Source organism: Anolis carolinensis, chromosome 3 (genome assembly GCF_035594765.1).
Source record: "Anolis carolinensis isolate JA03-04 chromosome 3, rAnoCar3.1.pri, whole genome shotgun sequence".
NCBI lineage: Eukaryota > Metazoa > Chordata > Lepidosauria > Squamata > Dactyloidae > Anolis > Anolis carolinensis.
This window is the reverse complement of record NC_085843.1, coordinates 256,930,751-257,052,646: the sequence shown is the minus strand read 5'-3', so window position 1 is coordinate 257,052,646 and position 121,896 is coordinate 256,930,751. Positions and strand designations below refer to the sequence as shown.

The following is a 121,896-nucleotide window of genomic DNA, read 5'->3' as shown; positions in this document are numbered from 1 at the left end:
TTGCAAACTATACCAATTGCCATTCTACTAGTGAAGCACTGAAGTTGCATGACTTATACAGAGCTTTTCCATAAAGGTATGGCTGAACCAGAGATGTTGTTAATTTTCTAAGTCCTACTATAAGAGAATGCAGATAATCTCTAAAAATTCTCTGCCCCTATTATAGCAGATAAAGAAATAACATGAAGTAGACATTCTCAAACATATTCCAGAGGTAACATTTGATTTAGTAGTAGCTTTTTTGTTTTGAAGACTACAACACCTTCCTCCCTAATTTCCTAAGGATTCTACAGCCTGACTGCCATTTTGTATCCTCCATATCTATCCATTTTGCACTGTGTGTGATGTTGGGGAGGCACTACCACTCACACAGACACACACATAATGGAGAAAATTTGATGCAAATATTACAGAGTTGCCTTTCTAGAAGCCTTGCATGCCAAGAAATAGAAGCTAGAAAGAGGGCTTTTCTATGTCTTTTAGTCCAAAGCCTGTAACTCTATTGGATTAAACACATGTGAAACAGGTGGTATGTAGCCTTTTAAACTACATGATGTGGCAAGCCAACCCAAGAAGTGCTGATGATGGAAAATTTTGGAGTATGCTTCAGACTATTTTCTAAAAGGCAAGGAAGGGACCAATGTCATTTGACATGTTGTAGCATTGCCCTCAAAGTGCTTCAGAAAATGTGATTTGTGGGAAGCTGTAGGATGAATTTTGATTAACTGAGCAATACAGGCATTTTTTAAAAAGAGGAATGGCTCAGGTCCGGGATATAGGGCAGAGCGTATCTCCCCGTATGAGACATCCTGGGCTCTGAGATCATCAGGAAGGGCCCTTCTGTCAGTTCCACCAGAATTGCAAACATGGTTGGTGTGGATGCAAGAGAAGACCTTCTCGGTGGCTGCTGCTGGACTTTGGAACTAGCTAACTTTGATTACCTTATAAGGAAGGTAAGTGGACACTGTTTCTTGAAAATGGACATAAACTTGATTTATTCCTACCTTTCGACTGTTAGAAAAACATATTTTTAAAATGTTTGACCCTGGCTTGGAGATTTGTTCTGGGTACCCCACTGTTATTGCTGTTTGCCTTCAAATCATTCCTGAGTGATGACCCTATCACAGGGTTTCTTTGGTAAGATTTATTCAGAGGGAGCTTGCCTTTGCCTTCAGCTGAGGCTGAGAGAAAGTGACAAATTATTTGATAAAATTATAACTAAATTTATAACTAAAGGTAGACAAAACATTTGCCAGATCGGAAAATTTCAATGAAAGTAGTCTTTTCATGCTTCCCCAGTCATTGTGAGTGGAAACATTTGTTCCCTCAAGAATGTACAGACTTGTGAGCCTTATAGGTGTCTAGTAAGAATACAATATTCACATTTAAAATATACCTAATTTTAATATTACATACTCCAGTCTACAGGAAAAATGTATATTTTAGGAAATGTGTCTTGAAACCATTTTTCCTGAATGTGTGAAAACATGGCCGGAATCGAACATCCCCTCAGGAGAAGGTTAAACTGCCTCAGCATCTGCCTCTGTCTTTATTCTATGTGTATATGGCATTGAATGTTTGCCTTATATGTATATACAATGTGATCCACCCTGAGTCCCCTTCGGGGTGAGAAGGGCGGAATATAAATACAGTAAAATAAATAAATGAATAAATTTCATTGCAGCTAATGTGTCAAAGCTTCACAGACCCATATGAAATAAGAACATGAAAAATGTAGATTGGTGTTGGAGAAATGCAATAAAATCAAGACTGAGAGGCTTCCATATCCCCCCTTCTAATCCATGTGTTTCCTTATAGATCATTCATTTCCATTTTATCTTTTTTTTCACCCTTAATTCTTCTAAATGATAGTTTGCTGCTGTTATGAACAATACATTTGAGAGTCTGTACCTTAAGATAGATGACCTAATGCTACCAGGCAACTGAAGTAGTAAATGGGGGCACATACAACAAGCAACCTTACTGTCTTCTGCTGATTTTCTTTGTAAAAGGAAAATAGATGTTGCCAGTCACAGAAACTCTAACAACCCATCACAAGTTACATCCTTCTTTTCAAGGTGAAGACTTTAGCTAAGAACTTTAAATTGTCAGGTACAAAAATATAAAACACCCCAGCTGTATTTAATGATACGAAATAAATGGAAATGCAACCAAGTTAATGCGTCACCTATAATTACATTTCCCACAGAGAACAGGAAATATGTTCTTAGTGTTGAATGCTATTTTTGTTTATGAGAAAAAAGAATTTGACCATTTTCTTCTTTCATCATTAATGGAAGTTCTGGATTATAGACATGATGGACAACTTCCTTTTTCATCTCCCATAAGCATTGAAGGTCAGTCATTTAGTTTAGATTGAGAGAGAGAGAGGTCTCAGATCACAAGGCCAATGCTAGTAAAATGCATAGTGTATACAAGAGTAGCTCCTGTCCCCCAGGAGGATTCAAGTACTATTTATAGATTATTTTTTAAAAAACTAATGGGACTGGCATCAAATAATCAGTAATAGTCCCTAAAGATGCCACAATAATGTGTAGAAATAAAGGATTTTCTGTGTTGATTCTTTGAAGCTGTATCAAAAAGATATCTATGACAATGTGGAATAAGAACTTTATCACACACTGCCTCCCCCCTCCAGTTTCTAAACACTTAGAATCCATTGAGGGTATGATATATAACCATGATGCAGGGAAACTTCCTGTCAGCATCTAGTGTCATATTAAGACCACCTGATTGGGTCAAATCTAGAGTAGTGGTATTCAAAGGGAAAATCAGGCATCCCATAGCATTTTCCCCAAGGTTTTTTCTTTTTAAAATGCAGTGGGCAGGGACTACACTGGCTCGTTTGATAAATCTGAAAATTGATAATTTTGGTAAAACTGACAAGAAAAGACAAAAGTAAAGATGAATGAGAAACGCAAGTATGTCCTTGATAATTCTATGGGACACAACACCATGGTAATATGATGAACCTCCCCAAAAACCATGGGAAGTAGTCTTCATTCATTCAAACAGTGGTAGTGTATTAGAAAACTCCGATGTACAGGCACTTACCATAATAGTACCCATAGGCACACCACCAAGCAAAGCCCCCCAAAGCAAGCAGCTGTATTGATCCTTGCCAACAGCTCAGGTCTAGTAATCTTAAAATCATAGAGTTAGATGAGACCACATGGACCATCTACTCCAAACCCCTGCCGTGCAGGAAAAACACAATCAAAGCACCCTGCATTTGCATCAAGGCAAAGGCTTTGCAGAGTGAATGCTTGTTAAGTGCTCCTTCAAGGCCGAGTCAGCTTTCTGCTACATTGCATTAAGGCAAAATATACTCACAGCCAGATACTGGAAAAGATAACAGCTAATCTTAGGCTAAACCTATACTGCCGAATAATCCAGTTTCAGAATGTAGATTAACTTCATTGATCTGGATTATAGGGCAGTGTAGAGTGATATAATCGAGTACAATGCAGTTAATCTTTTTTCCAGCCTTAGAAAAAATAGGGAAGTCTTATCACTTCATTCCTGGCTCCACTGGGCTACTTTGATTAAATAAAGAATGAGTTTAAAGACCCCATTGTAATATGATCCTCATTTTTCATAGGAGTGAGCAGGTCCAGATCAGCACCAAGCAGGACATAGCTTGCTGCATTAGAAGGTATCTGGATACTTACGTCATTTTTGTAAGGTTTGGTTTAAATGGCAGCATAAATGAAAAGCATTGTGGTCATGGGGAGGCACACAGCACAACACTTTTGTCACAAAGTGGAAGAAAACTACTCAGCTTTTTGGTTTTGTGGGGTCTAGCATGTGGAAGGGCTCTGGTGCAGGCAGTCCCCAAGTTACAAACATCAGACTTACAAATGACATAGTTAAGAAAGGGGGTGAGACAACAGGAAGTGAGAGAAATCTGCCCCTCGGAAGGGAAATTCACTCCTGAAACAGTTATAATGGGAAAAGGTGTCTCAACTTAAGCTTCATCACCAATCCTTGATTCCACAACATTTTTCAAAATCCAATTATCACAGGGACAGAAAGCGAGATGAAATCCTCTGAACTGGGGCACATACAGCAAAACAAACACCACAGGGGTGCTAACCTTTCCCTATGCTATCCAAAGCACACACACATACACACACACACACACACACACACACACACACATGGACACACACACACACACATACACACACACACACGCACGCATGTGACTTGAGTTACACTTAAAAATATTCCTGTTCTGACTTACATACAATTTCAACTTAAGAACAAACATACAGGATCTATCTTGTTCTTAACTTGGGGGCTGCCTGTATCCCCTGCACCATAGCTGCTGAATGTTCCTGACAGTCTATGACAATTTTTACAGAAATGTGTGCCTGAGAAGGTTGGGAGAAGTGTGACCATACACTCTAAACAGTAAAGTGATCCTACCTGTCTTTAAGAGTGTAAAAACTATATTGTTATGAAACTGCACGGAAACACATGATATAAATTCTATCAAAAAATCAGGAAAACTCTGACCATTTGTATGAGGAATGAAAATGAAACAGGGTTCAGAATTCTTTTTTGTAGATTTCATGCTTGACTAGATAGCATGAAGCACCAAAAACTATTTCAGTATTTTGCTGCACGGTGCCAGCTGATGCCACAGATATCAGAACATTTCATCTGAAATATCTAGTTGGTGTCAGATAAAATCTCTAGAACAGTAATTCCAACTTTTTTAACTTGTGGAGCCCTTTTTAGAATCAATTTCCATGGTGAAGTCTCTTAGGCCTACCCTATGGATCTCATCACATGGACCTTGAGAAACGTTAGGAACCATCTGTCTAGCAAAGGGAATCGTACTGTTAGATCCTCAATCATCCCGTTTCAGGTTCTGTCTTCCCATCACTCATGTTTCTCTCTTCAGTTTTCACCTATTGTTGACTGTGTTTAGAATCATCACACAAGGAATTCTTTTCTCTGCCCTCTCCATATTACTTTTTTTAAAAAAAAATCAGGAAAAACTTCAATATCCGAAAGCTGAGATCCCTTGCTTTGCCCAAAGCCCCTTATATTAAAAGAGACTGATACCATTTTTAAATCTCTTCTTTCCATGGGATAAAATTGCGCTGCCTAAACCCCTTACATTAAAGGACAGGTTACAGTTTTAAAAACTCTTCTTTCAATGGGATCCCTTGCCCTCCCCAAAGCCCCGCACACCAGAGGAGTTAATGTCTTCTCCCATGTCACAGTTTTAAAACATTCCTTTCAATAGGATCTTCCCCTCTTCTGTTTGAATTCCTCTCCTTGAGTAGACCAGCAGAATTTTAACTCCGCTTGTAACACTTCTTTCAATTGAATCTTCCCTCCACTTTTAACACATTTTTAACACAGCACATTTTTAAGACATTTCTTTCCATCTGGACCCACACAGTCCTTAAACCACTTTAAACAACAGAAGGATCATACACTTTACAAACTGGAGTGTAACAAAGAAATCAACTTCTTCTTATGGAACCTAGATTACTATTAAGGACAAAATGCAGTGATAGCAAAATGGTGAGGAAAATCATTCCTCCATTTCACTGAAATGATTCAACAGTGAATCTGTCTGTTGTGTTTTTTGGTATTAGCATTGGTTCTGGCATGCGCCAGGTGCTCAGAACATGATTACTCATCTGAGTTCTGAGTTCCCTCCTTTCAACACACTTCAGCTCCATTTTAAGGATGAAGGGAAACGGATGATGGCCAGAAGTAGGCAAATGTCATGTGAGTGGCTCCATGCCTCTTCGTCCTTGAAATGGAGATGAAGTGTCCTATGATGGGGAAAATGCTCCGTATGATGAGGTCATATGTCTTACAAGTTAATGGTGTTTGGGAGTAGTGTTACCAAGGGAGGAAGAAGGGATAGATATTAGTAAGGAAATATAAAGTAAAGAGATATCTAAACAATTGTGCAGTGTTCAGTGTTCAATTAATACATAGGTTTCATTTTAAAAGAAGATATTTTGGCATTTGCATTAAAAATTGGCAGTTTTTCCTTGCGCTATAATAATTTTGGACCTAGTGGTAGCAGAATGACTAAACATCCTCTGTTAGAGGAGGTGTGAAATTGAACTTCGCAAATTTGCATTCAGAATCTAATTTCTAGTTTTCTTATTTTGATTCTACTTTTTGTTTCTTATTCTTTAAATCCTCTCTGCCAATCCCCCCCCCTCTCTCTATATATATATTCCTGGAACGGCTGTGGAACCCAGTTTGGGAACCACTGTTCTAGAAGAACTCACATATTTTGTACATATGCACCTGTCTCACATTATTGAGACATGAATCTATTATATTTTTCTTGTTTCTCCATATACAAAGAAAGCAAAAAAATAAAATACAAACAAATAGACAAAGGTTTATGAAAAGACATTTTATATGATCATAGGTTGTGCCTTCTGATGTCAGAATGGAATGACTGCATGATGAGCAAGAAGGAAAGGGTCATCCTACCCCCTTCTTGCTCATCCCATGGGCCTCTTTTTCTGAGATCAGCAGACCTGACTATGATGGCCAGGTACTCTCAGCAAGCTTCATGGCCAGTGGGAAGTGGCAGCAATGACATGATAATGACTCATCCCATTTCCATGTGCTGATGAGCTCAGGGAAAGGTTGAAGATGGCAATCTCCATCTGGAAAAGATGGACACAATCTAGCTCTCTAGACTGCTGTGAAGCCCTGGAATATTCCAGAGTTTCTTGCAAACTCTAGCATATTCTCTGACTTTACCTAAAGCAGGGCAAAGTCTGGTTAAAGACTAGAGGTCCCATGCATTTTGGCAGGTGAGACTTGGTTTTTTGCTTAGTGTAGACGAGCCCTATGTCATATGGAGAATAGACCAATGGAAATCAATGGAATCAATGGGATTTAAGTTGATGATTGCTGTTTCAAGTCCCAGTGATTTTGATCATGTCCCAGTTCCATCCAATTATTTAAATATATTTGCTACGTGCTGGTGGGGAAGAGGATTGAGTGGGAGGGAAGGAAGGAAGATCCAATATTAGATTTGTAAACAAAATGGCACCACTGACCAGAGTGGTGGAATATTGCTGTTCTTGACATATTTTTGTTCGTGATGAAAGTTATCAATACAGTAAATGACAAAAATGTAAATGTGTCAGGATCCATCTAATCATTTACACATTTATGTTCAAACAATGTTTGTTTTGTAATCATAGCGCTAACTTACAAATATTGAAAACTGGGGTTATATGCTTTGCTTGTAGGTAGTGATAGTGATGCTAATGATGAACAATTTAGAAAGTTATTGACAGATGTAAAATACTTAGAATAAAAACAAGACAGTTCTTGCCTCCAGGTTATATGATATGATATGGAAGTAAAGGGGATGGTGAGAGAAGAGAAGAGAAACCAGCTTAAGCCTGTGATTACACATTGTTAATTTTCTTTACCTGCAGGATTTTATCATCTTTGCCTGATGAAGAAGCCAGTTGACTAGTTCGCCAATCTTCAGTGTAGATTTTTGGACTTGTATTTTGGACTTGTTGTATTTTGCTGCATGGCTAACACAGTTACCCTGAATATGTTCCCAAGGTTTGAGAATATATCATTTTAAAGTAGCATGTAGAATCAGTTGTAAAACCGTTTGCTTCTGAGATATTAAGGTTCGATTGACTTTGTTCTCCCTCCTGTGGTGATAAGTACATCTTATTTTGGTTGAATGGGTAAATGCAATCAAAGTCATTTTGGAATAGATCCAAGATAAGAAAATAGCTTTTAAAACAACTTGTATAGGTCTACGATGCTGAGAAACAGGTATAAGGACTAAAGTTGCTCTACTCCATACAAAGGTATGATGTTTTGTTTTGTGTTTCTACTGATATCACGATGACTATGTGAAATAAGATCCGGTCCATTGAATTTTGTTGGACTCAGACACAAATTATTTCAGGCTCGAGATTGTAGTGTTGGTTTCTTCTCATTACCCAAGATAATCTGAAGATTTATCAACAGTCTGAAATCTAAAGAACTTTCATACTGGTTTGCATAGTCCCCATTCCATTGGATCTGATGGAACCAAAGCTGTACCTCGCTTGACATTTTCAGAGAGGCAGATCGCCAGCAGACTAAAAATCATATTTTCCATGGGCAACTGTCAAAATGAGAACGAGACATGACTGATATTGAGGGGCTGTCTTATTGAAAGGTTCTCAAAATGCTGTACTTAGAGTAGTGGTTCTCAATCTGTAGGTCCCAGGTGTTTTGACCTACAGCTCTCAGAAATCTCAGCCAGTTCTGGGAGTTGAAGGCCAAAATATCTGGGGACCCACAGGTTGAGAACCACCAATTTAGAGGGAAGGATTGTAACTTTGACAATTGGTTCATATTTCCTGATGTCGTTGCACTTATTTTTTTTAAATGAAACTAATTTTCAGACATCACAATTACCTAGCTCCCGAATCAGTTCTTCTGAGATGTTACATTTTAAGTCATAGAAACACTGCTGTAATGTATGTCATCTTCAAACAAATTGACCCAAATAATTTAGGAGGAGGGAAAGTAAAAAAAAATATGAAAAGTTCAAACTACACATTTGTGTGGTAGTAGGTTCCCAGATATGAGTCAAGGATGGAGAATATCTGGGAAAGAGGAAAACATTAAAATTTTATTTACTAATTAGATTTATTGACAAGTGAAAGGAAGAACTAGCATTCACCCACTTTAATCCCTTCTGTGACAATATCAATTGCTAAAGGAAAGCCCAAGTAAAATGTCAGGACAAAAGAACAAAATGGAAAGGATGGCTGGTTTTTAACAATTAAAGATAACAGAGAAGCCACAAAAATTCAATGTAGCATTAACTTATACACAAGTAAATATGGTACTTCAATTTGCTGTTTTGTTGCAGCTATGCTTACATCAGCTGGTTCTTGCTGCTCTCATCAGGCTACAGAATAGTTCTGGTTGTGAGGTATCCATGGAGAACTGCCAAATGCATTTCACCATCTGTCAAAGCAAATGATTTAATTACTCCACATATGATAACTATGCAATCTAAAAGTTGAAATAGAGAAAGCAGTACTTGGTGTGATATTGCACCTATAAGAACATGAAAAAAATGTCTGTGAATCAAACTGGACACAGTGGGGTACACATATTATTTGTACAGTCATGTAGAACATGACTACATTGACAGGGGCTGTTATAATTTAATATGACTTGTTTTATACTTATGTACTTTTTTAACTTGCTGTATGTTATATGTGCACCCTGGAGTGCCTTTGTAAGCCGCTCCGAGTCCCTTTGGGGAGATGGTGGTGGGATATAAATAAAAATGATGATGATTAGATGATTCTTAGCAGGGGGTTGGACTAGATGGCCCATGTGGTCTATTCCAACTCTACTATTCTATTCTATGATTCTAAATATTGTTCTGAGCTTGAAGGAAGGGAGGTGGGGCTCTCCCTTCACAGCTACATTTACTTCACAGCTACATTGGAAGAAAAGTGTCAGGACAGAAAAGGTGAGCTAACATTCTGTGGCTCTCAAATGAGTATCCAAAGAACAGGAGACAAATTTCATATATGGTGTTTTATTTATTATATAATGTAGTCCAGGTTGTATTATTTTCAAGCAATCAAATTAGCAGTTGACTTCATACAAAATAAAAACAATACAAAACCTAAATCTAAATATTAGACTCCCATCTCTCATTTGATATGTGAATGAGACAGAGGAATGAGCAATAAACTTGGCTGCCTTTCATGTACTATTTATCCTTTAATTTTATGACAAAAGGCTATTAAATGTGAAGAGAGACAAATGAGGTGATGTCTGGAAGAATTTTCCCATGAGTGATTGCATTGCAAAGAGTCATCCAGCTCCCACACAATCCCTGTTTGTTTCTATAAGGATTTTGTTGAGGTGCAAGCTAAAGACCATGGTGCAATGCTAAACTATGAAATGATCAGACTCCATTTAAATTCTGGAAATGCAAAGTTTATCAAAGATGTTCTCAACCTAGTTTCCTGTTTATTGGACTATATTTTCTGTTAGATTTATTATGGCAAAAATCATGGCCTAAGTCCTACTGTTAGTCCTAAGTAGAACAGACTCAATGAATCCATAAGACCTAAGACAATGAGAAATGGAGCCTTCTGTGCTCCCATTTATTCATTTCTATTAATGTAAGATGGTCTGCTACTAGCCAGCACATATTGTGACCCATCAGACCAAATTTTGTACACTACATAATGGACTGTTAGGATCTCGACAACCCGTTTTCATAATTACAGAAGAAGATCAAAAAGGATACTTTAGCTCACTATGGGCTACTTTTCATGGCTAATAAGCTGTATTTGTCCCAGTGAGTCACAAGTCAGGGCAGACAAACTCTTCCCTACTCAGTTTGGCATTTTCTTTTTTGTACCTACAAGTATTTGTATATGTTGGGATGCCTTGAATTGGTTAGCAAGGTCTGAACATACTTTAGCAGAAATTGCTTTGAATAATACTAGTCAAGGCACAGGATAGTTCCCAACAATCTTCTACTTTGTGCAGATTTCCATTATATATCCCATTCTGGTTTAGTAGAATCAAAAGCAGGTCTTTAGGGAGAATGGGAGTCAAATGCAGACATGAGGAAAGGGCATTTTGCTGAAAATCAGACTTCCCACTTTAAGGTGGTGTTCACTGTTTTCAATGAATTACTGCTTATATTGCTTGATGCAACCAGGAATGAGTGTTAAATTTGTCATGATGTGATGTTATTGTTCTCACAGGCTTTCAGTTGCAGAATTTGGGAAGAATACTTTTTTGGTCTGTGATTTTGGGTAATGTGGGGCCAGATCATGTTAAATCCTGGCATGGCATGGGGGGCAAATAGTTTCTATGTGTCATGTGGATACCATGGAGTCCATTTAATCATGCACCATGTCTTTTGGCCTATGTAGATGGACCCTCAATTAGGATGAACTTTGCTTAAATGCACTATGGTGGCTACGATGATGATGATGATGATGATGATGATGATGATGGCAACAAGACGGCTCACCTACATTACATTACATTACATTACACTAAGTATTAATGCATATACATAACTTACTCTGTCTCTTTCACCTTTACTAGGTTGGGCTTTACCAATATGTTGCTCAGCATTGGCTCTTAAACATGGAAGATAGCTCTCTTTATTTCCTGAGCACAAATCCAAAGTCAGAAACTCTTGCAATGTCAATTATTTTTTTTCAAATGACTTACTACAAGATTAAGAACCATTATTTCAATTGATACTGTTTTGTCAGTCACTACCAAATGTTACTGGACTTTAATAGTTCTTGAGCTTGAAGTAAATATATTTTTGCCTGTGAAAGCTTTGTTACTGATTTGGTTGGCTCTTGAGGGCTGTTCCCTCATTATATTGTTTTATAAAGTGTTGTTAATAATAATACTACCAACAATGTTGATAAAATTAAAAATATCAACATCACAAAGTAGCTCCTCATTAACCTCTTTCACATGAGCCAAAGCCTAAATAACTGGTTTCCTCTTTACAGAGGAGTGAACCCTCTAAAATATAAACACAGCTAGAATGTGCATCTGCTACACTAATTAGAATTCAACGTTTCCCAACAACTGTGTGTCCACTTTGACAAACATGGCTCATTGAACTTTTGTTCACATCTTTAAGACTGAGATATTCCACAATTCCCAGTCTTTCTTCATTTTTAGAATTCCTGATCATTTATCAAATCCAGATAAGGGCTAGGTTCCTTATCTCCTTCAACACCCCTCCACCACTGCCACAACTCTTATGGCTTTGTAGAATCCAAGATCTAAAAAGTTTGCTCAGACTTTGTTATCTGATCAGGAAAGATTTATTTTAATCACACCACCCTCAGATGTACATTTGTGGAGGCCTGATGGCTGATCCTGAACTGTGGAACTCCTTTCCATGGGATTACTAGGCAATCCCTTTTCCTTTTTTCTTCTTCTTCCAGTAGGAAAACTATGACATTCAGGCACAAGCATTCAGCAATTGCCTGACTTCAGTTCAAAAGATTGAAAACATAATATGTTTATTTCTTAATTTTAAATTATTATTTTAATTACAATATGGCCCCTACTCCTGCAGGAGATATGCTTGCCTAACCCCTACCTATGAGAAGGCTACTATAAAATGGCAAATGAAAGGTGATTTGTCTCCTGTCTCTAATAATAACATACTTGTTTCTGTTTTTCCTTTTTTAAAAATCCCTGAAATTTAGAAATGCTTTTTATTCCTGGGAACTGAATATAGCTTAGGTGTGGGACCTCACAAACATGATCTTTGAATGTGTGAAATATTGACTTTTTCAAAGAAAGCCCATCAAGAGCGATAATGTCTCAGAATTTATAAATACCCCAGATAGATTTATTATGTGGCATGTATTAAGTACGTCAGAGGCTTGCTTCCTAGTGTTTAACACTATGAAATGCAAGACCTTCAGTTAGAAGCATGTGCCTAATGTATTAAGTATAGCACAGAACACATTGTTGAAAGTTATAATCTTATTGCTATATACAAAGCATGAAGTACATGTCCCTATTCCAGACTCCAGCTAGGCAGACAGCTATACCTTTCTGGGATATCATCCAGGAAATAGTCTTCCACTGTCTCATCTCAACATGTTCCAGATGTTCAGTAATGATGGTAAGCTTTTATGTCTTCTAAGCATTTTCAGCTCTCATTGGGTTATTTGTGGTCCCCTTCCCCATAGAGTACTTATTGCACTACAATACTTATTGCACTACATTGTATTTATGCAGCTCCACCTGTGTGTGGACAGTACAAACTTAGCTACAGAAAGAAAAGCGCTCAGAGAATGAATCTGCTATTGGTAGATAAAACAAAAAATATGCTATTGCAAACCATCAGGATTCTTTTGGGTTATATTGCCCCTTTTCTTAATATTTCTGTGAGTAACATAATGAAGAACATCTGTTTGAGCTGTACGTGACTGAAATTGGACACAAGGAACTCAGATTTAACTTGCAACATTCCTCAAGCATGTCTCAGGAGACTCAAGACTGTTCTATAGAAATGCATACCGTGCAATGTATAGCAAAACAATACTGACAACATATTATATTTTCACCTTCCTGAAATACCTAAAATATTACTCATATAAGATGTGTCTATCATATTTAAATAGGTATTCAGGGATTTAGAATATAGTGTGAAATCATCCCTTTTAATAGTCCTTGGAAACAAAGTGGTAGGCACTGCTTAGAAAACGAATGTTATGTAATTTCTAAAATGCCATACCTGCCATCAGTGTGGCAATATTTGAACATTTCTCAAGGCACATAAATGACATTAGAATAATGCAACAGTAAGGTTACTAATAGAAAGTTCTAAAGACCCTAGAACAGTGATTCTCAACCTGTGGGTCCACAGATGTTTTTACTTTCAACTCCTAAAAATCCTAACAGCTGGTAAACTGGCTGGGATTTCTGGGAGTTGTAGATCAAAATACCTGGGGACCCACAGGTTGAGAACCACTGCCCTAAAAGCACCAGATGTCACCTGATTTTGGAAGGCAAGCAGATTTGAGTCTTTGGATGGGAATTTTTCAACGTATATCAGGTGTAGTAGGGTACATTTTGGAGGAAGGAACTTGCGAAACCTACTCTGAGTATTCCTTGCCTAAAAGCACCTTATGAAATTCATGGGATCACTATAAATTGACAGGCAACTTGAAGGCAGATAGACAAGGAAGGTTACTGCTGGATATCCCCCTGGGAAGTTTCTTGGACCTTAAGACATTGACCAATACCTCTTGTTAATGTATTTTATTTCTAAAGTTACCAAACTAGATAGTGGCCATAAAATTAACTTGTATTGAACATGATGATTCTGATTTTCTGAGGATTGCTATATCTGACTTCCTTTTGTAACTTTTGGCAATTAAGGTTGTGTTTGATAGTCATGTGGTTTTTTCCTATGGAGTTTTTTGGGAAGATAAACAAACAAATTGAAAACAACAACAACGAGATTGTAATTTTGAGTTATTGTAGCCGACAAAAAGCAATTTAACCTTACTTAGAGGCACAAATAGTGCCCTTAGATTAATGAGCAAGGAATATTTTCTTTTTAAAAATATGATTTTTTTCTGTTTATGATATACATGCTCTTCATTTCTGAGTCTGTAAACAAGCAGCAGAATTTTATGTTGTGGATTCATTAACAGTCATTCACTTCATTTAGATTGGAATTTCACTACTCAGCTGAAACGAAAAGAAGAACAAATTCCCATCTTCTGATGCAACTATTTTATAGTCTTAGGTGCATCTGTGACAGATTAAAAGTTCTGTGTTGTTCCTCTAGATATGAATGAAGTGGACAAAATTTGCATTTTTTTAAAAATACTACTTAACCAAGAAGTGGTTGCTGGTAGTTTCCATATCAAGGTAGTGTGGTGAATCTGCTCCAACTTTTAGTCTGGATCTTAAAAGATCTTTAAAAAGCCAGCCAGTACTGAGTCATTTCTGTAAAATAGCTTAGCACCTTAAGTATCTCCTTTCATGTTCATAATAAAACCTATGTTTACTTTAACTTCACTTTGGCCTGGGAGACACCAACTGCCACAATAGTCAAGACTATGGAAGAAGGCACTGGGATTTAGAATTAGCTTTTTTATTAAACAATATGTTTCACCTCAGAATACAAATGCTTTATATATAGCACAGTCCTCAACATATATCCTCAGAAATAAATCCCATTTATTCAGTGGGATCCAAGCAGGTTAGTTTTGGATTCCAGCTAGGGAGAGAGCAACTATATGCTCCAGTGTACTGTGGCAAGAGATATGTGACCAAAAACAAATTATTTATCATGTAGGGTTTACACATACAGATTTTCTTTAAAAAACAAACAAACTTCTGACTATATTTTGCTGCATAAATGCAATTTAATATTTCTGTCTTTTTACGTTCAAGCTAATCTAATTCATCTATTAGCAGCAATTTTATCTAGATTATTATTCCCATTACTTAATGCCTAAACTTATGAATATGCCGTTCTTACTTAAAAGCAAAATTGTAAAGTCTCTGTTTACTTTGGAGTCAACATGATGACTAATAAGCCTCTGTAGGTGGCATACACTCAGCCTTCATGCACTTTAATTGGCCACCAGCATTAATCATCACATTGAAAAGGTGATACATCTGAATAATTTTCTGAGGAAATAGAAAGTTAATCATGACTCATCTGTGGGTCTGATTTTAAAGGACATTGTAAAATAAACAAGAAGGGTCATTTGGATGTCCATGCCATCAATTGATCTGGAAAACATGTTATGAAATGTTTAGACATTCGTTACTGACAAAAAGGAGACCATCTGCAGCAAAAAGGCCTAGTTTTGGGGTGATGGAAAGCTTGTTCTACCCTAAATGGGCATATATTGGGAACAGAACATTGCTAAAGGATATCCTGTAGCCACATCTCAACATAATTTAAACACTGATGCTAGGTTCACATATTGGAGCTGCATGAGTAATGTTGCTGAATCTCAGAATAACAGCTAAGGTCTTGGGGAATTTCTGTGCAAAGCAGAAGGTAGAGTGCCAAGTTTTGGAACTCAAGAACCTTCTTGTTGAAAACCTTGCAGTAGTAGTACAAAGTCTAAGTGGGAGGAATCCTTGACCATGGCAGTGAACCTTTTCCAAGCCCTGTAGTAACCCCTTCCCTAAAACAAGAAATTGCCATATGCCAAGTGTGTCATAAGTAAATCCAGATAGGACCCCAACTGCAGCAACAATGAGAGAGATCCCTGATACTTCTGGCATATTTCATCACCTATCCAACAGCTGAAAACTACTTCTGGTATTTCCTACCTCCAGGTTCCATTTTACTTGATTTTCTGGGTTTTACACAAATTCTGGGCTCATTTAAACTCATTGCCTTTATATTCATTTCCAAAGTTATATGACTCAGAAGCAAATCATGTCCATCTCCCAAAGCACCTCTGTGGCATCACAAGAACCTCCCCTCTCTTCTCAGGTTTTGGCCTTGAAATCTCAAAGAACAGGATGATTAGCACTAACTGTCAGAATTATTAGCAGACACTACTGATGTTGTTTCTTTTGTTTTCCTTCTCAGTACAAATCTCAAAGCAGTTTCTGGCAGCACTGAATAGCTTTCCTTTTCATGACTGGGGAAAACCAAGATAAGATATTTTGTCAATACATGGGCCAACAAAACCGATCTTAAGGCAACAAGCACTGTAGAAACCCTTGTTCCATAGGGTTAGTAGCACAGGGAAGTAATATCTCTATCGAACAGAAATCTGTAGTCTGCAACATGGAAAACAAGGTTATCCTAAAGATTGTAGTGGTCTTGGAAGCCAGGCTTTCTTTTGCAGTGATCTTGATTTTAATTCTATTGCTAGTTTAATTGTATTTTAACTTTGATATGATGTATATTTTAGATGTATCAGTTTCAGCTTTTGGGAGCTACCTTGAGTCCCAAATCAGGGGAAAGGCAGGGAATAAATAAATGAATAATAGGGGGAGATGTTCCTTGAGATAATCTGAAATTGAATTCCAACTGTTTCGAAACAGCAACAAAATCACAGTGGCCTCTATGAGCAACCTTATAAGATAGCGGATAACTTGTTCATTTGGCTAGATATCTGATCTATATATCTGATTGCAATTTTAGTGGTTATCGTATAAAGTATGTCCATTTTATTACTTTTATTTTAGAGTGTGGTAACTGTGGCTAGTCTGGCCAGGTTTCTCAGTTGCAAATAACTTTGAACCCCACATTACATGATTTTGTAAACCTTTCTCCCTCAACATGTGAAGATTGGGAATGACAGAGCAGAGGGTTGGAGGCTCTTATCTATACATTTAGAATGCAGATACTGAGAGAGAATATCTTACAACCAAAAGAATAATTACCTTTGTAATGGAACAAGTTGCCTAAGAAGACTGCAGAATTGTGTTCCTTCAAGAATTTTGTGAAATGAGCTGTCTTAGATGATCTATTAAATAGCCACTATCTCCAATGGAGCTTTTAAAAAAATTGCTTTGCTTCCATATGTGCCTTTGCAGTGAGTCCCATCACATAATAGATAAAACTGGCCAGACTTTGGCAAACAACCCTATACTCTTCCATCATTTAATTTCCCCTTATGTAACATGGAAATATCACAAACAGTGGCAACAGGTGCATGCTCGGTTTGAATGTCCTCATATTAGGTTAGTTCTCCCTGATGGGTTGTTTTTCTCTTCACTTTGAGAATTCATCCAGCTCCTTTCGTCTTTTTCTCTTTCCCTGGGACTCTGTGTTCCTTGGCTATAAAAACAATCTGTCGCGCACAAATATTCTCTTCAGAAAAGTAAAGGACAGAATTCCTTTTGCTGCAGAACATAAACCTGATTCATGCCGGAAAAGCAAAACCCATGAGACACCAGAACACTACAAAGGTTATAAGGTGAAATTCCCTTAAAAGATGCCTTTTATGTTTTAATGGGAGAATCATATTCTGCCTTACTTCACATAAGGCTATCCTATTGCAAAACATAGCATATTGCATCTTGGTAGGAAGAACAAGAGTACATATATTACAGCCTGCTGTCCTCCAGATGTTTTGGATTGCAGCTAGTGTGGCCATGGTCAGGGGTGATGGGGCCTGTAGTCAAAAAATCTGGATGGCAGGAAGTATGGAAAAGCTGTACAAGAGTCCATTTTGGGGATGCAAACATGCAACATTTAATGCAAGTTTTTACAAGAGGGAGCTGCTTACTCAAAATTCAGCTTCCCAATTTGTTAATTCTCTTTTTCAACTATGGCTCTTAATAATGTCTTTTCCTATCAAGAATTTGTACTGGAATTAGTGCTTTCTAGTTTGTTCATAAATCACCTGAAGTTACTTAAGTAGTGAAGTGCCCAAGTTTGTTGATAACACTATGATATTTAAAGTGGTTAAAACCAAATTGTATTATGAAGAGTTCTAAATGGTCTCACCAAAGTGGGATAATTTAACAGGCATTAAAGTGGCAAATAACATCCAGCATAATTTAGGAGTATAAATTTCAATAAACCACATTATGGTAGGCAAGAATGAGTCATTTTATCAGTCCCATGGATGAAAGGTATTGAAATTACTGTTATTTAAGACTATTCATAGCTTGGGACTTACTATGTGCAAATATTTATTGCCTTTTCGGTATATTAAAAAGATTTCTGCATATAAAGCAGCATTTTCTTCAATATAGTGAAGCTCCTGTACAGAAAAGTCTTTTCTTGACAAAAATGTGTTTTTTTAATCATAGGAACATATACTTATGAATATTCTTCCCAATTGTAGAACAGAATGATAAGCCTTTTGCCTGATCAAACCAGGCTTTCCCCTTGTTCTTCCTCCTCAGTCTTTCCCCAACAAATTCCCTAGATTAAGTATCAATGGTTAACTTTATTTCAAACATTTCACAGCCCATACATCTATGGTATCAAGTGCTAAGGGACTCAGTACAAAGTGACCAAGGAACCTGTCCTCCCAAATGCCCAGGCCAGAGCATTTTCCTCATTAACAGATGTGATCAAAGTCTGTTTTAATGAAAATGTTGATCACACCTGGTTAGAGCAGAAGGTCTTTATCATGTGTGGCAGAAGGAATATTTACAATCTGGTAACTTTGCCATTTGTAATTCTAAAATGCAGCAGGTGATTCAATAGGAAAGTTATTTGAACTATAAAACTTTTCTTGAGCATCACATTTCAAATGAAGTGCTTTTGTTCATGAAAGTTTTCTTCATTATCTTGTTTTCATAACCATACATACAAATGGGAAGTACGATAGCATGGATGATCCTAACTTTAGTATTTAATGATATTATAGTAAAAAAGTGGAAATAATCAATGACCGCCGTCATTCCTGACAGTCACAGTGGCCTGTGGAAGTGGTGGCCAGTCAAAAAGCTGCCACATACACAGAAACATACAAACATACCCACACACATACAAACACTGACTTTTATTATATACACACACACACACACACACACACACACACTGTATGTATGTATGTATGTATGTATGTATGTATGTAAGTATGTATGTATCTATTTTAATCTATTTATCTATACATAGTTTAATCAGGGGTTGCTTTGAGAGATGCCATGGTGGTGCAATAAGATAAACCCTTGTACTGGCCAAACTGCTGAACTGAAGGTTGGGTTGCTGACCTGAAGGTTACCAGTTTGAATCCGTGAGACGGAGTGAGCTCCTGCCTGTCAGTTCTACCTTGCGGTGACATGAGAGAAGCCTCCCAGCTAACACATCAAGATGTCCCCGGGCAACGTCTCTGTAGGCAGCCAGTTATCTCACATCAGAAGCGACTTGCGGTATGTTCTCAAGTCATTTCTGACATAATAAAAAAGTTTTGTTGAGGACTCTCTCCAACCTGCAAAATCATAACAGGTCTTTACAATTATAATGAACATGAGTCACAGTCATTCAGTTGACACGGTTTGTCTGGGAAATGGGAAATGCATTGAAGCAATGCTATATGAATATATCTTTGTAACAGTACTGTAAGCCTTTGTAAACATCTGGAGAAAGCACCACAGAGTATTAGTTTAGCCAAGTTCTAGTTTCCTGTGTTGGAAGCAAAAGAGAGAATTCATTTGTTAACAAATAAAACAAAAAAAACTATTTCACATTGGTAATGCTAATGGTAAACATATTTTCTGAATTCTAGAGAATCCATTGGTGTAAACTAAGGGTAGCTTCCCTGATAGCAGTTGGTTTTATTGGTGTAAGATCAGCATTACAGAATTGTTAGAGCTATACATCCAAATCTCACTGTTGCAAAAGATTGGAAACACATTTTCAGTGTCATGAAAATATTCCCAGATCACATTCTGCCATAATTTATTGAAGGCTAAAGAGGAACAGATGATTTCTCAACTTTGTTACTGATTCCTGTCTTACAAGCACAACCCTTGATACACTTTTATGTTTCTTCATCTTGGCAATTGCTGTGAGCCTAGATTCAATATTCTTTGTCATCAGGATTAAGCTTTACCATGTGTTCACAATGTTTCCTACTCCACAACAACACAAGCCACAGCTTGAGTTTTCATACAGCCAAATCATATGTCTGTTTACTTAGAAGTAAATTCTATTGTGGTCAGTGGCACTTACTCCCTTGTTTAAGCATGCTCAGGATTGTAACATAACAACTTGATATTGTGTTATGACAGTAGCAAAAGCATAAGTTAACATGTGGTAAATAGTGAATGAATATAAATATGCTGTTATGATTTAGAATATTGTTGGATTTGTAATGTTGCAAAATGTGACAGGAAAAAAGAAACCACACAAAAAGGGAGGCCTCTACAAACTCCTTCTCTTCTCTATTGTAACATGTAAGACTAAAGTTTAAGCATTGCACTAAACCAAATAATACTTTAGTTCCCTATTCATTTTCACTATTCTTATTTTCTAGGGTTAAGACTCTAGATTCCCTTGGCCACTATAGTTATTCATAAAATGGAATTGTGAGTCTGCAGGTGTCCCCTAATAAACACATGCTTACTTCTAGAGTACTGCCTTTCACTACTGCTTCTGAAATAGGCTTCTAGTTACTCAATTGTAACAACATTAGTTGCCTCATACTGTAGTAACCAGGGGGGTAACCTTCAGCACCAATTGCAGGAAATACCCTTATAAATATGAAAAAATAAGCAAGTTAAGTGTGAACTATAAATGTCTCAACAGAGCTATTCAAACAGTAAAAAGGTAGTAAAAAGGAACATGGAAGGAAGGGCATATATTAGGTCTGTACCTTCCATCATTGGGGTAATCATAAGAACAGAAGTTCCTCTATGCCCTGGTGCTCTCCACATGATAAGAACTCCTGGAAATCGCAGTGCTGGATCACAAGTTGAAAACTTTCTTTTTGGGTAAGGACACCAATGACAAAAGGAACTGGGTGGCTAATATATTGCTCTACTTGTACATGGATTTTACTTTTTTCTGAATAGCTGATCTAGGCTAATCTAATAGAACAATTTACAAATCAAAGAAATTTTTTGCATATGCAAAGATAATCCTGAATTCAGCAGTACATTTGCAGTTCCTCTTAAGTTGAACCATAACATGATCAGAATGGTATGCTAAAAATCTACTCGGTTTTATTATCTGTCTCCATTACTGCAGGCAAACTTTTTCAAGCCCGATGCCTGCTCTTCTGGGATTTGAACATTGGACACTTATTATTCCATAACACTATGTAACAGGTTTTTTCCAGGGTTATAAATTTCTTGTCCTAATAGGTTCTATCATAAAAACATGGAAAACATTTATTAAACTGCAAAAAGTTTGTTTTTGCGGGACATCCTGCAGCACATTTTGCTATAATTTTTCAAAGAATATCTCATGGAGTCTTAACCAATTCAACATAGTTTGTGACAGCCCCATAACTGAAATTTCTGGAGTATAACAACTACTGTACTTTCAAAGTAAGTATTATACAGGAAATAACCTTTAAAACCAGGAACTGAAGTTTTTTCAAATTTTTTGTAATCATTGGCCATATTTAGCTGATAGAAAGTGCAGACTAGAACATCTGGTGGGGATTACCAGGTTAAGGAAAGCTGTTGTGGATTATAGAATCATAGAATCATAGAATCATAGAATAGTAGAGTTGGAAGAGACCTCATGGGCCATCCAGTCCAACCCCCTGCCAAGAAGCAGGAAATCGCATTCAAAGCACCCCCGACAGATGGCCATCCAGCCTCTGCTTAAAAGCCTCCAAGGAAGGAGCCTCCACCACAGCCCGGGGGAGAGAGTTCCACTGTCGAACAGCCCTCACAGTGAGGAAGTTCTTCCTGATGTTCAGGTGGAATCTCCTTTCCTGTAGTTTGAAGCCATTGTTCCGTGTCCTAGTCTGCAGGGCAGCAGAAAACAAGCTTGCTCCCTCCTCCCTATGACTTCCCTTCACGTATTTGTACATGGCTATCATGTCTCCTCTCAGCCTTCTCTTCTGCAGGCTAAACATGCCAAGCTCTTTAAGCCGCTCCTCATAGGGCTTGTTCTCCAGACCCTTAATCATTTTAGTCGCCCTCCTCTGGACGCTTTCCAGCTTGTCAACATCTCCCTTCAACTGTGGTGCCCAAAATTGGACACAGTATTCCAGTTGTGGTCTGACCAAGGCAGAATAGAGGGGGAGCAGGACTTCCCTGGATCTAGACGCTATTCCCCTATTGATGCAGGCCAGAATCCCGTTGGCTTTTTTAGCTGCTGCATCACATTGTTGGCTCATGTTTAACTTGTTGTCCACGAAGACTCCAAGGTCTTTTTCGCACACACTGCTGTCAAGCCAGGCGTCCCCCATTCTGTATCTTTGATTTCCATTTTTTCTGCCGAAATGAAGTATCTTGCATTTGTCCCTGTTGAACTTCATTTTGTTAGTTTCGGCCCATCTCTCTAGTCTGTCAAGATCATTTTGAATTCTGCTCCTGTCTTCTGGAGTGTTAGCTATCCCTCCCAGTTTTGTGTCGTCTGCAAACTTGATGATCGTGCCTTCTAACCCTTCGTCTAAGTCGTTAATAAAGATGTTGAACAGAACCGGGCCCAGGACGGAGCCCTGCGGCACTCCACTTGTCACTTCTTTCCATGATGAAGATGACGCATTGGTGAGCACCCTTTGGGTTCGTTCGCTTAGCCAATTGCAGATCCACCTAACCGTAGTTTTGTCTAGCCCACATTTTACTAGTTTATTTGCCAGAAGGTCGTGGGGGACTTTGTCGAAGGCCTTACTGAAATCCAGGTAGGCTACATCCACAGCATTCCCTGTATCGACCCAACTCGTAACTCTATCGAAAAAAGAGATCAGATTAGTCTGGCATGACTTGTTTGTGGTAAATCCGTTTTGACTATTAGCAATGACCGCATTTGTTTCTAAGTGTTTGCAGACCACTTCCTTGATGAACTTTTCCAGAATCTTGCCTGGTATCGATGTGAGGCTGACCGGACGGTAATTGTTTGGGTCGTTCTTTTTTCCCTTCTTGAAGATAGGGACCACATTCGCCCTCCTCCAATCTGCTGGGACTTCTCCCGTTCTCCAAGAACTCTCGAAGATAATTGCTAGTGGTTCTGAAATAACTTCCGCTAATTCCTTCAATACTCTTGGATGTAGCTGATCTGGCCCTGGGGACTTGAATTCGTTTAGAGAGGCCAGGTGTTCCTGGACAACTTGTTTCCCTATTTGGGGTTGGAGTTCCCCCAATCCTTCGCCCATTCCATGTTGCTGAGGTTGAAGATGGCTTTCTTTTTCTGAGAAGACCGAGGCAAAGAAGGCATTGAGCAGTTCTGCCTTTTCCCTGTCCCCTGTCGCCATCACCCCATCTTCTCCTTGCAGAGGCCCTATCGCCTCCTTTTTCTTCCTTTTTCTACCAACGTAAGCAAAAAAGCCTTTTTTGTTGTTTTTTATGTCCCTGGCAAGCCTGAGCTCATTTTGTGCTTTAGCCTTGCGAACCTTTTCCCTACAGGTGTTGGCTATACGTTTGAATTCTTCTTTGGTGATTTCTCCCCTTTTCCACTTCTTGTGCATGTCACTTTTGAGCTTTAGCTCAGTTAGAAGTTCTTTGGACATCCATTCTGGCTTCTTTGCACTTGTCTTATTTTTCTTCTTTGTTGGCACTGTTTGCATTTGCGCCTTGAGTATTTCACTTTTGAAAAACTCCCATCCATCCTTAACTCCCTTGTTTTTTAATATTGGTGTCCATGGAATGCCGCTCAGTAATTCCTTCATTTTTTGGAAGTCAGCTCTCTTAAAGTCGAGAATGCGTGTTTGACTTGTCTTAGTTTCAGCATTCCTTTGTATTGCAAACTCCAGGAGCACATGGTCACTTGCCCCTAAGGATCCAACCACTTCAACTGTATTGATCAGGTCTTCCACATTTGTTAAGATTAGATCAAGAGTTGCTGATCCTCTTGTTGCCTCTTCTACCTTCTGGACCATAAAGTTGTCTGCAAGGCAAGTGAGGAATTTGTTGGACTTTGTACTCTTGGCTGAGTTTGTTTTCCAGCAGATATCGGAATAATTGAAATCGCCCATGACTACTATATCTCTTCTTTGTGCCTGTTTGGTCAGCTGTTGACAGAAGGCTTCATCAAGTCCTTCATCCTGACTCGGAGGTCTGTAGTAGACACCCACAACAAGATCTTTTTGAGTCCCGGTTCCCTTGATTCTTATCCAGATGCTTTCTAGCTGGTTTCCCAGATTACAGTCTTGCATTTCTACTGCAACGTAACTGTTTTTGACATATAAAGCTACTCCCCCTCCTCTCCTTTTTGTTCTATTTCTGTGAAAGAGGTTATAGCCCTCAATGGCTACATTCCAGTGATGGGAGTCATCCCACCAGGTTTCAGTGATGCCTATGACATCGTATGTGTGGTGCTGTGCTAAGAGTTGGAGTTCGTCTTGCTTATTTCCCATGCTCTGAGCGTTGGTGTAAAGACATGTAAGCCCCTGTGACCTCCCCTTGAGCTGTTTATTTGGGATTATTGTGCTCTCCGTACTTGGTCCTTGCTGTGTTTGTGCAACCCTCCGTTTAGCCTTTTGGCGGTTCCCTGTGGTTGTGGGTAATATAGTGTTCGCCAGGCTGTTGTTCCCCTCCCCCAGTGGATCTAGTTTAAAGTGCGCCTGATGAGGTTTGTGAGTCTGTGTGCAAAAAGATGTTTTCCTGCTTGTGTGAGATGCACCCCATCACTTGCCAATAGGCCATCCTCCTGGAAGAGTAGACCATGGTCAAGGAAGCCAAAATGCTCCTCTTGGCACCATTTTCTGAGCCAGTTATTGACCTGTACTATTTTTCCGGCCCTTGTAGAGCCGTGTCCTACAACGGGGAGGAGGGATGAAAAGATCACATGTACATTATACAGTTTTAGCTTTGTTCCCAGAGCTCGAAAATCATTTGTGATCTTTTGAAAAGTATGCCTAGCGGTGTCATTGGTACCTACATGAATCAACATAAGGTGGGGAGGGTGATGGGGCTTTAGGAGCCTGCTGAGCCTCTGAGTGATATGGTGTATTTTTGCCCCCGGGAGGCAGCATGTTTCTCGAGCCATCCCATCCGGTCTGGAAATGATGGCTTCCGTTCCTCTAAGGAGGGAGTCACCTACTACCAAGACCTGTTTCCTTTGAGGATTGACAGGGTCCCTTTTGTGCAAGACAGTGTGTATGTCCCCTGAAGAGTGTTCCTGTTGAAGTGAATCATGCAGGTGTAAAGTGTTGTCCTCCTCCTCAACATCCCCAGTGCATTCATCAATGACAATCCATTGAGATACATCCGAGAGCCCATTACTCTCCCAAGGATGTTCCTGTTGCTCCTGGTCTACGATTGGGGATGGAGCATTTGCATGATTACATAAGTGTGAATGTGGTGATGCACTGTCCCCGTCCGGGCTATCCCCTGCGCATTGATCAAGGGTGGCCCACTGAGTGGTATCTAAGAAACTGTGGTCCTCCACAAGATGTGTTTCCTGATTGTATGTTAATGGTGTTAGAATTTCAAATCTGTTGTGTAAATGCAGCTGAGCAGAGGAGTTCTGCGGAGGCTGCCTGGTCCTGTGTCTCCTTCTATGGGTGACCTCCTTCCAAGCCTGAGGGTTGTCTACCTGTGAGTTGATCTCCCCATAAGGTTCCTGATCATGTTCATGGTGGTGTTGGTGTGATGCAGGCTGCAGATCTACAGCAGTGTGTTGTGCAGTGTCCAAGAAGAGCTCGAGTGCCTGAATGTCCTTAAGGGTCTTAATACGGTGCTCGAGCTGTTGGATCCTCTGCTCCATCAGAGTCATCTGTTTGCATTTGGAGCAGATGTAGTTGACTAGTTTTTGTGTGAAAAAGCAGAACATGCCACAGCTGGTGCATGTGGTGGCAAGTATTTGCTGTTGGTCCATCTCTTGGTGAGTGAAGTGACCGAGGAGGATTGTGTGTGTTATGGGCAGAATGCTATCCCCTTCCTGTGTGTGTATTTTTAAAGTTGTTTTGTTTATTGTATATACTGTAAGAATGTGTTTTGCTGTAGTGGTGGGTTCGCGAGCGCCGTCAGGCGCGAGCGACGCTGGCTCAGAAAGCTTCAACAGGAAGCCAACACTTTCAATAACAATAGCCTTGCCTCACCTTCCAAACAATGGCAGAACAGCAAGCCTTAATTACAGCTAGCCCACACTCAAGAATCAGCCCAGACTCAGGTTTTTAAAGGTAAAAGAGTCCAACAAACACAGGTTTTTAAGGCTTTTAAGGCTATCTAAGAAAAGAGTAGGCAATCTAAGAAAAGAGTGCACACTCTCAGGTTTTTAAGGAATTACCTTATGAATGTGTAGAATTTCCTAATCCCATCATTGCATGGCAACATCATCACATTACATCAAACGTAAGTTCCTACATTTCTGGTGGAGTTAGCTCACACAATGCCTATAATGACTGTAAATGTAGAATATATGTGGATGAACTGTCATTACTGACAACATGTTCAACTGCAATATATGATACACCAAGGTAATGCATAGAAGCAATGTGTATTCATGTACCGCTCTGTGTACTTTAATGCACTACCACATGTGCAATGGCCTCACATGTGCAACTCTAATTATGTTAGCTGAAAACTATCATTGCATGCTGTGAAAAAAAATTCTTCATGCATAGCATTTGTAGAATTCACTAGTAACCCATGATACATAAACATTTTAATGAAACACAACACAGTGTTCAAAATTAGAGAATCTTTCAGATTCACTAGAACTGATCATGCAGAACTGAAAAGGGCAACTTGTGGATGGAAACTCCAAGTAACTGAACTTTTCAGTGGGAACATAGGTGGCCTTACCTATCTCTGCATTGGAGAACTGTAGCCCTCAAAATGCTTTGACTCTTTATAGATCTAAGAGAAATGTATCCATGAGGCTTTTCATTTTTACTCATAGTGGGGTAATCTGAATGGTTTTGGCTCCAGATATCAGAATGAAAACAATAGTTTTGAATTATAGCAACTAGTAGCTTTTCGTCATGTACCTCGCCAGTGGAACGGAACAATCAATTACTACAATATGTCCAAATATTTCAGAGTTAAAACACAACAGGCAGATTTGAGGGATTACTTTGATAAATTGGTCCAATACATAAACCAGAAATGATAAGAATTGGTGACTCGAGACAGGTTTTTTCTGTAAGAAATTACATGTCAAATACTAGTTCAGAGTGTTATTTGTATTACTGTTTATTTCCAGAAGTACTGATGTTAATGAGTCATCACTGGCAACAGTTTAATATATTTTCTCTCCTTTTAAAGATGAAGTAAAAAGCTGTTTGGTTGACTAGTAGGGAAGAATTCTTAGAAAGTGATCAGCTGGAGTATAAATATGTATGATCTGTTTTATTTGATAAATTGTGAAGTGCTGATTCCAAATTTTGATTCTCGCTGGGGTTGCACAGCTAGTCTTTCTCTCATAAAAATAGTGCTATCATACTTACAGAGGATAATGATGATCAGCATGCACATGGTTGGTGAATATGTGTGAAACATGTCATTTTACAAATTTTAGTTGCTAAATATGAATGTTGATGTGAATCATGCAACAGAAGCTCACCCTTGTTTGAATTATCTGTTTGTTCTCCTATCGTAACAATAAATCCCATGCACATATACCATTTTGAGGAGCTGTCTTTCCCCATCTAGTACTCTTCAGATGTGCTGGACTACTTTTCCCCTTCATCCCCAGACAGTACAACTAAGGCTGAGGATGAAGGTAGATTACCTGCTTACCAAAATATGCTAAGAAATGTAAAATTAAAATTTGATATTAAAATCAATTAACTATCAGATTTTAGTTAGTCAATTTATCTTCAGGTTGGAGAAGTTTTCCATATTCATAAAATTGAATATAGTCTCTGTGTCTATTAAATATTATACTTGTTCACTTTCTAATTCAACTGTATATTGGGGAAATAATGCAGAGCATTGACTGTTTGGTCTGGATTTATGGAATTCATTTTGGTTGTTACAACCTGCACATGTAGACAAGGAGCTTGGAGAGGATTTGCCCGTTATCTATAGACTTCAGCCATGATTATCTTGATGTCTTACATTGAACCTAAGTGCCAAGAGATGAAGCGGTCTGGTATCTCCTAAAGCAGTGGTTTTTAACCTGTGGATCCCCAGGTGTTTTGGTCTACAACTCCCAGAAATCCCAGCCAGTTTACCAGCTGTTAGGATTTCTAGGAGTTGAAGGCCAAAACATCTGGGGACCCACAGGTTGAGAACCACTGCCTTGAAGGAAGCAGTTGTGTGCATGTGTATTCATCTACTGTTCAAATAAACCTTTCTAGGTCTGAAATGGATGAAAATGTTTTGCAATTATTTATACTTACTCGTTTATATTGTGTGAGCCACAATTTCTCTCCTCCCCTCCCATCTTGAAAAACAGAAATATTTGCACTAATAGTGGGCAGTTTTTCCCCTGGACACATTTTTTTGTCGTAAAACCATGCAGTATTTTTGTCACATTTAATAGAGTTGCACAGGTCAGATTAATGTTTCCTCCCTGCCCTCCCCACCCCCAGCATTTGCTTAGTACTGGGAAATGTTTTGCTACCAAAAAAAATCCCATCATTATTACCAAATGTTGAACACAAGGGCACTGGGTCATCCTTCTTTAGTTTTCCATGGGAAGAAAATCCTCAAAGCATTGATTACAATGCTAGTTTGCACAGTGCACTCATTCTATAGCCAAGAATTTCTTCATTCATTTTTACAGTTGTACATTCAGTTATTCATATAATCAGTGCTGTCCCAGAGAGAAGGGAGATTGGGGTAAAAACTAAAGAGGAGAAATAAAAGAGAATGTATTTGAGGTTGTGTGGAAATAATTTATTAGCTATATGGGCAAGAGCAAGAAATATTTAGACTACGTTTTGATTAGGTGTAATTTTGAATGGATAACTGGAGGAAGATATGACTATTATTAATACAATTAGATAATTGACTAGAGGATAATTTATTGGTAAGAGGATTGATAAGGAGGCAGTTTTTAAACGTCTACAACTTGGGGAGTGGAGGGAGCATGGACAAGATAAAAACAAGATTTTAAATTATGATTTATTGTTGTACTATAATATTGCATATATTGTGAACCTGTTATAAAACTTATAATAAAAAGAAAAAACTGAGATTATAGGCACCAAGAAGAGCTTGGTTCTCTATTGTTATTGACTGCATCTTCTGATATGAGTTCAGACCAATTTTTTTTTAAATTGGACTTTTAAACCACTTATTAAAATCTATGGCTTATTTGGGTGCAAACTATAAAAATTAACGCTTTGCAGAAGTGAACTTCCATTAGCTAACTTTAAAGTATGCTTCTTTTTCACTTTACTGTGTGATGGCCTTTGAGTCTATGAGTAGTAAGCCACAAATATCTAGTTAGTTATAATTAATTCTCTTTGTTAGAGAATACTTGAAGAATTACATTTGCAGAGGTTCTTAAGACACTGGTAGGCTGTTAAGGGAAATAAAACTCAGCAGTACATTCATTAGCAATCCACAAAAAATGTGTTTTACTCCAAGTAAACTTGGCAGCTTTGCTCGTTCCTGACAAAAAATAGTCTCAAATAACTGACCAGCAAAGTTTAGAAATTAAGAATTTTTAATTTAAAATGGGCAACAGCAATTTGCATCTCAGGTGGCCCCGGTTCACCTGTTATAGATGACTTATTCTGTAATTCATTTTAGTGGATTGTGATTTCATGAAACACTCAATATTTGTTCTTCCTGAGCATTGATTAACTCAGAGTATATACACATATAATTGTGTTTTATAATCTGTCCTACAGCTTCTGTAGTGGGTTGTTAGGAACATTTGCGTTTTGTTTTCCCCCATTATTTAATTAAAAGGAACCAGTATAAACATTACTCTGCACTGTTCAGTGACCCTGTTTAATTTGGTGCATATTTCTTTGCAGTTTGTTTTTTCATCAGTTACTAGACTTCTCCAAACATCTCTGATTCTGATGCAGTCTCTTATGTCAATGCATGTTCTTGAATGACAGTGGCACCTTCACATATTTGTGATGGAGGGTATGATTTGGCCTTGGATCAAGCTTTGCATGAAAAAGGATCTGATTCAATCTGAAAACTTGGGTGTTCACAGGTGCCTTCTCATAACTGATAATTGATTGTCCATGCGCTTTACCTAGGCCTTGGCCATTCCATGCACTTTATTACCTTTAGTTGTTCCCATCCCTAGTCACCGAAGAATATGCATTTTCAGATTTCCATTCCCCTTAAAATGGCCCATGGCCTATGGTGCTTGACCACGGATTGGGATTACTGTCTATGTTTTAAGTTATTTTAACTTTTGTAAGATGTGTTATTATATTGTGATTTTATTGTGTTGCTGTTTTTAATTGATGTAATACTGTTTTGGGCTTGTCCCAGTGTAAGCTGCCCCAAGTCCTTTGGGAGATGGAGCAGGGTATAAATAAATAAATAAATAATAATAATAATAATAATAATAATAATAATTGCATCTTTATATCTAGCTGGGAAAGATTCCCATGTGAGGGTTCACCCCTAGACCTTAAGATACCACATGTGCTTAAGATGTTTTTCCTCCTATCAACTAGCAGTAGCTAGTAATGGGATTGTTTTTCTAAAAGTCTGTTACTGAAGGGAGACTCACAGGATACAGTAGCTATTTTGCCTGGAAAAGTATTGCTACCTTTTCGAGTTTGCTGCCCTTCCACAAAACAAAACAAAAAAGGCTTCCTTGGTAAGCTCAACTTCATGCTAAGTCCCAGCTTACTAGACAGGGTAGATCACTGTTAGCTAAACAGAACCATGATCAGCAACAATATAAGACATTTTTTAGTAAATCTGGACAATGGGCCACAACGGTTGTGCTGTGTAGAATATGGAGATTAACTGTGCACTGGGAGCTTAATGACAACCCAGTTCCCAGGTTTCCCAGTCAGACTGGGAGACATCATCCCTGTGTTTGAAAATTTAATGTCCAATTTTTGGGTTACAAACTTGGCAGGAGAATTTTGGAGAAGCAAAGAAGAACAGTATTTTTGTCACTGATTGTAATGTTGTTTTATCTTTTCCATTTTCCCACTGGGTATCATACTAATCTCTTTGTCTCCAGCCATTCTAGAGTGTGCAGTTCTGTCTTCATTGTGACAGTCTCCATTTTGAAGACAAAACACTAAGGAAAGGAGTAGAAATAAGTATCTTTCCCCTGTCTAAGGAAGGAGAGTGGAGGGATTAAAAAATTGCCAACTTTTTGAAGGATTGGTTTATAACTTCTCCACCCCACTCTGCTTCATTCAAGAGGCAAAGGTTCTTCCAAGAACTTCCAGCTCAGCAGTAAAAGTTCAACAAAAACATCAGTGTAAGTACATCAGAGGTTATGGATCACGCTTTAAACTGATTTACATTCTGGTTGAGAGAGGAAAGTGTATTTTAGAAACAAACATTTCGAATAGATTGTTACAATTTTGTGGTTTTTAAGATCAATCTGATAACTACCTTTGTAAAAATAAATGTATCATGAAGACTGCTCACTAATATCTTTCAGTGTGGAACACTCTTCTTAGTAGATGATAGGAAATTATAACCATATGGTCTTCAGGGTTTTTTCTAGGAAAACAGATTAGATGGCAAACATTATTGTTAGTGTTCTGTTTCTTCTGTCCAACTTTCTTATTCCATGGTGCAGAAAACAGCTTTTTATTTTTAAGCAAGCTCTTGTAGTTACTGCAAACTACATCCCATTTTCTGTGGAACTTTTTCTGATTTATTGTGGGATTGCTTAATAATAAATTATATCTCTCTATGTGGGTTACAGCCCCAAAATACTAATAATAGAGAATCAGGTAATTTTATGCATGTGTAAATTTTAAAATATTTGTAAATACTTTTGTGTATAACAAAGTTACATACATTAAACCACCGGAAAGCAAAGGTATTACTCAGCAAAATACTGCCCATTACTTTTCTGTGCAGAAACATTCTTCCAAGTAAGATTTCTCAAACATCAGGAAACAAATTTCACAACTGGAAGGAAAGACAAACAATTATTCTTTCTATTCCTAATGATGGATCTGGCCTTTTACCAGCCAACTGGATTTCTGTAGCAAACCATGATCATGTTCTCAATCAGAAGGTATTTTTAAATTTGCAATTTTTTGGGTTGCAGTGAGGTTTTTTTTGGCTGTATGGCCATGTTCCAGTAGCATTCTCTCCTGACATTTTGCCAACATCTGTGGCAAGCATCCCCAGAGGTTAGTTCAGAGACGTGCTTGTCAAAGATGAAGTGAAACCTCAAGAGAGAATCCTACTGGAACATGGCCATACAGCCTGAAAACTCACTGCAACCCAGTGATTCCAGCCATGAAAGCCTTTGGCAGCACATTTTTGTTTGTTTATTGTCCTTCATAAACACTAGTGCAAAAATCAGCTTTTTGTACACACAGTCCAGTCACTCTTATCATTTGGTATGCAGAAAACTATGCAAAAATGAAATTCTTGAGAGGACAGTCAATGACCTATACAGTGTCATGCTTCATTTTATCTTCTGTTTGCAATGGGAAAAATACAGGAAGCAAGAAGACAGGAAGAGGGCCGAGTGGAGATGAAAAGACCAAGCTTTCCTTGACTGAAATAAACCAAGAAATCCATTATGGCTTCCAGGTTCCAGATCACCTAGCGAAACCTGGTATAAACATCTATGACATGATTGGCAACAACTCTCCTGCCAATTACATCTTCAGCTCAACTTGGAAATAGTGACTTAAAACTATCCACCTTCTGAAATTGTTCTTCTGTTTGCCATCACGATCAAACACAACTGCGAGCTTTACAAGAGCTTGCCTACTCATGCAGACTTAAGATCCCTGCTTGATGCTCAAGTAAACTAGTGGAGGTATAATAATAAACAACTTCCCTCACAAATAGTTCTCATGTTGAGAAATCAATCAGTGGGACTGCATTCTCCATTTCATCTGAAATTTAGCAGGCAAGACTAAAAGGACCTACCATGCATGGACAATATGTAGTATCAGACTTACTTTGGTTGCAGAAGAGTGTGGGAAAACACAATTATATACAGAAACTCTGAGATTAGATCAGGCAGAAATGACTGCGAATTTCTTTCATACTGTGAGAGAGCCTTAGGTCTTGAAGAAGACAATGGCAGACCTCCTCCGAAAGGGTGTTGCAAGAAAAGTTTACAGTAGATTTGCTTTAGGGTTGCCATACATTGGAAAGGACTTGATAGTGCACAATAGCAAAAAACAAAACAAAACAAAAACAAACAAACAAACAAAAAGGAAAATGCAGGAATTACAGTATGACATCTATAAAAGGCAAGGTAATGTGTTTCTATATTAAAAAAACAAAATCACCTTCCACTAGGAATCAAATCAAACAATTATATTGATAGCCTTAATTGGAGTAGGCCAGTTGAATAAGTGAGACATGCAGAAGTAATGACATAAAAAGTCCCATTTGGATTTATCCCTTTGCTTACATCAGCTGAAATACAGATTGAGCATTCTTTATCTGAAATGCTTTGGACCAGAAGTGTTTTGTATTATGGAGCTGCTTTTTTTTTTTTGGAATACTTACATATAGTGCATATACTGAAATATATTGGAGATGGGACCAAAGTCTAAACGTGCAATTCATTTATGCTTCCTATACATCTCATAAACATAGCCTGGAGTTCATTTATATACACTATTTTAAATAATTTTAAGTTGTACATTGAACCATCTGAAAGCAAAGTTTTCAATTTCTCAGCCACCCACACAATTTTAGGTTTTGGAATATTTCAGATTTTGCAATTCTTATCAACTTGTACATATGCTAGAGTATATTCCTCTAGGGCATACGCAATTGTAGATATGGCTTTAATAGGAGATCTGAGCACTTTCCTCCCATCTCCTTTCTTTTTTGTCTTCTTTCTCTTCACAAAGTGTTCAATAATTGGGCCGGGCTGTGGTGCAGGCTGTTGAGCAACCAGCTGCAACAAATCACTCTGACCAAGAGGTCATGAGTTCGAGGCCAACTCGGAGCCCCGTGTTTGTCTTGTCTTTGTTCTATGTTAAGGCATTGAATGTTTGCCTTATATGTGTAATGTGATCTGCCCTGAGTCCCCTTCGGGGTGAGAAGAGCGGAATATAAATACTGCAAATAAATAAATAAATAAATAAATAAATAAATAAATACATTATTCCTAGTGAAAACAATACAATTTGAAAATGCTTACCTTACTTTACTCACACCTATATTTTGATTTGTTCTTATGTGATTTAACAAATTTTATCCAGTTTTTAACCCAATCCATAAATAGATCTCATTTTTTGTATCAAAGGAGGAAAAATATATAAATATTCTGAGACAGTAAAAAATGCCAGAGATTTGCTAAATATGATCTTGGTGAAAAGTGAACTGAAAGAATATTTTTCTTTCTCTGTGAATAGGAGAGCTAGGAATTGACGTGAGCCAAGAATTCATGATCTGCAATGAAATATCATGGAAACAGTAGATCAAGAATTCATCTTCATCCTTTAGCTCATTGCAAAGACCAATGAACATTTGACAGAAGTTAAGATGAAATAAATATGTAATGTGCTAAGTGCAATATGACACTGTACAGCAAGTAATCAAGCTGTAGATCTCAGGAAAACACACTATCTCTGAAGCTTAAGAGGATTTTATGAAGGATTATAGGGATAATGAGAAAATGCATTGCTTCATTTAACAGAAAACGGCCAGTTGCACTCCACTTGCAGAATAGGAGACTCCAGTGGGACCCTGAAAGCAAGTGAGGCTACCAGCCATGGCAATCTAATGAGGGGCTTCCTAACAGCTCTTTCCACTAGGGAGCTGAGGAAGTTTCACATTTGGTTTTTGGGCAACAAAGGGAGCTCTAACCAAGAGGAAAGAGATTTCAAAAGTTCCACCAGCAAATACTGAATTTACACACGAACTCTAAAAATAAGCTTCATTCTATCTCAAAAGCTTACTCTTACGAAATAAAATATATTTACATATTATATATGCATATACTGTATATAATTGTGCAATATATAAAACTGCACAATTATATAACTGTAGAATTATATTGTAGAATATGCAGCAAAATATAACAAAAGCCAAAATCCACAAAGGTGAGATACGCAGGGATTTTGTTGTATTTTGCTACATGGCCAATATGACACTTCCTATTGTTGTTGATTGTCATCAGGTTGACTTTTGGTGACCTTGTGAATAAGAGACTTCCAAGTGTCCATGTTATCAATAAACCTGTTGAAACCATGCAATCTCAGGGCCGCAGCTTCCTTGATTGAGTCACTTTATATCAGTGGTTCTCAGCCTTTAGGTCCCCAGGTGTTTTGGCCTACAACTCCCTAAAATCCTAATAGCTGGAAAACTGGCTGTGATTTTTGGGAGTTGTAGACCAAAAACATCTGTGGACCCCCAGGTTGAGAACCACTGCTCTATATGCTTAGGAAAGCCTGAAGATTGAGATGCCATTTCCTGAAATCCCATAGATCTGACTTATCTGAATGCAAGGGTCCCTTATTAAATTTCCAGGTGATCTTAATGTGCCTAACACAGATTAATGGAAACTCCTTTAATAGAGATGGAATGACATTCCAAAGGTTCCTGTTTTACATTGAAATTAGAAGGTGTACATGATGGAGCATGCTTCTTCTCTCTCAGTACAATGGACAGAATATTACTAGAATAAATACAGAATACCATTCTGATAAGTATAATAGACTTAAACATTAGTTGCTCAGAATTTCTAGAGGATGATTAAATTGCTAACAACATACATGCCATTCCTAACACCCCAAGGGGATTATAAAGGATCATTGAATCATCCCCTTTGGTATGCCTCCCATGTAGAAACATTTCTAGGTACTATAATGCCAGGACCAAACTATCTTTTGATGAGAAACAGACCTATGTCAATACAAAAACCCTCTACTGCACTGGTCTAATCCGTAAATTCCTTTAACCATTAATCTACTAAATGTTGGTCATTATCTACAAAGCCCTATAATCACTCAGGCCCATATTATCCCATATATGTCAGCCCAGGCACTGAGATTTTCAGGACAGGCACATTTGTTAGGAATGTAGAAGAGGATTTTCTCAATGGTTATCCCCGGGCTCGAAACTATTCTTCTGCTGCTGGTAAGTGATTTTTCACCACCAAGCTTTAGTAATGTGATGATCTATTGTTTTTATGTTTGCCTTTTTATAAATTTTATGTTTGCCTATATGTTTTAAAGGTTCTAGTTGTATGGAGAGTTTAATTACATATTAACTGTTTTTGCATGGTTTTATTTCCTTGTTTTTATTTGTATGTATTCTAGTTGCTGCAAAAAACTTTGAACCACAGTTCTGGGGGAAAGGCAGAAAATAAAATGCTGATATTAATATAGTAACAATAGAAATAATATATGTAATGTTTTATTGTCAGTTAGGGAAGGAAGGAAGAAAAGGAGGAAAAATCATCCTGTTTAATAGAATATTAACAATGCAATCTTATGCATAATTACCCTGGTTGTAAGCCCCACAAAATTCAAATGAGTTCACTATGAAGTAATGACACATACTCTTTGTGTCATATATGAAAGGATGTAGACCAACAATGACTATAAAATCATATCCTTTATATGCACATTGTGTTAATTACCTTGGGTTGAAATACCGATCCTTTTCATATACAGACTGAGTTATATTTCAGAACTATTGTTTATTTACATCCTGCAACTGTAACATGTTGCCTAATAATAATTATCATTGAGCTTTATTTCTTCCAGGTCTTCACAAGTTAAAGATCAGGACCTACTGGTGTAATTGGCTAACAGTCAAGCACTGTTGCTTTTAAAGTTCCCATTCCTCCTCTCTGAAATTTCTGTAGCTTTCTCTTTGTTTTAATTCCTTTTCTTGTGAGCCTTTAAAGTTCTGAATTCTTTCTCTGGTGTCCTTTGTGTTATTATTTTAAAGATTCTATTTCACTGCCTCCCTGTATGGTGCACCACATGTTTTCTTTGTATTATCCTTTTCTTCTTCTTCTTTTATACATTCTGCCTTCTTTGATTTCTGTAGCTTGAAAAACTCTTTTCTACCCCTCCAGACATTTATTGTCTTTTTTACCCTGTTCTTTTGTGGATTGAGTCTAATTAATTTATTACTGGTCTGAAGATTTGCCTCTGATGTCTCCAAAATTTGCTGTGGAAAGACTGAAAGGAGGCACAGAATGCAGAACTTCCTTTTCAGCAGCTATTTAAGAGTTACAGATGAATTACATTTTCAAACCTACTTATTCCAGCACTAGAGTTTAGGTATTTTAGCTCATCAGATATTGTTCTATAAGACATTTAAAATCAATGTCCAAATTGGTCCCTCACTGTTTAAAGCTATCAGTAAGGATCTATACTTGCTGTATGTCAGCCAAATGTCTGTGTAGTGCTTCAAAATGACTGCTTCACTTTTGATTCTTAGTTTTCTCTGGCTTTCTTGTGATTAAATTAATCTATGTCCTAACCCTTTTCATTAGACAGCCCCCCCTATTTATTTAAATATATCAGAGATTTATTAAATCTGAAATTCTCAAAACTAGGAATAGGATCAATTACTAGAAAGAAACACAAATCTATGTAGTCAAGTTCAGCAACCAAAGCAAATCTAGGTTAATTGGGAGTACAGAAATTGTATCTCAAGTTCCTAGCATTTCAAGGAGGCAAACACCCAAAATCTTTTAATCCTAGAATCTTTATATTTGCAATGTTCACATTCACTTGGTAACTTTGTCTGCCCTTGTCTTTGTATGCCTAACATGTATTTTTAAATGCTCATCTAACTTTTATGTGTTAAAAATTTGGAGAGTGGAGGACAATGTTATGGTGGGTAGAATTCTTATGGGAGAGGAATATGATTTGCAACTATCACCCAGACGACCTTTCCATGGACTGCCCCAAGACTGTGGAATGACCTGCCAGAAGAGCTCTGACAGCTAAATGATCTGTCAGAATTTAAAATACAGCTAAAGACCTATCTCTTCCAGTAGGCTTACCCAGTCAGCTTTTAAACTATGAATTTTACAAGTACATTCTAGTGTGATTTAACTTTTGTTTCATTTATTGTAATTTATGTATGTACATATGTTTTAATATATGCTTTTACGGCTATATTTTAACTATGTTTTAATATTTGCTTTTATAGATGTATTTGACTATGTTGTGCCTCACCTCAAGCCAAAAGAAAAATGGATTGTTGTTGTTGTTGTCGTCGTCTTCATTTTGTTGTCTCCTGACTGCACTCCTGATTATGATTCTAATCAACAGATTTGCGAAATAATTTCTTCCACTTTTAATCCCACAACTTGGGCTGAATATACATGAGGGCTGTATCCAAGCTCCATTTTGTAATATCCCTGTCCTTGTATGGCTCCTTTACTGACACACACACATTTGTTTTAATCCAAACAGCTGAACAGCCTTTCCCAAATTAAGCCAGATCAGCTCCGTGTGGCATTTAACTGCCATGTGGCTGATTAGGGCCACACTGATTTAAATAGTCAATGTAGATGCACCCTTTGTCTCCTTGTGCACCCTAAGCACTAGTTGTATTTGCTGTAACTGTACCATTCCATGTTTTACATTTTATATCTCATTTTACTTTCCCATTTGATCATTTTTTGTTCCTGAAGGCTAGTTCTATACATTATAAATCTGGATAATTGTCACGACCCAGGCTACAGAGCACCAATAACCATACGCAGAGGCCAGATTCTATCTAATATCTTTATTAAGGAAATATATAAAGTTAGTAAAAGCAAATGTAAAAGTTAGTCCAGAAGCAGACCTTTCAGGAAAGGTCAAAATTAGTCCAAAGAAACAATGTCCAATATGAAATATTAAGGTCCAAAGTTGTAATCCAATAACCGAAACACTCACTTTGCCAGGCAAAGTGAGGGGAGATGACAAGGTCCTTTAGTCCATGAACTTGAGCAAGGCTAGGAAATAACTTGATACTTGAAACAAGGCTTGAAACGTGGAACAAGGTAACGAGGAACAAGAACAAGGTCCGTGGAATAACTTGGTAAAATCCGTGAAACAAGGCAAGGTTTAGTCCTGGGAAACAAGGCAAGATCCGTAGGTAAACAAAGGCTGGGAAACAGGAGCGAAGGCTGGAAACAAGGCAAGGCTTGAGCAGGAACGAGGCTTGAATCGGAGCGCGCTGTCCAGACACAACTCGCTCCGGAGGCTGACGAATTGACTCCGCGAAGTTACTACGCGGGTAAAACACCTATATAGAGTCTAACTTTCCCGCCGAAGCAGTTCTCTGGGAACCAGAAACGAAAGCTAAACTCTGAGACCAGATGTTTGACTCCTTAAAGATTCTCACGAAAAGCAAACTTAATTGGGTACATTCTTAGCTGCTATCCTCGCACTCCTGCGCGAAGCTGCTTCCAAACCCCTCTGTTGTTTACAAAACTCATGGCGAGAGAACACGGGAGATGTAGGCTCAGGGTTTGTTTGACATACTTCTGGGACACAACTTTCTTGCAGGTGCAAGGTTCCCAGATCTGCCTGGGAAAGATCTGGCTGAGAAGATTCCAGTTCTGACTGGGAAGGTAAAAAACCCAAGTTTTCTTCTTCATCAGGCATTACAATGTCATGAGCAGGACTACAAGGCCCATGAGTCATCACACTATCCCCCTCCTCAAGGCCCCTCCCAAACTGGGACTCTCTCCCCGAGGCGCGAGGTCGTGGCTTGGCGGGATAGGTCTGATGAAAGCGACGGGTTAGATCAGGAGCATGGACTGTGGAGGCGTCTTCCCAAGAGCGTTCCTCAGGGCCAAAACCCACCCAGTCAATGAGATATTGCAGGCGGCGGCGGTGAAAGCGAGAATCTAAAATGTCCTGAACCTCGAACTCGTCCTCCCCATCCACCAAAATAGGGACGGGGGCCGGCCGGTCTACATCTGGCCGCACACCATCCGCCGGAAGGAGCAGGGAGCGGTGAAACACTGGGTGAATGCGCATTGAACGTGGAAGTTGGAGTTTGAAAGTCACGGGGTTTAATTGCGCCACCACTGGATAGGGGCCAATGAAACGGGCATCTAACTTCCGGCAAGGGCGATGGGAGGGCAAAAAGCGAGTGGACAGAAAAACCCGATCTCCTACCTTGATTTCGGGGCCCGGCTGGCGATGTTTGTCCGCGTGACGTTTATAGTCCTCCTTGGCTTGTTCCAGTTGCTGGAGCAAAAGTTGTTGCACCGCTGTGAGTTCCTGCAGCCAATCTTCTGCTGCGGGAACTTCTGAAGTTTCAATGACAGGGGGAAAGAAACGTGGATGGAAGCCGTAGTTTGCAAAGAACGGCGTTTCTTTTGTAGAAGCCTGGACTCCATTGTTGTAGGCAAATTCCGACAGTGGTAACAGAGAAGCCCAATTGTCCTGTTGGTAGTTTACATAACAGCGAAGGTACTGTTCCAAAGTGGCATTGGTGCGCTCCGTTTGCCCATCCGTTTGGGGATGATGAGCTGAAGATAAACGAGAGTCTATGCCCAATAGTTTTTGTAGTGCCTTCCAGAAACGAGAGGTGAATTGGGATCCACGGTCTGTGACCAAACTCTTGGGCAATCCATGTAGTCTGAAAACATGTTGGAGGAATAAATCTGCAGTCTCTTGGGCCGTGGGAAGACCTTCACAGGGAATGAAATGGGCTAACTTGGTGAAAAGGTCCACCACCACTAGGATCGTGGTGAATCCACAGGAAGGTGGTAAGTCAGTGATAAAATCCGCAGAAATTATTTCCCATGGGCGAGATGGGTTAGGAAGGGGGTGTAGAAGCCCTGAGGGCTTCTCCCTTCTTATCTTGGAGCGCTGGCATACTGGGCAGGTGTTAACATATTTTTCCACATCCTTGCGGATCTTGGGCCACCAGAAATCTCTTAGGATCAAATGCATGGTTTTAAATAGTCCGAAATGCCCTGCTGGTTTGCAGTCATGACACAGACGAAGTGCTTTTTCCCTGCCCGGTCCGGGTGGGATATAAACATGATTTCTATAGCAAAGCAGTCCATCTTTAAGCGAAAAGGGAAAGTGCAGACCTTGACGAAGTTGGTCCTGCGCCCAGGCATCTGCTTGCTGACTAGCCCTGATTTCTTGAGCACAGATGGGCCCTGGAGTAGGGGGAGTTGAATCAATGGGAGTGGATTTGGTGTTCCCCACTGTGAGCGTGGCAAAGTTCTCGGGTTGTAGTAGTTGGGATTCAAAGGTCTCCTTGCGTCCTGCAGCGTATTCCGGTTTACGTGACAGGGCGTCTGCTTGCTTGGTTTGGGCTGGGGTCACATAATGAATCTGGAAGTTGAAACGTTCAAAGAATAAAGCCCAACGTTGCTGCCTTTGATTTAGCTTGCGGGCAGTTCTTAGATGTTCTAGATTCCGATGATCAGTGTGGACTTCAATGGGAAATTTGGCCCCTTCTAGCCAATGTCTCCAAGTTTCAAAAGCTGCCTTTATGGCTAATAGTTCTTTTTCCCAAATGGTATAGTTCCTCTCTGGTGCGGTTAGTTGACGAGAATAATAGGCACAAGGATGAAGGTGATCTCCCACCGGTTGTAGGAGCACAGCCCCAATTGCCACATCAGAGGCGTCCGCTTGCACCACAAAAAGGGTTTCAGGATCTGGATGCTGAAGGATTGGCTGGGATGTGAATAATTTCTTTAGTTGCTGGAACCCTTTCTCTGCTTGATCAGTCCAGCGGAAGGGCCGTTTTCCACGGATGCAGCTAGTGATTGGGTCAGACCAGCGGGCAAAATCTGGAATGAACTTGCGGTAGTAGTTCGCGAACCCCAAGAATCGCTGCACCTCCTTCTTGTTAGTTGGCGCCCGCCATTCCAATACTGCTGAAACCTTGGCTGGATCCATGGAGAGCCCTAGAGGCGAGATACGGTATCCAAGGAAATCTACCTCTTGTAGATCAAAAGCGCATTTTTCCAGCTTGGCATAAAGTCCATGATCCCGCAATCGTTGTAACACCATTTTGACGTGGTTCTCATGTTCTGATTGTGATCTAGAAAACACCAAAAAATCGTCCAGGTAGATTATCAAGAACCTATCTAGATAGTCCTGGAAAATGTCATTGACAAAATGCTGGAACGTTGCGGGAGCTCCGCATAATCCATAATTCATAACTCGGGACTCGAATAATCCGAATTTAGTCTGGAAGGCGGTCTTCCACTCGTCCCCTTCTCTGATGCGAACTAAGTTGTAAGCTCCCCGAAGATCCAGCTTGGTGTAAACCTTGGCTCCTCGAAGTCGGTCTAGTAGATCCGAGATTAAGGGCAGGGGATAGCTGTTCCGCTTGGTGATATTATTCAATGCTCTGTAGTCCACCACCAAGCGTAATTCCCCTGACTTCTTCTTCACAAACATCACTGGGGAGGCGGCTGGGGATTGAGAGGGTCTGATGAATCCCTTGCGAAGGTTTGTCTCTATGAATTCCCTGAGAGCTTCTTGCTCTGGTTCAGTCAGGGAGTAGAGATGCCCTCGCGGGATCGGGGCCCCCTCCACCAAGTCAATGGCACAGTCATAAGGTCTATGTGGGGGTAACTTTTCGGCTTCTTTTTCATTGAATACATCCCAATACTCGGAGTACTTCTTTGGCAAGGTGATAATGGGCTCGGTGTCTGTGGCATGGCAGACCTTGGCTACGAGGCAATGATTTTGGCAGTACTTTGAAGCAAACTGCAGTTCTCTGTTGGACCAGGAGATGCTTGGGTCGTGAAGTGTCAGCCATGGAATCCCCAAAATCACAGGGAAATGGGGAACCTCAGTAACAAAGAAGGAAATCTCTTCCATATGTTCCCTTATCCACATCCTGGTGGGTTCCGACCACTGGCTTACGGGGCCCGTCTTGAGAGGGCGGCCATCGATGGCTTGCACCACACGGGCATTCTTGAAGTCATGATATTGTAATCCCAGAGAGTCGGCATACTCTCTATCAATGAAATTGTTGGTAGCTCCTGAGTCTATCATGGCGTGGATCATGACGGGTCCCTTTTTTGCTGACCATAAGGTGACCACTAGAAGGAACAGGACCCCGGTTGGCGGCTCTTGAACGGGTTTCTTGACCGGGTTGGCGAGCCTCTCTACGCCCGGTCGTTGGCTTCCCCCGCCGGCTGTGTGCCAGCCGCCTCAGACGCCTTCGTCTCCGTGGAGGACGCCGCCGCAAGACGGGCGGCGGGCTTCCCTTTGGCTGGGCACTCTCTGGCGAAGTGGCCCCCATTCCCGCAATACCAGCAGAGATTTAGGCGTTGGCGGCGGGCCTTCTCGGCGGCATCTAATCTGGGACGCACATTGCCCAACTGCATCGGCACCTCCTCGCTCCCTCTGGGGTATGGGGATGGTGGTGGGGGTCTCCACACTGGACGCGGCTGAACGCTGGCGGGAGCGGGGGGTTTTGCCCCAGCTCTACCGCTCTGGCCTCGTACCCACTGTTTCCTGTTGGCAATCATGACTTCAGCCCGTAAACATTGATCGATGAGTGCTTCCAGCGTTTGGGGAGGATCCACCTTGGAGATTTCCTCCAGCATTTCAATGTTGAGACCCTCCCGAAATTGTCCTCTGAGGGCAACATCGTTCCAGCCGGTGTTGTGGGCCAGCACTCGGAACTCGGCTATGTACTGAGACATGGGTCTGTCTCCTTGGAAGAGGCGGCGGAGTTTGTGCCCGGTGGCCTCCAAATTGTCCTCGATTCCCCAGGTCGCCTTAAGGTGGTCCAAGAAATGTTGCGCTGACCTTAGATGTGGGGAGGCTTGGTCGAACAGAGCCGTCACCCAGTTAGCCGCTGGCCCGTCTAGGAGACTGTAAATCCACGCCACCTTGATGTCTTCCTGGGGAAACTCGGCATCACGGGCCTCTAGATAAGCTTGGCATTGGCGACGGAAAACATGAACCTTAGAAGCTTCTCCAGTAAACTTGGTTGGCAACGCCATGGCCGGAAGACGGATTCCGCGTTCCTTCAAACCCTTTATTTCCCCATCCTGTGCATTGAGCTTATCACGGATTCGGTCCACCTCATCCTTGTCGATGGTGTAGGTAATCGGCTGGCCGCTCGGCCCAGGTACGGTTCCGGTAGACATTCTGGCCGAGGTTAATTGGTGCTTAGGGTGGCGGAGTCAAACTGTCACGACCCAGGCTACAGAGCACCAATAACCATACGCAGAGGCCAGATTCTATCTAATATCTTTATTAAGGAAATATATAAAGTTAGTAAAAGCAAATGTAAAAGTTAGTCCAGAAGCAGACCTTTCAGGAAAGGTCAAAATTAGTCCAAAGAAACAATGTCCAATATGAAATATTAAGGTCCAAAGTTGTAATCCAATAACCGAAACACTCACTTTGCCAGGCAAAGTGAGGGGAGATGACAAGGTCCTTTAGTCCATGAACTTGAGCAAGGCTAGGAAATAACTTGATACTTGAAACAAGGCTTGAAACGTGGAACAAGGTAACGAGGAACAAGAACAAGGTCCGTGGAATAACTTGGTAAAATCCGTGAAACAAGGCAAGGTTTAGTCCTGGGAAACAAGGCAAGATCCGTAGGTAAACAAAGGCTGGGAAACAGGAGCGAAGGCTGGAAACAAGGCAAGGCTTGAGCAGGAACGAGGCTTGAATCGGAGCGCGCTGTCCAGACACAACTCGCTCCGGAGGCTGACGAATTGACTCCGCGAAGTTACTACGCGGGTAAAACACCTATATAGAGTCTAACTTTCCCGCCGAAGCAGTTCTCTGGGAACCAGAAACGAAAGCTAAACTCTGAGACCAGATGTTTGACTCCTTAAAGATTCTCACGAAAAGCAGACTTAATTGGGTACATTCTTAGCTGCTATCCTCGCACTCCTGCGCGAAGCTGCTTCCAAACCCCTCTGTTGTTTACAAAACTCATGGCGAGAGAACACGGGAGATGTAGGCTCAGGGTTTGTTTGACATACTTCTGGGACACAACTTTCTTGCAGGTGCAAGGTTCCCAGATCTGCCTGGGAAAGATCTGGCTGAGAAGATTCCAGTTCTGACTGGGAAGGTAAAAAACCCAAGTTTTCTTCTTCATCAGGCATTACAATGTCATGAGCAGGACTACAAGGCCCATGAGTCATCACAATAATAATAATAATAATAATAATAATAATAATAATAATAATAATAATAATAATTTTATTCTTATATCCCGCCCCATCTCCCCGAAGGGACTCGGGGCGGCTTACATGGGGCCGTGCCCGGGTACGACAATACAAATCAAATAAAAACATTAAACAAGTCACCAAACAATAAAACTACAACATGATTAAAAACAGTCATAGAAACTTGCATGAAACTCATTGCTTCACACACATTAACTTAGTGAAGGTTTCAAGAAACTTTTGAAGTAGCTTAGTAATGGCAATTCAAGGAAAAGGAAGTAAGTTAATCAAGATGAAATGAAATTATTTTATGAGACTAGTATCATGATTTTGTTCCAGAAGCTGATGAAGGGACCGCCATTCATCCCAACTACCACTGTTGTGGCCTCCAAGAAAGAAAGCAGCAGCCATCATTTGCTGGACTGTTACTTTGTGAAATGGCCCGAGATCCTTTTTGGCTGAAGGTTGGCTATAAATGCTCAAAATACATAAATAACAAAAGGTTCCAAACCAGATGGTTAAACATTCAGTCTGTGAGCAATTAGAAAAGAACACCGAGATTAATAAGACCCAGTGTTAACTTCTCAAAAACAAGTCATGGCAGGCTAATGTTCCCTCTCCTTCTCTCCCTGTCCCTTGATAGAGTTACAAAACTAGGAATAATATGGTTATAGTATTTCTTTATTACAGTAAGGTATTTGATAAGGCCCATCTTGGTAAAATATGGTCTGGATGATCCTTCTGTGATATGGGTTTGTAGCTGATTAATAGACAAACTCCAAAGAGTACTCGCCGATGGTCATATGCCATCCTGGAGAGAAGTAGTAATAGGTGTCATAGATTCTGTCCTGGGCTAGGTTTTGTCCAGCATGTTTTACATGCTTTGGATGATGGAATAGAGGACATGCCCATCACATTTGCAGGTGGCACCAAACAGGAAGGCAATATTGAGTCAGCATTGCAAAATTGGGCATGTACTAAGAAAATAAGGTCACACAGTGATAAATGTAAGGACAAATTAAATTCACAAATACAAGTGGGTGACACCTGGCTTCACAGACGTATGTATGAAAAGAATCTAGGATTTCAGAGCAAGCTAAACATGATTCAACAATGTGGTGTGATGGCAACAGAGTCAATTTAATTATAGAATGCATTATTGCTACAGTGTAGCATGATCAGGGGCCTTCCACCAGTTTGTACAGTTTGAGTGTTGGCCTTGAGATTAAAATGTTTTGCCAATAGGTTAAACTGGCTGTTGGTGGTGCAGCAGGTTAAAGCTCTGAGCTGCTGAACGTGTAGACCGAAAGGTTGCAGGTCCGAATCTGGGGAGCGGAGTGAGCATCCGCTGTTAGCTTCAGCTTCCGCCAACGTAGCAGTTCAAAAACTTGCAATGTGAGTAGATCAATGGGTACAGCTCTGGCAGGAAGGTAATGGTGGTCACATGACCTTACAGGTGTCTATGGATAACACTAGCTCTTTGCTTAGAAATGGAGATGAGCACCAACCCCCCAGAGTCGGACACAACTGGACTTAATGTCAGGGGAAAACCTTTACCTTTACCTAAACTGGCTAAAAATGCACATAGAGATTTTTAAAATGCTGGTTTTTAATTTTTTTTATTGTTACAACTTGCTTTAGCTGCAAAGAGCTGAGGCAAAGTTTCTGGTTTAATTTCTTTTCTACGATGGGATTTATGACTCTCAGTAGAATAAAATTTCATATAACTGAAGATAGTAAACTTATTAGGAGAGCATTCTGGCATGTTATAAAAGTAAACAAATTGATATAGAATATTTAGAGTATATTGGTGAACACTTGTGATTTCCCACCTTCAAACATCATGGGTAATATCATTAAAATTACCCCCACCCACCAAGAAAGTACTGCTTTTTTTAGGGGACAAAACCTTATATCAGAATAATATATCAAATTTCTATGTAGAATAGTAATTTGAATAAAATTAACAGGCAACATGATTTTGGAATCATCTGTGCAGTAAATGTGCTTTTCACTTCTAGGAAAATGTTTTCAATCACAACAAATATAGCAATGAGAACTGATGGAAGATGTTAAAGCTGGTGAATAAACAATTGTGCAAACATTAGGATTTTGCAGAGCCCACAGGAAGAGGGAACACTGACTGGAATCCTATTGCTTGTCCCAACTGGAGTCTATTCAGTGAATAAGTGGAATATTATGATAGTGGTGACTCATGTCCCCACTTTAGTAGATGTACTCTAGGTGAAACTGGCAACAGGATTGGGAAAATTGCCTTCCCTTAACATACATGTTAGAGCTTTTTGTCAAAGTTTTTCTTTCTCAAAGTTACTTTGCTTAGATGTATACACATTAAGGATGTTTCTGGTAAAACAGAGTTACATACATAGAATGGAAGTAGTAATCCAATCTGAGCAGAAACCAGTGACCTTATCACATTGAGAAATTTCCCAGTCGTAGGACACTTCAGTCTCTTTTCAAGCATGGAGAGGCATTGAACTCATCACATGACTTAAACTATTTCCAACCTTCAAACATAGCCCTCCATAATTGAAAGGAGGAAGAAGTGTCCTGAAAGGAGGGAACTCTGGCAATCAACCTCATCACATTGAGAAATTTTCCCCCGGTAGGACTCTTTTCAAGCATGGAGAGGCACGGAGATCATCACATGTTCTAGGGTTGAAAACAGGCAGAAATGTCCTGAAAGGAGGAAACTGAACACGGGCCAACAATTATGTTCAAAGCTCCTACCTGTTATCATGCTTTACTCCCATGGTTCCAACTGAAAAACAAATGGGATGGAAACCATCAAAGTTTCTGATCCTGTTTCATTGCCTAACCATCAACAGCCTCTTGTATCTTATGGGGTTCAATGCAGAACCATTGGATCTGATGGAAAGAAATGTTTGTAACCTGGATCACTAGCTCTTGTATCCTATTGATGCAGAACAATATGATCCCATGGAAAGAAATTGTTTTAACCTTGATCACTGTCTCATGTATCTATGAGGTTTGGGCAGAACTATTTTATCCTATGGAAAGAAGTGGTTTTAAACTGGTGTCAGTCTCTTTTAGTGTAAGGGGCTTTGGGTAGGGTAGGGGATCTCTTGGTTTCAAATATGGCTGTTTCTCCTGATAAAAAATTAATATTTACCTTGTGGTGAATGTAAGATGAATTTACTGCCAGCTCTTACTGGTAGTGGGGAGGCAGAACTCGAAACGGACTGCTGACGATATAAGAGGGGTGATTTTCTATGTTAAAAGGGTGGTCGCCCATGCTTTCCCCTCTCAATGTGATGAGGTTGTAGGAGTATTTTAAGTCATAGGGAGATGCAATGTGCAAGAGCCTTTCATCCAGACATGATTTATTACACTTATAGAAAATAGTGGAAAATTCTGAGATACTTCACACAATATTAGTTAATGCCATACTCCTTCTTAAGAGATATAAGCTTCATTGACTTAATGTATATAAACAGTGCAGAGGTAAGGCACTAGTTTCAAAAAAGACATGCCTATGGCAATATCAAATTTGCCTGATTTGCTCTAATAAAAGCAGCCAAAATTAGAACCAAAACCTGCTCGATAACTTTGTTTCCAGGAGCATTTGCAAAGCATATGTGTTTTCATAAAAGAGTAAATGATGTTCAAGCTTACCTTGGCAACACCACTGTGGGAACCTTTAGTACATGTGAATTATCAGCTTGTTCTTCAGTATAATTAACACTTCCAGCTGCAGAATAATTAAGATGTCCATCAATTCCAAAACAGAAAAACTGTTTTGAAGGTGTGAAGCCTAAACAACTGAGCACATCAAGCATCTGGGGTGCCTTATCATTTAAGCACATAAAACATAATTTGCAGTATGCCAAAGCTGGCACAAGAAAAAAAACTGGGTGGGTGGGTGAAGGGGGAACAAAAATAGTGCAGGGAGGGGGGAAGCAGAGTTGTGTATGTAAAGAGCAGTTTATATTGCATTTTAAACCTTTCTAGTTTCTTTTTCATACTCATGTCCTGATCTGAAACATTTATTTACATCCTGATAATCTACTCTGATTTCAGTAAGAATTATAGCCAAATATAATTGAGTCCCATTGGGGAGATAGGGCAGAATATGAATAAAGTTTTTTTAATTCATTTTATTATTAACTAACCATAGCTGCAGCATTCCAATTTCATTTCATTTCATTTTATGTCTCCATTTATTTACTTGACAGTGATGAAATGTTTGTTTGGCTATCAATGGAGGTGGCACACCATCTCCCTAACTGGGGTGAGAGGGAGTGGCTTAGCTTTGTGGATAAATGTCCTTCATGAAACTATTCAGGTCCAATGGTTTTAAGCTGTTGCCTCAGAGACTCCAAGGTCTTCTTTACCAGAGCCACACCTCGTAGCTGCCCAAGGAGAGTGAGTATGGCAGTATACCATTATGTAAGACCGCTCTGGGTCCCCCTGGGGGAGAAGAGCAGTATATAAATTAAATAAATAAATAAATAAATTTCAGTGTCACTAGCCAGGCTTTAGCACAGCAGGTTAATCGCCAAGCTGCAATAAATCTTGTCATCCAGAAGGTTGACAGTTTGAAGCTTGGGTCAGGGTGAGCTCCTGACCTTTAGCCCAGCTTTTGCCTACCCAGCAGTTTGAAAACAAATATGACTAGATAAACAGAAACCACATTAAAGCAGGGAGGTATTTAGGATCGGTGTTTCGATCAGAAAAAGGAGGAGGTTTGCCAACAAAGAAAGCTCTTTGGCAGGGAGATGGGGCAATAGCACCTCCTGGTGGTCAGAACTCAGCACAGCCTCCAAAGATGCCGAAAGACGGGAAACAGACAACATAGTATATCAGGCATGAAGTGATGGAAGTTGAAACAGGATTCAACAGGTAGACACTTAAGCAAGAAGGGGAAAAGTTCTTTACCCTTTGCAAATAACATTGTTCTTTCCAAGAGACTGAAAAGGTGTTTAAAAGACTCAGTATCATGACATGGTGAAACAAGCCATAACTACACAATGGTAGAAGGATGTTCTGGGAACTTAGCATCATCCTACCACTGTTCAGTCATAGATGGCTCATCAGTTTTTTGTAAAAATGGAGTTAGAAATGCTGTTGCTGATTTTTCCTTTTTACCTTCTGCATTAAACAGCAAGGCAAGAAGAAGAGTACCACAAAGGAAGATAGGTCTGCTCCCATTGTAACTAAGGTAACTGCAGCAATACCACCAAGTATCCATTGCCACCCAGGAGGTGCTTCTCTGATGGAAGGGATACCTGAACAAGCCCTCTCCCTCAATCAAACCCTCCTCAACAGTGAAAAGTAGAAAGCCAAAGAGCTTGCTTAGAAGATTGCTAAGATTATAGAGATCTTCTCTGGTGACCACAGTAGTTTTTTCTTACCTCTTGTGATCCCCTGTGTGTTGTGTTGTATTTCCCCCCTCCATATTTGGTAATTAATTCTTCATAAGAATTGCAAAAGCTGTATCCACAGAACTGGGGTGAGAGTGGGGGGTTGGAGTTGGAAAATAGGCAAAATGGGAATTTACTGGTTTTCCAGCCATGCCATGCTAACCAAAGGGCCAGCTTTAGCTGGTTCATGTAATCTCCAGCTCTCTAGCTCAGACACCTGATACTGGAAAACATTGTATATTACAAATACCAATAAAGATTCGGTAAAACCTGCTTTAGAATTCTTCTCCCTGGGAGGAAAGGGGATTACTTTGGGTAAAATACCAAAAGTTGGCATCTGCAATAACAATAAGAAAAAGTTGTGTGTGTTTTTAATTTTTTTTTAAAGCAGGTTGAGACCTGTCTCGATGGGGATTTGTGCATTCTATTCTGCAAGAATTTTTTTTGAAGTATTTCTATGTGGAAAGGCACCACAAACAATCACACATTTTAGTAATGCTGTGTCACAAGAGATGCAGTCTTCTCACACACTGCATCTCCTGTCATTCCAGCTTGTAATCCTTTTGGAATTCAGAATGCTAAGAGAAGCCCTGTTACACCCACACGTCCTAAAAGGTGCATCAAAACAACTCGAGGAAGCAATTCTAGAAGGTTATAATGTGAACCTTCTGTTCAGACTTCACTAGAAGGAAATTCATCCCCACCTTGCCATTTCACAGAATCATAGAATCGTAGAGTTGGAAGAGACCTCATGGGTCATCCAGTCCAACCCCCTGCCATGAAGCAGGAAAATCACATTCAAAGCATTCATTTCTTTTTTTATCCAACAGTGGCAAGTATTTTCTGTTCAAACTGGCATATTGTTTCACACTGAATTTATATGTCATTTGAATAAACCCATTTATTTAAGAATCCAGTAAGTGATGTGCTGTGTTTCTGATATTTTTCTCCACAGGAAGAGGATCCTGTATTTATTCTAGTTGGTTGCTAGGAACCCAATACATTTTCTCCCTGCATATATTCCATTACTAGCTACTCAAAAACCCCATATCACAGGATTAGTAAAATAAAAACGTTATTAAAAAATTCCAGACCATTCCAGAAATTGTATTTCATTAAAAAGAAGCTGGTACAAATCGCAGTACACCAAAATGAAAGCAGCTGCCCACTAGCCATGTCTAGCAGCTTGTCAGGAATCTAATAAGCATCCCCTTTGCTGACTTTCTGGAACTGCAAAAAAAAAAGTTGAGAAGGTTAGAGTTCATGGCAGGAAGGCTGTATTAAGATTGCTGGGTCATAATTTTTCAGCTTGTTTTTGGTGTTGCTGTTTCAAAATAAATTTTCTATAGATCCAACCATCCAAAAATCCAAAAAAACAAATATAGATTTTTTGCCATTTTATACAGTAGAGTTTTGCTTATCCAACCATCACTCATCCAACGTTCTGTGTTATCCAACGCAGTCTGCCTCCCGCTCGGATCCACAGCTGCATTTCCTAGGCAGCAATTCTATCTTTATTTGTAATCAATTTTTTAGTAATCAATTTTTTGTAGTCAATGTTTTCAACACATTGCGTTTTTTGGGTGCAAAATTTGTAAATACAGTAATTACTACATAATGTTACTATGTATTGAACTGCTGTTTCTGTTAATTTGTTATAAAACATGATGTTTTGGTGCTTAACTTGTAAAATCATAATGTAATTTGAGGTTCAATAGGCTTTTCCTTCATCCTTATTATCCAACATTTTCACTTATTCAGCGTTCTGCTGGCCCATTTATGTTGGATAAGAGAGACTCTACTATATAAGGAACATCATTTTACTGTCTCATTATATATAATGGGCTTTGAGCATCCACATATTTTGGTATCCACAATGGTTCCTGAACCAAATCTCAATTGATACCAAGGACACACTCTACTATTAATGATATGGTGTGTCAGATCAAAATTTGCCCTTTTTAATAAAAAGTACACATTGCCAATTAAATTATAATGCAATTGGCTGTCATTTTGTGTTGCAGTTAAGGATTTGTAACCTAGAATTATGGATCCATAACTATGTATTCAGTAAGACAATACATTCATGATTATATCACTGAATGCTATGTATCCAGTAAGACTATTTATTCAAGATCCTGGCACAATTGCCACAAGAATAACGAGTTTCAGAGTCCACCTTAACATCCAGCAGGTGTATAGTGAAGGAAGTCTGTTTAGTTGTCCATTGGGGCAAAACAAAAAATGAGATAAATAGATAAAGTGTAATTTGTGCTTCTTCTATCACAAAGCATTTACAGCCTTTGTGTTACAAATCAAATCTTTCTACTAATCACTGCTGATATTTTTTTCAGGCATATTCACTGGATAGCTAGTCAGCAAAAATTATCTGTTTTTAATATACAGATATGTATAATAGAGATATTGCGTGGAACAAACTATATATTTCTGATTTCTTTTAAAATATTAAGAATCTATGTGAAAAGATGTGTTTAAAAGAGAGACATGGCTGCCGCATTAGTAGCTAGCAGAGTAATAATCACTATTCCTCAGAGAAGGAGAGAGAAATTTTCAGAATGTGAGATGAAGAGAAAACACAGAAACTTGCATTTCCCCAGAGATACCCGCACCCCCTTTTTTGGTGTACATTGTAGAGGATCATTACAAAGCAATAAACGAATCAGCAATACTTCTGTACCCAAAGGACTATTTAAATTTAGCTGCAAGAAAAGCTTTGAAATCTTCCTAGCTCTCATGTTAAATCTATATGGGAACAGAATCAACTGGGGCAAACTCACTCAGGGAATCTCTAGAGCATACAATGAGTAGGAATATTGATGGGAATTTGTGGCTGTGGAGTGCTGCAATGTAACAGGAAGAGAAAGATCTGTACCCAGGGAGATGCCAGGAAATTCCCTTGTCTATGAACTGGAGATATTATTCACCTCAAGTGTTTACTCTGAACAAATGTGTTTGGAAGAGGCACACACAGAACAACAATTCAAATAAAAATAACAGACCTTTGTGTGGGTGGAGGGGAGTAGAACATTATAACTTGGTAGACAGCAACCAAGAGTAACAGAAGAATAGCATGTATACATTGATAACATTAAGTTGTGCAGAATGTTAACATTCACAGAGTTGTGGGTACCTGAATTCTTTGCTCATTCATTGTAGCATTGCTTGAGGATTGATTCCTCACTACCTTTTTTAAAATTCTATATTGATTATTCAGATGGGAATTCATATTCTCCCAGGCAAAGATGAGTACAAAGTACTTACTTGCTTAGGAGATCCCTCGTTATCCGAGTATGATGGTCCTCCAAGTGTAGTGTCTTGGCGGTGGGTACGTAGGTGACTGTGGAGTCCTATTCCTGACTTGCATGATCTTCCACAGTGAAGACATCAGATTCCAGATGGAAGGCGGTCCTGGTCAGGATTGGCTTGACATGCCAAAGTACAAAGTACCAACAAAGAGCCCTGAGGTAGATTGCTAGTGACTATTTTGTGTTATTTACAATGTTGGATTATTCTTTGGGGATCTTTTCTCAGTCAAATCTCAACAAAAGGGGCATGGTGGTTTTCTCCCCAGCGGACAGGTGTTTGTTTACTTTCTGGCAAGGGGTGGGTATGGTTTCCTCTCACAAATGCATCTGTGATGCTAGCCCTGTCCTGACAAGCGTGCCATATTTTAGTCTTGAGTTCCAGCTCTGATCACTATACAGTGATCAATTGCCATGGATTTTATTACTTTTTCCATAATTTATGGTAAGCATTTTCAATATGATGTTTCTGGTTGAATGCATGTACATTTGGGAGTGTACATTTTGTAGACACCCTGACGGCAAGACATTTTTGAACTGAATTTTAGTGCCTGTGTGAAATCACCCTGTGTCTATAGGGAAGGGCAAAACATTCACCTTCTCTGTCCTCTCCATATGCTGAATCAATTAAGTGCAAACTACTTTTGCACTTTGAACTCAGTTTTCAACTATTGCAGTAAAAAGAGGATAAAGGAGGGAAATGGGAGGAGAGAAAACCTGGAAAATTTTAAAAGAAGACAAAAAAGTGGGATGGCAGAGGATTCTTCTGTGCCTTCTTCTTTCACTTCATAATATCTATGTAAACAAACTTGCTTGGACAAGACTCACTGAAACGTTGGTTTAAATATTTAAACTATCTCTACGTAATTAATGAACAGGGTGAATTTAAAGTGTCTAAGGAGAGCATAAACATAAAGCAATCAAGAGGAACAAGTGAAAACTGATTATGAAAGCTTTCTTTCCTTCTTCTTTGCCCTGTTTTCCATTGACTATTTCTTCCCTTTTGGCAGTGTCTGAATTGTCAGCAGGCCGAGTTGGGCTGTTCTGATGCAGTGCTCATAATACCCAGGTCAGCAAAGTGCAGTTCAGGAGGTCTAATCCTGCTCCTAGAAAATCTTAACTTCATATTTAGGGCAAATAAGTTTATTAGGCCATCCATCATAGTACCTTCATACCTATAACTGGTTCTTTGTTTTTGCTTCCAACAAGTTCTTACTGCTGCAGTCCTCTGGTTCCTGTCTGTTGCAGACTGGTTCTGTCTTAAGGTTGTCCAATATCCTTTAGATTTTCAGATAGATTGAGAACATGATAGGTTAATCCAGCCCACTGGCACGGTACAAAGCCCCCAAAGGGAAGAAAACAACATGCTGATGTAAGGGACAACTGCTTCACCTTGTGGTGTTACTCTCTGAAGTTGGAGACTCACCAAAGTTGTATCCCTTCCACACTGGTTTCTCTGAAGGAGTTAGCATGAGTCACTTGAATGGTGTCCTAGGAAAATTTTCTGATGTATGGCATCAACAATATTTTAAAGGCCCAGTTCTTGACATGCGGAGCCACAATTGCCATATGCAGTGTTGTAGTGATTTGATAATGCCAATATATGACAATTTTCTAATCCTTACACTTCCTCCTTGTCCTTCCCCTGTTTCATTGTCTTTTCTACTGTGTCAAATTTTATAAAAGCAGCTTTTTGGATCTTTGTGTTTAGTAAACTACCAGTCACTGATGGCATAAAATTAACAATACTGGATTGAAATCCAGTCATGTAGCTATACAATCTCACTATTTGTATCACTTAGCAAAAATATTCAGCTATTTCAAGAATTTCTCCACCTCCACCTGAATTCTATATGATTTCAAGGAAATTTAGAGACTTAGTGCTTTTTGATTTTTAGAATGTTATATCTGCCAATATTCAAAGAAATGTTATATTTTAAAAATGAATCAATGTACTCTTTCCATAAATTTTTATTTGACTTTGCTTCATGTATTATGGAGATTGCATGCATTTTTAAATTTGAGCAATGTAGAATCCAAGAAGATATTATTATTAATATTATTTTAAATAATAAACAATAAACAATAATGTCTCTGCCCTTCCTCCCTCACATTCTAGAAGGTTAACTTTTATGTGTGGCAATTTCACAGGGACCTTAACCACAAAACTCTGAGGAAAAATATATACTTGGATTCAGGAACAGATAATTCATGGTTGCCTGTAACACAGAGTATGACAATCTATGTAATTAAACTAAATCAGGCAGAAACACTATTATCAGTTGTTAAATGCTATTGAACCAGTTGGCTTTTTACCTTTGTTTTTCCACTTGAGATGAGACATGACACCTTAATTGAACATATCTTGATGACAGTGTCACATTTAAAACAGAAAAGGTACTTCCCTCCTTTCCCCTGTTGAGTTCTGGTAAGCAGTTCTAAAAGAGTATCTGAGACCAACCCAGTGACAGAGACATTTATAACATCTGAAGCAAGAACATCAATTTCAGCTGATCAAAAAGGAAAGCAACAAATAAAACTATTGTGTGGCTTGATCACCACACTCTATCACTCCAATTCCTTTCAACATTTGTTCATTTCTTGGAAAATAGTTGCCATCTTATTGAAGAGGAGTGGTGAATGTGTGCCTTTTCAGATGTCAGAATCACGGAGATGGAAGGGAACATAAAGCCCATCTAGTTCAGTTCTCTGGCTTGTATAAGACCCAAAGCATCCCTGAGAGATAGCTATCCAACCTCTTTTTTAAAACTTGCAAAGGAGAGTCCACCATATCATGCAATTTACTGTATTGTCAGGTGTCTCTTACAGACATGAGTTTCTTCCTATTTTTAGTAGAATCCTTTTTCTTGTAATTTGGATCAATTTGTTCGTGTTCTAGACTCTAGAGCAGCAAAAAACAAGCTTGATCCATCTTTTATTTATTTATTTATTTTTCAAACTTATATGCCGCCACTCCCCTAGTGCTCGGAGGAGCTTACAAGAACCGGCTAAAATCAACAATTTAAAAAACATCTTAAAACATCTTTAAAAACATCTTTAAAACATCCTAAACGCACCTTTTAAAACATCAAAAACAGAACTCAAAAGCCTGTCGAAACAGGTGGATATTGGATATTGGATATCTCAGTTATCTCTATTTTAAGGAAAACATGCCCAGCTCTCTAAGGACCCTTCCACACAGTAGATATAATCTGGGAGAGACTGGATTAAAAAGGGGAGGGGGGTCAGATGACGTTTGTGCTAAATGCACACTCAGTCAGAGCAATGAAGGAAAACCCCATTTCAAAATGGTCTTCTTTTATCCCGGTTCTAGGTGAAAAGGGTAGATTTTTCCATGACTGTGTGGCCCTGTAGACATGTAAAGTTCGGGATTTCCCTCTTTACTCCCTGTGGAGGCTGCTTCCCACCTCTGCTGGATTTAAAAAACCTGAAACAGCTAATTTCTCTCTGTCTCTGTTCTATTTTAAGGCATTGAATGTTTGCCTTATATGTGTGCAATGTGATCCGCCCTGAGTCCCCTTCGGGGTGAGAAGGGCGGAATATAAATAATATAAATAAATACTGTAAATAATCAGCTGTTTGGGCTCCACCAGAGGCACAGCTGATTTCCTGCTGGTTTAAAGAGAGGAGAAGCAGAGAGCCATTAGAGGTCCTTGAAAGTATTTATTTTAAACTTTATAATATTAAATAGATTGTGAATAAATAATTGGGGAGAGGGAAATCTGGTGGGTTTTTTAAAAAAAAAAAATCTGCTGTTATGTGCTGATGCTTATATACACACATAGAATCGATCTGTTTACATTGAAATATGTGCTTATGAGGATCAGCACATAAATGATTAAAAAAACTTCTAGCTGATGTCTCCCGTCTGTCCTCCATTATATCCCAAGACAAAGAAGGGCTGTGTATCTTTGTGCTCTTCGAAAGTAATGTTGATTTCTTGTTCTTGTGGATGAACAAGAAATTCCATAATTTGGAATTAAAGCCTTTATGCTTCACCCTGGTGTGGAACTCAAGATTAGTATGGCTCACTTCCATTTATATCTTCACATAGTACCTGCAATATCATTAGGGAAATATGCATGACTAACTTTCCCTTCTGCATGTTTATGTTCTTTTTTGGACACTTCACTTCCTCCCTCCTCAGTATCCAAAGTTCCTTCCCAGACTTACTGAACAGCCTCTGAAACTACTTGTTTTTCTAAGCCTTGGTGGGAGCAGGCATATTGCAGAAGTGTTTGACTGAGTATGTTCCATTAGGCACACAATGTGATGTTATCTGCTGGAAATATTTATAGCAATCAACTTGGGAGGTTACTTTCACCTTCACAAAATATTACAGTTGGATTTCCATTAACACTTCAAAGTGTCACCTGCATCTGTGGCTGGCATCTTCAGAGGATTTAGCCTGCAGCATAGTTGTAGTGATTTCAGCTAGGACAGCGGATAAGGATGTCTGTTGCCACTGAACCAGATCAGCCAGGGCAAAACTACAGAGGTTTATTATGATTTGGCCAAATAGGATGCAAGGACAAGCAATATATTTTAAAAGGTACAAGCACACATTCTCAGAAAAATACATGACATCTTATACAGTACTGACAACTGTTCAGATTTCCCTCTCCCTCCCCTGATTGGCTGAAAAGAGAGGCAGGTTAAGATTCACACCAAGATTGCCTGGCGGTTCCTTTGACATCACATCTTGCAAGAGGAGATTTCTGTGGCAGGAAGAAAGACAACTGATAGTTGGTCAGGTTAAAGAGCCAGTCCGTTGAAGAGGCAGCACAATCCAGGAGGAAATGGTGATGTTGATATGCTGATGAATCCATGATTAACTCAACTGTCCAGTTCCATGCAAAACAAAGGGTGCAAGACCCAAAAGACAAAGGTGGTAATTCCAGATAATCAGGGGCTTGGTTGCCCCTATAGAGAGTTAATTAATTCATTTTTTGCTGAGCCCCCTCTTCTGTGAGACCAGCAGGTTCAGGTTCTCAGTCTCAGGATAAATGAACAAACATCCTGAGCTCATCTTGGTGACAAAGAGGATCATATGTCTACAGACAGACAGACAGACAGACACACACACACACACACAATGGTTTTGATATTTATCTGGCTTGGGAAATTGCTAGAGGGACCCTGGCCATGATATCCTTTTCCAAGGGATTATTCAAACTGAGGGCATGGAGGGGTAGCTGCCTTCTAGATACATTTTGATACATTCATTTGATACAGTTTATAAATTCTACACTTTTAGGAATTGACACAGTATATAAAAGATAAAAGTTACACAAAAATCATTAAGTTGATAGCATTTATTGAAGGGTTAGATTTGATAGCGTTTGTAGGGTACAGCTGCTTCTAGCTCCGTCCCATAACCTCTAGCAGCTTTGACACTTCACAATTTTGGAGCCACGAAAAATGTTTAAAAGTAAAGAAAAAATATATTTTGCTTGGAGTTTCTTGATGATCTATACACCTTTTGAAGGGGTGTGCTCAACAACACAATAAGTACAACAAGTACTTCTCCATCTACTTTCATATTTTACTGAAATGTCTGTTGGGAAATGTAAAATACAATAATGGATCTCTCAACTACACTAACCAAACTGGCACATTGACCAAACAGACATTTGCTCTGGGACTACTCACAGAGTACACTTAAAGTTTGTCAAGGTGTCACTCTCATTTGTGGGTGATATTTTGGATCAAGAAAGGACTTGATTTTTTTTTAAAAAAACTTTTTTCTCAATGAATATCACAGTAATTAATCAATAGTTAATTAATTAAACAGTAGTCATCTACTCTATTTGTTATGATGATCTGTTTGGTGGTTTTAGTTTAGCTGCTGGGAATGCTTGGAAGGAGTTAATCTCCCTTCTGTTTGTAAGAGGTCAGGTTGACCTTCCCTTCCAACTAACTATTCACAGGTTGTAGTGATCATTTGGGAGGCCTGCTGAAATGGGATGCAGGAGTAAAGAGCAGAATAAAAGAACATTGTAAGAAACTGCTTTTTTTTAGAACAGTATCTGGTATACTAGGATATGTTTCCTGGCTGTTTGTCCTCTGGGTTGGAATCGATGGCCAGTCCTGATCCTTATTTATTTATTCATTCATTCATTTATTTGCCATATTTATATCCTGATCCTATTTATTTATTTGCCATATTTATATCCTTCCCTTCTCACCCCAAAGGAGAGTCAGAGTGGCAAACATAAGGCACAATTCAATGCCATACAACACATATCCAGCAGATAAAATATACATATTAAAACAACTGCTAAAAACAGTTCATCAATTAAAATCATTAAAATCATATACTCCAATATCATAGAATCATAGAATCATAGAATAGTAGAGTTAGAAGAGACCACATGGGCCATCTAGTCCAACCCCCTGCTAAGAAGCAGGAAATCGCATTCAAAGCACCCCCGACAGATGGCCATCCAGCCTCTGCTTAAAAGCCTCCAAGGAAGGAGCCTCCACCACGGCCCCGGGGAGAGAGTTCCACTGTCGAACAGCTCTCACAGTGAGGAAGTTCTTCCTGATGTTCAGGTGGAATCTCCTTTCCTGTAGTTTGAAGCCATTGTTCCGTGTCCTAGTCTGCAGGGCAGCAGAAAACAAGCTTGCTCCCTCTTCCCTATGACTTCCCTTCACATATTTGTACATGGCTATCATGTCTCCTCTCAGCCTTCTCTTCTGCAGGCTAAACATGCCCAGCTCTTTAAGCCGCTCCTCATAGGGCTTGTTCTCCAGACCCTTAATCATTTTAGTCGCCCTCCTCTGGACGCTTTCCAGCTTGTCAACATCTCCCTTCAACTGTGGTGCCCAAAATTGGACACAGTATTCCAGGTGTGGTCTGACCAAGGCAGAATAGAGCATGGGGAGCATGACTTCCCTGGATCTAGACGCTATTCCCCTATTGATGCAGGCCAGAATCCCATTGGCTTTTTTAGCAGCCGCATCACATTGTTGGCTCATGTTTAACTTGTTGTCCACGAGGACTCCAAGGTCTTTTTCGCACACACTGCTGTCAAGCCAGGCGTCCCCCATTCTGTATCTTTGATTTCCATTTTTTCTGCCGAAGTGAAGTATCTTGCATTTGTCCCTGTTGAACTTCATTTTGTTAGTTTTGGCCCATCTCTCTAGTCTGTCAAGATCATTTTGAATTCTGCTCCTGTCTTCTGGAGTGTTAGCTATCCCTCCCAGTTTTGTGTCGTCTGCAAACTTGATGATCGTGCCTTCTAACCCTTCGTCTAAGTCGTTAATAAAGATGTTGAACAGAACCGGGCCCAGGACGGTGCCCTGCGGCACTCCACTTGTCACTTCTTTCCATGATGAAGACGACGCATTGGTGAGCACCCTTTGGGTTCGTTCGCTTAGCCAATTACAGATCCACCTAACCGTAGTTTTGTCTAGCCCACATTTTACTAGTTTGTTTGCCAGAAGGTCGTGGGGGACTTTGTCGAAGGCCTTACTGAAATCCAGGTACGCTACATCCACAGCATTCCCTGTATCGACCCAACTCGTAACTCTATCGAAAAAAGAGATCAGATTAGTCTGGCATGACTTGTTTTTGGTAAATCCGTGTTGACTATTAGCAATGACCGCATTTGTTTCTAAGTGTTCACAGACCACTTCCTTAATGATCTTTTCCAGAATTTTGCCTGGTATTGATGTGAGGCTGACCGGACGGTAATTGTTTGGGTCGTTCTTTTTTCCCTTCTTGAAGATAGGGACCACATTCGCCCTCCTCCAATCTGCTGGGACTTCTCCCGTTCTCCAAGAACTCTCGAAGATAATTGCCAGTGGTTCTGAAATAACTTCCGCTAGTTCCTTCAGTACTCTTGGGTGTAGCTGATCTGGCCCTGGGGACTTGAATTCGTTTAGAGAGGCCAAGTGTTCCTGGACAACTTGTTTCCCTATTTGGGGTTGGATTTCCCCCAATCCTTCATCCATTCCGTGTTGCTGAGGTTGAAGATGGCTTTCTTTTTCTGAGAAGACCGAGGCAAAGAAGGCATTAAGTAGTTCTGCCTTTTCCCTGTCCCCTGTCGCCATCACCCCATCTTCTCCTTGCAATGGCCCTATCGCCTCCTTTTTCTGCCTTTTTCTACCAACGTAAGCAAAAAAGCCTTTTTTGTTGTTTTTTATGTCCCTGGCAAGCCTGAGCTCATTTTGCGCTTTAGCCTTGCGAACCTTTTCCCTACAGGTGTTGGCTATACGTTTGCATTCTTCTTTGGTGATTTCTCCCCTTTTCCACTTCTTGTGCATGTCACTTTTGAGCTTTAGCTCAGTTAGAAGTTCTTTGGACATCCATTCTGGCTTCTTTGCACTTGTCTTATTTTTCTTCTTTGTTGGCACTGTTTGCATTTGCGCCTTGAGTATTTCACTTTTGAAAAACTCCCATCCATCCTTAACTCCCTTGTTTTTTAATACTGCCGTCCATGGAATGCCGCTCAGTAATTCCTTCATTTTTTGGAAGTCAGCTCTCTTAAAGTCCAGAATGCGTGTTTGACTTGTCTTAGTTTCAGCATTCCTTTGTATTGCAAACTGCAGGAGCACATGGTCACTTGCCCCTAAGGATCCAACCACTTCAACTGTATTGATCAGGTCTTCCACATTTGTTAAGATTAGATCAAGAGTTGCTGATCCCCTTGTTGCCTCTTCTACCTTCTGGACCATAAAATTATCTGCAAGGCAAGTGAGGAATTTGTTGGACTTTGTACTCTTGGCTGAGTTTGTTTTCCAGCAGATATAGGGATAATTGAAATCGCCCATGACTACTATATCTCTTCTTTGTGCCTGTTTGGTCAGCTGTTGACAGAAGGCTTCATCAAGTCCTTCATCCTGACTCGGAGGTCTGTAGTAGACACCCACGACAAGATCTTTTTGAGTCCCGGTTCCCTTGATTCTTATCCAGATGCTTTCAAGCTGGTTTCCCGGATTACAGTCTTGCATTTCTTTCAAGCTGGTTTCCCGGATTACAGGCCATTCTAATTATCACTGCACCATTCCACACTCTCATATTGCACTGGTAGATTATCCAAAAGCTTGGTCTCACATTCACGTTTTCAGATTTTTCCTAAAGGTCAGAAGGGAGGTCGTTATTGGGGACAAACTGGCATCCAACATGCTGGATCAGCCCAGATATAAATGTCAGAACATATGTGTCAATCTGGATGTGCCCTCAGAATGACAGGATTATCCATATAATTCCAAACCCTAGATTTCAGCTTCCTTGGAAGTCTTTGTGCCATTCATGTTTCTAGTGAACTTTTCATGTATGGCTTTTGTTCTGTATGTAGCTTCTGCCTCTCTCTCATATCTATCCCAAGTCTAAAGCCATGGCACATAGTTAGAATTCCACAATCTTGTAAAAAGCTTGATACATCTTTAAATGGATGCATCCCACCATGCCAACTTAGAAATTACTTCGACAAGTCCCCTTTCCAGTTGCCATACAGCATAAATGGGATGCTGCTCAGTAACTTTCTGATATCCTTTTATTCTCAGAACAAATCCCTTTATGTTTTTGATCCCATTCCTCATGTACAATATCCCTGTACTGTACATGACTACTGAATTGATCAGTGTGGAGACAGTAGGCATAAAACCTCAATATTAATAATCACTGTTGTCTGTTGGAAATAGTTCATCCTACAGGCTCTGTTTCAATCTATATTATCAGCCAATTACACCATAAAGTTTTAAACATTACTTTTATATATTACACAGATAGATAGGAACTCTGCCTGTAAACAATTTCACAACATGGCCTGCGTATTTACATGCCCTAATTATTGAATTTCTTTTCACATCTTAATTATTACATAATCACATGTCTCAAATATGTAATTAGTAGTTACACTAATTGCTTAACTAAACCCACAAAATTTGGGAGCGCACTTAAAGCGTATATGGAGGACAGAAAACAGGAGTTCACCATTTTACATACCAGAGATATAAGTTTAAAATTTAAATACATTAGCATTGTATATATTACATGAAAACTATCTGGTGTGAAAAAGAAGTCCTTAAACAATAAGGCAGTCTCATATTTTTTTCGGAGTATTAAATATTATATTTTGATTTCACATCATCATCCTGCTGTTATTTAAATCAGCAGTATGCTTAAACTGGAAAAAAGCAGAAAGAGAAGCAACATGTTCCAAAATGTACAAAATGTGTGTCAAGATACAGGTTCTACAGCTGAATTTCTTCCCCTTCAGCCAACTCTTTTCACTTTGTTTGCAACCCCATTATAGCCTCCTCCAAGACTGTTTTAAACCATTTTTCCTTTTTGTTCAATTTTCCCTGTAGTGATACTATACTATTAAGGCTGATGTTCTGGATATGCTGACATCACAGTGGTAAAAAGCCAAACACATTTAAATCCTTTTAGAGCAGTGTGGGCAAAATGCAGTCTTAGGACCACATGTAGCTGCTAAGGCCGATTTGAAGACCCTATCCTAATCTCCCCCAGGCTTCCATTTGCCCCTTTTCTGAAACACATCCAGTGATTTGCTTTTCCTAAATTCTCCAGGAATATCATGTTACTTTTTAAATAGGTTTCACAGATATCTTCTCTGTTTAACATATTTATTTATTTATCACACTTATATCTTGCCCTTCTCAACCCCGAAGGACAGGACAACCTTACAAAGGCAACAGTTTGATGCCACATATAAAAATACATCAGTAAATAAATAGAAGCATTAAATTAAAAATTCAAAAAATAACATTAAAATATCAATTAAAATAATGTAATCCAGATCATATTCCAGGGCCTGTTTTTCAAAATCTTAAATAAAGTCCTACCTGTTTTTCAACACCATAAATGAATTCTTGGATTCTACTCATTACATGTTATTGTTTCTCAACTTTTTGAGAAGTCCATTGAGTTCCTGGAGAATCCCTGGAGTTGAAGACTTGCCCCAGACCAACTGAACATCCTCATCCTGGCTTTAGAGCAAGGCACATATTCTCCTATTTGTCACAGAGGTGATACCAGCCAACCAATGAACACTCTAAGAATTGAATTAGAGTTCCTAAATGACTGGAAAATGCAGGAAACACTTAAATGTTCTTTTTGCCTTAGGGCTAAACTGTATCTCATATACTGTAGTTTTAAATTTTAGATGTATCAGCTGCAAGTGAAAAATGATTATATAGAGCCATTTTTCCTTTTTACATATTAAAAGATAATTTTGGTTTGAACAGTAGTGTAATGTTGTGCTACAACTATTTATTATCTTTCTATATTTGCTAAAAGAAGCAGTGCTTTCAAATAGTAGAGGATTGAGTTACTTCAGATTAGCCCTGATTTTGTGGGCCATGTAGATGGGTCATTGGAGGATCAGTAAGGCTATTCCAAATCTGCCATTCTATGTATATGGTAATGGTTTATATCCAAGTGTTTTTTTTAAACATAGACTGATAGTTTCTGTTGAAAGAACAGGGAACACCAGGAAACAAATACATCTGGAATTTAAAACCACCCATGCTAACAATCATTCAGTTCCAAACTAGTGGGGCAGCTGGATCCAGTTATAATGGCTTATTTCTGTATTGACTAAATGACACATGCCTCATTTTTCTAGTATTTGTGCATTTGTCTGATTATGTAATGACCATAATACAATATTTACATTTTTTTAAAAAAATCAATTAAAATATGTATGGCGATCTCTTTATTGCAGTTGGGACTAGGGCCATAGCTCAAATGTGTTAATAACTCTCATGAAGTTTGTGAGGTGAGAAATTGAAATGTTTGTCAGGATATTTAGATTTTATGGAAACAGGCTCCCATCTAATATAAAACATCAACATGTTTATAATTGATACACAATCACCTTATAAAACCTTTCTGTAGCCTTTTCATGATCTAATAACCTTGTCTACAATTGCGTATCCTAACAGTTAACACCTACGAATAAATCATAATGGGATATGCAATGAGGCAGAAAAACACTGATGGGTAAAAGTGTTGAATACAAACAATACATAAGCAAACTTAGGCCCCTTTCACACAGCTGAATAAAATCCCACATTATCTGCTTTGAACTGGAATGTATGACAGTGTGGAGTCAGATAGCCAATTCAAAGCAGATATTGTGGGATTTTCTGCCTTGATATTCTGAATTATATGACTGTGTGGAAGGGCCCTAAGGGACTTTTACTTGCCAGACCTTGGGAATTGCTGCATAAATGCAACACTTCACCATTTGTTTTATCATATTGTACTCCTCCACAATCCTTCATTAGTCCCATACAGCAGAATATGGAGACATTGTGTTTTGGGGAAATACAACTCGTAGGACATTCCTCTTAGCATCTGGAGCAGAAAGGATTATCTCTTTGTGATACTTGTAATTAATTTTGTAATTAATTTCCAGCTTGAAGACAATTTCTCTGTGGATACCGGAACCTGAGCTGTGGCTACCAAACCTGTTAGGTGGTGAATGGCACTGGTGCCCAGCTGATGTGAGTTTGTGCGCTTACCAAATGAGGAAACCAAAGTTTTGAAATAAGTCTCACCAAGTTGAAGATGAAGCTACTGAGGTAGTTTTACTAGTTTATTCAATCAGCTGAAAATGATGTCAGCAAAGTGGTAATCCACAAAAAATAAACTGAGATACACACTGAAAGACAGGCATTTTTATACAGAACACATTCAAATTTCCCACTCCTGCCTAGCTGTACCGGCGTGATTGGCTGAGTCCTGCTGATGTCAGAGGAGGTTCCTGGTGAAAGTGGGAGTTTGGCCCCTGCTGCCCAATGGTAGAGCATCCCTTGCTCTTGATGCAGATTTCCTTCTGCCCAATGACAGGAGAGGGGCTGGTGGTGTTGGGGCATGAATGTCCTGTAAGGGGCTGTTCATAGGGTCTCTCCATAGAAGCTGGAAAAGGCAGTTGCCCAGGGAAGGGCTGGAATGTGAAAGTAAGTGGCAGAGAAGTCAAAGAGAGCCAAGAGGCAAATCAGATAAAAGTTAATCCTTTTACTGAGGGTATAGACAATGGGAGTGGGATCTGGAGTCTTCCTGGACGTTGATAGCTGCTGCCAGAAACCTTCCATTCTTGAAATTCATTTGATGGTGGATCCCAGTTGTATTAACTCATGGAACGCCTTGCAGCAGCATAATGTTGATCAATTTAATATTTTGGGGTTTTTTTTGGGGGGGGGGTCTTTTCCTCTTGAGAACACTATTACAGTTGCATTACACAATGGTAGCAATCTGATTTTTTAAATTCATTTTTAAGACACATATACATAAGAACAATTTACAATTACCACCACCACCACAAGGATTGGTTTATGATTTTTCTCATAGCAGTCTGATTAGACTTGGTTCCATTCAAATGAAACATTGAGTTTGTAGTTTGGTGGTGTGTTAAGAATTCTCTCCAAGACAGTCCTATGACCTTGTCACACGGCCCTTTCGGGCTGCACCCTTTACTACAATTAAGTGATCCCCAAGTTTTGTTCCTCCGGGTGTTTTGTACTACAGCTCTCAGAATTCCTAACATTTGGCCAAGCTGGGTAAGGCTTCTGGGAAATGAAGTTCAAAACAACTGGATGACCAAAGGTTGGTATCATTGAAGGTTTCCATTGGCTCTTTCTTTCTTTTATATCTCGAAAGATGCAAGATAGCTTACATGAGGTTAAAGCATCTAATAAAATATAATACATTTTATATTAACTAAAAACAATTATTAAAAGGGTTAAGCATCCATATAAATAAATACATTAAAAGTACAGCACATCTATTTGCAGCCAGTTAGGATATTATCACGCTGGAAGTGGGAAATGCCTTTCCTGTAGGCATCCTGTGGCTTTTGGGGACTGGATATTATATTAGATACATACGAATCAGTTCCCACTTGTGATTCCCTCCTTCTCATATCTATTCAAATAATATGCTTTGTCTGATCACATGGCAGATGGATGACTCCCCCAATCTGTCCGATGTTTCTTTGCATCACAGCTTCTGGGTCAGGACTCCAAATGGGGTAGCTGTGTCCAGGGCCGTAGCCAAAAAAAAAATTCGGGAGGGGTTTTGAAAATTTCGGGGGGGGGGGTGGTTGAACCCCTAGCACACACCTCTCCCCGCTACAAACCTGTCAATATCTGCTTGAAATAGTGCCTGGAGGGACTCTTAATGTTTTGCGTCTCATAGACTTAGCATGGGGATTTGGTTAACCAGTTAAAATTCATGAGTAAACCAGGTTTTTTTTATAACCTGAAAAATTTCGGGGGGGGGGGGGTTGAACCCCTAAAACCACCCCCTCGCTACAGGCCTGGCTGTGTCTTCCACACCTCATCTCCTGGACAAATGCCTGTCTCCCTGCCTTTCCTTAAAAATCTCATATGCAAAAAGCGGTCACAAGTCAAATAACTTTAAGAGGCCTTGCCCAAAGTCACTGTCTTCGTTTTTAAAAATGTTTTTGTGGCATATCTTATGCAACTGCTCAAGTTCGTCACCTCCATCTCAATGGGGAAACAGAAAAAAAATCTTTCTTTTCCTATAGCACTGCACAGTTCTGAAATTTAAACAAACAAACAAAAAGGAAACAATAATGTGAAAGTAGAAAACATGAATGGTTTTACTCAGGGTCTTTCTCTGACTGCCAGCAGAAGTATACTGCTATCAATTCAACAAACAAGACTTGATTGGTAGAAAAATACTGCCCCAAAAACATGCCCCAAGGGACATGTCATTGATACAGCTGAAGAGATGCATAAGGGAGTATAATTACACTTAGAAAGTTGCACCTCTAATGCACTATGAGAAAAAAGCAATGGGTGAAGTTTATTTGAAATGCATATTATAAAAGCTACTGGCTGCATACCCTTTGCATACGAGTCCCTAAAGGTCACAGATGAAATGTGTAGTGTGTCATGTGATTATATCGATAGGGACTTGTATGCAAAGGGTGTTATTTCACATATAAGTCCCTATTGATATGATCACATGATGGGTTATTTCCCTTTGTGATAAGGTCCCAAGTTACTGAAGTTCTGAACAAAAAAGTAATTTCCTCCTGGTGGAAGAACCACAGGTAGTGGGTATCCTAATTCCTATGGGAAGGGCATTTCGTAATCTCATGATAGAAGTTTATATCAACAGACTCTGAGTATTGAGAAATCTATTCCTACAAAAACAATCTAAATGTAATACAGTAGAGTCTTGCTTATCCAACATAAACAAGCCGGCAGAATATTGGATAAGCGAAAATATTGGATAATAAGGAGGGATTAAGGAAAAGCCTATTAAACCTCAAATTACATTATGATTTTACAAATGAAGCACCAAAACATCATGTTTTACAACAAATAGAAAAAGCAGCTCAATAAATGGTAACATTATGTAGTAATTACTGTATTTACCAATTTAGCACCAAAACATTGCAATGTGTTGAAAATATTGACTACAAAAACATTAATTACTAAAAGGCAGACTGCGTTGGATAATACAGAACATTGGATAAGTGAAGGTTTGATAAGCAAGACTCTACTGTATGGGAAATAAGCTATAACAACTTCATATAGCACCATCTTTGATTCTGTAGGAGAGCTGATTGAATAGCAGACAGGTAAACAGGTAGAAAAAACTAACAGGAGACATTTAGAAATGCAAGCGCTGTACTCTGTACCAATGGTTGTGCAACAAGCCTAATGAGAATAATCAAATAAAGGTCAAATAATAAGTTGGGATGAAATGTCTGGGTTATTTTGTACCCCATGTTTACCAAATTCCAAGAATGCTCAGTATTATTCCATCCAATTACCAAGGTAATTTTTACAAAAATGTTTTTATTTTTTGCAGGTCAGAGCAACCAGACAAATAATAATGTCATGATTATCAGTTTGCTATTGAGCACATTTTCTTTCCAATTTAATTCTGCCCACATTTCCGTTTTTAATTAATCCAAAGAAAAGCTCTATAGTAACCGGACAGCATGTTCTTTGAAGAGGTGAAACATGTGTCAATTGCATGGCATCAGAGCACTTCTCATTAAACAACTGGTTTCATAATACAGGCATATCCAAGTTATGAGCACTATAGATTCTGTAGGTTTATTTTTAAATTGAATTTGTATGTAAGTCGGAACTCCAGCCACACACACACACACACACACACACACACACACACACACACACACACAAGCTTTGGATAGAATAGGGAAGGGTTAACATTTCCATCTGTAGCTGGGCCCAAAATGCACGAGCTTTCGTGCTTTTACTGGAGGCGTCCAAACCCTCCAAAAGCCTTTAAAACCTTTCCAGGTCATTATTAGGCTTCTCTGGAGCTTCCAGGAACATACCAATGACACAGCAGGAAGCGGGGGGGGGGGGGGGGAATTACTCCTTGGCCCCCTCCTCCTCAGACATCAGTGGTACATTCAAGGAAGCTCCAGAGAGGCCTAATGGTGGCCCAATAAGGGTTCCTCTATTTTTAAGGCTTTTAGATAATTACCGGGCTGCAATGGGGACAACCCACAGGAAAGCACATTTTTGCCCCTGGGTTGTGGGGACTTAGACTTTTGGTGTAGGTTTCTTAAACCCACTCCAAAATGGATTTAGTGTATATCTTGAAGTGCCCTGAATTTCAGTTGTGAGAAGCAACAACTGTAAAGGATATTGCGCACACATCATCCTTTCAGGCTTCTCAGAAGCATCTTGTGAGCCACTGTGCAAAATATGATGGATTGCTTGCCACTCTGGTCTCATCTAGTAAGGTTCTCCCCATGTTCTTATCAATGTGTCACATATATGACTTTGCTCGCTTATTTGATGTCTACATGTGAACATGACTCCCCTCCACATGCACATTTAGCACAAGCTGCAAAAATGGCACCCCTTTCCCCAAGTCACAGTAGATACAGTTCTCAAGGCTACCCAAGTTATTTTGGCACCTGAGGCAGAAACCCTATCCATCTCCTTAGCAATAAAAAGATAGCAAGGATAAAGTAATCAGTGGATATTAACAGTTGACTGTCTTTTCATACCAACCCAAATCTGAGGGATTTGCTGGTTTTGCCCTTCTATAAAACTCTTGGACTCTATGTGCAAACCACTTTTCACATGCTAAAATTGCACAAAAACAAAAACCGCACCAGTCCTCCAGGGATACATTGTCTTCTGTTTTGTCTCCTGTTTTCTTCCAGTGAGAAATTAACTGGTGCTGGATCACACATTAGATGAGCACTTTACTTGAGGCTCTGAGTGACTTGCATTGTATCCAGAACACTGTAGTTTTCCACTGGATGATCCAGGTGTGCCACAAAGATATAATGCATGTCCCTTCTGGGAGGAGATGGAGCAGAAGGAGGAGGAGGATTCTTGACAGTGTGTTTTTAGTTACCCCTTGATACCCATCCACTCAATAGATTTTTGGCAGCCTCGAAGAGAGAGATGTTTGTTGTTCTCTTCCAGCTGGACACCAGGGTCCTGCTGATATCCAGCTGGTAGGGAGGAGACAAATGTATCAAAAGGCAACTCATACTGAGAGAGTAGGTAGGAGCCATCAATAAGATATTCAGAGCCAGCTGCTGTCAAAACAAGAGCTGACAAACACAAGTAAAAATGTTCTCTTTATGGGGGGAGGGACGAGTAAAGAGTCATCCTTGTTTCTGAGGCTACTGCTGTGGAAGTTTTGGGGTCTCCGAAAGTAGTCCTTCTTTTTTTCTTTTTCTTTTTTTAAAAAAATGCAGCCAGAGCTCTAGAAATAAGTGACCTTTGCTTTTGCCAGACAAGCAAGTCTAAAGACTGTTTTATAAGAATAGAGCACCACCTTGTGTCAATAAGTTATTACACCTTGGATAACCCTTTAGCTCAAAAGTATTCCATTTAACTGAATCAGGATGTATATATACTTCATGTGTACATTAAAAATGGGGCCACCTAAAGCAAGGGCCCCCTGAATCTTGATCTTTCCAGTAGGCTCAGGGAAAAGCAAATTGCTGCAGCCTGTCCTATCTGGTCTTTTCTGCTCATTAATAACTGAATCACACCCAAAGGTTGTTTGGCTACACCTATCCTATTGTCCATCTGTGAAATGTTCGTGGTTATGAAATGTCAAGAATTGTAAAATTTTTCCCTCATCTTCCAAACAATCTACTATAGTACAAACTCAACTTGCCAAGAATAGAGAACAGACAATCTTTGGTCTAAGATAAGGCAGGAGTAAGACTTTTAAAGCAGTAGCTGGTAGCCAGGTAGTTCCAAAACAAAGACCAAGAAAGGAAATCAGATCTGAAAGGCAGAAGGAACTACGAGAGAGCATGATAACCAGGCATTTAGAGTGAGCCATGAGTCTTTATAAAGCCAGATGAAACTGGGTTAATTTTATGGTCAGAAGAAGTTCTGTATTCATTGCTATGCATATCTTGTAATGCTGTTTTCTGAGTTCATGAAGAGTCACACAATTCAGGTAGACATCCTTTCTTAGTGATCCAAAGAATAAGGCAATAAAACCTGAATACCAGTAGGCCTTGTTTCAAGAAAAAGTATGTGAGTACATTTTGACTTCCTGTAGATAGCAAGATGTTACTTTAATAAAATGCTGGCGTTTCTTGTCCTTTCATAGCTGCCTCCCCCACTTGTGATGTTTTAGGTGTTTCTAGCTGACAGACACATGGTCGGACTGCTCTTGGTGAGCCTAAAGATCTTTGTATTGTTGCTTCTTGTATTTGACAGTTGTGATGAATTGTCAAACAGCTCTTCAAAGCCCCTGTTTGGAAAGAAAAAGAGAAAGAGGAGCTGCTGCTTTTTGGCAGGTTTACATGGGGGCTGTCAGAGATGCAGGGTTTTTTTATGATAAAAAAGCCCAAAACTATTTTCAAAAATATCATATATATCCAAATCTGCCTTACCATCCTGTACATTTGTGTGCCATGTCCATCAAGTTTCACTGATAAACTACACAACATATAGTGTTGTGTGTCTAAGAATACATGATGAAGAAACTTTATCCCCCCCAAAAAAAGGTATATAATTTGTAAACAAAATATCAATAAATAATGAGGAAGATTTCTCCTTCAGTTTGAGAGAGACCTTTCCTAATACAGTCTCAAAGCAAAACATAGAGAAAATGTACTTTCCAACATAGAAAAAATGTCTTTATTTACTTTATTTATACACCACCTTCCTCCCTGAAGGGATTCAAATGGCTAATAGTCACACACTTTGATCAATTTAAACAAAGCAAATACAAAAATTAAAAAGTAATTAAACAGTATTGTGTGTGTTAGGTTAAAAAGAACATTTCCATTAGGAATGAGGAATTTGTGGCTCCCCAGACATTGCAAGACTACTGCTTACATTTCTCCCAAGCACTGGTTTTGTGGTTAAGGCCAATGAGGGATAGAGTTTAGCAAAACTGGAAGGTCATGGGTCTCATATTCCACTGTTAATGTTCTAAAGAAGATCTGCCTGAACCACACAATTATCACACTTTGATATCACTTAAAAATACCGTAGCAGACTCTTAGATTGTGAGCTTTGAGCTTTGATGAGGTATTAAGAATTATCTGCTAGAGAATTATAATGCTGGAGTTTTATAGTGGAGCAGACACCGGAACTAGATGGTCCTTGGAGTTTGTTTTAACGCTACTTTGGGGAACTGAACTAGAACATTCCACAAGTCTTAAATTTATTCTCGTGCCTCCAAATAATAAATATATACAATACTAGCTGTGCCCAGCCACGCGTTGCTGTGGCGAAGTATGGTGGTATGGGAAATAAAGTATTGAGGAACTGGTGGTAGTTAAGGTAAAGGTTTTCCCCTGACATTAAGCCCCCTTCTATGAGCCACCTTCTACACAACTGAATAAAATGCACACTGAAGTGGATTATACGGCAGTGTGGAGACAAGATAATCCAGTTGAAAGCAGATAATATAAAATTATAAATGGGTAATATAGCTGTGTGGAAGAGCCTTGAGTCTACACCGCCATATAATCCAGTTAAAATCAGATAATCTGTATTTTATAGGTAGTATGGAAGAGGCCTAAGTGAGGCCTAACTCTGCCTGTCCCCTGGGGTGAGATGGTTGCTAGGAGACCAAGTGGGCGGAGCTTAGCCTTCTAACTGGCAGCAATTGGATGAAAGCAATTATTCCTCTCCCTCTAATTAGGACTTTATTTTTCTTTTCGTTTTGTTGTATGAACGTAGAGGCATGGATGAGGGGTTATGCTGCCAAGTTTAGTGTTTCTGGGATGTGTAGTTTTGTTGTTTTGTCCTAGGCCGAAATCTCATTACTCTTTTATATATATAGATACCTTAGTTTAACGCCCCCCCCCCCCCCAAGTCTAGGACCTAATAGTAATATAAGATAAAATCAAGCAATATCGTATATACTCCATGTATATGTATTACTCTCATGTATTAGTTGAGGACAGGCCAGAATTATGGATTTTGCTATAACTCATGAATTTTGGGGGCTGGTTTTTTGACTAAAATTTCTAAATTTATACATAACTAATAGGGTAGTTAAAAACAACATATAACACAAAAACAAACAAAGCAAAACAGAAATTCCAATAAATCAGTTAAAAGCATATTAACAGCTTAGTAGTTATAAGAATACAGTACACCTCATTAAATTATCCTTCTGTCACTATCATTTAAAAAGAAGAGTCTTTGCTTGCTGACAAAAAAAGCAGGAGAGGAGTCAACTGAGCTTTCTATAGGAGAGAATTCCATAAGCCAAATGCCTCAAGTGAAGGCTATCTCCTGTGTCCTTGCTAGATGGGTCTGTCAGAGTGGTGAGACTGAGGAAAAGAGGAGATACAGCATTTTTAGTCAAAAGGGAAGTGCAAGCAGCTATTTAGCCCAAAACATTTTGTTTCTGGGGACAGAACAGCAAACGACAATCTCTGCTCATCCAGCTCAAGATAGTATACAAGGCCAAACAGGTAATTTACCACCGTTTGGGCAGTTAAAAGAAAATATATGGATAAATATCAAATGCTCTTGATATTCACAACCTTCTACATGGACCAGCCATCTCTGCCTAATAGTAGGGCCGCTCCAATAGATTTGACATATTTATTTCAGCAGTTATATCCTTTCCATGACAAATCATAATCAAGGCAGTCTTGAACATATGATGGTGTGTGTGTTTGTGTGTGTATAACAATAGTGTATGGGGATAGGTTGATCAATTGATTCTCTAGAATAGAGTCCCCCAAACCTTTTAAGTGCAGGGCCAGTTCATGGACCCTCAGACTTTTTTTTTTGGAGGGGGGGCTTTAATTGTGTGCACGTGCTTGCCCGCCATGCATGTTTCAGGTGTGTGTGTCAGCTGTGCATGTGTCTGTCTGTCATGCACCAGCCATGCCACACACATGCTCAAACACACTCATCACCACCGCACACACATATTTGCTGCCACCGCCATGTGTGTTCATGTGCCATGTGGTGGGGTAGGGAAAAATGCCTTGGCAGCCAGATTTAGCCCATGGGCCTCAGCTTTAGGACCTTTGCTCTATAAGATAGCTTGACAGACTTCATAGAATCATAAAGTTGGAAGAGACCAAATGGGCCATTTAGTCCCACCCCGTGCCAACCTCCTGTCTATAACTTCCTTCTAGACTATTGTGTGGAACAGTGTTTCTCAAACTCTGCTCCTCCAGGTGTTTTGGACTTTCGCACCCAGAAATCCCAGCCATCTTATCAGCTGTTAGGAAAGTTGGGAACTGAAGTCCAAAATACCTGGTGGAACAGTGTGAGAAATACTGTTGTAGAAGATCTTATTCTATTATATATTCATTTTATCATCCTGCCCTTAAGCACAAATGTAAAAAACAGTTCAAACTCATTTAAAACATAGTAAATTTTTTTAGTAAAACACAGCACATCATCCTAAATACAAATGTCTTTGTCAGGAAATGGAAATATAACAAAAAAAAAGTGGGCCAGTCAAACCTCATGTGGGAGGGAACTCCACGGCATGGTAATAGTAGTTGAGAATGCTTTCTCCCATGTTCTCACCAGATGATCCTTGATAGTGGTTAAACCAAGAGAATGCCCTTTTCTGAAGATATAGGCAATCTCCAAGTTTCAAACATCCAACTTACAAATAGTTAAGTCATAGTTAAAAACGTGTGTGAGACAATAGGAAGTGAGAGAAATCTACTCCAAAGAAGGAAAATTCACTCCTGAAAGAGTTATCATTGGGAAAAGGTGTATCCACTGAAGCTTTATCACCAATCCATGTTGCCACATCAAGTCACATTTTTCAAAATCCAGTAATCACAGGGGCAGAAAGTGAGGCAAAGTCTTTTCAATGGGGGCACAGACAGCAAAATAAATACCACAGGAGTGTTAGCCCTTCTCTATGCTATGCTATTTATCTATCTATCTATGGTACATTTTTAAGTGTAACTCTACTGAGATATATATATTCTCTCTCTTACTGGAGCTACACTTAAAATATACCTGTTCATACTCTCATATGTGTGTGTGTGTGTGTACATATCTTCATATATATATGAATATAAATAGGCACATTTTAAGTGTGTGTGTGTGTGTGTATATATATATATATATATATACACACACACACATATATATATATACTTAAAACTCATACTTGTATAGGAATACATGGTCTTTCAGATCTTTCGGACCAAAGATGTGTAGAGTATTAAAGGTCATAACCAGTGCTTTTAAATTTCTTTTAAATGCAAGAATTTAAAAATATTAATGCAAGCTTCCAAACCCATGACAATGGTGTGGGATAAAAATTAAAAAATTAAAAATATACATTTATGTAGTTAAATCGACTACCTGAGGATATAAGAGACAGAACACTACCAGAGAAATAACTGACATTAGATCTCTTTGAAAAAATGAATTCTCATGAAGTCTTCATTTCAATGTCATGTCTAAAGCTTTGAAAAATATTTGAGTCTCAGCTAACACATTTGGCAGTAATGACTTCTGTTTAAATTAATGAGTTTTAATTCTACATAATGAGCATAACTTAAAAAACTTTTGAGCAGAGCTTTGAAAGATATTTTCAAAAAAATAACTCATTATACAGTAGAGTCTCACTTATCCAACACTCGCTTATCCAACGTTCTGGATTATCCAACACATTTTTGTAGTCAATGTTTTCAATATATCGTGATATTTTTGTGCTAAATTCATAAATACAGTAATTACTACATAGCATTACTGCGTATTGAACTACTTTTTCTGCCAAATTTGTTGTCTAACGTGATGTTTTGGTGCTTCATTTGTAAAATCATAACCTAATTTGATGTTTAATAGGCTTTTCCTTAATGCCTCCTTATTATCCAACATATTTGCTTATCCAACATTCTGCCGGCCCGTTTATGTTGGATAAGTGAGACTCTACTGTATAACTTGATATATACTCCCCCAAGAAACATTTTCTTCTTTCTTTCTCTCTTTCATGGCTTGATATTCATTATGTTATCCATTACTTTTTCATTACTTTTTATTATTTCCTTTATGGCAGATTTTTTTTTTAAAGGACATTATTAAGCCCTCATTCCTTTAAGGGTTGTGTGTAGCATTGCCACTTGTAAACTCTGGTCTTTTTACCTGTAAATGTTTTTGTGCAAAGAGGATTCCAGCTGTCTTTTAATCTCAAAGCTGAATGAGATTTAACAACCAGGGACAAGCCAGATATGAGGAGCTTGGCGGTGCCTTCTTAGGGATTGTCTACATGAGCAGGAAAATCTGGATTCATCTCAAATCCAGCACCAAGTGCACATGAACTTTTAGTGCGCATTCTGGTTTTTCTGCCTTTAACTTGGCTTTGTTCTGTTTCAGGCAAAGTCAAGAGATGCTCTGGATTTTGCAGGAAATTCCAAAGTATCCTGGGGCTTTATTATTGTCTGAAGATCTGGAATGAGTCCATTTCAGACTGACCAGCATAGGATAAGGTGATGGTTTGCCTCCATGTCTTCACTGCTGCCAGCCATGCTCTACCCTTTCCTTGCTGATCATGCAGGTATACCAGCAGATATGACAGGCAATGATTAGGTGATTATAAGGAGCTCTTTGGCTGACAAGGACAAGCAGCATGACACAGGGCCAAGGGACCTATTGAGCAGAAATACACCAGAGTAACCCACCCAGTAACCCACCTAGTGTACATATGGTCTTAATGAAAAACAAGGTGTAAACCAGGGAGTGAAAACACATAAACACACTTCAGGGATAGGAAGATCACTACTGATATTTAGAACATATCTCATTCAGTCTAGACAATCTTTATAGTTATCCCTGTCTAGAAATAATCTGTGGCCACCTATGTAAATTGGGCTAGTTTCAAACTTGATAATATTTTGTAGCAGAGCCAGTGTGCATAGTAGTCTGAATGTTACACTAGGATCAAGGAGACTGGATTAAATATGAAACTGGAAACCCACTGGGTGAGTACAAGTCACACTTAGGACTTCATCACATGGACTTACAGATTTGTAGAGAAGTGTGAGGGTCTGTCCCTAAGCAATGGCAATAATAATCTCAGAGAAAAAAAGTGAGAACCTGTCTGAATAAAATCTTGCCAAGAAAACTATGTGCTAGGTCCACCTTAGGGCCTGTCTGTACTTGCCACATATCCCAAATCAGGTCAGAATTTGCTCCTGGGCACCCAGACAATGTCCAGAGATCTCCAGCTATTCAGATGGAATAAAACCAGTCAACCCAGTTTTAACGTGTATTAGCAGAATTTGGATTTGCAGTTTGGAAAAGGGGTGAACAGCAGTGCTCGTTCTGATTTAAGACTGGTCCCACTGTTCACAAGGGGAGATGTCACTATCTCATTTTCCACATGCTCTTTGGCATGGGGAAAAGGAGATGGCACTTACCTTTTTTATCGTTTGTTACTGCAATGGGAGCTTGCCCCCTCCTTTCCGTCATGTGGCACCTGGCAGGAGCCCTCCAAAGTTCAGTGGCTGCCTCTGTGATGATAAAGGATGACAAAAGTAGGAGTGGTTGTCTTGGGGGAGGGAGGCAAACCAGATTCAGCCTAACTAGACTCTACTCCCATCAGTGTCATGGTGCAGGAACAGAGAGGCAGAATCCAGGGCTGGACTGAAGCAGCAGTGCATCAGACCGGCCAGAGAATCAGCTATCTGTGTAGATGGCCTTTAGGATCATCATGTCAGAAATAACTTAAAAGTATGTAATAACAATACTTTATTGTCCCACTAGAAAATTTCAGAAAATACTACTTGTGCCTTTAGCAATAGATTTACTTCTTATATGATTGTGTAACATTTTAAAATAAACTTTCCTGTACAATGACTACCAATAAATCCAATGTTAGTAAATTTCATAATACAGTAGAGTCTCACTTATCCAACACTCGCTTATCCAACGTTCTGGATTATCCAACGCATTTTTGTAGTCAATGTTTTCAATATATTGTGATATTTTGGTGCTAAATTCGTAAATACAGTAATTACTACATAGCATTACTGCGTATTGAACTACTTCTTCTGTCAAATTTGTTGTATAACATGATGTTTTGGTGCCTAATTTGATGTTTAATAGGCTTTTCCTTAATCTCTCCTTATTATCCAACATATTCGCTTATCCAATGTTCTGCCAGCCCGTTTACGTTGGATAAGTGAGACTCTACTGTATTTACACCTGGTGTGAAGAAATAATGAACCTCCTACCAGCGATAACATTGCACTAGATAAGTACATTTTGTCTACTACTTATTCTTCTTTTGTCTACTACTTATTCTTCCTTTTGCTGTCTGGTTGTTTGGAAATTCCAGCTCCAATAAACCCTATAAAGTATGGTCACTGGTCATAGATTTTGAGAGTGCAATACTAAAGCATCCGAAGGTTCAGAGCTTAGGGACAACTCATCTGCTTTACATGATTGTCTACTGAATATTATCTCCTTTTATTCCCCATAACTCCAAGAAGAACAAAAGGAACAATAATCTGGCTATTCATTACAATGCCAGAGTTTATATGCTCTCATTAAGCATTAATTGGTAGTTGATGGCTATAGCTATTTTTAACACCATTAGTTCATAGCAATATAATTAGTAACACTAAGTACATGAACAACATTAATAGCACTGCTAATTGTAAATCTGAAGTGAGAGACACAGTGTGACTGGTTAATTTCCAAGCAGTATCTCATGATAATTGGCTAAAGGGACACGTGTGCTGAACTAGAAAGGTAAATAATTTAAAATCTTTTCTTGGAGTTTGCATTACTAATATCCTCGAAAGCATTACAGCCATAACATATCTCCCCTAGTTTTCAGGAATGCCTATTTGCATACACTGTGGTTGTATCTGTTAAGCTCTATAAAGAAGCTAGTCTCTGAAAGCATTATGGTAATAAGTTAATCTGGGTATGGAAGAAAAGAGAGGTGAAAGAGAGGCAAGCCTCCCTATGACCAGTTAATGAATATAATTGTCTTCCTTAACTTGGATGCGTTCCAGATATGTTGAAGTACAACATTTATTTATTTATTTATTTATTTATTATTTCCAGCATTTAGTAGTAAGTAGTAGTGAACTTTTATTACGGTCAATGACCAGCATTTATACCCCGCCCTTCTCACCCGGAGGGACTCAGGGCGGCTTACAACAGTTGGCAAGATTTAATGCCAAGAACAGAATAATAAAATAAAAACAGTACATATCATCAATTAAAACTATAAAAATGCATCATTAAAATACATTATAACATTTAAAACATAGGTAAATTAGATCCATTTGTCCAAAAATTATTATTATTATTATTTATTATAAACAAACCCAGGATGGAAGTGTCCATTTCAGCATTTTTTCTTTTTGTAGCTTTATAGTAAGCATAGAGGTTTCCAAGACCTGCTTCAGAAAGATTAATCTTTTCCCTGACTCTCCTCGGCCGGTTTCATTTTGCCAACCATGGCTTCAGAATGCATTCACCATTCTCTAGCCATCATATAAGGAACCCTACATTGACAAACAATCTGACTAAAATTTGGACTGATCCTTCAAGTTTTGATATGATTATATACATTATTTATAACACATATCAACAAAAAATCTTGTTTGTCTTGGTTTAGGTGTGTTCCTGGGGTTATTCAGGATACTGATTCAGAAAATTGCATTGGGAAGACTACATCAGTTTTAATTTCTTAAATATGGCTATCATGCGATGAGTGGAGTGCCACAGGGTTCCATTCTGGGTCCAGTTCTGTTCAACATCTTTATTAGTGATTAAGATGAAGGGTTAGAAAGTGTGATCATCAAGTTTGGAAATGACACCAATTGGGAGGGATAGCTAATACTCCAGAAGATAGGAGCAGAATTCAAAATGATCTTAACTGATTAGAGAGATGGACCAAAACTAACAAAATGAAGTTCAACAGGGACAAATGCAAGATACCTCACTTAGGCAGAATGAAATGAAATGCAAAGATACAGAATGGGGGACGCCTGGCTCGACAGCAGTACGTGTGAAAAGGATCTTGGAATCCTCAGGGACAACAAGTTAAACATGAGCCAACCATGTCATGTGATGGCAAAAAAGGCCAATGGGATTTTGGCCTGCATAAATAGGAGTCTAGTCTAGATCTAGGGAAGTCATGATACCCCTCTATTCTACCTTGGTCAGACTACATGGGAATACTGTGTCCAATTCTAGACTACAATTGAAGGGAGATGTTGACAAGCTGGAATGTGTCTAGAGAAGGGCAATTAAAATGATCAAGGGTCTAGAGAACAAGCCCTATGAGGTGTAGCTTAAAGAGCTGGGAATGTTTAGCCTACAGAAGAGAAGGCTGAGAGGAGTCATGATGGTCATGTATAAATATGTGAGGGGAAGTCATAGGGAGGAAGGAGCAAGCTTGTTTTCTGCTATCCTGGAGACTAGTATATGGAACAATGGCTTCAAACTACAGGCAAGAAGATTTCACCTGAACGTTAGGAAGACCTTCCTAATAATGAGAGTTGTTCAGCAGTGAAACTCTCTGCCCTGGAGTGTGGTGGAGGCTCCTTCTTTGGAGGCCTTTAAACAGAGGCTGGATGGTCTCTTCCAACTCCATGATTCTATGGGCAAGTACCATCACCTCATCACAGGAAGCATCCTAGCACACTACACCTTTGTGGAATCCATTGAAAGACATAAGGCTACTTTCAGTGGTGCTGTAGAGAGGAAGCATCCTGGCAGCTTGCTAAGATGTTTCCCATGTTCCATAGAGAAGAAAGGGAGGAAGGGTGCTGACGCTTCCCCTCATGGGATAAGGTAAGAGGTGCAGTGGGCGATGTGGGGCACGGCAGAATGGTTTCCATCCACAGCTCCACGGATTTGGACCTTGTGTCATTAGGTCCTTAGCGACTGAGAGAACGAAACTGGTAGCAGAAGCTTTCATAGAATGCACCTGAGGAAGTTGACCATATGAAAGTTTACGCTACCAACTTCATGCTCTCAGTTAAGTCTCTAAGGTGCTACAAGATCCCTTTGCATACTAAGGTCTCCAGAATGGCTTACAATGACCAGAAACAATATGTGTTTACAGTCTAAAAATAAAGCATGAGAGGAAAGAAGATTTGGAGGGAGAAAGGGTCAAAAATTTATACTTTTATAAGGTCATGGAGTGTATCTCATCACAATAGGTGTGTTGGTGCTTAACTACCATGGATGCATGCTAGTGGTCTCTTTGATAGTTATTGGTAGCTGAAAGAAAGAGTATCAGTTGGTGTTGTATTCAAGCACAATGGAGGGTACCTGGCAGTGCATATTATTATGTGCACATCTTACTGGACACGTGGGAATACTTTTGCTCCTGGAAAGCACAGGCAGAGATAAGCCATTCATGTTCTATGCATTTCCCTCATAGTTAAGTTATTTAAACTTGGTGAGAAGTCAGACGGCAAGCAGGCAAGCAAACAGTTTGCTCCTCTTTTTTTCACACATCTGTGAGTTGTCATGTTTGTCTTGCAGCTTCATTGAGAAAATATGAAAAACAACTGACAGTGATGAGTCCAGCATGTTAAAACACATTAGTATAAAGTAAATGGTCCCTGGCATATTAACTACTGGAATAAACCTAAGGACAAATTGCCAGACTATTAGTGGATTTCCTAAGGACAAAAGTTTAGATCAGTTTTCCCCCATAAAATAAAGAGCCAGACATGTTTGCGATTGATTGTCAGAGGATTCCAGAAGACAAGCTTGAATATATGGTTTATGAAGTCAGGAAAGGTGGTTTTTTTTATTTGGATTTGCTTTTTCTTACTTTCAAATTTTGCACACAGTAAACTACCGATCAAAACAAACTAAATCCACCCCCCTTTTTGAGTGACATGTACTATATGAACATTTCAATGGTTGTCTCTATGGGGTTTGTAACTGAAGAATTAACAAAAATACATATGATTTTAAAAGAAATTTTTAGGTTAAAATTGAAATGAAACCTTAACACTATCTGCTTGGGATGTTCGATGATCAACTTGATAGAAAATGTGGAAGGTTATTGCTATACAGTACATGATAACAGTAGCAAGAAATATCTATGCTCAAAGATAGAAACACCCTGATTCTGACGTAAGATGATTTGCTTATGAAAATAAGTGAGCTTGCAGAAATGGATACAATTACTATGTTAATCAAGCTACACAGCTGCTGCTTAACATTTTAAATGCTTTTTCATTTTTGAAATTACCCCAACAGTTTACACATGGACCTTGGCATAATTTCTTAAGGATGGGGAAGCACAGCTAGAGAAGAAAATGAAGGAGATATATTCAGCACACAGTTATATTAAAACTTGAAACCCTCCTCCCAGCAGGTGAAACATTAACCATGAATCTGCATGACAAAATTACAACAATTTAATACCACCTTAACTGCCATGGTTTTATCATGTGGGATTCTGAGATTTTTAGATTAGTCAGGTGTGTAGAGTTTTCTGAATGACAGCATTAGAACTTTCTAGCAGAAAATTCTAGATATTTCATGAAGTTACAAATCCTATGATTCCATAGCATGTAGCCATGACTAATAAGGGTAATTATGAATTACTAAAACTGTGTAGTATTGACAAACTCCAGGTGAAACCTCTTTCAAGAGGCAAAAATGAAGCAGGTAAGATGAGCAAAACGAGGGAAGCTCTTTGCTAGTAATCAGTTCAAACTTGAGCCTATGATGATCTGTCCCTTGTTGGGGAGGGAGAAAGAGGAGGGTTATAAGAAAGAAGAGGGTGGGGTAGTCTCTGATTCCATACACTTTTGAGTCAGCACCATCCACTGCTGGCATGTCTCTTGGAGATATTATCCCTGTAGGAATGTGGCCCACAAAACATTGTTGTATATTCTCATTCAAGAGGGAGGTTGCTGAGCAGATCACCCTGGCTTACGTTCCCATCCATTTGGTCCCATGGACACTGTAGTCACATGAGATTGCACCTAAAGAAAGTAATCCTCCCCCCACTGCCCAGCAGTATGACATGTCTCTGGAAGATAGTATGAACAAACTGAAATGGAGAAACTTCATCTATGAACAGCCTGATGATATGGAGTTCTATCATGCCTGAGAACAGCAGGTGGATGAGTAATCATAGACCAATAATGCCCTCACTGAAATACCTCCCATCACTGGGATCTTCATGGGTATCTTGGCAGTGGAATAATAAAGAAAGCTCAAAATGCTCTGTCCACAGCTAAAGTGATGTCAGATCAAGCAACTGGTATTGCAAACTCAGACCCATTCCACACAGCTGAATAAAATCCCACTATATGCTTTGAACTGGAATATATGGCAGTGTGGACTCAGATAACACTATACAAAGCAGATGTTGTGGGATTTTCTGCCTTTATATTCCGGTTATATGGTTATGTGGAAAGGCCTTCAGGCCTCTCCTACACTGCCACATAAAATACAGATTACCTGCTTTAAACAGGATTATATGTCAGTGTAGACTCATATAATCCAGTTCAAAACTAATAATCTGGATTATATGGCAGTGTAGAAGGCCTCATTCAGGGATCAGTGTGTTTCAACATACTCTATAGTTGCTTTGAAGTCCAAAGAACTGAAAACCCCCCCATGAAAGTCACCTGTAAGCATCTTCTTCCATCTGGCATAATTTCCAGTACCACAGAAAAAGGAAGGGCACAAGAGAACTCACATTCTGGAAACCTGAAGGCAGTAACAAAGAGTAAATTCATAGTATGCAATGGGGAAAACAGTTGCCCCCATATGAAGTGAGATAACTTTCATCTGCATAGACAGGACCTCACTTTTATTTATCTTTCTTCCAGCTTCCCTAGTTTGCCTTCCATAGCTGTCAAAAAGATGTTGACAGTTGAGATAACAGGAATGACAGGAAAATATCAGTCTGTTTGTGTGGCTCTCCAATGCTTTTTTTTAAAAATCCCATGTATTTGCTCAAGAATTGCTTATTTTCATATACCTTGCAATCCCATGTATTGACTGAACTACCATTGGTTATCATACAGATCAGCTGCAGTGCACTACACAATTATAGCACTTTGATATCATTATTCCATCTGGGACTGGTAGTTTCATGTGGCATTTTGAATTCTCTGACAGAGAGTTCTAGTTCCTCACAAGACTATAAATTTAAGGATTCATAGGTTATAGCCATAACAGCTAAAGCAGAATCCCAGCAATCTTCTTGGGATGTGTGAAAGGTCTGGAAGATGGAATCCAACAGAGATATGTCTAGTTTCTAGGAAAGTCAAGATTCAGGAGGATCTTTGCAACATGACTCATATTGTTTTATTTCTTAAATTATTGGTGTTCACAACAGTATACAAATTATCTCCACTAGATGTTGAATAGATTTAAGTAGATTTCATTGCATTTGATTTCATTTGAGCATGCAGTGATGCATTTATGAAGATATTTCTCCTTAGAACTGTGATAGATGAGACCCTAAGAAATATCCAGCAGCAAATTCTGGATACTGACGTGCTGAAACACCATGGTGATTTCTGCACATTGGAGGGAGAAAATATTTGGGCTTCACAGCCATTTTCTTACCAGCAGATGTCTCTATAAGGCAATAATTCCTGAGTTAAGAGAAACATGGATTCTGTAAATTGGAAACTGATATTGCTCTTTATGAAATAGAGCAGAAGAGGTTAGAACCACTGGATAGGCTTTTTAATGCAATTCAACAATACTATAAAATCCAATTTAACCCCAAATCAAAATTCTAATATAACTTTTTGAACAAAGATGTTTTCCCAAAACTACTAGAATATCTTTGTCGAACACATTTCAGCATGTTAAGAAATGTTATATTCTTTTAGATGCAGTATTTGGATAAGTAATAATTAATTATGTGGATTCATAGAAACAATGTTATAATTCATGATGATGGTGATGATGATGTATTTGTACTGAAAAGTAATAGGTGTCTTCTCATAGATTATATATATAGTCAAAAGGGACTATGTGGCACCTTAAAAACTAAAATGTTTTATTTTGCATTAACTGTTATGAACTTTAGGTTACATAATCAAATACTTAATGAAACAGTGAAGGCCATAAAACTCATGTTTTAGGCTTTAAGATATCAAATGACTTATTATTCTTGTTTGCTACAATGGAGTGATATCATTATTCTCCAGCTGTCTGAAATCAACACTGTTCTCCTTAGTTTTGTATGGCTCTTTCCATTTACTTAGGTTTACTCATTGGGCCATTTACTAGGTAATGTCAACTGTGGACTGGACACCATTTCCTGGACTTGAAGTTCAAAAAAAAAAAATCCAGCAGCCAGTAAATTCAACAGGTTTAAATTTCTCTATTTCTACATTCTTTCTAGTGAATTCTTCTTTGGCTAGGATTTTTTTCCCTCCTAGCATTTCTTTATATATCAAAGGATGCTATTTATGTAACCTGAATTATCATTGACATTTTGAGGTTTCAAAATTTGCAGCAGGAGGTTTTTCCTTAAGCAGAAAGTTGATAAGAATTTCTGCAGACAATTTTAAGAGATCTATAGACATTTTGCGAGAGGTTAATAGAATTTCAATAAGATTTGCTATGGCTCTGTGTGCTTTGACATGACAAAAACAACTTGACTCTTCTTCAAAGCATATAGAAAACTCCATCCAAATGGAAAAAGAACTCCAAAACAAGAAAAACAAGTAAGGATCAAGCAATAGCATAGAATCAAGTCAACATAATCCATCAGGTCTCCCACCCAAATTCTATTCTCTTTAATTAGGACCTCATCACGCTATGCCCACCTTAATATTTTGGGGGCTAAAGAAAGGCCCACCCTTCTTCCCATGTGATAGAAAGGATGGAGGAATAACTATAAGGCATGTGATGCCCGTCATTATTCCATCAGACAGGTGGAAGCACAATAATAGCACTAAAAAGAGAAAATTGTGAGAAACTTATAGAAATTTGTGGTGGCCGATGTGGATGCTGCAAATATTGTATTTATTCATTCATTTATTTATTTATTTATTACATTTCTATCCCACTCTATCTCACCCCGAGAGGGATTCAGAACTGCTCACAGTGTGGCAAAATTCAATGGGGAGCACAACTGGTAGCACAACGGGAGAAAGGAGAAGAAATAACTATATGAATTGTAGAGATTTTTTTTTGTATTGAAATGAATAGAAATTTAATAAAAAATCTATTAAAAAACTAACAAACCATAGAGCACTGATGTACATTAAAGGCTTTCTTTCAGACATTTTTTTGTCAGAGTTTGATGTCTGGCCACTGCAGCTTAAAGCTATCTTCCAACTACATTAAATAGTCAGTGCAGATGGGGCCCATCTATGCTTTGAAGTCATTTGGCTTTATGTGCCAAATTTCTAGCAGTCCAGCAGACATACCAAGAGTAAGATGTCAACAGTTTCAGGAGACCTTTCTTGGGATTGTGGTAGCATAAAGCAAGCTTTTGCAAAGGTACCCAGTGATGGTCAGGAGCTGAGGTTTTGGGCTGATATAGACAAACTTTTAAGTCTTCCAAATAACATGAATTGATTCAATGTAATTAGTAAAATTAAATATCAACGTCTTGAAAGAATCCTTCTAATCATTGCAATTACATTTAGGGAAAAGCTATTGCCATGTAGTGTACTTCAGAATTTACAATAGCTATTATCATTATGCAAGATTTCTGAATTATATATTCTGTTTCCTGTTATAAGTATAATTGTCTGACTGAGCTGAATGCCTTGTTGAAAGTGAAGGTTGTTTCAATATAACTTTGCTGATGCCCCTCACTACAGTTAATCCAAAACACATTTAAAATAAAATCTTTCAAGGGAATTTAAGAAATAAAAAAGTAAAACATGCCAAAAACTAACTAAAATATAGGTCTTCAACACTGTCACTTTCCCCCCTCCTGTATGTTTTTTTTAAGCATCACACAGCTGAATAAAATCCCTCATTTTCTGCTTTGAACTTGAATATATGACAGTGTGGACTCAGATATTGTGGGTTATTCTGTCTTGATATGCTGGTTATATAGCTGTGTGGAAGGGCCCATTGTCTGATGAAGGAGCCATTGAAGCTTCAAAAGCTTGCATGGTGTATGTTGTGCATTTTAGTTGGCCCAATAAAGGTATCATTGTTTTGCAGAATTATTTTGGTTTTGTTATGTACTGCCACATGGCCAACATGGCTTTTCCTGCATATGTTTTCCAGATTTCAAAATACTGAAATTTGGAGGAAACAAGGAAATTATGCATTGGAGCTTAACTCTGATGTTTCTGCCTCCAAACTCTTTAATTTGGGCAACAACTGGTTAGTTTCACTTACATAGCATGTAAAAGTTTTTCCAGATGTAACAGTAAAGAGACTTATCAAGAATGCCAATGTTCTCTGCCTAAGAAAAGACTAGCTAGCTTCTCAAATGTTTGCTTGAATCTCAATGGAAGTTACTTTGCTGATGCTAATACATTTGCATTTTTCTTGCTTTTTGTCCTTGCCCACAGATGGCAAAGAAGGGAAGTGACCTCCACCTTCAAACTATCTTAAATGACTATAGAAGTAATGTCTGCACTTGTGACTCCAGCATCATAATTTTTCTTCTCAAGTATGAATTTTAGCATCTTTGCTTGATGAAAAAGCCATTGAAGCTTCAAATGTGTGCATGGTGTATTTTGTGCATTTAAAGTAGCCCAGTAAAGGTATCATTGTTTTGTGAATGTTGTATTTTTTATATTGTGCCTAAGCAATGGCATTCTGGGATGTTTATAATACTGTTTTATGCATGTTTTATTCTCCTTGAGTTCAGTAAGTTCATTTTATTGATTCGCTCCTTGGCCATATCAAAACATTTGATAAGTACACTTGACACATAGTCATACAGACAGCATACAACCCACATTACAGCCAAAGTTAAAATAAGTTGTTAACAAGGGGTCAAGATCCAGATCCAGATCAAATATTGTTCAGTGACTATCACTGTGCCTAGTAAATGTGTTAATTCACTGAAATATCTGATACCTGCAGTTTTGCTGGTATCTTGGGGGAAGGTTGCATCCAATCCTAACTTCAGTTTGGAGTAAGGGCAAAATAGTGTAGCCTTGTTGTCATCCTCACATATTTGGTGAATAATATGATTGTTTTTTTACTAGCTATGGGTGAAAATTTAAATTTGTTCATGGTATTTTTCCTGTATTAAAATGTCCTGACATGGCATGGCTCAAATTATTTTACCTAGAAAAATACATAGAGTATTTGGAATAAAATAGTTTTTTTCTGCACAGAAAGCAGAATATTGTGTGAAAACAACAACAAAAAAAACAACAACAACACATTTTTACCTTCACAGTAAGTCTCCCACAACATGTCAGGACCATGAAATTCAGAGAAATTATGCAAGATCTTTTTTTCCCCAATATAATTTTGTTGGAAACACTATTTTTCAACCTTAGAAGCAATAATAACAAATATTGTTTCCATTTCTAATCACATTCACTGTTACGGCCCAATTAGTGAAAGTAAATGTTGTGATGGAAGCTAGAACTTTGTTCGCCTCTGAAAAGTCACAGAAAACTAGTTATTTGGCGAATATTCTTCTTTTACACAGAGTGATTGTGGAAGTACCCCTAAATTCTACACAGTATACTTTTTAAAGAGCATGATGTATAGATTAAAATAAAGAAAAGATAACAATACATTAAAAATGTGCTAGTCAAAAGTCCTGACTCTCCCTTCCAAGCAGTTAATACACCAATATGTGATATGTGTATGGAGCTACTATATTGTGATCAATTTTTTTTTATCACAAGATCAGTGCAATTGTGTTTTAATGATGTGGGCAGTGGAACTAGGTTAGATTAGAAATCCCCATCATTTTTGCTATCTTGTTTTGTACTAATGAGGCATAGAACAAGGTGTAGAGTGAAAAACTTAGCAGTAGCAATAAGACCTGAATCTTGAGAAATCACCCCATGAGCTCTCTGTATGAAATATCCAGCTGAAATCTTGTGTGTCTTTACTGCAGGTGGTAAAGTATAACAAAACTCTTTGTATTTTTCCCCTTTAAAGCTGAAGTTTTTGCCATCTCTGAGATGAGAAAACAAGTTTTTCGAATTTCCCAGGTGATATGTCATGTCAAGGTGTATTAATCGTACTAGCCTAAAGCAGGTAAATGCAATTACTTGTTTGCTACTGTAGCAGAAATGGCTAGGTCTAGGATGTTCAAGCAACATGGTGATGCTGCTGTGAAATTCATAGCCTACATACAGTTTGATTTTGAAGATGAATGCCTGATTTGCATGGGTATGTAGATTAAGGCTAAACCCAAATGCTTAGACTCAAAATTTGGGGATTTCAGGAGTCACATGTTTTCCTGAAGCTGTGCCTCAGTCCCCACTTTTTAATTTTTGTCATCATATACATTTCATGGTTTTTGGCAGAGGACATATTTCCAGGTTTGAGGGCTCGATGGGAAAAGTACTATTCAACAGGGGCACTCAAACTGGCTATTCTCTCTGCCATCCCATATGTGTTGTCTGGACTTAACTTTTTTAAGGGAACCAAACAGTTGAGGGTGAAGCCACATGCCATTTTTAAATGAAATCATTTTTTCCAAACTGTATAGTAATGAGATGAACCAATCAAATATTGCCTTGGGGAATGACTAACCAATTATTTTTCATGTCAGGAGTGACTTGAGAAACTTCAAGTTGCTTCTAGTGTGAAAGAATTGACTGTCTGTAAGGACGTTGCCCAGGGAACGCCCGGATGTTTTGATGTTTTACCATTCTTGTGGGAAGCTTCTCTCATGTCCCCACATGGAGCTAGAGCTGACAGAGGGAGCTCATCTGTGCTGTCCCTTGGGTTGGATTTGAACCGGCAATCTTGAGGTCAGCAACCCATTCTTCAAGTCAGCAGTCTGTTGGCACAAGGCTTTAATGCATTACGCCACCGGAGTCTCCTGACTAACCAATGAGTGTATGGGAGCATCAAGAGAAAAGTTCTTAATTTTTTTTCAAGATCTTCATTGTCTATAGATTCCAAAAAATATCAGATTGGTTCAGTTCACTGCTTCTTGAGGAAATAATTGAATTTAAAATGGCATTTCATTTAATATCAAATCGAATGCTGGAATATTTCAGTCCAATAAATTGATGATTTCTTCCACTGACATTTCTGACTTTCATGCAAAACACATTTTTAATGTGAAAATCTTAATTCTTGCACTGAAAATTATTTTTTCTATGCAAATCAAGCATATGCGAATTCTATTTAGGACAAATCCCCTATTGCAGTTTTTTTCAGACAGAAAACTTTTTTGTGCAAAAATAACTATATCTACATTGCTATATTATTTTCCACACTAAAAATGCTGTTGTTTTTTTACAGAAAATTCTGCTTTCTATGCAAAAAGCTAATGCAAATTTTGCACAAAATAATCCCTGAATTGTTCAGGATTGTTTTTGCCAGAGTTTCTTGACACATAATTTTTAAGCAATTTTTGTAATGCTGTTTCCTTGCCCGAAAATATTGTGGTAAAATGTGGATGGATGTTGTAGTTCAGCCTGAAAGAAAAATGAAATGGGATTCCAATACACTGACACTCATAAAATTAGTGCTCATCAAGTCAAGGGAGTCAGTATTTTTAAAAGGTACATTTGGGTCCCAATTCCCCAAAGCTCAATTAAAACTGAGTTCCAGAGTCCAAAATCTAAGCTCCAATTTCCTCCAATCCTTATTTAAATGCATTTAGAACCCTATGGCAAAGTATACAATTGTAAGCTTAGAAAAGTGAAAATAGAAGGGAGTTTGATATTCTACATCAGCTACTTAGTTACAAATACAGAAATGCTCTGGACTTGCCCCAGAGGCTTTGGAGGCAGTTACACACTCCATCCTGGACTCACAGCTATAGCTGTTCAGAACCTATACCATCCATCTGAACTAAGACTGCTTTGGTCTAGTTGGACTCTCACCTTACTGTCCCTATCACCTTCTTTGCTGCCTGGTGGCTGCAGAGCTGGTCATCATCGGTGCCTCACACTGATATCAGCAAAGGCACCTATGTGACCAAGGAAAAGGAGCAGACTCTCTCAGAGTTCTGTGGCTGTCTGCAGTGGTGATGTTGTCATGGGACCAATTCATCTACTTTTCCCTGTGCTCAGGGTAGTGATCCCTTTGAACAGTGGATAAGTCATCATCATATTTGATTGTGGTGTGTCTACAATGTGCCAAATCTTCACACAAACTCCATAGTATTCCCTGACTTTCCTTACCACAGGTTAAATGGTTTAACCCGGTTTGCCCCATGATAAGGGCTGGAAGTCCTCAGATGTCTCATATGGACAGCCAGGAACAACTTTACAATCTTGATTATGTTGTCATAATTCTAACTTCACATTTGTACTGACATTTAGCAGTTATGGAGCCATATCTTTCAGCTATGAATGCATAATTCTGTTACTGGGAACTACAAGTGACTGTTCCTCACTAAATACCTCATCACATGTAAATCCTTAAGCCATGGGATAGTGGGAGAATCCATGGGGCAGCATTGGAAACTGGCAGGCAGCGCAATGCATTGCCTCCTTACCATCCCACGTGGAAACCCATCTGTCCCCAGCTTAATCCTGTGCTTTTCTCGGCTTACTCTATGAGAATATAGGGTAGTCACCTGTGTTCTCAGGGCTGCTGCTTAGCATGTTGCTGAGATGCAACATGCACAGGGCTCCGCCAAAAGTAACCCTGCATCATGTGATGGGCTCTGAAGGATTTTTTCCTGGCTTCATATCCATGATGTTCTAAGGCAGGGGTCCCCAAACTTTTTAAACAGGGGGCCAGTTCATGATCCCTCAGACCACTGGAGGGCCAGACTATAGTTGGCCACCAAGCAATAATAATAATAATAATAATAATAATAATAATAATAATAATAATAAAGAAGGTTGGGAGACACCCCTTGGGCCATTTAGCCCAACCTCCTTCTGCCTTTGTGCACCAAAAGCACAAGCAAAGCCCCGCTGGTAGATGGTCTCCCAGCCTCAATGTTAATAATAATAATAATAATAATAATAATAATAATAATAATAATAATAATAATAATAGTTGGAAGACACCCCTTGGGCCATTTAGTCCAACCCCTTTCTGCCTTTGTGCATCAAAAGCACAAGCAAAGCACCTCTGACAGATGGTCTCCCAGCCTCAATGTTAATAATAAATAAATAAATAAATAAATAGGGTTGGAAGACACCCCTTGAGCCATTTAGTCCAACCCCCTTCTGCCTTTGTGCTGTGGGGGCCGGATAAATGGCTTTGATGGGCCGCATGTGGCCCACAGGCTGTAGTTTGGGGACCCCTGTTCTAAGGCATGGCTCCAAGCCCATGTGATGAGGTCTTATGAGAATGAGAACTTCCCTAAATTGACAAAATAATGCAATGATTTAGAAACTTATCACATGTATTTAATTTGTTTAAAAGGTTTAAAAAGTAATGATCAGTTGTGTGACATGAGAAGAGCTTAAAAAACTACTGTGACAATAATGAAAAACAGACTTAGAGAATTGTAGTGTGAAAAGTAACATGCACAATCGCTATTATCATTTCTGTTTGTGGGGAAACCATCTTATGCATCTAGTCTGCAAGGAATGTCAGCTTTTTAAAACAATTTAAAACAATTACCATTTGGATAGGCAAACAGGCTCACTATATTATTGATATTCAGATAATTAACTGTCCCCTGGTTTGACAGTGCAGTAATGTTTTTAACAAGAGACAGTAAGAGTATTGTTGAGGGAACCATAATATGAATATGGAAATAATACTTAAATGTCTTTATTTAGCCCTTACATGCAATATAGTTTGTATTTTTCATTTGTCACTAGACTTTTTTAAAGACGGATGTCTGTCAAAAATAAATGGCTCAACAAATATATACATCAGTTACAAATGTCCTTCAATTAACCCCTCAATTAATTCAACTAGAACAAGTATTCTCATTATCACCCATAAGCCAGCAGGGTAACAGTTTAAGGTCAGTTCACACATTATGGTTCCTATACTGAGGTTAACATCCTGTTGCTACAGAGGCAGCACTCAACAGGTCAAGTTCTCTCCATGCTACTGAAGATACTCCCCTAAACTCTTTTACAATGAAATAAAGGGGGAAAACTGTTTTATGACCATCTGCTTCACCCAAATATTCAACATGTGGTATCAATTGGCACATGGAATAACTTGTAGCAGCTTTAGCCTGGTGCCTACAGTACTCCAAATCTTAAGCTGGGGTGGCTTCCCAATTAAGTATAAACCTGATCTGCTTTTGACAACGCTACAGCTGTGAAGTACTGGGATATGAGCATAAAACAATTTTAAGTTGATGGCAAGGAAAATGGGTCCAGGGGAAATTAATATATGCCTTTTGTTTGGATATTGAAAAGATCCTTCCAGCTTTGAGTCTGGACTTTCGGAAAGGCAAACCTACCCAAGATTTTGGATTGGGGAGGGGTTACTTAAGTTAACAAAATATAAGGGAGGGCTTTCTCTTGGTCCCACCACCATCACAGTACATTTGCTGGGGACTCATCTCTGAGAGTTGGACTGGATAGTCCTTGTGGACTCTTCCAAATCTAGGATTCTATAATTTATGACTCAGGAGAAAGCCTTTTTGGTGGCTTCTCCCAGGCTCTGGAATTCTCTCCATAGACAGGATCAGTTGCCCACCTCATTGCTCTCTTTAACTTGCAGGCAGAGGCCTTTTAATTTTAACAGGCCTTTAGCTGATGGGGTAGTTGAATGCATGTGCTGACTTTAATATATAATAGGTTTTAATGTGTTTTAACTCTTCTAAATTAATGTTTTTACATTGATTGTTATTTAATGTTTTGTTTACATTTTTTGCCTTCAGCCTGTTTTATCTATTTGCCCCCTTTGCATCCCACATGGGAGAAAATCAGTGTATAGGTTAAAAACAAACAAACAAAAGTTAATCCAATGTGGAATACTCTGCACAGTTATGCTGACCCATCTTGAAAGGATATTGTAAAATAGCAATCAGAAAGGTTAATCATATATGGGCTGGTTTCCCACTGTGACAATACGATTTTAAAGCAGGAAGGCATTCTTTGCATGCCCTTATTATTTAGAGTGTACATCCAAGTTAAAACAGTATTTCTTTCCTTGCAGATGCAAATAGGGCTGAGAAATCCAGAAAGAAGCAAATCCAAGTTTTTTGTGAGATACAGTGATGCCAACATGTTGAATGTTAGGCAGCATTTCCCTAAATATTTGTTGCATGCACTCATATTACTTTTATAAATGCCTTGGGATTTGCTTACAATATAGAAGTTGGCTAAGGAGAACTGTGCCTAGACAACATATCATGACCATTCGGGATTTGTGAGGAATTAGTGTGGGAATGATTCATGCTTTTCTGAGAGGAAGGGTCTCTAGCCTTTCCAATTCTCCGCGAACACAGTGTTCTAATATGGTAGGTTGCTTTGAAAATATTGTTTTGTTTTCACTCTTTGTAGTGTCTCATTGTCAGCAAGAGCATGGAACTCAGCTTCACACTCTAACAAAGAATTAGTGTGACCTGTTAGATGTACAAAGATATATATGCAGGATATTGTATATACACATTTTAAACAAGGTCAAGTTGTTATATTCCCAGTGGCTATTTTTTTATATTCCCTGTTGACCCAGTAACAGAGCACTCTGTGTTTGCAATGCAATCACTGGAAAGATACCAAGCCACACAAAAGGAGAAATGATTCCCCTAAGGGGTTGGTTTCAATAGCTATGAAACATGGGCTTGTAAAATATAACAAGATAAGGAACTTGAGAATATAAGGTTATGATGTGGAAAGAATTGGTAGCCTTCGCATGTTCCAGATCATTTGTTTTCTTATTTTGTACTATAAAGCGAAGTTATGATTTTTAAAAATCCCCAGAGCCTCAAATTTGTACAATCGTAGAAATTGTCAGTGTTGTAAGAAGCTTCTACAAGGCCCTCACCAGCATAGAAATGATGCTGAGGTATGTTGCAATTTCTTGGTTTAAAATATGAACTTCAAACTCACTAGGCTTCTCAATAATTCCCAAAATTTATAAGATAGCCACCTGAGATTTCTTAGTTCATATTGATTTTGTGTAAGCTAAAATAATCTTATCCAAACGTATCTGTCAAATGCTTCAATGCTTAGGCGTTCGATTGGTGTTCATCTATGAGTTTTCTATGCACCAAAGCATTATCTTAACAATTTGGCATTTTTAAACACTTTTGTGGTTTAATAAAGCATTGTGGTTATTCATATGCAAGTTGAGTAATAAATGGACAAATCTAGCATGCAGATTACCTTGTACGTATTTTGATAATGTGCAAACCAATTCCTCAGTGTGTACACCTTGTCTTCTGTTTTCCTGCTGCAAGTACTTACTCTGATTTGATGTACTTGGAAGCAATCCTTACCCTCATTCATTTTAATTGAGAGTAATGAATTTAGAGCATTTTTGCACACAACTTGGCTCAGTTCCATCTTTCATTTTCCTTACCTTGCTAAAACATGCTGTGCTTTAGAGAAGGTAAAAGGGTATAATGTTGTCTTTCTTTTACTTTTGTAGCATTCTGAATGGGTGCCTTTCCACTGTGAGAGGCCATCTACTCATAGCTGTCCAAGGTTTTTCATGGGGTAAAGACTGTCCTAGGCCTACTTGTCCCCTACTTGTCCTCATATATTTAATACATCTTTCTTATCCTTTGTAAAAGCTCTGAGGAATAGAAAAAGGTCTTCCAATGTGTTCCATATTATTTTTAAAACTCTTTCTTGGAATTTAAAGCTGTTCCTAAAGTGATACCTTAAGGGGTATTTCATAACTGCTATGAAAATGTAGTACAACTTCAGTATCTACCAATATCCATGGTCCAATTTATCCACATCTGAAAAAAATCTGTTATTTCTAGGCATTTTCTACGTCCTCTGGCATGGCTTTGTGGTATTATTGGAAGAAAGTTCCTTCATTTCAATAGGATTTGCTGTCATTCACAGTTTCATGTATCCATGCACACAAAGTCTTGGAACATATCCTACACAGGTATGGGGTTGTAATGTTAGAAATGCACTTGTCTTTGAAGTAACATAGTTGTTAAGGACCATTATGGAAGACATCACCAAATATTACCTGTTGTTGTTGTTGTTATTATTATTATTATTATTATTATTATTATTATTATTATTATTATTATTAACTCTGTTTGTGGTTTTAACTATGTTTGTGGCTTTTTAAACTTTGTGATTTTTATACATTGTAACTATATCCTCAATTTGCTTCTGACACAATAAAGAAATAACCAATTATACACAAATATTGAAAATCAGAATACAGACAAACATACATACAAACAACCTTTTTAATCCTGTGCTGTAGGAAAGATATCATATTGGTGTGAAGTGGGACAGAAACCACTTAAGAAACAAAATAAAATTGATAATAGTTTGTCAGTATTAACATTTTTAAAACCCCAAATGCAAGTAGAAATGTTTCATGAAGAGAAAAGATATAAAAGAAATCACTGTTTTGATAAGTCATTATTCTGACATTCACATGACTCAGATTTACCAATTGCTTCAAGTTGGAGATCTATAGAATCTACCCATAGATCACAGGTGAAATATTCATGGCCATTGGAACACATATGGTCAGCCAAGGTTTTTGGTGCTTGTCTGGAGCTTTGAAAGTTACACTGCAGCTAATGTAATATTCTGTTCTGTTACTATGGTTGAGATGAAAGTCAATTACTAATCTGATGATTGGAAATAGGGGGAAATCGCTGTATTTTCTGTGGAAATGGAGCAAATCCATTGTCTTTTCTGTTTCACAGGTCAAAATGTCTTAGAAACATATTTGGAGATAGTCATTTTGGCCATGCACCAAAACAAAATAAAATCCAAAACTCATTAAAAAGCCATACCTTTATTGGCCAGTCAAAATGCTTAAAGCGCATGATGTAAGCTTTCAAATCTCTACTGTTTTCTTCATCAGGCAAAAGATGTTAAAAATAAGAAAAGTGATGTTGCATTTGCAAGCCCATGTTTTGTCTTGGATGTTATTTCTGTGTTTCAGTTGAGGAACCTCATGCAAGCAGAAGCCACTTCTATCTTTAGGACTATGTGGGAACAATGACAAAGGGCACAATAATTGTACTCCTTTAGCAGCAATAAGGGGCCATTCCTCTCTACTTGCATAGACTAGATTGAATAACCGATAGCTAAAAAGAAGCTAAATGAAGCAGCCAGTTGTCTGTGCTTTCTGGAAAATACTGTAGTGTTGATGCACAGTACTTCTTTGCTTAGGCCTTTATTGCACAAGGGAAAGAAGCCAACACTGAAAAATGACTGTCACTCTAGAACATGACACTGTGCCAGTTTGCCTACTCCCTGCGATTAATCCACCCCCTGATTTTTATTGGCTAAACCTGTCAAAAGCTACCAGTCCCTCCACATTCCTGTCACTTGTCTTGTACTATGGTGCCATTCTGCCTCTGTGCCAGCATAGCAACTTTTTCCCCTGTTCCCTTCACTCTTACAAAGTTGTTTTCCTCTTTTACTAAACAGTAATTGGGGATGGGGGTGGGAGGGTTATGGAACTGCATATTGGCAGCAAAACAACAACAAACAACAACAACAACAACATAACAGAACAACAACAACAACGTAACAGAAAAAAAGGTCGAGTTGCAAGGATGTGCAGAAATATGACTGTGGGAACACGAATTGGGAAATCAGCACTATTGCATGAATGGAAAGAATTGCAATGATGAGGTTGCTCATACTGGTGGTATGTATCTGCTATTGCTGTTTGTGAAATAGCAGCTTCATGTCATAAAGTCCTTACCCAAGATAGTCAAGTAGAGCACTGAATGCTGTTATTAGTCTTCCTAAATTATCTCAGGGGAAGTGGACATTGAATGCATGCTATCATTAGTCCAAGGTACATTTTGAGCTAGAGCTGATCTTGAAGAGCATCTCATCTCTAGAAAAGCCATGTACATTTTTTGAACTGCTTTTGGCTTCCTGGTACATTTAGAGAGGTTATGGCTCAATCCCTGCTGTGATGGTCAAGAGAGAAAGTAATGTTCCTAGCACTTGTAAGCTCAGACACCACTTCTCTACTGCACTTGTGATTAACTTCTTATAAAAACCTTATAACTCAGTAAAGGCTTTCTAACATGCTGAGTATTAGAGCATCTATTAAGGAAAGTTTCCTACAGACTTCCGTTGACTCAGTTTTTCTGACAGGCGCATACTAGGCATGCATCAGGGAATCTGTTCTGACTATGAAAAAAACCTACTCTTATTTTCTGAAATTAAAGGGTGATTCATCACAAATTATCATCTAATTTAGTGTAGAACCTGTTTTGTCAGATGCATACAATATAGTTCTCAGTAGATAGATCAGGGACATGGAGAGTGGGGAACATTTACTGCTTCCAATTCCCAGAATCTTCAAGATAGTCAATAATAAGAGATTATGGCAGCTGAAGTCCAAAACATATGGAGGGTGACAGGTCCCACACTCTTCTTTGTTTCTTAGATTTGGCTTTGTTGACTGAAGCTTTGTTGACTCAAACAACTCTATCCCACGGTGGGGGAGAAGCGTCATATTGCCATGGCAGCATGTCCCATAACATTATAAAGAACATCCTTCCGTTTCTCGTTCCTTTTCATACATTTTCTTTTCTTGCCAGTTTTATCAAAATCATCCATTTTCAGATTTATCACAGAAGCCAATGTAGTCCCTGCCAACTCCTTTTTAAAAGAAAAAAGCTTATGGGATACTTGGGTTTCTCCTCTGATCCTGCTATTTTAGAGTAGACCCAAGCAACTGATCTTAAATATGACACAACTTGAGGGGAAACCTGATTATCCCCTTGGATCCAGTTACTCTAGAATAGACCTAGGCAGCTGATCTTAAACCAGACCACACTTGAGGGGAAACCTGAATTTCCCCTCTGATCCAGCAACTCTACATGAGACCCGAGCAGCTGATCTTACACCATACCTCACTTGAGGGGAAACCTGACTTAAAAAAATTAGCATGCCAGGCTCATGAAGCAGGATTTTGGGAAAGAAATGTCAGTACTTAGTAGAGGGTTGTCCCTTACTCCCTGTCACTGAAGCAAGTCAACCCAGGCAAATTTGACAGCTCCTATCCCACATGTTTTTGGGTCACTTTTCCAGAAGATGATCTTTACCATCTTCTCCCTCTTCCCTTTTTTGAACTGTTTCATACATTTCTCTAACAAAGTATGCTTACAGGAAGTTCCCCTGCATTGTAGGCAGATCTCTGTCATAAATCGTACCCTCAATGGATTCTAAATGTTTAGAAGGAGGACAGTGTGGGATAAAGTCCTAAAAAATCTGGAAAAACAAAGATTTTCTATCCTGAGATAGACTGCTAATAAATAGACAGACATGGGGTGCTTCCAGATATCATTTAAATTTACTTTGGAGTGAGTTAAATAAACCCACTCCAAAGCAGGTTTAAGTCTCCACAGCAAAACAACAACAACAAAAAAGGTTTTGCCCATTGGGTGTCTGCATGCCCTCCCTGTAACCCCCCCCCCCAAAAGCCTTCAAAATAAGAGTAAACTTACTGGGCCACCATGATGCCTCTCTGCACGTCTCCTGGAGCGTACTAATGATGTGCCAGGAGGTGGGGGGGGGGGGCATGGAGTGATCCCTCCGCTTCCTAGTGCATCATTGGTATTTTCCAGGAGGTATGCAGGGAGGCCCAATGGTAAGTTTTAAACAGTTTTAGGGCTTTTGGAAGGGGGGTTGCGAAGGGGGCAAGATGGGTGTGGGACTGGTCCCCGAGTAGTCCCAGGACTACCCGGTAGTCTGTCCCCACAGAGCCCAGAGCCCATTAGAACTGGGCCTTTCAGGAAGGCCCGGATCTAATGGTCTGTGTAAATAATTTGGGATAAAGAAGGGTGTTCCTGTTTTGTCTCAAATTAATTCACTTTTACAAGAGGAATCATTTGGATGCCTCTGGTAAAAGTGTGAGAGCTTGTGCATTTTGGGCCTTGTCTGCACTGATCCATGGTGGAAGAGAAGGGAAACTTTCACAATCAGTAGAGTGAAAGAGGCATAAAGTGCAAGGGATAGCAGTTGGGTGAATGGCATCATAAATGTTTAATATAAATAAATAAATAAATAAATAAATAAAATACATTTTATCTTTCTTCTATCACTTTGGTATTAGATTTCAAACTTTCTCCTCTTCCCCCAACCAGGATATTAGAAATACATTTTCCACTAAAGATTCCATAGCATTCAGCTATGGGAATTAAAGTGATGTCAAACTGCATTAATTCCACAGTGTAGGTGGAACCATTGTGCAGCCCACCTGTCCCATTCACATAATTTGTCTAAGTCTTTTGTGATAGTGTGTGTCAGTGGTGTGTGTCCTTAGGCAACATTGACTTCCATTTCTTGTTTCACCTCTTACTTCTTTCCCCATAACAAGGAAGAGAAGATAGAATAGCTGCCAAATATGTTGTGATTGGTAGCAGTAAGAATAGCATAGTCCAGAAGCACCTATATATTCTTTGCTCTAGCTATGTACCTGCAATTTCCCTGTTTGTTTACTTGTGTGTTGATTTGCTTCTCCTTCTACTTTCAGGCTTTACAAATGAGAAATACAACATACACAACATTCAGCTTTTGGTCTTACTGTATCATTTCTTTTTTTAATACATGAGGTCTTTGCTTTTATTCTGATTCTGGGCAAGGACTTAGTTAAATGGCTATTTAAGAATTGATGACTAATTTAAAGGATTTAGGAGAACATTCTGTGCTTTTTTATGCAAATGCCTGCCACCCTGTCTGTGTCATTAACCTGGCAGCCATTTCATGCATGACTCCCCATCTTATTAAGCTAGCAGTATGGAATATTTGATTTACTAAACTGGTATGAACTACTTAACGTGCTCATCTAAGAATATAACTTTTACATTCCTTCCCTGTATCTGTTTGGGAAAGTGATTCTGAGGATAGGCGAATGGGAACATTGGCATTTATTATGATCACTGTCTTCTGTTTTGAGACAATCTATTTTTAGGACTCTTTGCAACTACTGGAAATACAACCTCACAAATGAAACATAAAATAATCAAGAACAATAATAAAAAACCTGAACATGATTATTAGAAAGCTGACACTTTTGAAGCTCTGTTCAGTGGCATACAACTATAGGGTGGTGGTATTTGTTGGCAGAAAAATACCCACACAAATGATCTATTGTAAACCTTTAGGTTGTCACTAGCTCTGCAGTATTATGTGATTCTGCATCACAGTTCTTCCAGAACATTTTTTTTAAATCTCTGTTTATATCCAAGCCCCCCTAGCTTTCCAGGCTTGTGTTGCCATAGCAGCATTCATTGGCCATGGGATTTACTGGGTGGGGGTGGGGGGGATGTATATTTGTGAAGTTGGTGCCATGCCAAACAAAGCTTGAATTGCAGATGGGGGACGCTGGGCTCTTCCTTTAGTGTCCATTTCAGATGGATTTTAATGTCACCCGGATAATTGCGAGCCACTTTGTCATCATTCCACCAGCTGCACGCAACAAAACAAAGAGGAAATTTAGTATCAAAATCAAAGAATGGCAATTTAAAAGGCCTTTAAATGGTGCTTTTTGCCTCTGTTTCTCAATCAGAGATATTTAAAAGCTTCCCATACCCCTCCTCTCACTCTGGCCCCCTACATGCACACATCTTTCGCACTTCTTTGATATTTGCAGCTAAACATCTGAAACCATTCTTTCACCAGGCTGCTATTTTGGTTGGTTCAGCTGAATTCTTTTCGTCACAACATGTGTGCTGCGGGGCTGGAAAAGATATCGAAACAGCACATAATACCTGCCATACAGCCTGCGGATATTTCAGCTTGGTTCCTCGCTCTACTCTTTCACGCCAATGTGCTATGAAGTGTAGCCTTAGCATTCATGTTAGTAGACTTCTTTAAATTGATGTCCATATTTTCAACTGAACTTGTGCCAAAATGTAGCCAGTATAGATTTTGATAAACAACTGAAATGTCTTCCCTATGGCAAAGGCTTATATGATGAGGCCAAACAGTTTCCCATCCAGTCATCTGGAAAGCTGCTCAGATTTACCATCTTTGTGCCTTTTGAACATTCTTCAGCCACATAAAGCAAATGATAAAACATATCTGTTGTTAGGGATTAATAATTTAGGAGACTGTGGGTTGCTGGGCGAGACTGTGGTCAATTAAATAGATTGGCTGGAATCAAGCTACAGATTTTCCTGAGGTTTCATCCTTTATTTTGCTACCCTGCTGTAGCCCCTCCTGCCATTTCCCAGATCCTCAAGCTCTCTACTGTACTCAATTGAGCTCTTTCTGATTTTATATAAATGACACCATTCTACTGTGTCATTGTATACACTGGGACTTTAATATCCATGGATTTTGGTATCCTAATAGAACCCCAGCAGACTCCAGTGGACTTGCTATAATAAGCGCCTTCAAATCAACTTTGACTTCATGGCAAGTCTGTCATAGAGGTCTCTTGGCAAGATTTCTTCAGAGTAGGTTAGCCCCACTGCCTTCCTTTCAGGTTGAATGTGACTTACCCAAGATCATGCAATCGGCTTTCATGGCTGAATGGGGATTCCAACCCTGATATCTCAGAGTCCTAGTCCAACACTCAAACTGGTATACCACATTGGTTCATGAGGCAAGAAGGGATGCCACCTAGAACACTGGGCAGGAGTTAAAATGAATGTTTTAACTAACATTGAAACATTTTATGAAATAAAAGGGTAAAGTCATCAAAATGTCTATTGGTAAGCAATAATGTAGCCCATGCATTGCATATTTAATTGGGAAAAAGAGCTTGGAAGAGTTATTGTGGGGGATTCTGACACCCAGAGAAACTTACTTCCAAGTCAATATGCACATGATTTCCAAAATGGTGACACAGAAATAAACAAACCTTAATCTTTCATGTTAGCTGACTTTTGAAGGTGTTGGAAGTCCATCTGAACATATTTAATGGTTTGAATGCTATCACAGAAAGATTTAAACTGTAATATTGTATTACTTTAACAACCCCACCCCACATGCCACCCTGACATGCATAGAAATTCTTACTTAGAACAAAAATGACAATCATTGTGCAGGTCCCTCCAAGAAAAGTTTGTTTGCATTTCTAATTGTAAATGTGATGGTTTGGCCCAAAGATACTGCATAATTATCTTAATTCACAATATTTTGATATATGGTTTTACTGTATTACACTAAAAAAATCCTTCTGTTAAAAATAGGAATGCACCCTTCCTTTGATAATTCCACAACACAGAAGAAGCTAAGCAACAATAAATATTCTAATCACCTTTTTGTCAAAACAAATCATTAACAATGTCTCTACCATTCTGCATGTGAGAGCTAACTGGAAGTATTCATTAATCTAACAGTTTATGATTTTGATTTCCAAATGGAATGATTAGCATTTCTAAGCTTTTCAAATGCAGTTCACAAATATAAGCCTTTTTCAGGGGTCACTAGAGGCGAATAATTTAAGTCTAATAGTTTGCTCAGTTAAACATGGTTCCTTTCTCCATAATTCATTTAAATTGTTCTCTTTGATGCCTTTGTTTTCTTTCTCTCTCTTTTTTTAAAAAAAACTTTATTTCTACTGCAAACCAATTCAGTCAATTGCTATTATCTAAAATAGCTCAAATTGTCCTGCTAATCTTCCATGCTCTTCCCTGCATAGAGAGATACATCCAACATTATTTATATTGCTTGTGCCAAGATTTGGAAAATACTGTGATTGTCTCATTTCCAATAAATATTTGTGCAAGAGATCCAGCAATAACAAATCGCCCCATTCAAATTTCTTCCTGGACTGAGATTCTTAATTCCCCGATCCTGTTTTCAAAGTTATTGCCCTACCACACATTCATTTTTAATGTTTGTATTTGATACCTTTGTTTTAAATTATGCTTGCGATGCAAGCTTAGAAGAAGCGTACAATTGTGGGATTATAGAGCTGTAAGAGACCACAAGAGCCAGCTCCCTGCCATGGAGGAACACACATTGAAAGCACTCTTGACAAATGGCCATCCACACTGAAGCAACACATTCCAGTGTCAAACAATTCTTACTGTCAGGGCTCTCTTCCTAATATTCATGTAGAATCTCTTTTCCTGCAGTTTGAATCCACTGCTTTGTGTCGGTGACTATAAAGCAGCACAAAACAAACCTGCTCCATCTTCAGTATGACAGCCTTTCAAATACTTGAACATGGCCATCATGTTTTCGCTTAATCGTCTCTTCTCCAAGATAAACATACCAAACTCCCTAAGCTGCTTTTTATAGGGCTTGGCTCAAAAGGAAATCTCCCATTTTGAAGATTTTATTCCATGGTAAGTGTGCATAGGTCTGTGGCCTTAAAAGAAGTTTATTTCCACTGTAAACCAATTTATTTAGGTGTTTTTCCTAATGCAAATCAAATGTACATGGCTGACGATAAACAAAAGGAGTGAATCCATGTTACAATTCAAGATGATGGCAGACTAATACCATGATCCATTCAAATGTTTCATTATTGGAGAGAAGTTACCATTATGTTTACTGGAATCACAGCTTGGAACAGTTCTTTTTTTGGACTATTGAATTCAGATTTTGTATTCAGTATAGAACATGGCTGTCAATATGTATGGATGATTTCAATGGACTGGTGGATTTGCTCCAAGTTTGGGTCTGAACAGGAGCCCTAGGTGGCGCAGCGGGTTAAACTGCTGAGCTGCTGAACTTGCTGACCAAAAGGTCAACAGTTCGAATCTGGGGAGCGGCATGAGCTCCGGCTGTTAGCCCCAGTTTCTGCCAACCTAGGAGTTCGAAAACATGCAAATATAAGTAGATCAATAAGTACCGTTCTGGCGGGAAGGTAATGGCACTCCATGCAGTCATGTCAGCTACATGACCTTGGAGGTGTCTACAGACAACGCTGGCTCTTCGGCTTAGAAATGGAGATGAGCACAACCCCCCAGAGTTGGACATGACTAGACTTAATGTCAGGGGAAAACCTTTACTTTTACCTTTGAGTCCAAACTCTAACAAAGTTGTACAGCATGCTGTGCAATATCCTCAGAATGGTTCAGCATATTGAACAGCCTATTTAACATTCAGACTAAAACCCAAAGCAGATTTACTGTGACTCAAGTCTGAGCTCTCACTGGAAGCCAACATCACTAAAGTAAAACTGATTTTCCTAAATTGGACTATACAATAATGCTGGGTAAAGTGGAAGGCAATAGGAAACAGAGGGGCGGAGGAGAACACTATGTTACAGATGTAGAGACTGAAAGAAGCCATGTATGCATGATCTAATAACTGGTTCTGTTGGAAGTCTTTCATTCATAAGTCAAAGTTGACTTGATGGCAAATAGCATGAACAAACAGAATCCACTGAATCACAGAGTCATAGAGTTAGAAGACACTGCAAAAGCCATCCAGTTCAACCCTCTGCTATTCAGAAACACGCCATCAAAATGTTCCTACATATGGCCATCCAGCCTCTGTTTAAGAACATTTAGAGAAGGAGACCCCACTGCACTTTGAGACAGCTCCCACCATCAGGAAGTTCTTTCTAATGTTTCTTAATCAATGGCTGTCAGAGAAACTATGATTAGCACTGAACTCAACTAGTGTTTTCAAATGATATGCAAGAAGCTGCAGAGAGTATAATAGAATGAAATACAATATTTGTTTAACACACATTCTTCAGCAACTTAACAGACATTGTGAGTTTAATAGCTGAAAACTTCATCCATGAAAATCCTTCAAAATACCCTCTATTTAGGAACACCCCCCCCCCCCCCATTTGATTCTTTGGAGGGGAAAACTGCAGAAGAAATGCATCAGTATGGCCCTAGCATAAGTACAAGTTTTAAAGTTCTATTTTAAGGTCAGAATGTACAGCTAATAAGAGGTAAGCAACTTCTAAAAGTTCTCATTTTTGTTCTTGGAACCCTGGGGTGAGCAAGCCCACTTTGCTATCTAAGTTTCGTAATCCTATGGGGGGAAAGAAGACGGCACTGTATTTGAGACACCACAAAAATAGCTTTTTTCTTCTCTCTGTTAAAACATCAGAAAAAAATGCTGTTGACTTCAAGAGTTGCTTCAATTCAGGGGGTCAAAATATAGTTGTTACAATGTTTGTCTGAAATAAGTTCTGGTATCAAATAAGCACCACACTTCTATACTGCTATTAGTGAAGGGTACTACTGCAAAACTTTTACTCAGAGGCCCATTGAGTACAAGTTTGGATATACATGACTGAAGCTTAAGAACTCAGAGAAGTAAACAAACCCACTTCTGTTTTATGTTTGGCTCTGCTTATAACTCATCAAGTTGATTTCATCAATGGTGGCACTATAAATAAGAAACCTATCAACAGCCATGCTCAGATCTTATAGAATCAAGGCAGTGGCTTCCCAAAATAATAAGAAATAGATTAAGGTTTATTAATATAGGGTTCCTAGATCTCAGAGTTTGGCTTTGAGTCTCAGGGCCTAGGTCCCTTGTCTCCAGTCCTCAGAGTGAAAGGGGGAAATCTCAGGATGAGAGTACTGACTTGAAAAATGTATGTGTATGTCTGTTTTCCTCATATGTTAGACCTGATGTTTGTATTTGAATAACATACTCTGTGCAGCTTTGCCAAAGTGCAGCTTTGCCATGTTTAATGGTATTACCAAGGTTCATCCTTGCAAATTCAAAAAAGTTCGTATCTCAGGATTTCCAGGGATTTGCCAAACCTTGAGGTGGGAAACTTGGCCTTCTAGATCTTTTGGACACTAGCTTCCACAATACATTTCCATTGACCATAATGGGTGAGACTGATGATCCAAAAAGTTACCACTTTGTTTCCAAGCATACTTCATAATGCAGTACTATTTAGTATTAGGTTACCTGAATGACAGAATTTACCCATACAAACCTATCCAGATGATATGAAAATCTGAAGGTTTTTTCCCCCCTCTCACAAATACAGAAATAACATTAATATAAATGGAGTCTGCTGAGTGTTGGACTGGGAAACTAGGGTTTGACTCTCCAAACAGCCCCAGAAACCCACTGAGTGACCCTGGGAAAGTCACTGCCTCTATGCCTTGGAGGAAGCAGTGGGAAACCTCCTCTGAATAAATCTTGCCAGGAAAACATATGATAGAACATGTGTGGTAAGAGCTATTCAACAGTGGAATTCATTGCATTTGAGTGTCCTTTTCTCAACAGAGGCTGGATGGCCATCTGATGTGAGTACTTTAATTGTGTTGGCCTAGATGGCCACTGTAGTCTCTTCCAATTCTATGATTCTTGGAATTGGAAGGAGGGGCAAACCACCAAAACCAAGATGTAGCCACTGCCAGTGTTTTAGGGGACAGCATTGTTATCTTCATATTCCACTGCTCAAAATGCCTGTGCTATCCATTCTTTAACTCCCCAGTTCATCTTTAATATTGAGAAACCAATAGACAATTCAGCCTTAATAGTGAACTATTATTGTAATGCTGAACAGCAACAGTTATGAGAGAATTACACAAAATAAACACTGCATTAAAAGAAAGAGCTCACATAATTTGCAAGGTAAACAGAATTGCTTTTTTAAACACTCAAAGTCTGCTGGGCTTGCAAACCCATTGGTAAGAGCTAAATTAAAGCCAGCAAAGAGAAAAAACAAAGGCAAAAAATTAAGCAATACAATCAAGATGAACCAAAATATGAAATATTGATTTATGCTTGTAAGATTATTTTATAAATATCTTGTTCTAGAGATTATGGTATACCTCTGAAAAAAGTTCCCTTTATCATAACATTAATTGCTCAAAAGTTAGTGAGAGGTATATATATGTATGTGTGTGTGTGTGTATGTATGTGTGTGTGTGTGTGTATATATATATATATATATATATATATATATATATATATATATATATATGGGGATGTTTTGAATGGGGATTTGGGGGATGCTTAATTTCTAAAAGTATTTTAACTTTAATAGTTGTGATACAAATATTTAATTGTTTTTTAATGTTTCTATTCATATGTATATGTATCTGCCTTGTTTTTAAATTCTGTTGTATTGTGTCATGTCATTGTTAGCTGCCTTAAGTCTCTATGGGGAGAAAAGTGAAATAAAAATAAAGTAATTTGTTTGGATGAGAAATAGGCCAGTGGAAATTATTCAGAGGGGTGTCATCTGTGGTTGTCATCTCTCACCATTGTTTATGATGACTGAGACTGACAAGGCAGGAGTATGAAATCCTCATCCAAGGTTATCCAGTGGCTGCTACTATTTCTTCTCTTCCTTTACTAAAACACAAAAAGAGACTTGGGTGCATCTACATTATAAAATTAATGCCATTTGACACCCCTTTAATTTCTATGGCTCAATGCTATTGAATCCTGAAATCTGTAGTTTGGTGAGGCACCAGCACTCTTTTGCAGAGAAAGTTAACGTCCTTATAAAGCTACCACTCCCATTATTCCATATAATCAAGGAGAAATGTAAACCCTGATCTTACAATGACACTCTACTCACTATACCACATTGGGTCAAAGTTCACAATTCAGATCTTTCATAAAATAACTTTTAAAAAATAAGATGAACATATTTTGTTTTTCTGTATAGCATTAATCTCCAGAAGAGAAATGAGTAACAGACCTATTTCTAGACTTCTAGATTATGAATCCTTTCCCTGGTTCATTTACATCAAAGCAAAACAAGCAAACCAAATAAGACACATTTGTAGCACATACACATATTTCATTCATGAATTTGACAGGCACAATTTATTTCAGCTCTGCTGCACACCATACCTTATTCCATGGCCATTAAAATCAATGGTTCAGTGTACTCAATAGCACTACACCACATTAAGTGGCTGTTGACTTATTGCCCTATGAACCTTAAAAATGCTGCATAATTATGACCCGTATTGTACCCAGGTTGACAGCTTCTATTTTAATCATATCACTTGTCTTGTTGAACTCAGTAGACCTTCACACAGCTACTGCTTGAGTAGAATAGCACTCCTGAAACCACATGGGGAACATTCTTCTGCTTTCAATATATTATTTGCTGTTACTGGGTGGATACAATCTTTTGCACAGAGCCCATTAATTTAAAGAACACAAGAAGTGCCTTGCTAGACTGGAACAATTTATTCTCTAAGCATACTGTGTCCAACAATTGGCCAACCAAAGGACTATGCGGTTTCTAGACATGCATGAGTACAATAGCACACAGTTAGTCTAACTCTCATCTGGAGGTTCCATCAGGACTACTAGCTACTGAGTACAGATGTAAAGCCTATTATCAAATTTTCTCACCTTCTTTGAGACCTGATGTCTTGATACCTTGAGATACCCCATTGCAAAAAACAAGCAAAGAACAACTTCAGTGCATTTTATAGTTTGATTATGAATTTCTGATGGGATTTTTAACATGTGGTTTCCAGCTGGAGGTCACATTGGGGGTGAACATTTTGTAGACACCCTGTTCTCAAACCAGCTTCCAGATGGATTTTAGTGCCTGTATTGATGGGGTATACTTAAATGTATTGGTGGCAGATCCAGTCACAAATGTCTTACAGTCCCATCAAGTTTGACTCTCAGAATACATTTAGTTATTTCCCTTCTAAGACTGGACATGAAGAACAAAGGTAAGCAAAGTGTGTTCCATGGGATATCCATGGCCCTTGAAGCTCACTTTTGTAGCTCCTATAATATCCACAGATACTTCAACCAATATTTGTTTTAAAATAATAATAATAATAATAATAATAATAATAATAATAATAATAATAATAAATGGTTGCTTGGAGAATAATACTACCTGGGATAAAATCTTATCACTGGGGTAAAAAGCAATTACAAAAGTTTATACAATTCTGACACAATGGGCTACAGAGACAGAATAAGTAAAAGATTGCATGACAAAATGGGTGGCGAAATTTGGCCATACTAAAAAGATGGAAGAATGGGAAAAGATTTGGAATAATGAATTAAACTATATGTATTCATATGACCTCAAGGAAAACTGGTATAAAATGATATACCAGTAGTATATGATGCCCCAGAAATTGGCTATGGGCTACAAAAATATTAAAGAAAATATTTTACCATATGTTGTAAAAGTGCAAAAGAATTTTGGAAAACCATCCATGAAACAATACAGGAAATCTTTAAAATTAAATTTCAACTGAAACCAAAGTACTTTCTATTAGGAATGACTAATATGAATCGCAACAGAAATCAAAACATTTTATTCAACTATTTTACCATAGCAGCCAAAATGATTTACACAAGAAAATGGAAAATGAAATATTTACCAATGAAAGAAGAATGGATATTAAAGATCTTGGATATAATGGATATGGACAATTTAACCTACAAAATTGAAAACTCATCAAGGTAAACCAAAAAGAAAAACAGGCTGGACTTTGTTAAAAAAATATATGAAGCAAGAAGATACTTCTATAAATGTATGATGACGAAGTGGACTCAAAAATATTAACAGAAATCGACTTTTACCCAGAAGAAAAGATTGAAAGTACAAGATCCCTGTTTCTTTTCTTTCTTTTTTTATCTTTATTTTATTTTTTTATCTCCTCATATTTCCCTCCCATTTCCCTCCATCCCCCCCTTTTCTCTCCATCCAATCTACCCTTTAAAACCACCTATGCTCATTTTATAAACATGTTTGGCATTTTTTAAAATAAAGATTAAATAGCAACAACAACAACAACAACAACAATAAATATTATTATTTCTTACCCACCTTATGCACAATACAATTAAAAACATGTCATCTATATATATTAAAATGTTATGTTCGTTTTATTTTAGAGTAAACACCAAAGCCACTGAACCAAATCACACCAAATTTGGCCACAAAAACATAGTTATCCAAAATATGTCTTTCAATAAAAAAACAAGAAAAATAAAGTCCTAATTAGAGGAAGAGGAAGAACTGTTTTTTCCCATTGCTGCCAGTTAGAAGATTCAGCTCCACCCACTTTGTCTCCTAGCAACCCACTCAGACATTTCATGGCGCCCAGGGCCTCTTCAATCAGGCCTCTTCCACACTGCCTATAAAATACAGATTATCTGATTTGAACTGGATTATATGGCAGTGTAGACTCAAGGCCCTACCATACACCTATATAACCCTGAATGCCAAGGCAGGATAATCTGCTTTGAACTGAATTATCTTGAGTCCACACTGCCATATAATCCAGTTCAGTGTGGATTTTATACAGTTGTGTAGAAGGAGCCTCATATAATCCCGTTCTAAGCAGATAATATAAGATTATAACTATAATATGTAATAATTACTGTGGTATAATAATACAGAGCAATATAATCTCTAATTAGAACAGTAAATAAAGAACAACACTCAGAAGACAGGGGAATTCCAGACAGGAAACAATCAGGGCCAGCTAACACTTCCCAACAAAGGATTCCCTCAGGCAGGAAGCAGTTAGGCTCTGAAGCTACAAGGCCATTAAATGCTAATCAAGGTAACTAATTGCTTCATTCATACTTGCTGCACTGAGACTATTCATTGCTATTCGACCTGGCCAAACAAAAATTCCACAAGGTAGAAAGCGGCCAGGCTTGCAAGCAGCAAGGCTATTCAGTGCTGTTCAACCTGACCAACCAAGATTTTCCCTAGATAGAAAACCCCCAGGCTTTGAAGCCACAAGGCTACTCCATCCCATTCAACCTTCCCAAGGAAGGATGCCCCTATATAGAAAGCGGCCAGGCTTTGAAGCAGCTAGGCTATTCAGTGCAATTCCAATTGGCCACAGCAACGCGTGGCAGGGCACATCTAGTTATATCATATAAAAGATGTACAGTAGAGTCTCACTTATCCAAGCCTCGCTTATCCAAGCCTCTGGATAATCCAAGCCATTTTTGTAGTCAATGTTTTCAATATATCGTGATATTTTGGTGCTAAATTCATAAATACAGTAATTACAACATAACATTACTGCGTATTGAACTACTTTTTCTGTCAAATTTGTTGTCTAACATGAAGTTTTGTTGCTTAATTTGTCAAATCATAACCTAATTGGATGTTTAATAGGCTTTTCTTTACTTTCTCCTTATTATCCAAGATATTCGCTTATCCAAGCTTCTGCCGGCCTGTTTAGCTTGGATAAGTGAGACTCTACTGTATATTAAAATGTATTTCTATGAAATTCATATGTTAAAATACACAAAACAGAGATTAAAATACATTAAACATAAGACATGAGTTTCAAATATATAGTTAAAAATTAGCCAATTTTCAAGAAACTTCTGACCCCATACTACACAGAAATTTCTCAAAATGTATGCAAATGAGTTAAAATACTCCTACCCCACCCTGCTATAGAATGCTGTGCTGTTCCAAATATTGGTTTCCTCTGCATCACTTCTCAAAATGGTGACAGAAAATGATGGGACATCAGTTTCTTTTTCCTCATTGAGAGTGATTTTAGAGGAGAAAAATTGGGCTTGCTCTGTGTTGACAAGAGGGCTAGCAGAAAATTAGCCCATGGGCCCCATGCAGCTGCCCACCCATGGTTAGAAGGAGGCTACAATGTCAAGTTTACCATGTAGATTTTGAGTTTTTAAAGCAAAGACTACAGTATAGACAAATAAAAGCATGTCCTTGTTATACTTTCAAAAGGGCCGTGACTATTAATTAATATACCCTGTTGTGGGATATGCCCTAGATGTGGAACCTACTTTGCCCAGATCTCTCTGAGCAATCTTGGCTCAAACAAAATATGAGCCAAGACTCTCATAAAGCTTTGTCCACTATCTCGTAACTGTCTTTTGACTGCCAGCTACCTTTTCTCATTTCAGCATGATTAGATTCTTTGATCGTGTGTTTAGGTTGCCCTGTTATTGTTGTTGTTGTGAAATACATAGCAGGACATAAAAGGCCACGTACCCTGTTCAAGTGAAATGGCCACATCAAACATTTTTTAAGTTTGCACTAAGCCTGTCACAATTTGAAACTATTGCTCTCCTCCTTCCTTTGACTAGCCATGAGAAACGGTCATGAAGTAGCATCTTGTTTAGTACCAGACTGCATCATTTACAAGGCTACTATGAGATCTTCTGTCATCTAACATTAAGCAGAAGTCATTGTTGCTGCTGGCAGAAATGACAATGAGAAGAGTTAGGTTGCATTGGGCCTCATTATTCTATGTTTTGTTACCTCATGATATTACTGTAATAGGTCATTACTGTACTTGTTACAGAGAAATAGATTTGGCTAAGTGATGCAGTTTCTTGTTTTGCAGTGAAGTGCAGCTTGCACCTTGAAGACACAACGCCTTGTCACTTCATTAGAATACGATCCTATGAAGGGGAAAAATATCCTATTTACTGAGAACAGCAGGGGCTGAATGTCATCTCCTGACAGCTCTGGTTTAAATTCTATTATGTTAATAGGAGATTAAATAATGCCAGGATTATAGGGTACATTGTCATACATGCATCTTGCATTTGTCCTGTTGCTTTGTTGAGTATGGGTTGAAGAGAGCCCTGATAACTGCCCCTCCTCAACTCTTTCCCCCTCTCCCTGCATTCCTCAAGAATCAACAAATGAAACAAGAAATGGTTTCCAAGTGCTTACTTGGATTACTATTTTAGTGTGCTTGCATCTCAATCTCTAAAGTGTACTCAAATGCACTTTTTAATTTCTTTTTGTTTTAAAGTTGCCATTTAGAAATCTGGCATAAAAGTGTCTGAGTGACACTATTAACTATAAAAGTGCCTTGGAAAAGCCCGATTTTTAATGGAGAGACGGCCATAAGATTTATTGTAGTAGCTCAGAAATGGCACTGTTATAATAAGGGTTAAAGCTCAATTGTTCACTTTCTCAAAGCAATAACTTTCTCTCATTGGAATGTGAAAATAAACCCCTGTGAATAAAATGACACAGAAGGCTTAAGTTGTTTCCTTGCCACAGCTAGTTCTCTTTCGCCCCCCTCCCCATTTCTTTTTTTCCACAGAAGCTGTTCTGAGGTCTTCTACTATGGCTCTATTGAAAAATTACACTGGCTTGCCAAATATCTTAATGACTTTTCTCTCAGCGGTTGGTAATGGTGAAATGTTATTCTAGTAACCATAATGTTTCTCATAAAACAATTGCATACAAGATGTACTGTACTTCTATTTTAGTGAGCTCTTCTATCAGCTGTGTGCTGCCAGTACCCATTTACCATTTTACAGCAAACTGCTTACCAGTCCTTCAAGTGTAATATTGTAGGAACAGTGAAGAAATGTGTGATTAAGAACATTCTCAGAGAGTGGGCCATTTAGTATACACGAGGCTGCAAAATAAACCGGTACCCACATATGTAGGCGCTCATCACATAAATGACAGTTCTATGTGGTCATTTAATTTTACGATCTCAATTCTCGCATATATTGCTAACATAAATATAGTGTCCTCCTGCCGGGAGGTCTGCTGGGTGTGATAAAATCAGTGAGACCTCAATGGGTTCAAATGGACATCTTTTATAATTATTGCTATAAAATTTCTTGACAATGCATTCTTGGTTGTCCAATGGGTAAAGAAAGCGATTTTCCGAAAGACCGGGTTTCAACAAAGAGCCCAACACAGCTCTAGCTAGTGTTTCTGTGATCTGAGCATATTTAAATTGCCTCAGTTACTCTTACCTATTGATGGAAATGCACTTCTCTGAAAGAATAACAATAAATAATAAAACTTTATTTATATACTGCCCTACCTCCCCAAAGGAAGTCAGGAAGGAGACTTGTGTCTGTTGTTTTCCATTTTTATTTGTTTTCAATCTTGGGAAAACATCAATTACGCAAAGGCACTATTCATTTCTTGTTCAATTCCATTAAAGCTGATGGGCAGAATTATTATTACTATTAACTGTGTTACTTTTCTACCAAGATCCTTACCATAAGAACAAATGTGAAAGCAGACTCAGAAGTGATGAAAAGTGAATACCATAAGTGAATCTTATGTATCAGTCGAGAGCATGTTTGGGGGCCAAAATTATTAATTTTGATATAATAATAATAATAAAACTTTATTTATATCCCGCCACCATCTCCCCAACGGGGACTCGGGGCGGCTAACATGGGGCCACGCCCAGAGCAATACAATATAATACAATACAATATAAAACAGCATACCATAGCACAATTAAAAGCAATACAATACATGATGATAGACATTACATCAAAAAAGAAAAAACCAGTAAAAACAGGGCAGGCCGCAAGAACACAAGAATAAAAAATCGAAGTGAGAAGGGACAGAGGATATGACCTATGGATCAGTTGAGGGTCATTCTACCGAGAGGGGTAAGCACCAGCATCACCTCAGGAGGCCAGTCAGTCACCACTGCCATTTTCCTGCCCATTTAAGGTGCAGTACTTAAACTGACCCATTCATGCATAGAAAAAAAAGGATTTCTACATAGAAAATAATGTTCAAACATCCTCTTCTGAAGTCCAATTATATGCCCCAGGTGTGACAATTTCCAACTATCCTGTGCACACTCCAAGATCTCCAAATTATTCATTACAGCAGCATCCTCTTTCTTCAATTTTTTTTAAATGAATTACTTTTCTTTTGTCTTAGGAGGGAACCAACAGGTGGGAGCCCATGAGATTGCAAGAATACCTATAGATAAAGGAGAGCAGAAGAGAACGGAGTAGTTTATTAAATATGGGAAAGGTATTCCCATCAATTACCCTTGTGAAAGACCTGGGTGACTATATGGCTGCTTCAACTGATATCACATGCAATGCTCCAGTTGACCTGCTCCATAGACAATATCTTGCATAGTTCTTGTCCCTTCACAAATACTGAAGTTTTTTTTATGTCAGTAGTGACTTGACAATCCCTCAATGGATTGTCACCTTAACGTGGTGAGGGGGCTTGCATGTTCCAATGAACCTGTGGGCACAACCATGGGAGTCACACACTCCCAGGAGTGGCCACAGGGGAGGATCCAGACCAAGAACAATCTGAAGACCCAAAGACCTCAATGGCGGAGCAGGCGGAGGATAACATGGTACATGTTACAAAGGCTGTGAAGGCGGAAGAAGGCTGCAACAGACTGAGAAGCCATTCTCGTTGTGTTAATCACACCACTGCTGGGACCTCAATATGTGAAGACTGTGTGTTGACCGGCCATTCATCTACCTCCACACATTAAAAAAAATCACTTCCAAGAAATGGAGGACCATCATCCTCGAACTACGAGGGATCGCCTAAGTAAGTAAGTGACTTGAGAAACTACAAGTTGCTTCTGGTGTGAGAGAATTAGTCATCTGCAAGGATGTTTCTCAGGGGATGCCTGGATGTTTTGATGTTTTACCATCCTGGTGGGAGGCTTCTCTCATGTCCTCGGATGGAGCTGGAGCTGATAGAGGGAGCTAATCCACGTCCTTCCTGAGTTGGATTTGAACCGGCAATCGTCAGGTCAGCAACCCAACTTTCAAATCAGCAGTTCTCCTGCCACAAGAGTTTAACCCATTGCACCACTGGGGGCTCCATATTGAAATAAAAAAAAAAACACTGAGAAATTGGTATGCCTCTATCCAGTGTGAGACACTAGGCTTCGTAATGGGAACAGTAAGTCTTTTATGAAGTTTCTGTATTGTTACATTGGAACAGGGAAGCATACCAATAAGAGCCACACCTTGAACTGGAGAAAACAAACCTCCAGAAAATCAGCTCTCATTGTAAGATTAACTAAAATCCATTCTCCTCAGTCCTTGAACTAAGCAGCTATGTTTCTTTTGATATATACCTTCAGGTTGGCTCTGACCTGAATTATCCACTTTGCCATTTTCTTGTTGTTTTCATCTCTACTTCAGTGTCTTGCCACAATTGGGCCCTAGATTTTCTATTGTGTATATAGAAAGGAACTAATGAAGTATTAGCTAGAAATTATCCATCAATATTAGAAAAGACAACTGCATGGTTGTTAGATGCCTGATACCTCAGAATAGCAGTGAAATAAATAAAATAGAATTTCTTTTATGTAACTTGCTGATCATCACTGATAATAATTTGCTATTTTGTGTGCAATAATTTGTGTCTCTCATCATCAGATAAAGGCAGGAAAGCAAACAGGATATGAGCATGTCAGTTTTTAACTGCATGTGGCTCATGTTTGAAGATTTTGCTGTGTCCTTATGTGATCATTACATTAATTTATTCTTCCTTGCCTGAAATTGGAACTGAACACCTTCAAAATGTATTTACCTTTGAAGTAATTAAAATGAAGTGTCAATTGACCATAGAAAATATGCAACTATGTTTTGCATCGGAATGAGAAATGATAAGGGTGGAAATTTATGTTTTATAAAAGAGCAGCAAATGAGAATGGGGTGGGGGAGAATTTAAAGCAAACTACTTTTATGTTTTACTAGATTGTCATCAACCAAACCTAATCAATTTTAGCATTATTTTCTGCTAAGCACTTGTTTACTGGTTTAATCTCGGAGGTGCTTTAGTCCTCTCAAAGACATCTTGGTCTACGAGGAACATGCCATTCCATTTAAGTCAGCCTGGGCCAGATGAAAGCTCCTTTTTATAAGATTTTTTTCACTATACATTTTCAAAAATTGTAAGCGTACGAAATCAATATTTCTATTCTGATAAAACTTTAACTAGTTTTCTATCAAAATCCAACATAAAGATATAAGCCCTCAAATTAATAGTGACTTCTTTTCTTTTCTTCTTTCTTTCATTCACAGATAAAAAGAATAATAAAATCTTTTCCTGAGACAATGTATAATCAAAATCTTCCATTTGGAAGCTAGTTATTATGTTACTGAGTACTATTTATTGTTTTTTAGACGTTAAGAACCCAAGCTTTCTGAGTGTTTCACAAAATAAGATTATTTAAAAAACAGAATGATGATATCTGAAAAAGTTGAAAATAACAAAGATAAAAATCAGCACTAATACAGATTTTTGAAAGCTGAATAATTAAAGAGCCTAAATGTGAACGTGAGTTTTCACCTTGTGCCAAAATAGTATACGATGGAAGTGTGGGGTGAGCTTTTGTGGAGAGGAAATTCTACAGAAAGTGTTGGTACCATTTAAGAAAGGCATTTACCCCCAATAGTCAATTGACAAATCTCATTTTGGGAGGTACCTACGGTGATGTTAGTGTCCCTGCGGGTATTCATACTCATAGTAGGTTATGATCTTTCAAGCAGGCTGATACAATATCTTCAGCTCTTACCCCCTGTATATGTCACCTCGCACCAAATGATCCCTTTTATTTAGATTACATTATTGGGCTCTAGGTTTGCCCTGCAATTTCAGGGATAAAACCTGAAACTTGGGGATTTGTGACATCACAGGGAGTGGGTCCTTGTGAAGGTGAAAGTGTCAACACCATGGATGAAGAACATCATTTGGAAGTTTTAAAAAAATAACATTATCAGAAAAAATGGGAAAGATATTCATAGTGTCCCGTGTTACAGACTGAAGGTCACTTTGTTAGTCTAGGAACTTAAAATATAGCATGCATAACTTGCCAAAATGTATTGTGTTAGATATTTTAAATGATTTGATTAGAAAACAATTAGAAGTTGATTTTAAACTTTGCTTTTTGTTACAAATGGAGCCACAATGTTTTCAACTATAAGAAGGAGCTCCCGGCGGCGTTAAACTCTTGTGCCGGCAGGACGACTGACTTTGAAGGTTGGGTTGCTGACCTGAAGGTTGCCGGTTTGAATCCAACCTGGGGAGGATGCGGATGAGCTCCCTCTATCAGCTCTAGCTCCATGCGGGGACATGAGAGAAGCCTCCCACAAAGATGTTAAAATCATCAAGACATCTGGGCGTTCCCTGGGCAACGTCTTTGCAGATGGCCAATTCTCTCACACCAGAAGCGACTTGCAGTTTCTCAAGTTGCTCCTGACAAAAAAAAACCCTATAAGGAGCCTATTCATTTTTTGGTACTTTGAACTATAATGAGCCTATTTATTTTTGATACTTTGTGACAAATTTATAAAAACAAAAACTAAACTAAATATAAACCTATTAAAATTATTGAAACAAAGAAAATTATTTTCTTTCCTCCATTCTTCCATAGTACCAAGCAGACATAAAACACTCATTCCCATATGCAGGACTGAGAAAAGGAAACCAAGACTAAGAACTGTAATGATGCAATATATTATGCATAATTTCCTGCTACATAGCTTTTAGATATAATGTAGGGGAACCATCTTTACACTTTTCTTATTTGTTAAACACAGTGTTTTTGATTGGATGGCATACTCTGAGAAAATGTAGTTGATACAGAGGTATGAAGAAGCAAGAAAAAACAGAAAAATGTGTGGGGAGGGTCCCCATTTTCTTTTTTCCCTTTTATAATGAAAAATAAAATATTGAAGATAAGATCATATTTATTTCTTGGACCCTGAGATTCCTTCCCCTTAGCTATATACTAGACAAGAGTGATCGGTCCCTGACATTGAGAACCACATTCTGAGAATCAGGATCATAGAACCATGGAGGAGGAAGTGGCCCTATCACTCATGAGGTTCATTGGAAGAGACCACAAGGACCATCCAGTCCAACTGCTTGCCATGCAGGAATACACAATCAAAGCAATCCTGGCAGATTCTTTTTAAAAATCTACAGAGAAGGAGACTCCACCACACTCCAAGGCAGCATATTTCATTGCCAAATAGTTTTTACTATCATGAAGTTCTTTCTAACATTTAGGTGGAATCTCTTTTCCTGAAAGTTTGAATCCATTGCTCCATGTTCTAGTCTTTGGAGCAGCAGAAAATAAGCTAGATCCGTCTTCAATACATCTTTTCAAATGTGTAAACATGACTATCCCTGACAAATCTTCTCTTTCTCTAGCTAAACAAATCCAACTTCCTAAGCTGCTCCTCACAGATCACAATTTCTAGACCTTTCAGCATTTTCCAGACCTTTCACCTCCTGTGGACATGATTCTATGACTCTTAAGAATTTATGTTAGCCAGCTAGGAAGCCTGGGTGTATACTCTCTTCACCACAACAATGGCACTGTTGTAAATAACATAGGTTGGCTCCAGGGAAAGTCCATAGTTCAGCAGCAGAACACCTGCTTTGTATGTAGAAGGTATAAGCAGCTATACACAGCATCTCTGGCTAAGTCTGCCAAGCAACACAGACTGAGAAAGAAGGCTGTCAAGACCTCAGACAGTTGCTGGCAGTAAGAATAGACAGCACATGTTAGACACACTGGTGCTCTCACTCAGTATGAGACAGTTTTAATGCTCACTGCCACTATCAGGGATATCTTCCAGCCAGGTGAATGAAATAGCAAAAGCGCAACAGA

The 121,896-nt window shown here is 38.7% G+C and overlaps 1 long non-coding RNA gene across 1 annotated transcript; it reads right to left on the bottom strand.

Annotated features, from left to right (window-relative positions):
• Nucleotides 1-8,656: 8,656 nt before the first annotated feature.
• On the bottom strand, nucleotides 8,657-49,149 carry LOC134298099 (uncharacterized). Its single transcript, XR_010005074.1, has 2 exons — nucleotides 48,938-49,149; nucleotides 8,657-9,018 (listed from the first exon to the last, which is right to left on the bottom strand). It is a non-coding gene; the product is annotated as an uncharacterized LOC134298099 (long non-coding RNA).
• Nucleotides 49,150-121,896: the final 72,747 nt, after the last annotated feature.